At 32.8% G+C, this 144179-nt stretch overlaps 8 protein-coding genes across 13 annotated transcripts in view; 5 read left to right on the forward strand and 3 right to left on the reverse strand.

Moving 5' to 3' along the window:
• Positions 1-4773: 4773 nt before the first annotated feature.
• LOC108914201 (cytochrome P450 CYP12A2-like) lies at positions 4774-21046 on the forward strand. The gene is made up of 10 exons (XM_018719991.2): positions 4774-5147; positions 6408-6501; positions 8450-8565; positions 14905-15137; positions 17705-17873; positions 17928-18081; positions 18219-18467; positions 19158-19373; positions 20271-20411; positions 20481-21046. The coding sequence occupies exons 1-9, from the start codon at positions 4861-4863 to the stop codon at positions 20376-20378; spliced, it is 1626 nt and encodes a 541-aa protein (XP_018575507.1). The 5' UTR covers positions 4774-4860; the 3' UTR covers positions 20379-20411; positions 20481-21046.
• Positions 21047-40125: 19079 nt separating this feature from the next.
• Positions 40126-87816, reverse strand: LOC108908079. Its single transcript, XM_018712029.1, has 4 exons — positions 87704-87816; positions 58913-59089; positions 45125-45359; positions 40126-40824 (listed from the first exon to the last, which is right to left on the reverse strand). Exons 1-4 carry the CDS (start codon positions 87759-87761, stop codon positions 40710-40712), a joined length of 585 nt encoding a protein of 194 aa, XP_018567545.1. The 5' UTR covers positions 87762-87816; the 3' UTR covers positions 40126-40709.
• A 9003-nt stretch (positions 87817-96819) lies between these two features.
• LOC108913785 (RING finger protein 17) lies at positions 96820-116782 on the forward strand. Of its 4 annotated transcripts, none has more exons than XM_018719445.1 (17): positions 96820-97486; positions 97986-98300; positions 99462-99748; positions 100503-100583; positions 100643-100977; positions 101323-101495; positions 101554-101673; positions 102038-102217; positions 104986-105133; positions 105192-105317; positions 105373-105541; positions 110585-110701; positions 110759-110849; positions 110908-111092; positions 111188-111417; positions 111561-112416; positions 115289-116782. In XM_018719445.1, exons 1-17 carry the CDS (start codon positions 96979-96981, stop codon positions 116684-116686), a joined length of 5319 nt encoding a protein of 1772 aa, XP_018574961.1. In that variant the 5' UTR covers positions 96820-96978; the 3' UTR covers positions 116687-116782. The 4 variants fall into 4 exon arrangements, with proteins under 4 accessions (XP_018574961.1, XP_018575096.1, XP_018575178.1 ...); XM_018719580.1 differs by having other exon boundaries at positions 102068-102217; XM_018719662.1 differs by having other exon boundaries at positions 99621-99748.
• Positions 116783-117240: 458 nt separating this feature from the next.
• LOC108914555 (integrator complex subunit 7) lies at positions 117241-126858 on the forward strand. The gene is made up of 13 exons (XM_018720420.1): positions 117241-117425; positions 117480-117609; positions 117703-117987; positions 118075-118235; positions 118310-118576; positions 118825-118981; positions 119036-119241; positions 119420-119904; positions 122434-122732; positions 122861-123062; positions 123115-123411; positions 123851-124092; positions 126038-126858. The coding sequence occupies exons 1-13, from the start codon at positions 117335-117337 to the stop codon at positions 126087-126089; spliced, it is 2874 nt and encodes a 957-aa protein (XP_018575936.1). The 5' UTR covers positions 117241-117334; the 3' UTR covers positions 126090-126858.
• A 1612-nt stretch (positions 126859-128470) lies between these two features.
• LOC108914642 (molybdenum cofactor biosynthesis protein 1) lies at positions 128471-137572 on the reverse strand. 3 transcript variants are annotated; one of them, XM_018720749.2, is made up of 8 exons: positions 136940-137572; positions 136791-136884; positions 136560-136727; positions 136254-136502; positions 135683-135885; positions 134851-135082; positions 134648-134723; positions 131201-131306 (listed from the first exon to the last, which is right to left on the reverse strand). In XM_018720749.2, exons 1-7 carry the CDS (start codon positions 137024-137026, stop codon positions 134668-134670), a joined length of 1089 nt encoding a protein of 362 aa, XP_018576265.1. In that variant the 5' UTR covers positions 137027-137572; the 3' UTR covers positions 131201-131306; positions 134648-134667. The 3 variants fall into 3 exon arrangements, with proteins under 3 accessions (XP_018576118.1, XP_018576043.1, XP_018576265.1); XM_018720602.2 differs by lacking the exon at positions 134648-134723 and having other exon boundaries at positions 128471-131306; positions 137330-137571; XM_018720527.2 differs by lacking the exon at positions 134648-134723 and having other exon boundaries at positions 128471-131306; positions 136940-137571.
• A 479-nt stretch (positions 137573-138051) lies between these two features.
• On the forward strand, positions 138052-139531 carry LOC108914902 (exopolyphosphatase PRUNE1). The gene is made up of 4 exons (XM_018720858.1): positions 138052-138272; positions 138325-138566; positions 138614-138885; positions 138957-139531. The coding sequence occupies exons 1-4, from the start codon at positions 138225-138227 to the stop codon at positions 139526-139528; spliced, it is 1134 nt and encodes a 377-aa protein (XP_018576374.1). The 5' UTR covers positions 138052-138224; the 3' UTR covers positions 139529-139531.
• Positions 139532-139926: 395 nt separating this feature from the next.
• Positions 139927-143280, forward strand: LOC108916927 (protein NRDE2 homolog). Its single transcript, XM_018723268.1, has 3 exons — positions 139927-142644; positions 142809-143005; positions 143063-143280. Exons 1-3 carry the CDS (start codon positions 140040-140042, stop codon positions 143183-143185), a joined length of 2925 nt encoding a protein of 974 aa, XP_018578784.1. The 5' UTR covers positions 139927-140039; the 3' UTR covers positions 143186-143280.
• A 376-nt stretch (positions 143281-143656) lies between these two features.
• LOC108909735 (glucosidase 2 subunit beta) overlaps positions 143657-144179 on the reverse strand; it is an 813-nt gene continuing 290 nt past the window's right edge. Inside the window, exons 1-2 of the mRNA XM_018714178.1 lie at positions 143890-144179; positions 143657-143725 (exon numbers count right to left, since the gene is read on the reverse strand). The exon at positions 143890-144179 is cut by the window's right edge and continues 290 nt beyond it. Of these exons, the coding sequence (XP_018569694.1) occupies positions 143670-143725; positions 143890-144179 (346 nt within the window). The 3' untranslated portion in view covers positions 143657-143669. The remainder of the gene's footprint in view (positions 143726-143889) is intronic.

Consider the following 144179-nt stretch of genomic DNA (forward strand, 5'->3'; position numbering starts at 1 on the left):
TGATAAGTATAAAAATATTAACATATAAAAACTATTCATGTGGAAAACAAAACAGAGATATATTATTTGGAATAAAAAGAATTTTATTAAAGTAAAGGAAAATAATGAGTTTTAGAAATATCTATTTAAGTTGCTCCCTTCGTTTAAATGTTTGTTTTTTATTTATTTTTTTATAAAATTAATAAAAAGGAGTAATAAATTATGATGTACTCAGGTCAGCATCACAGTTTTATCAGTAGCAAATTTGTCCAATAAAGTGTTATTTCAAGTGCATGTGGTCATAGGGAAAGTTAAATAACGAAGAATACTTTTTTTTACTATAAACTATAAACAATAATGAAATTCAGTGTATACATATTTGGATATTATAAAAACGTTTATAATAAATGTTAATAAACAAAGAAATAAGTATTAAATAGTACACAACACATTATAAAAAACTGGCGAGAACCATAAAACTCAATTTATGTTTGATTTAATCTTCATACTGATTGCATGTAACCTACTGAGGGTTGCTTTCGCTGTACAGCAAAAATAAAACGCTCTCTCAACGGTATAAATAAACTAATTTATTGAAAACTAAGTTTGTGAAAAAGACGTGTTGTCGACTGTTTGCTAGAGTGTCCCCGTGTTTGGAGTCGGTCGTAGGTATATGAGTAAGCATCTGGTCGCCGGCGCCAGTCCGCCGTAAATCCTTCCTGGAACGCTGATGCGTCCGGCGGCGTTCTGCTGGCGCTCTTAACGTAATGCTTAAAAATGGGTCACTTGTGAAATGTGTGCCCACACACCCCCCTGCCAGTATGAATGCCATCACGGTACCTGCAGCCGGTCAGGGAAACAAACCCTTCTACGGGACCTAGTGGTAATTGCCTTGGGTGTGGTTGGCACGAATAATGGGGCAGAAGTAGATGGAAGGCTATTGTCCTCGTCCCTAGTAGCTGTCGCGTCATTCAGACAATACGCAGATTTGACTCTGTCTATGGACATTTTAACTTCGCGACCACGCGCTAACACCGTGAATGTTTTGTCGTCGCGTTTGATCACTGTAAACGGACCATCATATGGGTTCTGTAGTTGAGTTTTAACGCCGTCTGCACAAAAACATGTGTCGCTGTTGCCAAGTCTTTAGAAACGAATGGCGTCTTCTCGCCATGGCGTTTAACTGTGGCTGGACGTAAGCTTTCCATATGACGTCTGAGGTCCTTAGCAAAATTCGCTTCGGTGCTGAGCTCTTCGTTTGTCCGCCGTAGACCCTTCCTGGAACGTTGGTGCGTCCGGCGGCGTCCTGCTGGCGCTCTTGACATAATACTTAAAAATGGATCACTTGCGGCATGTGTACCCACACTACCATTTAATATAATAAATAATAAAGCATTTCTTTCCTACTGGTACAAATACAACCCCGAGTGGAATTACCATGTTGGACCAGCTTGGATATAGATTATCAAATATTACATCAGTAGATGTCGAACGGTCGTTCTCTTCAAATTAAGATATTTTATCACCGCCGCGAATAAGTTTCGCTGAAACAAAGGTAGAAACATACCTGATGCGATCTATAACGGATCCCTTCCAGATTGTGGAACCGATGGCAACGATGCGTTATTTACGTGTTTCACAATGATACAGCGACATAAATCTTATAAGCATTGTTAACTTTATTTTATGCGCCTTTGGTGCGCGGCCAATTATAACAACTTTATTGATAAGAATGGGCGTTGACTATTTTTGCATCAATTTTGACATGAATTTTGCTTCTCTTTCAAATTTAACAAATTAACCTATTAATTTTTTTAAACATCAATTTTTGCGTTTATTTCAAAGCAGCATTATAATATTTTTCATGTTATCCAATAAAAAATTAACAATTCGTATTCTGTTGAAGAGCCTTTCTCAATTTTACATCTGGTTTTGTGGTCGAACAAATTTAGGAAGTATACACTGCATCATAAAATTTTGTTTGAATAAATTGACGAATGAATTCATTAATAAACTGTCAAAATATAACTATTATGATACGAAATGCATATACATCAAATTCGATCCTATACTTCTTTTGTGAAATTTTTGGATTTCTTGGGATGATATAATCATGTTTTTTTTTTGAGAGTATTAATAATTGTATACACCGAAGTATTAATGTAGTTATTCTTAGCATCGAATATTCAGCCCACAAACTAAACGTGTCTACACTTAAACGCATTATACTCGTATATCATATTATATGTGCGCTGTATAAATAATTTCTTGAATAATAGGAATACATATTTCTTTACTATTAACGTTGTATAGTAGTCGGTATAATGGCTACACATAATATAATGTTGTCGTTGTTTGTGTTATTGTTGATGTTGATGTTGTTATATGCCAAATTAGCCTTTGTTGACCCTCTTATGATGCTGAGGGAAGATGAAAGTAGCTCGAGTTCACCGAAAGCTAACCAAACAGAGCAAAATTCGCATCCTGGCACCCAACGTGGGACCGTGACAGAAGAAAGAAGACCAACCCATGTAAATCCTCAACATGGCGCCCTACGTGGGGCTATTTTTTCAAGCAAACATGAGACCTACGAGATTCTACGACAGTTTCTAAAAGGCAAATTACTGACTATTTATACTAATAGAACAGCAATCACTTACCTTCAACGACCTTTCCATACCATGAAATTTAATTTATAAACGACTTATACTGCCAAAACTGCATCACTTTCGAATGATACGGAATTCGATTACATCCCTAATAGCTGTGTGCACGAAGCGTAACGGCGACTACGCGTACGTAAGTACATTCTGATTAATTAGGTGCTTATTCCCTTCACCGGGTAGGCTTCACTTTGATTGCATCGTGTCGCATATTATCAGCAATTTAATATCGAATATGTTTGCGAAAGAATATTAATTTAATTTTTAATGTTTAAAAGTACAGGATATGTATTAAATTACAATTTAATTTCTGCTATAATACACTCAAGAATATAATTAGTGCATTCGCTGGAATTTTGGGTGAAGTTCATTTATTGAGTGATACATAAATTTAAAAAACTTGACCTAACTTAACCTCCAATTGATTTATTGAACATTATATGTTATAAATAATGAAGATTAGGTTTGGTTAAATTGAGGTGGTTTTTTTTAGTTATATGCAACTGAGATGCCTGTACTTCATTTCGATTTTGTTCCCCGTAAATTAAAATTACAAAGTTCACATCCACTAAATATGTCAAAGGGTTTATTAAAACACTAAAAATAACCTCAACGAACTTACACTATCGCCTAAATTAATTAACCCAACAAAAACCAAAAACTAAAAACAAAGACTACCTATTATTAAAATGTTACATGCGACGGCCATTAGAATAAATCGACTTCAAGCACTATTATCATAAAACTTATTACTTTCAAAGACACCCCGTAGAGCAGTCTGTGCTGAACAGAAAAAAAAACAGATAATTCTACAACTATAAAAAAATCGTATTACTTCGGATGAATGCTACACACTTTATTTCCGTATCCCCATTTCATTCTTTTATACTAAATTATAGGCGAAATGTAATTCAATCAACTAACTCTAACGAGCAATTGGATTTCGAAATTACTTCCCCGCATGTCGATTTTGTTTGTATATTTACATGTCGTGTTCATTATTTGTTGATTACACAGCAAAATAATATAGGTAAATTAATACAGACGAACAAGCAAAAAATTAGTGGCAAGCAATTTCATTTTCTCTGCGATTGAAGGATAAAAATGTCTTAGCAATTAATATATTGTGAATTTATCCCGCATGCTTCCTTTCGTTTATGTGCTATTATATTCAGCGATAAATAGAATTTTATGGCACCTATTTTATATCAGCAAATTCAACGGTTTCTGCCGCTATTGTTATTATTAATCAATAAAATTAATTTGATGTTACAATAACTGTTCAAAATTTTGTTCACCGACGTTTAAACACATCTGGGTCTGTCTTACTCAGTTTCTACGAACTGACACAAATGATGTCATGTTTCATCAACACAAATGCTTTACCATAATGCAAATGTTGTCTTGCTTCACCATAAATTAAGACGATATCCATCAACAAGTTGCATGCTATACACGCACGCCATTTTTGACACACTACTAAAAAACTATTGTAAACATTATCGCAACGGCGATTGTAAAATCAGATTTCAGTATTCGGAGTCGCTAAGGTTCTGAGAAGATTAGTATTTTGATTTTAAAATATTATACTGATTAATAAATTTAGATACTTAATCTTGAGAAGGAAAAGACAAAAAGTTTATATATGGCGGATACAAGATGACCTACCAAATTTTCAAAAAATAACACATTCGCGCCAAATTTGGTGTACGGGGGTTTTCGGAGTCGCTGATCACAAATCCGAGGTCAAATTTGCAAAATTCGTTTTTAAAAATTTAATCAATTACTTATGTAGGTACTTATTACCTGAGATTAGGCAGAAAACCCGTCAATAGATCTTTTACAGAAAAAAGAACAAGATATAGCCGAAAAAAGAAGGTTAAAACATGATTGGGTACTTCGGTTGAAAAGTAAACAAAAATATTACTGTAAAATAGATGTTATTTTTGGTATTGTTACCTTATATGCATGGGTCATCACAAAGCAGTTATCTCGACAACAGTCGGCAATTCTGTTTTGTTCTCAGATAAACTCATATTTGGTTAAATTGGATGACGTAACTGGCTCTGACTTTGTTATTAATGTCAAGGTCAGATTATTGGGCAAAACAAAATCTATTTTGTTTTCACAATCAGACATTCGCATCAGATCGGTGTTAGTGAACGTTCTATTAAATCGCATTTAATTCTGCTTACCCAGGCGACAGTTTCTTAACAAAATGTTGAGGAGCGGGATAAAACTTCATAAGATTGGTGTAAAGTTTATTTCCACCAACCCTTCTAAAAGAACTTCGGAGGCCATAAGTATTTCTAAGAAAGACGACTATTACAAGAATCTAGGCGACTCCGGGGAAAAAGATCTCCTGAAACCACCAAGATGGCATGAAGCTCTGCCGTACGACTCCATTCCAGGACCTAAACCTCTTCCGCTTATTGGGAAAATGTGGAGGTTCATGCCGTACATAGGCCAGTTCAGCAACATGCCTCAAAAAGATATTTATCAAACGTGAGTTACTTATATACTTATTTATTTCTGAAACACCCTGTAGACAGGGTGTTGGTAAATAAGTGCGAAATATTTTAGGGGATGTTTGCCGAAGTTATTTTGTGAAAAAAAGTTTATATAAACGTAGGTCGAAATATGCTTCTTTTCCGAGACACAGTGTTTAAATTTTAATTGTTTACTTATTTTTATTAATTACTTCAAAGAGTTTTAATGATATTGAGTCGAAATTTTGTCGATGGTGGTATTTTATTTACAAATATTAACAGCAACCTACTAGATAATGTATCAATAAAATTAAAAATACACAACTTGCATTAAAATAGGTTTTATTTTTTTTTCCTCAAAAAAATTCCAATGCAATTTGTAAATTGTCTAATGGAAATAAAGAAATTGAAATTGAAATTGAAGTATGTATATGTATTTAGAAAAATATACTGTTAGGTGATTTTTTTTTTATATAATAAACTAACAAACTCGTTTCATAATTTTTTACTCTCTAAAACCCCATATTTTGGAAATTAGACTAAATTAATCGTATTCCAAAGAGAAAATGCGTCTTTCATTTTATTTGAAAAAAGAGCCATTTTGGAATTATTTTCTTTGAATTTAAAGTAATCTTTCAAGTAGTAAATAAATAAATTTAAAATACATACTTCCGAAACTATACATATCGTAAAAATAGTTTGAAATTTGCAACAGAATTTTAAGTAGTGTTGCAGTCAAAATTAAAAAGAACCCTCGATATCCTAACATAATTTAAAACTTTTGTAAAAAGATTTCCTCGAACAATACTTGATGTATTTAAATCAAATGAACAGCTTTAGTTTAGCTAATTTAGATTTAATTAAATCTGTGTTTTTTAAATTATAAAAATAACTACATAGAAAATAACAAATATTAGATACCTTTTTATCTTAAGAATAAAATTGTCAATTAAACGCACTAGATCACTAGAACTTTCAAAATACTTAAAATTAGTGGCACGAAAATTCTGGGATTATTTATGACACTAAACCTCATACATCGCCATTAGTTGTCATATTTGTAAATCAATTTAGCGAGTTTTTGTCTTTAATTAAGTAAATTGCAATAGAAAATTAAAGTATTGGTGTTATGAACAAAATCAGAATTTAAACAAAAATTCATTTATTTCGTTAAAAAGGACTAATAGATTATGATTTACTATTGCTTAGTGGTTACACTTTTTGTTATATTTAATCATACTACATCTACCTATTTTTAATACAATGTTTTCCCCAGATTAAAAAATGAGTATGGCAACATTGTTATGCTTAAAGGAATACCTGGAAGGAATCCCATGGTTTTAGTCTTTGATGTTAATGACATGGAAACTGTAAGTAACATAATGATGTTGTTCAACAAAATCAATTCTAAAGAGTTACAGATAACTTTTTCAAGTATCTTATATCCTTATCTACTCAGATATTATAAGTATTATAGTAATTTTTACCGTTCCATACAAAAATTTTAAAATGCTTATTATTCATTATTTAGTTACAAAAAATAAATAAAAAATATAAATAATTCGAAAATACAGAATTTTTTTGTAATAAGTTCCTTATCTGCTATACAGGGTGTCCCTGAAAAGGATGGACAACGCTTGACCACAGGTTCCTTGGATGAAAATAAGACTATTATCCTAACTTTCCTATATACAAAAATGCACGCCTACTGTGATAAACATATACATATACTTCTAAACATAGAACAGATAACCTAATTTTATTCAAATATGTAATTTGAAAACTGTTTTTCTTAGAAACTTCAAATTTGATATATTGTTGCCTCTTACAAAATTTTGATATCGTTTATGGATTTCGAGTAAAATTGGCCTTTTTTACACATTAAATAATATAAAATTAGTTTAAGATAAATAGAATAGTCTAGTACGAGGTGCCATATAACAAAGAAACAAATTCATAACAATAATTAAAAGGTTCAGTGTCAAGCTAGCTGCGATTTAATTTTAGGTTACTTTGTTTTTTATTGCAATTTATACTTTTGCTGAACAAACTGATGTTATTAGTTTTGGGTTATTGTGGCGGAAATTGTGCTACTTTTCGAACATATGCTGAATTTTCCTAATCGAAGAATTCCAAATCACAACTTTTAACTGTAACATTAAATCGTGGATAATGTACGGCCGGAACTATTCAGCTGGAGGAACAAAGGGTCGAAGAAATTCATCAAGTAATTAAAAGACGTTTAGCGGCAGAAGTTGGCTTTCAAAAAGTTCCGTTAATAGAGTATTAAAAGACTAGTTATTACAGGTTACTATACTAACAGGTGGATAGGTATAGGAAATAATGCCCCTTTAAAATGGCCATCTCGATGCCTGGACCTAAACCCATGTAATTATTTCCTTTGGGGAGCGTTGCGGACCACAGTTTATAACTTTTCAGTAAATACAGAAAACGAATAATGGGAAAGAAAACAACATGAAATTAGTGTTATGAGAGGTAATGCACAATTATTGGATAAAATTCATTTTCATTTTCGAAGAACTAATGCTTGCGTTTAAGAACAAGGAAGTAACTTTGAGCATTTACTGTAATATTATTTTAATGTGATTACAAATATCAATTTAGGTTTATTTAAAATGTTAATGTTGACTTTCTTATATTATTAGTTGATACTGTTTATTTAAAATATTAGTGTTGATTTTTATTTTATTGATTGATAATACTAATACTAAAAATGTGCAGTTATTTTTTTTTAATGTGACGTTTTATCATTATTATTCCCTGTTTTGAGGCTGCAGTTATAAATTATTTTTTACAAATCGGAATTTTTGTCTATATTTAATGTATAAAAAATGCCAGTTTTACTCGAAATCCATAAACGATATCAAAATTTTGTAAGGGCAAAAAATCTGCTAAATTAATGCTTATTTTTAAAAATATAAATTATGTCGTCATAGGCGCACACACAAAAAAGTTACGGGATAGCCAGTGGCGCACAGGCACTAGAAAAAGAAAGTCCTGTATATGTATTCTCACCAAATTCTATATTTACATAAAAAAATAAGTGTATCAAATTTAAAGTTTCTAAGAAAAATAGTTTTCAAATTATTTGAAAAAAACTAGGTTATCTATTCTATATTTAGAAGGCTATACCTCAGTAGGCGTGCACTTTTGTATTTAGGTAAGTTAGGCTAAATAGTCTTATTTTCATCCAAGGAACCTGTGGTCAAGCGTTGTCCATCCTTTTCAGGGACTCCCTGTGTATTATCCGATATATGTATACTATTATATTATTGATATGGCCGTACGTATTCTCAGGCTCTCAGAAATGAAGGAGCATTTCCCATAAGAACAATTCTTGCAGATTCTCTAGGATATTATCGTATGGTAGTAAGAAAAGATGTTTTTGGTGAAGTTGGAGGAGTTATAAGTGTGTAAGTTGTATGGACATTTCTTTTTACTTCAAAATAAGAAGATATAAAATTACGGTCTGTCTAAACGGACAATCGTGGAATTTAAACAAAACGTTGTGGTGGCGGTTTCCATATACGGTTATTTCGCCCATGACAAACACTTCATCATAAATATACAACAGTAAAGAAAAATTCAATGTATTACCACAGACCGCTACTGGAATAAGCCAGCAGCTTTAAATTACCGAATTGCCGATAGAGTACACCACCAGCAGAATTTTAGGAAGAATCAAATGCAGCGGCCCGAATTGCTACGCTTATCCTAGCAACATATAAACAGCGCTTTGGTAATGTTGCCAGACGTACTTACGGATTTCTTTTGTACACTTCTTTATCAATATCTGTTTTTTGCGTTACTGTATTTACTTAAATGTACAGGGTAGCCCATCGAAAACGTACCGCAAGGCCTTACAGGGTAGTAAAGAATTTTTCGGCAAAATACAAAAACAGGTCAAATTTGTTTCTGAGGGGGCTCAAAAAGCATACCAAAATATTCAACCCCCTAAATGGTGCTATCCCCTAAATCTTTTCAAATGGGAATGGAGGTCAAGTGGGGGGTCATTAGAAAGGGCTTTTAATTCTCTATACATCGATTCTTACTTTTTGAAAATCGATTCATTATTTTAGAAAATATGCAGCTTTGAAAATACGAACAATATTTTTGACGAGAAATGCGAAAATCGATTTAATTTTACTTCAAAACTTACGGTATTAGCTTGGTAAATTCCTTCAAAAGAATTCGCTGTTTTTTTTTCTGATTTGCGAATTCTTTAGCCTGATTTTGGTGAGCAAAAAATTGTCCGCTTTTTGTTTCGTATTTAGATAGGCCACAAGAAGTTGCTAGATAACTGTCTTGTGACTTGTAGTTGAAGAGTACCAATACTGCCGAGTCTTTTAAATTGATTAATTATGGTGTACTCAATTCCAGAAAGAGTAGAAATTATTGAGCTTTTTTTCAAAAACAATGAATGCGGAAATCGGGTCGCCGAACTGTTCAACCAACGGCATCCTGAGAAACATGCGTCTGGAAAAATTGTTCGCGAATTGGTGGCCAAATTTCGCGAAACTGGCTCCGTTCATAACAAAAAGAGGCAGGTTGAAAATCCGGTACTAAATGAACCTACGGAAATAGCGGTATTGGGGCAAGTGGCAATGGATAGTACGCTGAGTACAATGCAATTGGCTACTGCGACAGGAGTGAGTCGTACAAGTGTCCAACGAATATTAAAAAAATACAAATTCCATCCTTATAAGATTCGGCTAGTGCAAGAGCTAAATGAAGACGATTTTGATCGTCGTTTGCAATTTTGCGAAATAATGACTGAACGAGCGATAAACGATAATTTCCTCTTTAATGTGTGTTTTTCGGACGAGTGTACGTTCTTCTTGAATGGTTTAGTGAATCGCCATAATTGTCGTTACTGGGCTGATACCAATCCAAGGATTTTCCATGAGACACACTCCCAACACCCCCAGAAGTTGAATGTATGGGCAGGTATTTTTGGAAATTCCATTGTAGGTCCTTTTTTCCTTCCTGGAAATTTGACAGGCGATATGTACTTGGATTTACTACAAAATGTCATCGACCCAGCTCTAACAAATATCATAGAGGACGACCCTGCTTACAATGAACACGAACTGATTTTCCAGCAAGACGGAGCTCCTCCACATTACTCGCTCAATGTGCGCAATTACCTAAATGAGACGTTTCCAGGACGCTGGATAGGACGAAGAGGTGCAATTGAGTGGCCCCCTCGGTCACCCGACTTAAATCCTTTAGATTTCTTTCTCTGGGGGCACATTAAAAGCAAAGTTTACAGCACTCCACCTGATACCTTGGAAGATCTGCGAGGACGAATCATTAATGTATGTCGCGAAGTAACACCGCAAGTGCTCCAGAATGTTCGACAACGGTTTGAAGACAACCTGTATCATTGTATGCAAGTTGGCGGACAACATTTTCAGCATTTACTTGACTAATACCGTAAGTTTTGAAGTAAAATTAAATCGATTTTCGCATTTCTCGTCAAAAATATTGTTCGTATTTTCAAAGCTGCATATTTTCTAAAATAATGGATCGATTTTCAAAAAGTAAGAATCGATGTATAGAGAATTAAAAGCCCTTTCTAATGACCCCCCACTTGACCCCCATTCCCATTTAAAAAAATTTGGGGATAGCACCCCCACTTAGGGGGTTGAAGATTTTGGTATGCTTTGTGAGCCAAAAGTTGTCCCCCTCAGAAGCAAACTTTACCTGTTTTTGGATTTTGCCGAAAAGTTCATTACTACCCTGTAATGCCTTGCGGTACGTTTTCGATGTTCTACCCTGTATAATGTATGTATCGATAAAAATGTTTTTAAAGAATTAACGAATATCTATGTAGTTTCATATGATATTCTTCAGCAGTCTCACAGTTAGGTTATTTAATCATAATTTCGTTAATTAGCTACTATTTCCTTTTTTTGGTATTGAAATATTGCAGAAAATATATTTCCAAATAAACAAAATTCGTGATGATATTTTAAACAGCTTGTAATAAGTATAATTTTTTAAATATTTGATGATGATAAATCTATTTCATATTGGTGGGTTATTAGCACGTCGCGCGTCGGGGGAAGTACAGGTTTTTTTTGTATTTTGACATCCACTTATAAGTAGGTTTAATAATTAAAGATAGAAAAAAAAAATTAAATACAAATGTACGATTTTTTCTTTTATTTCTTTTGACATCAAATCATTTAAAAAAAATTAAAATTCAGTCTTTAAACAGTTACAGAATAAAAATAAAAAATATGATAAAATATGGTTATATTAAAAAATTTACTGTGAAACGTATTTTGTTATTTGTAAGATATAGTAATATACCTAAATCATCTATATCCTCAGCATGGTCAGAAATTAGCAAATCTTCCCAGAACTTTAATCTGTTCTTAGGAATAATCGGCACAGAAGATAAAACAACTCCTCTGTGTAACTCTAAGTTTTTGCAGCAGGTTTTGTTTTCTCTCCAAAGTTATTCTACAGTTTATTTTACGGCAATTAGGCTTTGACAACAGTACCTTTTTTATGCAAAATATGATTAATTTTCATATTTTCGGTTCAGAAAGTACAAAGAATTGCGTATAAAAAAAATTGTAAAATTTGCCCCATGGTCCCGCATTTTCTGACGCCCCTGTAGCTAATTTTGATTTTTATATTATGCCGATTATTAAGCATGTAAACAGTAATACAACCCCAGAATTTCGCAATTTAATATTAAACCCTATTGAAGTTATGCGTTAAAAACTGTTTCCTGAATTACCCCTTCAAGGGGCTGTATCTCCCTTAGGGACCGCTACTGACAAAAACTCTACTAAGGTTTTCATCATATTTCGACATGTTCCACATACTTTCCAACTTTGAGTACTTACTTATTTCGTTAATACCTTGTATATTACTAAAAATCTTAAAATAAAGGTGCCTGGCAAGAATTCGATATCACTGGGGACGTGGAATACATTGTTTTTAAATTTAATTTAAATGAAACTACTATTATATCTGACAGGTTAACTCAGAGGCGGACTGGCTAGATGAACAGGTCCGGGAAACATTCATCAAGCGGCCCGTTTTTTGAAAGTTTCAGAATTTATTTTATTTTAAATAGGCTCTTCGTGAATGATATTTGAAATATTTGAAAAAAGTTAGCCATAGATAATTTGATATTGTTTTAAAAATAATTAATCTCACAATTTGTTTGTAGACAAAAATTAAAATCTTAAATTAAAATAATTTAGATTTTTTTAAAATGGATAAGTAGTAGTTGGAAGGTATAAGAAGTTAAAGCATTATTCTTTTTAATAAATAAATAATCATTAAAATATATATTTTGTATCAATCGAAAATATTGTGTTGTAGAGCTAAGTATAATCTAAAAATTCAATTTAATATAAAAGGAGATTTTTTAAAAGTGTATTTATATGCTACTGATGCAAAGGGAAATACGTTTGTCAATATTTCTATTCCATTTAAAATTCTGTAACAACATATGATGCAGCTTTTACATGGCTCATGTTTCTTTTTATTTTTTCCTTTATCTTTCTGCTGAGTTTTATCAGTTTCATATTCTGTGATTCCTTCACTTTCACTTTCATCAAATTGACGTGTTTCATACTCATCCAATGGAGTTTGTACAAGTTTTTGTTCCACTGGTGTGCTAAACTTGTTAATTCATCTCTTAGTTTTTGAGGAGTTATTTCTGGTTCATATATGACCAATTTCTCACACAGTTTGTTAAAAACTGGAGCTTTTAATCCTTTCATGCGTATTGTATCTAAGTTTTTTGGATCCAAAAAGGCAATATCAACANTTTTTTTTGTGATTAAAGTATAATTCAAATATTATTTATTGTTTAAAATATAAGCAAATGAGAAATTAACTCATTATATTACTAATTTTCGTCATAGTTTGAAAATAATTGGTGTTTAAAAAATTTCAGAATATTTAAATAAATTTGTTTTTGATCTTTGATAAACCGTATATAAGTTTATGAACTTACCTTTGATACAATAGAAAAATAAAGTTGACAAGTAAAGGAAGTTTAAAGATAGATAGATAGATAGATAAAAGAACTATCGGACTGTTGAAAGACCAATAACGATAGGCATTTGAAACCACCCGTACAATTTTCTTGAATTCCTCGCTTGCATAAATAACTTTAAACACGTTTTAAAGTAGGCTGCCAATGAAGAAAACTATTGCAAACTTAGACCTGGTAAGTACTCGGAATACCAAAGGTATTTTTCAAAAAATTAGCCCGGATATCCCAAGTACATTTAGTGTAAATAACGGTTAACTTTGATCGGCTATAACTACGCAACTAATTGACCAATCGATCTGTTTTTTTTTTTAAAAGAAGCGTTTTTCCAAGAACTTTTAAAACCTGCTTTAAAAAATTTGGTTTGGTAGAATATTTATTCACAGTTATTCTAAATGCTCATAAGTACAAAAATTCGACCAATATCTAAACAAGCGCCAGAGCTCTCCTAATTGACGGATTCGAATTTTTCAATAATGTTTGAAAGCTTGAGAGCTCTTCTATATGTGATTAAATTTTCAAGTATCTAAGGGCTTTAGTTTTTGCTGTGCAAAATTTTGAAATTTTGCAAATTTTTTTTCAAAATCTGGATTGCAAAATTATTATGCAAAATCTATCGAACCGATTTTGATAAAATTTGGTGTGATAATTCTACATAACATGAAGTTTTCTTGACCCAATTTAAATACCCCAAAAAAATTCCCTAAAAAGCATTGTTTTTTAACCCCATTTTTGCGATTTTTTCGATTTTTACCAAAATAATCACGATTCATTCGATTTGTAACTAGTCCTGTTTTGTAAAAAATTTAATTACAAACATTTTTTTCCTCTTCCATTTTCGCCTAAAATCAACTCTTGAAAAGATACATAATTAAATAGGAAGAAAAATATGACATTTTTCGAATTTTTTTAACATATTGTGCCGCCAAAAGTTAAGCCCACGTTTTTTTTATGCGCATAGAAAAATGTTCATTTCTAGTGATATTTGAAAGCCAAACAGCCAAAAATCTCTGTGGATATACGATTCACCCAAACCAAAACAGATACCGCCTAGTCTATTTTTTCATTTTCACTTTTATCACATTGACGTGTTTCATACTCGTCCAATGGAGTTTGTACAAGTTTTTTCCACTGGTGTGCTAAACTTGTTAATGCATCTCTTAGTTTTTGGTGAGTTATTTCTGGTTCATATATGACCAATTTCTCACACAGTTTGTTAAAAACTGGAGCTTTTAAGCCTCAGATCACATGTAATTGTCGGCCAAGGTGAAGTCGACATTTCTTATTTTACTGCCCTAGGTGTGTAATATATACTTTTTTTTATTTCTTTCCAAATTTTTTCCTTGATTTTTTTTCGAATTTATTGCCCAAAATTTTTTCCAATTTTTGTTTTTCAAATTTTTTTTTTCAATTTTTTTTTCATATTTTTTTCATTTTTTTTTTTAATTTTTATTTCAAAAATATTTTTCATCCTTCTACAGCACGGACCGGCCCAAAATGTCCGCGGCCCATCGGGAAACCTCCCGAGTTCCCGCATAGCCAATCCGCCTCTGGGTTAACTAAGTCAAAAATACCCCTAGAAAATACAAGAATAGCTAATTGTTTATAGCTCGATCAAAAATATTTTTCAAAAAATAATCCTGTTCCAAAAAAATGTCAAAACAATTTGTGATGTTTAAAATGTACAAAGTAAGGAGTAAACTAAGTTAAATTGACACTGTTTTAGTCATGGAGAAAAGTGGTTTAAAGTCAGATCGGTAGTAAACCCAATCTTGATGCAGCCTAGGACAATTCAACAGTATTTAGGAAATATGGATAAAGTCGCTCATGAATTGGTTGATAATATTCGATATTTCTCGAAACAAAATGAAAAAAACGAAATGCCGGACGATTTCCAGGGCGAGTTATATAAGTGGGCATTGGAATCAGTTGGAGTGGTCGCACTCGACAGGCAATTAGGTACATAAGTAATGAGATTTAAATTTCGATGATAAGTAGGTATGACATTTTTGAGTCATAGGTTCAAGTGAATTCACTGAACTAGCAATTATTATTATTAATGTGACATATATCATATTTTTGATAGAGTACATACCTAGTGGGGTTTTCCACTGAGAACTTTAGATAAAAAAGTAACATAATAACTGATAAAATGGATCACTTATAATCACCATTTAAAGAGCCCTTTTCAAATAAAAAAGTTATTTGTTAATATCTGATAAGATTGTAAATAAATAGTTACGTCTACGATCGACATGATGCCATCGCTGATTGGTTGAATAGAACCTCCTGAAAAATTACACCAATCATAGGCGATGATGTTTTAATGTAATCTTAATCTTATTGTTTTAATTTTACTGAATAGGCAAGGAAACAGAGTTGGACGTGACTTTTTGTTTCGGCAAGCTGAATTTATCACTATAGATGCTAAATATTATGTACAATAACATATTAGTTTCTACAGTCATAAAAATGAGGGGAAGATTGTTTACAGGCTGGTTAATTGTATAATTTGTACGTAAATTCACATTTTTCGCTTATAACTTTTTCCGTTCATTTCCATGAGAAAACAGTAAAGTACTTTTTTTTTGTCTTCAAAAGACCTACAAAACTAGCCCTCGAGCGTCAAAAAATATATTAGATCAAAAGTTATAAACAGAAGAATTTTATTTATAACTATTGAATTAAACATTTATAAACTGCGTTATTATTACCAGAACATTTTCGCATCGCATCCTCTCATTCCTAATAACTCACGCGAAATCTGGAATCGGAATAGTTTACAAGTTATGGCCTTCATGCCCGAGCATCTTCCACAATCGCACTGATTTTTTTCATGATAGATTTCATAATAATACCACAGCTTATTATTAAGCTCTGATAATACATTGAAATCTATCATTTTTTTTTTAATTTCAAATTTGCAACCTGGAAAGTTTTTTTTATTTTTTAGCCTTAGTTGCAAAATGTATACGACGCACGCTCGTGATATAGTTATATATTATTACATATTTGGAAAGCTTATGAAAAGAGCTTTAAGTTGAAAAAAAAATCGTCAAGATTCGTTGAAAAACAACATACTGTCAAATATATTATTTTCAAGCGAATTTCGCTTTTTTAGCGGCAGGACTATGAATATTATCGTCATTTTCTGCGGACTCGCTGTCATTTACTTCCCCCACCCTTCCGCCGTTTCAAAGTTCGCCGAAAAATCAAGCGACCATCTGGCTTTTGACAATATTTCTTATATCTTCTTCTTTTTCTTTCTTATTTGTTAAACAATACGCCGTCAACTTTGACAGTGCATATAATAATAAATATCCCTTCAAAAAAACAAGGGTTACATCACTGTACTAATTAAAAAAAAACGTTTTACCTTTAATGTGCTATCAATTTACTTCCAACAATAGTTTCTGAATAAATCGTACCTTTCTATTATACTGTACTCCACATGTGGTCCAAATTTCTTAACAGCTTCAGTAACAATTAAAAAAATACATTATATTTCTTATAAAATTTTATTTCTCCTTTATGAAGCCTATACTATAAAATGTTTTGAAAAGTAAGATTTATTCAGAATCTGTGGAAGGATACTCTTTATCATCAGTTTTTTCAAATTTATTAGTGCTGTATTAATTACTTTTTGAAGGACTACTTCAAACTATTGGATGCATGTCATTCTTAGTAGTACCTATACGTCATATAAAATTTTAAAACAATGTATTAGTTCCCAAAATAAAACAAAGTTATTATTTTTTGTTGACTTGAACACCCTGTATCTCGGAAGTTATCAACTTTTCGAAAAAGATAAATAAATAGCAAAATGAGATTGTTTTAGAATGTTCTTAGTCCAATTAAATGGGCCTTTAAATTTAAATTGCCTGAATTTTTTATATAAGTTAGTTTGAGGTATACGTATAAATAACAATAAGTGGCAGTAATTTTTTTTTTCAACCCACGACCAGGGGTGACAAAATATAAAATAAAGGGATTTTCAGAGATAGAAAAAAAATTCTTATGATAGTTGTAGAGCACAAAACTCTACATAAAAATGGGCTATTGACTTTTTCATGTACTATTAAAATTAACAGAGTTAGGGTAGCTAGAAGTTAAGGGAAGATTTAAGAAATTTAAAAAATTCATAACCAAAAAAATGAATAAATTTTTTAATTTTTTTTCAATCTACTCTAAAAAATGTAAAGTTTCTTTTCAAAGAAATAGATATATTTTTTAATTTTTAATAAAAAAGTTATAACAATTTCAATTTTTTAAACGTTAATTTTTATGATTTAACACTAAGACAACTTTTTCCATTCATATCATTCGATTGATTATTTAAAATAATCAAAAGTTGCTTTCGAAATTTTGTTTTGCGACTTTTTTTATGAAATAAGTTTGAAATGACTTAAGGATTAAAATAAAATCACAAAATCTGACATTTATCTTAGCGAGTCGTTATTACCCTTCTTATGAAAGATTTTTCTCTAATACCTAAAACTTACATTTACTAACCTTTGAAATTTCAGGATGTCTAGATTTAACTGCCCCTAAGGATTCCGAGCCACAGCAATTTATATCCAATGTAAATGAATTTTTTGACCTTATGTATCGGTTAGACTACCTCCCACCAATATGGAAATTCATCCAAACTCCCACATTTAAACGTTATGTCAAAGTTTTAGACATTATAACTGAGTAAGAACGTATGTATTTTTAATGTGTATCCACTAGGTATCTATTATTTTTTAGCACAACGCGTAAATATGTAGAAGAATCTTTGAACAGGTCTGTTGCGGAAAATATACCAGACGATCAACTCAGTGTGACCCAAAGACTGGCCAAAATGGATAAAAAGATTGCTGTTGTTATGGGCATTGATATGTTGATAGCTGGAATAGACACGGTAATCCTGTTGATTTCTGCACCTTGTTAAATGTACTCATATGGTTGAGTAGATACAAGACCTTTCAAAAGACCTGTGGAATGACCCTCATTTACATTTACAGATGTCACTGAAATATTTTCACCTCTTTTTTTTAGACAGGAAAAACGTTGGCTACCTTGTTGTACTTCCTTGCAAAAAATCCAGACAAACAGCAGTGTCTCCGAGAGGAAGTATTGAAAAATCTTCCGGAAAAAAATTCTCCAGTCACCAAAGAGGCTTTGAATAAATCGCCATATCTTAAAGCAGCAATCAAAGAATCGATGAGGATAGCTCCAATAGCGATAGCAAATGCGAGGACGACCATAAAGGATTTGGTCCTTGGAGGCTATCAAGTTCCAAAGGGTGTAAGTATAACCAATAGATTTTAATCTGACGTACTCTAATGTCTTATCCACATTTGCATTGTATACGTGTAAAAATATTCAGTAACGCTTAACATTTAACGCGTAGGTATATGGATAAAGTATTCCCATTTATTTTCTATTGTTGGATACAGACTGAAATTTTGGTTGCAATTTCAGGCGGTGGATGGGCTCTTACTTTGAAATATGCTTCATATTAACAAATTTTAATAAAAAAAATAAAATAACAGCTTTCAAAACTTATTCTGCAAGAATTCACCATTAAATATTGGTTAAAATATAATGGATGCTTACAACATAAATAAAATAAATATTACGAAATGTATCGTTATGAGATTCAACTAAAATAACAGCCAGTTTCATAGAAACTGGTATTTCCATAATTTTACTAAACCTTAAAGAAGGAAATACTATTCAGCATTTGCAACTTGTCTTGAAATCAAATGGTGAATCGTTCCATTATAAACTCAATATAATTCCATTTCATACACAAGCCCCTAATGGTAGATTTTTTTTCAACTACCGACTAAAGTTATTTGTCGATTCAGACCATCACTTATTTCTGCATGTAATTTTAAATATAATTTTAATATCAAGTAATCTTATTAGGACTAAATATGTTCAAATGTTTTTGTTCTACAAAAATGAAATAATCTTGTTTTTCTTCCGCAGACTGACGTCGTCACCTTGCATCTCCTTAGTTCCAATTCGGATGAAATATTCAAAGATGCTGATAAATTTATTCCTGAGAGGTGGCTTCGAACAACGGAAGACCAATACTCATCTAAAAACGTGCATCCCTTTGCATACATGCCTTTCGGTTTCGGACCTAGGTCATGCATTGGCAAGCGCCTGGCCAATTTGGAATTAGAAGTAGCGACAACGAGGGTGGGTACTATACTTATTCAATTAATAGTTTTGAATTTTTAAATGATATTTTATTAAAATCATCGAAAATGCTTTAAACTGAAAAACACTAGTATAAATTCAGGGCCTGATAGAATTTCAAAAATACTAGAATTTGTTCCTATGAACCATGGACGTATCTCTTTTCGTTTTCAAGATTCAGGGTGTTGAAAATAATTTTTTAGAATCTAGTTTCGGTCCTATCTTCTACAAAATTCGACCGAGTGATCGTAAATTTTGTTATGTATGGTTTCTGGGGATGCTAAATGCTCTGGAGCTATTAATTTTGGACTATATCATACAGAGCGTTCAGTGCAGTACTCCACGGGAACATTTTAGGTCCTAACTTGTTTGAGGTTAATCTTTTTGCCCCTTTTGTGACTTGCTATTATAGCAAATTTTATTCTAAACAAAAAAAGTGCTATTGTAAGAAGTGCTAAAATTTGCCAGTTTTCGAGAAAAACCAGGCATACTGTGCCGAAGTCAGCTAGTGTCCCAAATTGTTGTTTTTTATTTCAAGTAGGCTTGTGTCAAATGTGTCGAATGAGCGTGCTATGTGAATTATCAGAACAAACATTTATTTTAATTCGTGTAATAAGAAATTTCTACTTGTTACGGTATGAGAAACCGCACATAACAAAATTTAAGTTCATTCGGTCGAATTTTGTGGAATATAGGACCGAAACTAGATTGTAAAAAATTATTTTCAACTACCTGTATTTTGAAGACGGAAAAATGGAACAAATGTAATATTTTTTTAAATTCCAACAGGCCCTGAATTTATGCTAGTGTTTTTCAGAACATCCTATATATTACGTGTAAAATTTCACTTTAACATAAGTTTTGTTATTCATAGAGCTGTTTCATATCTTTTTTCAGATTATAAGGAACTTTGAACTGTCATGGCATCACGAAGATATGAAATTTTCCGGAAATTTAATGTATGGAATAACAAAACCTCTTAAACTCAAAGTAAAGGAGCTCTAAAAAAATTGTGTTGAATTATGCGATATTTGTAAGGTAATATATTGTTGTATACAGGACAGACAGAGAAAATTCCCCTGCCTATTTTCTTCATTATTTTTTTAGATGATGTTATAAAATATAGGAAACCTTTCAATATTTGTTGCAAAAAAAATCGACCATTACAAACATACCTACACTGTATATTTTTGCAAATTTGAATTTTTGGGGTCTATCTCCAACAGAAAGGAAAGTAGGATCGAACGACTGGATATAGTGGAACAGGAGAGGATATTTTCCGGTTAACTGTATTTTATCGAACCAATCAGCGATCGCGTTATCTCGAGCGTACGGTTTTTAGTTGACCGTACCAGCCGTGCAATGTTGGTCACGTGACTTATAATCATATATGAAGGGTCTGTATAAGGGTAACCACTAACCTTCCCGAAATATTTTTATTTTGGAATTTATTAATGCTAATTAAGTTAAAAGTATAATATAAGATATTAGGGTATTTGTCAAAATACTTATAGTATATAACTTTATTTTTATATACATGTAAATAAAAATATGTTTTTGTTCTCTATCAGAATGTTTTGGTTTTATGAGATGTTAGATTTAAGTTTTTATATCTATTCGTATACAATAACGCCTTATTGTTATAAAATATTAAATAAATAAATAATATTTTACTATAGTTTTTTTTTATTCACGGAAGATAAAGAATTAGAATATTAAAACGATGGATGAAATATAACTTTATTATTTCATTAAGTCTCGTCACCAGCAATGATGCGTTTCATGACGACTTGGTAGTCAGAAATTGTTTCACATATGTCGGGCCCTAGCCGGCGGGGCCCAGCCAGGACAAAAGGAGGTCCCACAAAGCGCCTACACCGGCCGCATTTGCGGTCGGGGTAGACGACGGATGGGGCCCACCTACGAAGCCTGTCCAGGCCTACACGAGATGAGGCAGGATAAAGAGGGATAATCCCCCTCGATCCCAAATCATTGAGGCCAATTTCTAGCCATGGAATAATGGCGCGGCGCACATATGTCAACCCTGTTCATCCTTAACGCTTTCCCTGCCTTCTTTAAAGTCTTTGTACATCCCCTACAAATCCTAGTACATCCTGATTGGTGTGCACCGTAAATTTCTTCTCGGTTTTTATTTGTGCAAAATTTTTGTTCACTTTTTTGACAAGCTGTCATTTCGTTACGGATAAAAATAATGAGGTGAAATTGTAGGGTCATAAAGGACTCGATGAGACCTTTAAAAAGATGTATGGCACGACCCCTATCCCCTATTCAAATTTGAGGGGTTGTTCTCTCCCCAGCTAGGGGGTTAAAGCTGCGGGGATGAAAAAAACTGAAAAATAGTTCCCTCTCAAATCAAAAGTCGACGTGTCCGAGCGTTTTCCCAGATTTATATTTTAAACCAAAAAAATCGGGGTGGAAAGTTTCCATTGGCCCACCCTGTATATTGTACATAAGCACAAATGACCCGAATAACTGTTACTTAGGATGGGGTAATAAAAGTATGTACCTGGAGAGAAGGATAAAAACCGAAAATATTCGAGGTACGAACAAGAAGTCTTGAAGCCTAGCTCTTGCTCGGTTGTGTCCCGTGTTACCAGCGAAATTAGTAGAATAAAATTTTCCATACTACTTAGAGTTTTTTTCCTCCTTTGAAGTCCAAACCACTACAAGTTACTAGCATCTCCGCGGACACTTGCATCTGTCAAGTTTTTTCTTTAAAAAAAATCTCAAAATCTATAACTCCTAGGTATAGGGAATATTTAGTAGAGTGACCCTCAAATTTCACGTAGAGTCCAAAACTGCAATAATATATAGGGTGTTGCATTTAAAATAACGAAGATGACGTCAACTTATAACCGGAAGCGTTAGGTAGACGCTATTATTTTAGTTTAAAATATAGATTTACAACAAAAATGAACCACAATACCAAATATTTTAACACAATCTACAATGTAATTTGAGAAAAAATTCTAACAAAGCATTACTATAGCATCATGCATCCCAGTCTTATTCTCCTGTACTGTAAGTGTTCGACGTGAATCGCCAGACGGGGATCCACAATCTCATTTGCCGGTAATTCAAAACAATAATCTGATTCCTAATGCAAAACCGGCTGCGCCCGGCAGGTTATTTAAACTTGGCGACTCGGGGGAAATTAGAGAAAACCTCGAATCGAATTTGTCGAATACGTACGCAACGAGAATCGCAAACATATCATTGTCATAATATAATAATATTCTGCGCACGGTCCACTAAAACAAATTCATGCATAATTATTTCACACACGCCGTCGCGTCTCACTCCGCGTAATGACATGCACATTCGTGTCTAATTTACTATTTTATTATGCAACACTCGTGTAATTCTATCGATTGCCGTAATGAACAATCAGACTTTTCAACGCTGATTAGGTATTGTGCGGCGCTGGTTTACCGAACATCAGGTACCTATTTTCTTTTTATATCCGTTGTGGTATCTTTTCCTCTTATTGCTTTGGGACCTCTGAATAAGTAAAGGCGGCTTCAAGATACTGAAAAGCAACTAATGCGACTGAATTCGACACGCACCAACCGTAGATTTCTGCTCTGGTTGCAGAACTGTATTACCAGAGTCGACGTTCGATCCCACTTTATGGTGGCTCTACCAATTCTCGGGCATTGATCTTCGGTTTGGATTTTCACATCTGGGCCCTGCGGATTCAGGCGACTGATAGTTGTTGAATTCTCCATCGTAAAATCTTGCTGTTATTTTGGATTTATACAAGGCAACTGATTACATAGACCAACAAAATTTAACTTTTGCTGCACTTTTTATTTGAAAATCACTAATTTAGAAAATAATAATTCAAAACCAGCAAAATTGCAACTTTTATGTAGCTTTATTTATAAACACCTAAGAAACGACAAAATCCAAACAACCAAGACGACTTTGCAAGATTTTGAATAATATCAAAATAAATTGATTAAGAAATGTCAAAAAAAGACCCTAATCTTTATTTCATGAACCATAAAGAACTGTGGAAGCAGATAAAATGTTATACACCACGCAGCAGTTAAGTATAATTTACCAGTCTCGGACTCTGTTGCCAGCGCTCGTTCCGCTCAAAATCGTCCTCGACTGGTAAATAATACTTACCTCCTTTATGGTGTAAATAACTATAATGTAATCTACAGTAGTCTTCCCTTGTCTCTCAATCTTTTGTGTAACTACTTAATTTGAAACACTGTTTTTATTTGGTAAGCAAAAGACTAGTATTTACGGTTTAAAAATATTCTGGGAATGTTAGAAAATAAAGGACTGAAAATATTTTCATATTAAAAATAATCATAGTCCGGAATAGCACCTTGCGGAAAACACTCTGGGCCGGTGTTCCGCACCAGCCTCCTTTGAATCTCCCACTGCGATGAAATTCTGCTCGAATAATTACATCCAGAGCATCATTGCATTCCTCCGTCTCGGCCTTTGGAGATCCCACTTTTAAAACGTACCGAATATGAACAGCCAGCTGGGATTTTATAATTTATAATTGCTTGCCGACAAGTTCATATTATTTTGTATTAGCGCAAAGCTTTTGCAGCTCGAAAGTTCAGATTCAGATATAGGATTTTAGTTCGGTAATTGCTTATTAACCTCCTGGGCTTATTACGCCAACTTTTAGCACGTACCTTTGTAAACAGTTCGTTTCAATTTTACTGCGGAAATTGAACGGTTCTGCAACAGGAGTAACATCTGGAAAGGACTTTTTGGTTGGATTTTGCAGAACGGAATCCGTGTAATAAGCTCCAACAAAAAGNGAATATCAAAATAAATTGATTAAGAAATGTCAAAAAAAGACCCTAATCTTTATTTCATGAACCATAAAGAACTGTGGAAGCAGATAAAATGTTATACACCACGCAGCAGTTAAGTATAATTTACCAGTCTCGGACTCTGTTGCCAGCGCTCGTTCCGCTCAAAATCGTCCTCGACTGGTAAATAATACTTACCTCCTTTATGGTGTAAATAACTAATGTAATCTACAGTAATCTTCCCTTGTCCCTCAATATTTTATGTAACTACTTAATTTGAAACACTGTTTTTATTTGGTAAGCAAAAGACTAGTATTTACGGTTTAAAAATATTCTGGGAATGTTAGAAAATAAAGGACTGAAAATATTTTCATATTAAAAATAATCATAGTCCGGAATAGCACCTTGCGGAAAACACTCTGGGCCGGTGTTCCGCACCAGCCTCCTTTGAATCTCCCACTGCGATGAAATTCTGCTCGAATAATTACATCCAGAGCATCATTGCATTCCTCCGTCTCGGCCTTTGGAGATCCCACTTTTAAAACGTACCGAATATGAACAGCCAGCTGGGATTTTATAATTTATAATTGCTTGCCGACAAGTTCATATTATTTTGTATTAGCGCAAAGCTTTTGCAGCTCGAAAGTTCAGATTCAGATATAGGATTTTAGTTCGGTAATTGCTTATTAACCTCCTGGGCTTATTACGCCAACTTTTAGCACGTACCTTTGTAAACAGTTCGTTTCAATTTTACTGCGGAAATTGAACGGTTCTGCAACAGGAGTAACATCTGGAAAGGACTTTTTGGTTGGATTTTGCAGAACGGAATCCGTGTAATAAGCTCCCACAAAAAGAGCTCTGTAAGTGACTTTATTAAAGCAATTATCTTCAGTTAGTTGTTCGCTGCTTTGAAAACGGTTGTTGATATGGCTTACAAAAAACGTTAAATCATATTTAATCTCTTAAAATTGAAAACTGTAGTGAACTGCAAAATCTTTTCAGAGTGTTAAAAGTTAATTTATTAATTTGACTGTGTCAGTCATAACATCCTACTGAAAAAACTGTCTTATTATGGCTTTGAGAACTCGAGCATTTCTTTGGTGGAGTCATTTCTAACAAATAGACTTCAATATGTTTATCTTAATGGCAAGAATTCTGATAAAATGGCCATCAAGTATGGTGTCCCACAGGGATCCGTATTGGGACCTGTGCTGTTCCTTATATACATAAACGATTTGCCAAATAGTGATAATCACTGTAAATTTATTCCCTTCGCAGATGACACGACAGTTATAAACACTGAAAATAATTACGATAGTTTGAAAGAAAACGTTTTAACATCTCACCATAGTATCAGACAGTGGTTTAGTGCAAACAGATTATTCCTAAACAATGACAAAACATCGTCAGTTCTGTTCTCATTACGCTACGTGGGGGATGAGATGGCTAATTACACCCCTCAGGCCAAGTTTCTTGGGGTTTGTATTGACCAGAGGATGACTTGGGAGGCCCACGTCACTGAGCTTTCCAAGAAACTATCTAGAATCATTTTTCTTATAAGAAGTCTTTCCGATTCTGTCTCGACGGAACTTTATTGACAGCCTACTACGCAGTTTTTCATTCTAATATGATTTACTCAATACTTAATTGGGGTCACTCCTGCCATGCAGAAAAAATTTTTAGTCTACAACGAAGGTGTATACGAATCATTGCCGGGCTTCAGTATAGAGCTGACTGTAGGAAGCAGTTTGTTAGATACGGCGTTCTCACTCTGCCTTGTGTATTTATTCTTGAATGCCTTGTTTTCATTAGAGAACATCTGATCAGTTTTGAGTCAAACAATTCATTTCATGAATATTCAACCAGGAATAAAAACCAAATCAGGCACAACTTTTTGCGATTGAACAGAGCTAGAAATGGGACAAATCATTATTGCATTAGATTTTATAACAAATTACCAGTCAATGTCAAAAATCTATGCCCAATTTATTATAAAGGTGTCTTGAAAAACTTTCTTAAATCGAATGCATTTTATACACTTGATGAATTTTTAAATCATAATTTTGCTAATCTAATTTTAAATTGTAAGTCGAAATGTAATGTTTGTATTTTATAGTTATCTGTACTTTATGTACTTTATTATTGTTTTTATAATATGATGTGCTTCTCTTTAATTTGTATTTTAATTGTATGCTTTGGCCATGTTTTTCTTTGACGTGTGTAAACATTTTTCTTATGTAATAACACCAATAAATGCTTACTTACTTACTTACTTACTAATACGGTTTTTCTCAAATTGCCGAACAATTAAAAGTTTTCATGCCTGTTATATTCGTGGACGAAAATTATATTCACACTTCTCATATGCATAATAATGGACAGAGTTTCAAGATATCAAAGACTCGTTACATCAAATGATGGGAATGAAAAAGGATTCATGCCCAATGCATTTCAAATCAAACTGTAAAAGTGGTGACTATCATAATGATATGAACTTTGAAAATTATAAATAGTGGTTACAGAAGAAACTTATTCCCAGTTTAGAGCCAAGCTAGCGATTGACAATGCTCCGTACCACAATGTTCCAGATTTAAACCACATAGAACTAGTTTGGACTGTTATGAAAGAGTACCTATTTTTGTGTATAAAACATTGAAAATATGTATGGTCAAGCGTCAGTGTAGATGTTCGCAACTTTTATACAGGGTTCTTCACGGTAAGTGGCTATTAGACGTTTCAGAGGAATACCGGAAGTAGCTGTCAACTTCGTTATTTTAAATGGAATTCCCTATATATTATTTATTTATTTATTTATTTATTTTTTATTTAAAATATACATCCAACAGGCGATGCCCAACAATAACAGGATATGTTAAGTCTAGTAATAAAATATAAAAAAAGTTAAAAGAGAGAAAAATTTACTATGAAAAAATAGAGAAACAAAAATAAAAATAGTACAAACTTGCAAATAACACAAATATAAAGAACAAAATAAAAAGGCAACAAACTATAAAAGACAGATATGACTACATAAGTAAAGCCTTTTTTATATCATTTGCCAAACAACAAAAGAGATGATTTTCTATCTCACTGTACTTGGAAACAATTTGATACAATGGTGATGCTACTAGGATGATACTACATGCTGCGGGTAGACTAAAAACATTATTATTTCTAACTGATAGTCGTAGTACTTTGATTTTAATATTACTTAAAACATCTGGACACTCCAAAACGTTATGTAGTACTTTATACAAAAACATTACTTGAAAAACAGATCTTCTTTTAGCAGGGACATGAATATTGAACCGCTCATGCGGAAACCTGACGAGGATATGTACCATCCAATAAGTACTCAGCTGATTTCATAAACCTACACTGTACTCTTTCCAGAGTTGCAATTTAATTAGCATAAATTGGGTTCCAGACTATTGATGCTATTCTAATTTAGAACGAATAAAGGTGGTGTAGAGCAATCGTAATGTAGAAATACTGATAAAGCTTTTGGAATTCCTTATTATGAACTCCATATTCTTGAAAGCAGATGACCTAATTATGTCTATATGTTTTGTAAAAAATAATGTAGGGTCAAATGTAACTCCAAGGTATTTTATGTTATCGGGTATATGCAATATTATATTATCCAATTTATAATCGAATAGTACATAATTTTTTTTGGTGAATTATTGCATTATCGACAAGATAATTTAAAAATAAGTCAAAAATGTTGAAGCTTTCCTGTACCTAAATCTAACTGTTTTTGAGCTAATCGTCATTTTACGAAAATTTTGGTAAATTCTTTCGAAAATTCCTTATATCTTTCTTCGTTCTGGAAGCTTTCACTTGCTTTTCGGAATACACAAAAAACATAAGAGCGCTACCTTCCCCTATCAAAATTATCTGAAGAAAATTATACTAAGCGTCTCATTTTTCGCGTTACATTTTGAAATCTTAAAACCGACAAAACTTTTTAAATTCAAATGGAACACCCTGTATATTTCTGCATCATATTATAGAAAATCAAATTCTCTTTTCTCCGCTATAGGCATTGTAGGGGTTACAGTTTCAATTTTCTCATATATTTGCGATTTATTTACATTCTCAAGAATATTACGTTAAAAATATCATCAAATGTGCCTTGATTGATATCAAATATTGGTACTGTCATTCAGTATTCTACAAGTATCAAGTATTTGCTCGACATGAAAAATGCAGAATAATTATTCTAATGAAGATATATTGAATTTCATATCGATGGAACATTCACCGTGAATCTAAATTATTAGCTGTATTTCTATGATTTGGTATTTTGCAACTGAAACAGAACAATTAATGAAATGATTTGGGTTGGTTTTCTTAGAATTTTTCTTTAATTTTTAATGTTTTAAAAGTTTTTAAAGAATATCAAAGACAATAAATAAGATAATTTCAAATAACTAATAAATGTATTAATATAATTTTATGATATTTGGAATAAAGATGATACTATAATTGAAAATTTGGTTATTTTACATTTCATTGTTTTCTTAATGAAAGGATGCTTATTTACTCTTTAAGTCTTTACTGTACTTGATGCTAATAATAGTATCCCAATAGAAGGAAATTTTATTTGGTATTATTTTTGTGTAAATATACCCCCTTATTATTTAAAACGTGCAACAAACGTGAAACAACGCACTTTAATCATGTAATTATAAAAAAAATCAATGTTCTACAAGGAACGCTATTGTATGTAGCATGGTGTTTCTCAAGCATGCAAAAGTGGTCTGAAAATGGATCTAAAATCAGCTAACGCAGAAAGTTTCTATATTGTTCGTAGATGAAAAAAATGTCAAATCGGAAATCCTAAGTGATTGGTTTCGCAAGTTATGGACGCTTTTGTATTTATGCTATACGCATTCATGAAGAGCAAAGTACAGCATTTGAGCACACACGTACAATCCGTTTTTTAACTCCAAGTCAAACAAACTGAGCATGTTGTTTCAAAAATGCAACTCGAAGAGGTTTGATTGTATAAAAAGAAGCTTGAAATTGTCTCATATTTATAAAACAAGAACTCCATAAAAATTAGCTGTAGCATTTTGAGAAAGTCGTAAAAACGAAACCATTTAAATTTTGGATTATTCATTAAGCCAAAAATAATATTATCAACAATAACTAATAATAATGAATACATACCCTTACAATGCCTATATCGGAGAAAAGAGAATTTGATTTTCTATATGATGCAGAAATATACAGGGTGTTCCATTTGAATTTAAAAAGTTTTGTCGGTTTTAAGTTTTCAAAATGTAACGTGAAAAATGAGACACTTAGTATAATTTTCTTCAGATAATTTTGATAGCGCAAGGTAGTGCATCTTATGTTCTTTGTGTATTCCGAAAAGCAAGTGAAAGCTTCCAGAACGAAGAAAGATATAAGGAATTTTCAAAACTCGAAAACGGTTAGATTTAATTACAGTTAAGCTTTAACATTTTTGACTTATTTTTAATTAATCTTGTCGATAATGCAATAATATATAGGGTGTTTCATTTAAAATAACGAAGTTGGCAGCTACTTGCGGTATAACCAGAAGTGCTACGTTGATGGCATTATTTTTATTCAAGAGAACATATCTGATAACCCCCGTAAACGAAATTTCAGAGTCATATTGTCTTTGGTTCCACTAACGTGAAAAATTTAGATTTTACGCTCGGTACAGAGGATATAAATGTACTACCAGACGTAACAAAGCAAAAACGATCTTCTTGGTGCATATTCAAAAGGAGTCCGACATAAACCGATCTCCTAAAGCCACATTTCCAATCGGGTTAACGCCGCCGCATCCAATATCCAAACACTGCAAGGGTTCCCGGTGTCGTTCGGAAACAGTAGCTGCGAGCTGCGACATTGATCTGCAAACTGCGTCGTTGGCCGTTAATTACGGAATTCAAACAGATCAAGTTTGATGGCAGATCCGAGTTTATCTCATTACTGGGAAATTGGTTTAGACCGCATGTTGGCGGTTTTTTTTTGCGGCAGCGTCGATGTCTGTGTTTAACTGCATCCCCATGGAAAAAGTTAGCTTGGGCGATGTAAACACCCCTACTACCGATAATTATTTCTAACGAATAGGGTTTTATATTGAATGTCAAAGCGTGTTATAATCAGACACTTGGGATTGATGGTTTGACTGACTTTTTTTCTAGCAACTAGCATTTTCGATTCCTTGAAAAGTTTTCAGAATCATTCCTTTGCAAATCAGAATTCAGACACTACATCTTTTCTATAAATTTGATACCTAAGGGCTTCTTTGAGAACTTCGGCGGAAATTTTCAAAACATAGGCGAAAATTGCATTTCTCGCGCCACCCCTTCGGCTTCTCGTATAGGGTAGTTTGAGTACCCCCGGTTTCTCCACATTGGTCCCTATTAAGCCTGCGTAGAATGATTGAGGACAACTTTGTGATTCCGATTGGAAAGTTGAGCGAAATCTGCTCGGAACTTGGAATACCACATGCATAAACTAACATGACAGAAACTGCTCTTTTTATGCTTTGAAAGCCACTTCGGCGTAATACCCAATCTGCTATGCAGGGCATCACAACGCGACCAAATTACCGTTCTTTTGATGTTAATTAGATAATAATCGTGCTGCTAGTGGAACGTGGTGCAACAGATAGGCAGTTACGCGGCGTAAACCTCGCAAGGACGTTACACGTCCTGTTTGCAAACACATATTTTATTAGAAACCGCCCGTCGTATCAATTAGCGTAATAAAAGCGGTTTGGAAATTGCTGCTTGTTTGAGGTAGGTATTGTTCGTTTTTGTGGAACCGTGAATCTCTCATTATCATTTTTAATGGACTACAACCGTTGTATTGTTCGCTTGCGAATCACAACGTTCTCTGTTGCAATTTTATTAATTTTGCCTGTTTTTAGATAGGTTTTGTATTAATTCTGTAATAGAAAGAAAATAGTTCAAAAAGAGTACGCGATGGACTTTTACTTAAATTCTACAAACATCTAACAACACGTTTGGAAATCTATACTACAAATATATGCTGTTCAGAAATTCATCCCATACTTCAAAAGAATCTAATTCCGCTACTTATGATGCAATTTGGTATAAGGAATATAAGTTTAAACTAATATTTTCCCCTAAAACCATATAAAATGACGTAGATACTAGATGCTTATATGTAGGCTTAGTGCACGTGCAGAATCTAACAGAGCCGGCGCAGGGGTCGCTGGCCTTCACAGCTGACTCGCGTTTTGAACTGTTCAGTTATTTACGGAACCTTGTAGTAGTTGGCGTCGCGTCGATACCTTTCTTTTTTACGTCTGTTATAAATTGTATTCGCCGTGTGTATTTAAATAACTATTTGTAAATTGCAACATAATTTACATTAACAACTATTAGTTGGGGGAAAAAGTGAAGTAAAATGCCAAAAGAGAAAAGAAATAGACGGGAATTACTTCAAATGTGGTTTGACAGTGATCCCGAAGGATACAGGGACATACGTATTAAAGGAAATGACTTGTTTTGTACTGTATGTGAAAGACATTTGAGGAGCCATGCCTCGTCCAGCGCTGAAGACTGTACTTTTCTATGAACCTACAGACGCCTTTCTTTCAAGCAACATTCCATTAAACAAATTAGAGAACCNACTGCATCCCCATGGAAAAAGTTAGCTTGGGCGATGTAAACACCCCTACTACCGATAATTATTTCTAACTAATAGGGTTTTATATTGAATGTCAAAATGTGTTGTAATCAGACACTATGGATTGACGGTTTCACTTGACTTTTTTCTAACAACTAGCAAATTTTTCAGAATCATTCCGTTACAAATCAGAATTCAGAAACTACATCCTTTCTATAAATTTGATACCTTCTTAGGTATCTTCTTCTTCTTTGAGAACTTCGGCGGAAATTTTCAAAACATAGGCGAAAAGTGCATTTCCCGCGCCACCCCTTCGGCTTTTCGTAGAGGGTAGTTTGAGTCCCCTCCGGTGCACAGTAGGACGAAACGCCACTGTCGCATTCAAATTAATCTACACCCCACATAGTTCAACCGTTTCGGGTGAATTTTTTTTCAAAATGTTCGTCTTGAATATTCCTATCGGTCCCTCATTTGGGATTTTTGATTTCGGTCTTAATTTTTTTGAAAATTGACTCCAAAATTCGATTTTTATGAAAAAAAACTAATTTTCGGCGCAAATGTGGTCCTACATGGCTCAAGTTGATGTTTTTCGAAATATTTTCAGCTGAAAATCTTCGTTTTGATAAATATTACAAAACTGTCTGCTTGAAAGTCGGGAGAAAAATTTTTCATATTTGCAAAAACGGTCGTAATCCAAAAATTTTCGTGGAGAAGCGATTTTTTAATTCGAAATTTCACAACCTGGGGAAAAATTAGATGAACCAAAAGTTGTTTAAAATCACTCGAGGAATACACAAACAAATTTTCCAGAATTTTTGGACACATTTTGGGACATTTCAAAAAATGTCCAAATCCAAAAATTTTGAAATATATCCAAAAATTCTGGAAAATTTTTTTGAGTATTCCTCGAGTGATTCTAAACAGCTTTTGGTTCATCTAATCAGCGGTTTTTGTAATAGTGAATGTTTAATCATAATCATAAAACATTACTTAAGGTGGCCATATCCCTGGCCGAGAAATAGTGAAAGTTCGGAAGTACCAACCCAACAGATTTCCAGCCTCAGATCAGTAATGAGATTATGTTATTGGAATATGTAATTAATTGTGTGGCGTCGTGCTAGTTTCGCATTATTTTTACTGATTTGTTATTTACAAAAACTAATATTTATATAATATGTGTTAGAACGGTACCGCTGTTGTATCACTACAATTATGAGTGGAAAGGTGACATTTTTGAAATTTATTTGCTTCTTTGATCCATTGGTAGAACCGATTCATGCGTCAAAAAACTTGACAAAGTCCGTAGCAGTGTAAAACCACACTGTTTATCAATCAATTCGTGAATTAATTGATGAAGAACTTCGTCAATTTATTGATAAATAAATTGTCAATGTAAACCAGCTTTTAGGGAAAGTCAAGTTAAGAAATTGTCGAACTGCAATTGTAAAATGAGGAGGTGCCCCAACGTGTTGGAACCATATGTCATTGTGAGGAATGTCTGGATCTTGTGAATTAAGAAACACAACAACTAAAGCGGGGAAGAGTTCAAACTTGAAGAAAGTCTCCATTTAAATTTTCTTCAAAAAAATAAGGTCCGAGAATTCGGTTTTCGATAATACCTGCCCAAACATTTATTTTACGAGGATTTTCAGTTGTCTAGTACGTGCAGTTTTGTCTGTTTATGTGTCTATTTAAAATAAAAGGAGCCTCATCAGAAAAAATCTTTCGTGTGAAATCTATTCATAAAACTGCGTTCTTCGGTCAAAATCATCTTCTAATAATTCATGTAACAATTGAACCTTATAAGGATGATATTTATTTTTTCGATTTGTGACACAGATTCTGATGACAAATTACAATTCCTGGAGATTGTCCAGAACCTTCTGATATTTCTGCTGGTCTTCTTTTAGATAAATATCTAACCTGCTCAGCAAATTTCAGTTCGATTTAGCTGACAGTAGATCTAGTAATTGGAGGTAGATCAGGATGAATTACATTAAATAACATCTCTAGGTTGCGAAATTTCGAATTAAAAAATCGCTTCTCCACGAAAATTGTTGGAACATTATGACCGTTTTTGCGAATATGAAAAATTTTTCTCCTGACTTTCACGCAGACAGTTTTGTAGTATTTATCAAAACTCAGCTGAGAAAAATTTCGAAAAACATCAACTTGTGCCATGTAGGACCACATTTGCGCCGAAAATCAGTTTTTTCATTAAAAATCGTATTTTGGCGTCAATTTTCAAAAAAATGAAGACCGAAATCAAAAATCCCATATGAGGAATCGATAGGGACATTCAAGACGAACATTTTGAAAAAAAATTCACCGGAAACAGTTGAACTATATGGAGTGCAGAGTAATTTGAATGCGACAGTGGCGTTTCGTCCCACTGTGCGGTGTCTCCACATTGGTCGCTATTAAGTCTGGGAAGAATGATTGAAGACAACTTTGTAATTCCGAAAGTTGAGTTCCGGAAAGTTGAGCGAAATCTGCTCGGAGCTTGGAATACCACATGCATAAACTAACATGACAGAAACTGCTCTTTTTATGCTTTGAAAGCCACTTCGGCGTAATACCCAATCTGCTATGCAGGGCATCACAACGCGACCAAATTACCGTTCTTTTGATGTTAATTAGATAATAATCGTGCTGCTAGTGGAACGTGGTGCAACAGATAGGCAGTTACGCGGCGTAAACCTCGCAAGGACGTTACACGTCCTGTTTGCAAACACATATTTTATTAGAAACCGCCCGTCGTATCAATTAGCGTAATAAAAGCGGTTTGGAAATTGCTGCTTGTTTGAGGTAGGTATTGTTCGTTTTTGTGGAACCGTGAATCTCTCATTATCATTTTTAATGGACTACAACCGTTGTATTGTTCGCTTGCGAATCACAACGTTCTCTGTTGCAATTTTATTAATTTTGCCTGTTTTTAGATAGGTTTTGTATTAATTCTGTAATAGAAAGAAAATAGTTCAAAAAGAGTACGCGATGGACTTTTACTTAAATTCTACAAACATCTAACAACACGTTTGGAAATCTATACTACAAATATATGCTGTTCAGAAATTCATCCCATACTTCAAAAGAATCTAATTCCGCTACTTATGATGCAATTTGGTATAAGGAATATAAGTTTAAACTAATATTTTCCCCTAAAACCATATAAAATGACGTAGATACTAGATGCTTATATGTAGGCTTAGTGCACGTGCAGAATCTAACAGAGCCGGCGCAGGGGTCGCTGGCCTTCACAGCTGACTCGCGTTTTGAACTGTTCAGTTATTTACGGAACCTTGTAGTAGTTGGCGTCGCGTCGATACCTTTCTTTTTTACGTCTGTTATAAATTGTATTCGCCGTGTGTATTTAAATAACTATTTGTAAATTGCAACATAATTTACATTAACAACTATTAGTTGGGGGAAAAAGTGAAGTAAAATGCCAAAAGAGAAAAGAAATAGACGGGAATTACTTCAAATGTGGTTTGACAGTGATCCCGAAGGATACAGGGACATACGTATTAAAGGAAATGACTTGTTTTGTACTGTATGTGAAAGACATTTGAGGAGCCATGCCTCGTCCAGCGCTGAAGACTGTATTTTTCGCCTTTCTTTCAAGCAACATTCCATTAAACAAATTAGAGAACCCCAAGTTCCGTAATTTCGTAAATTGGAATCACATGAACTATCCCTAAATGAACAATTTGATATGATGGATGAAAAAATAACGAGCGTTCAAACAAAAACGTGGTCAAGTTGGTTCTGAAAATTTGGACGTAGGGCGTAGCGTATAGCAAATGAACTTAAACGTCATCTGTCAAAGCGCTACATCGCCGCTATCAATTTGAATATTTTCGTTTTAAAAAACGTTTAAAATGGTGTTTTCTCAAGAACAAAAAGTGTTTATCATAGAGTCCTACTTTAGAAATGGACGCAAGATTGATGGAATATGGAAGTATTCTATTGAGAAGGAAGCGGCCGACCTAAAAAGCGGACTGAAGAATTAAAAGAAAATGTCCAACAAATAATGGAAAATGTGCCAAGAACTTCTGTACATGTTTTATCACAAATGGTGGGAGTATCAGTCGGTACCTGCCACACAGTGTTAAAAAAAGATTTGCGTTTGTTCTCCTATCGTTTAACTTGTCAGCAAGAACTTCATGAAGTTGATTTTCCGCGACGGGCTGTATTTTGTGAATGGTTTTTAAACAACTACGGTGAACTTCATAATATCACCTTTTTTTCTGATGAAGCCTGGTTTCATTTAAGTGGTTACGTAAACTCACAGAATATGAGAATGTGGTATTCTGAAAAACCAGATAACTTTTTTGTCGAGGGCCCTCTACACGCTCAAAAAATTGGAGTTTGGTGTGCTCTCAACCGAAGGAGGATTTATGGACCTATTTTTTTTAATGGTACTCTTACTGCGCAAAGGTATAGAGAAGAAATTATCGCTCCTTTTGTTAACCAGCTGGAAGAAAACGAAATTACAAACTTTTACTTTCAACAAGATGGCGCAAGGGCACATACGGCAGGCGAGACGATGAATATGTTGAGGGAAGTTTTCCAAAATCGACTAATAAGTCTCAATGCTGAACATGAATTTCCACCGAGGTCATGTGATATTACGCCGCGTGATTTCTTTTTGTGGCCTTACCTTAAAAACGCTATTTTTGAACTGCCTATTCTGATTTAAACCATCTGCAGGCTCGACTTATAGACAAGATTCGTGAAATTAACAATACCCCGAGCATCTTAGAAAATGTCTTTAATTCTTTGAGGAACAGGTGTGAAAAGTGCTTGGAACAAGGAGGGGGACACTTTCAGCAGCTGCTTTAATTTATTGTTATAACAAGGAGGGGGACACTTTCCGCAGCTCCTTTAATTGTTTGTTATTGTTATCACGATTATTCTTTAAAATAAAGTTATATAGTCATTAACGTTATTGAAACTGACAGCTGCTATACAGCTCGTTGAGAAATGAGGTTAAGTTGGTCGCTATAAGCTACTCCCTACGTCCAATGTGTCAGAGCCAACTTTGACCACGTTTTTATTTGAACGCTCGATATATATGATGCAAATAATTTACGCCCAGTCAGTAGCATGATACAGAAAAAAATGCAGTGTTGAAAAAATCCAGGATCCAAAACTTAGAAAATCACGTAATAATATGTTTTAACTCCTTCCAATATGCCACGGAAGCCTTGTCTCAACATTAAGGTTTACCGGGTAAGTGGTGTCATTTAAATTTATATAAGTATTTTATCCTATACTTAGCCTTGCTCTTTGGTAATAGTACTATTATGCGACATATTTTCTGTAAACATATTAATATTTTCATTCGTAATCTGACTACGGTCCTGTTAAACTTCGAGTCGCACTATGCCTACTTATACATATGTTTCCATAGTAATTGTAATGGCAAATGGCCCGGTGTATTTAAATCACATTTTAACTGTTTTTGGTAGTGCCATCTATACCTCAGACTATTCAACTACAGAATTGCAGAATCCTATTTAATTAAAGTTGCTACTTTTTCCAGGTTTCTCTCTGCTTCTGTCTGTCTATTGTTTTGAAGATACCAATAAAATATGAAAAACAACAGAAGTAATTTACCTATTTATTAACTTTATTTTATAAATACATTTTACATCAAACTTCACCTAAGAAAACACCGCTGTTACAAAAGGCTATTACTAATATACAGTGTCCCACAATTATTGTGCCCTGAAGATAAAAAATGTTTGTATTTGTAAATATATAAAAAAATATTCTTTATGAAAATTTTTATTTGTCACCAATCTCTTAAAAATGTTACTACTTTCTTGATTTTGAATATGGATTGTTAAATTTTTGACAAATTTAGGATTTATTAGAATTATTTCTTCTTAAAACTGAAACTTATTCACATTTATGACATTCTTGAAATTCCGAACCATATCTTAGTGACGGTCTTAGCTTTATAAACAAATTTGGATACTTTGCGATGGTCAATTAAATTTAAAAAAATGTAGTTGTATATAAAATCGGGAAAGTAGTAGGCAGTTTTAAAAGTTTAAGAACAGGCATCAGGAACATTTAGAATGCATATTTTTTCATAAATTTACAAATACAAAAGTTTTTCTTCTTCATTCACAATCGTGGGACATACGATATCAGGATATTTTTTAAATCTCTGTAAGAATAGTAAGTATAATTTTACTATGACGGTTTTAGGATACGAGAAGTGAAGCCACTGTAATAAAAGTTATTCTGCCAGACAATCAGAGTCATCTACAGGCCAACCGTTAAAGTATTCAGTTCCCCAATGTATTAATAGATGCCGGGTGAGCAAATTAATTACGAATGCTGTATTTATCACCCAAATATTAAAATATTAAAATTATTATTGATATGTAAAAAATTTTACAGAGAAAATATATAAATTTATTTACACAATCTACTAAAGATGTTTTCTAGAAGATGTACTTTAAGCTCATGCAGCGTTTGATTTTGAACATTTTGAGCGTAAAAATCTTAACGGTTCATCGATTTCCGAAATACAAATTACTGGAGTTAAAAAAATTATATCACATCGTTTAAAAATATTTACGTATACTGATGAAACAAAAAATTGAGGTATAACTATGTAATTAAAGGGAAAACTTAATCGAATTGGTATACAAACATGTTAATCAGTGGCGGAGATATTGGGAGGCACTCTCGTTAAAAACCCTAGAATTTCTAAGCTACTGGCAATTATTTTTGTGTAAAATAGTATTGGAACAAAAAATTGTACTGTAAATATTTCTTATTACACTTAGTACTTTATTTAGTTATATTTTATTCATTCAGCTGTGTGATGTGATAATTTTAAACAAATACCTCTTAACTTAACTAAAATAGTAATTCGTAAATGAACTCGTCGTTTGTCGAATAAAATGAAAGATAACCCTTTCTTCTGATTGAATCCTGTGACCCCCGCCACTGGTTCATATACCAGTTAAACACATATTTAATTATTTAAATCATTAGCTGAGGTTTCATCAATCTACGTAAAATATCTTCAGACATATTTGAATAATGTGATATAAACTCAGCAAAAACATTAAAGAGCAGAATCTTGTTTTACAAGAAACGGAGTTGTAAATTTTCATAATTTGCATGTGTGGAGTGATGAGACTCCTAAAGAAACGCGACAATAATGACATTACCTGATAGCCACAGCAATCAGCATCTAATTAAATTAGTTTTATTTTTAACAAATTTGAAGGCTTATAACTCAAAAACCAAAAATTTTTTATTTACCTTTTTTCATATATCGTAATTATTTATTGTCGTGAATATGCAGTCAAACGTTGTCGGTGAAATTTGCGCGGACACCCTGTATAGATATCGTCTTATATATTTTCAACCAGAAGAGATATTTTTAACAAAACTTTAACATTACAAAAAATTAACTTTTCTATAAATTTTAGAGAGCATTTTAAATTGCTTACATTTTTTTAAACATCCTGCATTTATACTGTCTTCAACATCGTCATAGGAAAGTCATGGATCATAAATTTATGTAAATCTACTTATTTTATGATCTAAATCATATAATTCCTAAAAATGCAGCAAAATCTTATTATAATGAAATTAATGCTGTTCTGTGGAAGTGGAAGGAGAGAGACCTGGAAAGACGGGAGACAGGAGAATATAAAAATATAGGTATAACTTGTAGCAAACCTCTTAATACACTGAATTATGTTTTATATTAATATTTTTTTATGCGGCTAACGAACGATTCTTTAAAGTAGAGAAAACAATATTTGAATATAAAAATAGAAAGAAAATATCATTCACAAGTTTACACGACCTACTTCCTACTGAAAAAAGTTAAAAAAAAAAAAACGTAAACCCAATTAAATTTCTTTTTTCCAACCAATATGACTAATTACAAATTTCAACGACCTTTCTAAACATCCGTAAATTTATAAATACCACATTTTGATATACAGCTTCATTCAAATGCTTCAGTGACGGTTATCTCTTTCTGAAAGAGTTCCTTCTGAAGATGAAAACAATATGTCTCTCGAAACGTCAGGAAATGTAAAGTGACGACGTAAATATCAGCCATATTAGTTTAAATTATACACAGAGTTTTGAGTATTCGTCACATATAACCTACAAAGCATACGTCACCTCATATCTCATATCTTTTTAAATGTCATAGCTGCTTTATATCTACTAATCTGTAGGTCATTATTTGACGACTCTCCTGATGAATGAATGGACCTTACGCATTTAAACAATAGCAATATTACTCGAGCCAGTACATAAAAAAATATTTTATTTTTTTGTTTATTAATACATTTTGCTGATACTATGAATACTTAACCTAACTGTACAACAATAAGTAATAAACGTTATAAACATATATTACAAAACGCATTAAAATAAAAATGGCTTCCAAACGCAAATCAATCCCAAGTGGCACGAAAAATACTACTGTGACCTTTTCATTTTCAAGTAGGCAAGTTTAAAATAATGGGTCCGGTAAAATCAGTTCATCCTTATATTTAATAAAAATAAATCGATTCGTGCAAGAAGTTTTAGAAACTTTTGCTTTCATTGTTTCGATTTATGTTCTATTCTTTAGTCGTGTTGAGTTTAAGCCAACACAATGTATATATTTTACCGCACCATTATTATTATTAAACTTTTAGAGACTCCTAAATTAATAAATAAATATGTTGAACTTCGAATCTGGATAGAGAAAGAGATGTCCACTTGGGTACACTATTTTAAATGACATGTAATACTATATTTCGCCAACAAAATTTGTTTTTGCTTCGTCGCCAAGTTGTGACAAACACCAAATTGTTCATTTGTACATTATTTGAGAGATGTATGGAATCTATTCTTCCTCATCGTTGAAAATGTCTTCTAGCAGTTGCTTTGTAATGGTTCGATGTGGGCGGGTTGGGTCCAGCTTCGGCCTTCCATATAATCGGCTGTTGATTACATATAACCTGAGAAATATAAACACTGGAGTTACTGTAATATTCCTTGATATCTTAACTGTTAATAATTGTTTTTTTTTATGTTTGCGATTTTAAATGTAGTGTAAAACAAAAATATGTACATATTTCCATAAATATATATTTGTGGCGTGCCCTTAAAAAAATTGTATATATTGCATCCAATAGAGATGGGTTAAGGGGTACTTTAATTGTAATTATACATAGATTGAAGTCAAAGAATGAAAAAAGTGGCTTATTTGGGAAGTATATTTGTCGCTACGAAAACAACCCCCGCCCTCCTGTTTTCGAGGATGCTGAATCCGAATTTGAGATCCGTTGAATTTCTAATCCTGCGCATCCCCAGTACTTGGCCAAGAAGCACCCCTTTTTTCTCTATATCTCTCCCCCTTCCTGTATTCGAGGATGCTATACACGAATATGATGATCACGACCTTCCCCAACCCTCGTAACCGCTTCTAACGACACAAAACTACCCTTAATTTTTGTTCTTGCCCTAAAAATCCACCTCCCCCATATTTTCGAGAATGCTGGTCACGAATATGATGATCATGACCCTGCTCAACCCTTGCAACTCCTAGAACGGACCAAAACTATCCCCAATCTAATTTTATGGAAGATCGGTTAGTAATTACTACCACCTTCTACAAATACTTATGCTGATAGTATCTACGTCGTATGTAATTAACTAATGTTTTTTTTTTTATTATCAACCTTATTTTTGACCACAATTATTATCATAAAATGGGCTAGATGTTAAAAATAAACAGAACGTTTTTATTACCTTTATTTATTGTGTAAAATTTTTAACTACCGAATAAAGCAATTCGCATCACTAAAAACTGATCAATTCTTAGAAAAATGTCATCAATAAAAAATGTGTAGGAAATTCAAATATTTTCATTGGAATTCTTAAGTCGTCGTTAACATTAGATACGACTTGGATTCTTCCTTGAAATAGAGTCTATCCACACTGCCTACACATACATTTAATTGTTTTCACGCCTTTTACATTATTATTCATATTAAATGGTTACAAAACTTAAATAACTGTTAAACTGTTTAGTTAATTTTTAAACTATAATCGGTAAATCTCCACAAACTCAACAATATTTGATGTACATATGAAGAAATAAGAAAATATGCGACAATAATTAATATAATTTATCACATACACTACTAGATTTAGAGATTCTAGACACTCAGTGTAAGAAAATTTTCTTTTATAATCTATGAAACTAATAGGCTATTGACTATAGGATTTTAAAAGGAACTATGACCTTCAAGATATTTTATTACATGAATCGTTCAAATGGTCATTTTAGATGAAAAAACCTCGGAGTGCTATTAAATTGGAGAGTGGAAATTGGAGATAGGGGTGAAAATGCACCCCTTTCAGTTTATAGGAAAAATTATTTAGAGAATTGAATTTCCCATCGAAATGGCTTATTTAAAAAATTTAAAAGGAAAATTTTATGCAAAAAATCGTTAATAACCAATTTGAAAAAAAGCAAACAATTCTATTTTTTTTTACTTTTTTGCCTCTAGTATTTTTTTTTGAGTAAAGATAGATATAGGCATTGCTTCACAGAAAAAAAAAAGTAGATAAAATGTCCTTCAAAACAAGAGTTGTCGCGTTTACCCCTATACATTTTAATTCTAATTTTTTGCAAAAAAAGGAAGGAAATAAGACGTTCAAGTATTTTCATCACGACTTGTTCGGAGGGTCATTAAATATGAAAATACTGCGGGGTGCTATTAAATTAGAGGGTTGAAATTGAAGATAGGGGTGAAAATGCCCTTTTGCAGTTTTTTAAATATATCACGAAAACGAAGCAAAAGAAGTATAATCCATAGGAAAAATTTTGTAGAGAATTAAATTTCCCATCGAAATGGCTTATTTCAAAAATTTAAAAGAAAAATTTTATGCAAAAAATCGTTAATAAACAATAAACATTTTTTTTACTTTTTTTGTTCTAATTATTTTTTTTTGTAGAATTAGGCAAAGAAAATTGCTGTAAATTCTTATTATTTTTACAACAAATTGGTTTTTACTTAATAAAAAATTGTTTCAAAAGTTTTATTTGTTAATGATAAATAAAGATTTTTCACAACTTAAGTCAAAAATTAAAAAAAAAATCTTATTTTTGCTCTTTTATAAAATGTTTCTTTTAAATTTTTTAAATAAGCCATTTTGATAGGAAATTCAATTCTACACACAATTTTTCCTAATAACTATACCGAGATTTTGCTTCATTTTCGTGCTATATTTAAAAAACAGCAAAAATACATTTTCACCCTTATTTTCAAATTCAAACCACTAGCTTAAAAGCACACCGCGGTCTATTCATTTTTAATTACCCTTCGAACAAGTCATGTGATGAAAATCCTTGAAAATCTTATTTCCTTCCTTTTTTTGGAGAACATGAGAATTAAAAGGTATACGGATAAAAAAATGGACTAATTGTAAGTTTGAGCGGCCATATATCAGTCACTTTTCATCCAAAAATACTTTACAACCTCTTATTTTGAAGGAAATTTTATCTACTTTTTTTCTATGAAGCAATGCCTATATCTATCTTTACTCAAAAAAAAAACTAGAGGCAAAAAAGTAAAAAAAATTAAAAAATCGAATTTTTTGCTTTTTTTCAAATTGTTTATTAACGATTAACGAAGCGTTCTTTTATTTTCATAGCTAACTTAAATCAATCTAATTCCCAGTTCCAATCACAGTTTACTTCGTCAAAGCAGTCAATTGGATTTTTATTCATTTTAATAATTTATGTCAGGCTGACTATGATGCAAAAGAATTTGACTAGATCTTGTTAAGTAGTAGAAATTTTCAGTCATGAAATTAGCTACTTTAAGGGATGGAATATGACATTTTAATCTGGAAATTGTCTTTACGTTTGAGACAAGCAGTTTTGTGTAATTAGTAAATCATTCGGTTAACCTAGAAAAGTGTGGAATATTATTGCTACTAGAGAATGTTCGTGTACCTACTTTAAAAAACAAAATTCTTTAAAAAAAGGCTAAGAACGATATTTTTAGAGGCTTAAACAAGAAGATTTATTATAATTAGATTGGAATGTTAAAAATTTTTCGCAAAAAGTAAAATAAAATCAAATTCTGTCAATATGACAAAAAACGAATTGTGCGAAAATTCGCTAAAAACTAGCGAATTTCACAACTGTAAAAAACTCAAAATTCAAGAACATTTTGCAGATAAGAATGTTTCTCGGTATTATACAGAGTGTTCTAAATATTTATTTGTATACAAATTAAAGTAATTCTCAGTAAAATGTAGAAATAGTAAAAACTTTATATCGTGGTTATTTTTACTTGTTGATCTGTCCAAGGCTGAAGTTAGAAGAACAAGAATACACAATATTTCTTTGAAGGATTACATTATTTAACTATTTAAATATATCAAGTACGTATTTTTGTATTAAGTTTTTTTAGTTTTTATCTATACTAATATTATAAAGAGGAAAGATTTGTATTTTTGNTCCAATCCACTCCGCGGTTTTTTCATCTAAAATGACCCTTTGAACGATTCATGCAATAAAATTGCTTGAACGTCATAGTTCCTTTTGATCCTGTTTTTTAGATATAATCAATACCCTATAAATGAGATGAAGAAATAATAATGCTTTTTGATTTTTCAGACAAATTCGTCTTCAAAATCAGAATTTGATATCTTTATCTAAATTTAAGATTACTATTGATATACAGTGCCTTCATAAATGCCCGGGACATTAGGGAACATAGTCTTTCCTCAAACCAAGCAAATCTATGGACACATCTTCATAAAATGTAATGAAAAGTCCCATATCAATGTAGGTTAGGAAATTTGGTAGGTTTAATACATTTAACATTACAAATTTTTTCAGCCAATGGGCAACTGCGTTCCTTAATGTCTCGGACATTTATGAACGCATGTTACTTAGCTTCATAGTCTTGCTCTGCGATCAAAAAATGATTCGTTATTTAATTGTAGTCGATAAGTTAGTAGCTATGCGACAATATTTACTACAATTCTAACTTACTTAACAGCAGGTACACGCATACATAATAGGAAGGGTCAAGTAAGCCCAAAAAAAGGAAGAAATATATTAAATTGTTAATTAAGCAGATGGACTTATCTTATTTTGATCCTAGGAGTCTGTAGTTACTATATGGACCTTATTATAACTCATTACAAAAAAATAAATAAATTTCGACAAATATTTTCAGATTAACGTATCGAGAAATATGATTCTGCCAACATTTACATCACCGGAAAACTTACTTTTCACTCAGGTCACACCTGACGTTGAACCACCAATCGCAGACGAACACCAACTGGCTGAACTGAGTACCATTGGGACACAGAAACGTCGTCTGCCTGCCGTCGATGTCGCAATAATGCCAACTCTGACAGCGCGTCTCTGTGTCCGCGTAAAACCCTGGGTAAGGCTGTTCGTCGCAGTAGAAGTTCGTGTAGGGAACAGTGCCCAAGACGGGATAATCCGAACCAGGTCTACCTACAATAAAAAAATAATTTTAGTTAAAGGTGTAAGTGTAATTTATAAGACCTGCGATGTACTTTCGAAAGTTGCTGAAGATACACTTACTTACACTATGTACACAGCTACAGACCTTCAGGACTGAAGCCTTTCGTTAAAATAAACATAAATAAACAATTTGTTCTTAGAACAATCATTCAAATATGGCATGCGAAATAATAATAGTAATAATAATGAACAATATGGTCCAAAACAGACTTAAAAAATATTGATACATTAACCAGAATACAATTAACGAAAAATAGGAAACTATGTCCCAACTTATATAAAGAAATAATAACATAGAAGAAGTAGAAGGAAAGGTGGAAGATGAATGATAGACCTACAAGAAATGTGCATAAAACAGAACCTTAAGATCCTATTTCTATAATAAAGAATACCCACTCATTGCATAGGTCTATAGTTCAAATAGTTACAAATTGCACATCTCTAAACCTATGGACGCAAGAACAGTCAGGTCTTCAATTCGATAGAACAGAAGAAAATAAATTGTTCATCCAAACCGCTTCATGGTAGCCACTATGACAATATCAAAATAACGAACATACAGAAAGGGAAGTTATAGATACCCTGAAACTGAGACTTTTATATTTACAAATCAAGATCATATCATAACCACAAATGCCCATAAAACATATTTTAAAAGACGTCACAATCATAAATGATAAATGAAGAAGAAGTCATTTATTTTCCGAAACAATCGATCAGACATATAATATCAGGTTGCAAACTATTAGCAAATGGTGAGTGTACAAATATGCATTAATACCTACAGTAGCTAAAGTTATACATCACGCATTACAATAACAAATACATAAAGACACAAATTCATATTACACATACACACCACAAACAATATCAAAGAATTCTGTGACTAATTTTAAGCAAAAATGATTCTATTTACTTTTCTCCAATTTCCAATGGTTCTTCAAATATCGGGGTTTGACGTTGCCAAATCGTATAGGTAGTTGCTAAAGAGTAAATTGTTGCTACATTGTTACTAGGTAACTTAATAATGAGCAACATGGTTGGGATTAGAAAAAAATTGTTGGTTGTCAGTTCGTTAATTGAAGATATTGCAGCAAAAACGAGGTAGCTGCACTTTTTGGCTAATTGGAGGTATTTGAACGAATTTGAAAAGTAATGCACAATTTTTTGTAGTTACCTCCTCCATTTACTACGAAACATTTGGTCCAATAATAAGGCAACTGTGCAGATATCTACAGGTTGATTATTTAACCTTTCATCAAAACCTGAAGACAGATGAAGGTGAGACTGAAGATACAGATGATGAAGATAGCGGGGAAAGAAAAAAACGTTTATTAACATGTACTTCCATTGTTTTCTAAAATAAAGTTTGTTTTTCTTTAAATAAAATATCTGATCATTTTATTTGGTGCAAAAATAAGGTAGCTTCCAAAATATTTAAAATATAGGTACATATAATAGTGAACATTAAAGTTTGCATTTAGTTAAATAAATTTCATGTCCATCATTAATAAAAAATATATATTCATAGTTTTAGTGGCAAAAACGAGATGGCTGCAAAATTTTTTTTAGTTTTTCAAAAAACTGCAGTCTTTGAAATCTCGTTTTTTGAATCAATTTGAATTTTAAGACATGTTTTTGTCCCTCCTGAAAAATTTTTAATAGCGCAGTTACCTCGTTTTTGCTGCAATGTCTTCAGTTGTCATCATTAACAGTTGGTTCTTTTTTATTTTTTTGCTACATTTGTATTATTAAAATCATGCCCTTAATTTATTCAAATGAAGAATACGCGGACATGATTCTCGTGTATGGATATTGCAATGGTAGTACCGCCGCCTCCGTTAGGGAATATCAACAACGATATCCAAACTTCCACCTTCCAGACAAGCAAACGTTCAATAGAAGTTGTTCCCTAAACCAACTTGTGAAAGAGAAGTTATGTGAAAAAACAATGATGGAAAAGTGATTGAGCTTGTTGAAACTGATCCTGGTACTAGTCCGAGAAGAATTCCATACTTACTGGACAAAGTAGGATGGCTGTGCAAGAGAAAACGGACTGCATCCTTATCATTACCAACCGGTACAAGAACTTCTCCTCACGGATCTTCCCCAAAGAGTTCGTCTTTGTGAATGGTGGAGCAATCATCTGGATACTCTTTCAAGAACCCTTTCCTGTGACGAAGCTACATTTACAAGGAATGGAATCTACAATTTCCACAACAATCATGTGTGGGCAATCGAAAACCCTCATGCTATTTGAATAATTAATAATGAAGTTATCGGACCATATTTCTTCGACGGAAATTTGAACAGTGAAATATACCGGGCTTTTTAGAAGACTATCTTCTTCTACTACTTCAGGACATTCCCCTTCAAATCAGAATCAGTTCTTTTTGCACGATGGTGTTCCATCCCATTATGGAAGAGGTGTCACTAATTTCCTCAATGAAAAGTATCCAAACCGATGGATAGGTCGTGGTGGTTCCATTGCTTGGCCACCGCGATCTCCGGATCTGAACCAAGCAACTTCAAACCCCGATATTTCAAGAATCATTGGGAATTCGGGAAAAGTGAATATAATCATTTTTGCTTAAAATTAGTAATAGAATTCATATACGTTTATACAGGGTGTTACAAATTAGTAGGTCAACCCGTTAACCACATATTCTTTGGGCTAGAATAATGACACTTTTCTTTTGTCACTTTTAATTTCGGACCCCCAAAATACAGGGTGTCCAAATTAAAAAAAAAAGATTTTTTGCGGCTATATAAAAGATTTGAGTCGTCTTACTTATTTAAATTTACTTACTAAAAACCTAACATATCTAAAAAGTTGCAAATCTCGTACAGCAAGCCCCAAATCAAAATATGTGGTTTCAGCCTAAAGTTAGTATTGGTATAATTATTGCGAAGTCAATTGAAAAACCAATAACTTCAGGGTATGTACCAGGCTCGGTCGCTACGCAGCAACTCGGCATTGAAATATTTGAAAAATTTATTCCCATATTTATTTAGCCATACAAACAGACCCGGTCGAACTAAACGTAGAGGTGGTAGAAATGTATACGACCAGTTGAAGAATGCGAGCACCGGCAAAGGAAAACAAAGACAGTTGCATTGGGCTACTGGGAAATAAATCACAGCAGTTGACAAGTGGTTGATAAATTGCCCAACAGTGCAGTGCAGCAATGCGGAATTTGGTGTGATTCAGGTAATATTAATTTGTTATAGGCACCATTCTATTAATCATTCACATTACAATTGCGAAAGGGAGAAATAAGAGGGATATTTTGTTTACTAATATTATTATAACATGGCATTTTGGATACCTTTTGAAACGGAACAAAACGAAATTTACCATCAATATAATAAAATTGTTTGAGGACATAAATACTTAATTAAAACATGTTGTTGGCCAAATGAACATATAATAGAAATTTTCTACACATTATATACAAATTATTATAATTTTTTAACTTTAGCAGTAAACTTTTTTAGGGATGCCTTTGAATGTCTTTAAATTTTATTGCCAAGCGTTTTTTTACATGTTCAACTGACTTCATAAAATCCCAAAAATCCAACGCCGACTAAATTGATGTCGCGTATCCAAAAAAGTTACAATATCTTCTAAACGAGGCCACAAATAAAAATCTTACAAGAGTGAAAAAAATAGAATAAAACGCCGCTTTATCTAAAACAATATATTCCAAAAGCATAGGCGTATTCAAAATTACACAAAAAGTGTGCCGACATAAGATCAAAATATGTGGTAAATTTCAAATAAATATCTCTACAATCACGGGAGTTATCATTAAAAATCATTTGTTAAATTTTAATTTTGACACCCTGTATTTTTAAAATGAGGCTCCGAAATGAAAAGTGGCATAAGAAAAGTCCCATTATTTTAGTCCAAAGAATATGTGTTAATTGCTTGACCTACTAATTTGTAACACCCTGTATATAAGTATATCGGATACCTCGGTGGCCACACTGTATTATAAATTATATTGGCATCTTATACGCATTGACAAAACAATCGCCCATAACAGACTGGATGTAACATTTCAGGACATGTACACATTCCATTCAGGCCGTAGAAATCTTCGAACGATTCGACTGGCGTGCGTCAGCTTCCCATTTAACTCTCGAATTGCATCTTAATAACTATAAAGATGCAATAAACCCGTTCAAGGTGTGCGTACAATGACAGTGTCGGAGGTCCTTGCTCCACTTACACCGCAGGGTCTTCGAAACAACGCAGAGTATAAACGAGAATAAAAAATTATCGAGGAATTAATTAATACGCTCAAGTGACAGCAGATATGAAATTTATATGACAGGCAAACGATTGATTATAACATTTATGAACTTTCCGATGAAAAAATATTGTATAATCAATCAGTTAATTGTTATTTAATTAATTTTATGATGTGATGCCTAAGCACGAACGCAAGAAGTTTTAAGAAAATGGATATTTATAAAAAATATCAATTATTATTATGCATTCCTGCATATCAATAAGTTTCATCACTGGTTTTATATGCCTATAGGGAGTGTCTCCCAACGGATGTTATCTTCAAAATAAACCTACATTTACATCTAGACCAGGGAGGATCTGTTTTGAGGTGGATGTGGGAGGAGGCAAGCAAATTTTTTTTGGATTACCTTCAGTACAACTCACATAATAAAAGTGTAGATCACTAGATCTGGGCGAGGTTCGTAGCCCAGTCATTATAGACATGAAAGAGCCTGTTTCGGGAAAAAAAATACTAATAGAAGCTTCTCTGCGGAATATTGTTCGGAAACCTGTTATAAATAAAATATCAAAAAATCAACTCGAGGCTAGTTGGGAAACTTTGTTTTAACAGTGGTCAAAGTTATGGAAAAGTGGTTTTTTGACTCACGTAAAAAAGCTATTATTCATAGCGAAAAAAAGTTTATACAAAAAAGGTAGGTATTAAATAAGCCTATAAAATGAAAAAAGTCCGATTAAATTCCGATAATTTGTTTATGCACAAGAGCTCAAAAATGGTCGAAAATTGCCGTTTTTTTCAATTGCTAATAATTAATGCAATTTTCATCGCAGACACTTGTAATTCAGGATTTTTGAGGCTTTTTACACCCTTAATAAGTGGTAAAAATTTCAGCTCGAAAGCTTCATTGGTTTGGCGTTGGCGGAATTTGTTATCTAAGAAGATGCTATTTTCAATTCATTTTTCCCAAGCTCACAGGCGTTGTAGGGTTTTGATCATTAGTTGTTTTTGTACCTAAATAGTTGTATTGACATAGGCATTTACTGAGAATTTAGTTTTTCAAATTTAATTTGTTTAAAATTGACTGAAAAAATGTTAATATTTATTAAATTGTTAAGATAGGTAATTATTATAAAATAAAATAGTAACCTCTTTACTTTAGTTTTCTTCGAATTTAAAAAAAAATCGTTGTTGTAAGTTGATTAGAAGCTGAGATAATTTTTTTTATTTATTTAATCGCAGTGACCTTAATTATTAATATTAAGAGCCGAAATTTGGAGAGAGTATACATTAAGAGCTATATTTTCATGTCCTACATTAACATTAAGGTGAATTCAACTATTTAATTTCGAAAAAGAAGATAGCGGCGATGCGTTCTATTACTTGGTCTAGCGAACGAGTGGGGAAGGCGAGGCTTAGCATGCGCGCTTAACGATGTAATAAATATTAACATTTTTTCAGTCATTTTTAAACAAATTAAATTTGAAAAATTAAATTATCAGTAAATGCATATGTCAATACAACTATTTAGGTACAAAAACAACTAATGATCGAAACCCTACAACGCCTGTGAGCTTGGGAAAAATGAATTGAAAATAGCATCTTCTTAGATAACAAATTCCGCCAACGCCAAGCTAATGAAGTTTTTGGGCTGAAATTTTTACCACTTATTAAGGGTGCAAAAAGCTTCAAAAATCCTGAATTACAAGTGTCTGCGATGAAAATTGCATTAATTATTAGCAATTGAAAAAAGCGGACAATTTCGACCATTTTTGAGCTCTTGCGCATAAACAAATTATCGGAATTTAATCGGACTTGTCTTATTTTACAGATTTATTTAATACCTACCTTTTTTGTATAAACCTTTTTCTCTCTATGAATAACAGTTTTTTTACGCCAGTTGAAAAACTACTTTTCCATAATTTTGACCATTGTTTTAACAATGTTTCCCAACTAGTCTCGAGTAGATTTGTTGATATTTTGTTTATAACACATTTCTGAACAATATTCCGCAGAGAAACTTCTAATAGTATTTTTTTTCCGAAAAAAAGCTATAATGATTGGCCTATCGGGACATTTTCAAAATTGCAAAAATGTTTAAAAAATTTTAAAAAAGTGTCACAAACATTTTTATTGCACGAAAAGTGACAGGAAAAAGAAATATTTCAGAACATTAACTTTAAAAAGCTGATCTTAATAATAGCTAATTAAAAACTGTTGATGTATATCTGTATATTTATTAGCTTTATTAATCGCATACACAGTGTTATTAAAATTAATTGGAAAATGTTATTCCTATCTAATTAAGAATCAAAGCAACGAAAAAATTCATTATTATTAATTAACACATTGAAAAATTTAATTTATTTATTCTTTTCTGAAAATTATTTATATTTATGAAATTCTAGCCGACAGGTATTTATAAATTCTCATTTTCTTTCACTGTTCAGTTCCATGATTAAAATAAAATTTATTATTATGTATTTTTTAAGAAGTATTTGAAAAAGAATAGTTTTCGTCGAAAATGTGACTTTTTCGCAATGAATTTAATTAAAAACGATTCTTAAATGTTACAATGAAATAACTAAAGATACCTACACCATTATGATTTCGGCTTAAAGTGACATATAACTTAATTTTAATGACATCTTTTTTTTACATTTCCACTAATATTTTTATAAGTATTAATTCTCTTGTTGCATTGTATGCTTCAGGATTCTAACAACAAATCTTCCTCATTTAATTCAGGGCTTAAAATCGTACATTGTATAACAAATAGGAAAAGCAATAGAAGCTAAATATGCGGAAAGAAATTTACTACCATGGAAATCTAAGCAGAAATACAAATTTAGGTAAAGACATTATATGGAAGTCCACAGTAAACATTACATCTTCCTTGAAAAACGTGTATATTGCATAATCTTGTAAATTTGTTTCGGTATTCACTTTATACATAGCATACGCAAAAAACACATTTTTTGTATACTTCCTACCAGAAAAACTACTTTAACAAGAACAAGTTAATTTTTTAATGTAGGATTCTGCAATTTCTCTGACAGTCAATCGGCAATTGGCGACTCGCACGCACTCTAGATCTTTGACTTTCTAAACGTGGCAACCATGTATCACTAAATATCTCCATTAGCAAGTAATTTAGAAAGATCGGTTATTTTCTTAACATACCTCGTATATTTCCCTTTTGCATAGTGATGAAGAATTCCACTTATTCACAAGCTCAATGTTTTTGTATGATGAATGAAAAAAAGACAGGTAATTTCACCGGAAATCATACATTTGAACAGCGGTAGTCTAGTTACAGTAAATCAACTATTTAATAAATTTTCAATTAAAAGTGTAGGTACTAGCATATTGTGTAGTAGGTAATGTCTATACATATAAACTTTGCGGACATTTCTTTGATCTGCCATGTCAATTAATAAAATATAGAAGTTAGGAATTTTATTATCATAAATTAATGCAAAGTTTTAAGCATCTATTTTATATCTTAAATGGTAAACTCTAATAGTAAAATAGGTGCCACTAATTGTGAATTTTAATGTTTATTTTGATGTATGTGGATAAACTATGGTACAAAATAATACATGTGTTTAAAGTCGATGCGGATAAACGAAAGGTAACTCATATTTATTCAGAAGATTCGTAAAAATTTGATATTTTAAGCAGTTACTTAAAGCTACGCCATTAGATTTGATTAGATGATATGGGAAAACGATTAAATTATTAAGTCCATGAAATTTTGATTGACATTTCTTCCATCATTGCTTCATTAAAACTTAATTAAAACATCAAGACTTTTACATATTGCAGATTATAATTGCAGATTATAATTGCAGATTATAATTTATTATGATCTCGTAGGTAAACACTATAAAGTATGTACGCGAGGTTAAAATAAAGTCATAGTCCAGACGAATTCAAAAATCAGGCCTAACTCAAATTTAATGGGTATAAAATTAAGTAAAAAATACACAAAATAAAAGCCTAAATTTGTGTATTTGTAGAGGTCGAACGTCATATTGTTTATAACAAAAAAAATTAATAATTGCTCTTTTTTCGCTTATGTCTTCGAAAATGAGCCGTCATTTTGAAATTGGGGTCCGGATTGCGGGTATTTGTTGAGCACCCCAACAGTTATTTTTTCCTGTAGTTTCATCCAATTTCAGTCAAATTCGTTCTGTTTATTTAATGCTGAAAATTTTGCACTTTCTTCACCGCTAATTTTGCAATGTAAAAAAAATGCGAGCTTTCGCAAAAGCCTATCCTTGCAGCAAATTTCCTCAGGAACAAAATCGATAAGTATACCGCATGTCTATTAGAGGCGGAGATATATGCGAAAAACTGAAGAAAGAGCAATTTTTTTTCTTTTGTTATAAACAATATGATGCTCGACTTCTACAAATACACAAATTTAGGCTTTTATTCTGTGTACTTTTTACTTAATTTTAAGCCCATAAAATTCAAGTTACGCCCGATTTTTGAAACAGGCATTTGTTTGGTCTAAGTCAAACACTAAGTTTCAAACAGTTACTGACGCCGTCACAATTCTAAACTATTGTTTCCATTTCCAAGATTCTCATTACATTCTGCGGTACCCCTGGGAAAGTTACATCAAATTAATGTTTTTCCGAAACCCATCAATATTACAAAGAGATAAAAGTACTTTAATAGACGTTTTGTTGGCAAGAACAATTAACCAGTTTATATCTCAACAACTTTCTAAAGAAAATCAAATGATGTGTGAAGGTACCAATAAACTGCTGTTGGTTGTAATTGTTCTTGTAACATGTGAAGAATGGGTTGTAAAAATTGCAAATTCCATCTTTCCCATGAATTGTCCTAGCATCTTCTAAATTATTAGTTTACTCAGATTTCTCATTACTTTAATAAGGTATGCAGAAATCAGTATGATGTTCATAATGTGTTTTTCTTAATGTTGCAAAATGTAATGTAATGTATGTAATGTATCCAACTTGTAACTAGCACGTGTTCTGATGTTGCTCCTGTTAGATTTAGTTTATCGATCGAACGCCTATACAAACGGTGATAGTTATTTAGAATGTGATCGCAATATGGGACTTATCAATTAAAACGCCATCAGAATGGAATGCAGAGATCCAAAATGCAAGGAACAAACCCAATCCAATCATAGTCATTAATTGTGAGAATTATAAATTTTTCCGAGCCTGGAATGATCATTTATCAAATTACTTTGTTAAAAAACGTCCATTTGAAAGTAGATAAATTAAAAGAAAATGAAGACATGCCAAGAATGATGCAGTATCGAGAGACATAATATAATGGACCTATGTCTATGTCAGTACTCAGTAGTAGTACCACCAAAACGGAAACAAGACATTTTTGTAATTCTTCCTGAAGGTCAATTTGTAATGCCTAGTTTGAAATAGAAACAATCCATTGCGATTGCTCTGAAAAAATACCAGAACATACAAGAACTGAAAAAATTTTGTAGTAGCTTGCGCAACATTATTTTGAGGATTTACAAGACAGCAACTTAAACTGTGGTGTTGAAGCATCATGTAAATGACACTTCTTTTATTTTAAGTTGTAATTTTCTAAGTTAATAACTTATACAGGCATTTAAGTCACGATAAACTTTTAAGCTTTTTTGAAGCCGACGTAAGGTAATCAATCCCACAATTTTGTGTTACATTGTGTCGCTGTTAAAAAAAGCCGTGACCCCTTTTTGCGACAATGCAGGGCCAGAGGATAATAATATCTTTAAATTTTTAACTAATTTCATTTACATAAATTTGGTTAAAACATATTCGATTCGTAGTCATGAAAATATTTAGTTTTTTTACACTATGCATTGTTTGCACCAATGTTTTCAAGTGGTTTTTATTTTATTTATTTTATCATTTATAAATAAGTTCGTAAAAATTTAACCTGTGTTAATATTTAACACTTTTCGAAACTCACAAATTTTAAGCAGTAATTAATTATTTGTTCTATAAAGGACAAATTTCGGATTACCTTACAATGTAATCTTCCATCAAGAAAAACTAAAGTTCTTGTGTAACTGATTTAAATTTATTTAGTTATAAATAATTGTAGCAGATGGTATGAAGACCGGCGTAACTGTTACCGTGAAACATTCAGAAATCAATGCGATGTTAATGCCGCTTTATTTTCCACTATACTCCTTTACACTTCTGTAATAATTAGTTATGCGGCGCGGCATTTTTTTTTTCATTGCCACTATTGCGTAACTTAAATATACCATGTTAATCACCGGCTACGCATTTGTTTATTATTCATTTTTATGCAATATGGGAATATGCTAATGCCGTAGACTTAATCGAACGCTGTTCATCTATATTTTACACATACCTAAAGCTTGCCCTATACTACGAGACTTTCTCGCAACCATTCGAAAATATCAAAACCTAAAATTCGTCAGAGAAAATGAAAAATCTAATTAAAAAATTAATAATATCTACTGTCTTACTGGTGATACATCACAGTGTTTCTATTACAAATTTTTCAGTAAGTGAAGGAAGTAAGAAACCAACTCTTCAATTATAATAGTAGCTCTGATTTATGTTTCACAAATAACAGAGTATAAATAAACCTTACGCTTAAATGTAAAGGGTATTTTGTATAATATTTCACCCTGCTTATCATTTTGCTTGAATAAAGTGTTTATACAGGAAAACAGTTCACTATTTCACCTTAAGGCAACAATTCAAAATGCACAATCCTTTTAAATTCGAAAAAAGGAACAGTGGGCATCACTTCGACATTGGATCGAGACTGACGTGCTTTCTTGGGATCTGGAGATTAGCACGTAATTAAAAAAATTCGGTTATTTGTACACACCTCGTAGTTTTACTAAATGCGCTTTCACTGACTTCAATGATTTATAAACAGCAAAAATTTGCAGGATTGTGTACATGATTCATTATTATACTTTAAATTTTCTCCGGACAATAAAAGTGATAGTGTAAGCGAAGCCTAACAGTATATTATCAACTTTCTCTTCGACGTGAAATATGAACCCATTTGAAATATGATACGTATACGACGACTTATATTTTGCATATAACGAACGCTAATGGTATGGACGAGGCTAAATTTAAAATATAATTTTACATTTTTCGTTAATAGGGAAACTATTTGTAGAATCATACATTATAATGTATATAAACAATTTTTATATTTGTTCTTAAGCCGATTTTCTGTTGCATTTTAAAGGTAGATGTCCAAATTGTGGAAAATGTTTAAACAAATTTGCATTGTAAGAAAAAAATCGCAGCTGCCAATTGCAAATTAGTTCCCGAAACATTGACATTCAAACAACGGTAATAAATTATTTATAAAAATTGACGGTTCCTTAAATGGAAATCAAATATATTAAATGACAAAAAAGCTGTATATAAAATTAATTATAAATATGAATACAACTCTAGTAATTCAGTATAGTACCTAATAAAATATTTCCAGAATAATGTGAAGAATTTTGTTTTTACAAATCCAGCTATAAACGCCAAATTTTAGACAAACATTTGCGTAAGAATTTTTAATTCTTGTAAGACTTTGTTGTACAATTCCCAAATATATGCCTCTTTACAGTTTGTTTAAAAATTATACAGGGTGGGCCATTAGTGTGAGAAAGTAAAATAACTCCCTTGTTACTCATAATATGAAAGACCCAAAATTCACAACTTAAAAAAATGTCTATATTAGAGATACCGGATAAAACCGATAATATCATTTTATCAATAAGGGGTATTTTTTTTAAATATAGACTCTGAACTTCAAAATCCTTTTTTTCTTTTTCTCTAGCCCTTATTAAAAAAAAATTACGAATTTAAAAAAAAATGTTTTCTATAAATGTTCTTTTTTCAATCGCATTGCTTATTAATTCGGAAGAAACGAAAAGTGAATGATTACAACTAATTATAACGAGCGTTCAAATAAAAACGTGGTCAAGTTGGTTCTGAAAATTTGGACGTAGGGCGTAGCGTATAGCAAATGAACTTAAACGTCATCTGTCAAAGCGCTATATCGCCGCTATCAATTTGAATATTTTCGTTTTAAGAAGCGTTTAAAATGGTGTTTTCTTAAGAACAAAAAGTGTTTATAATAGAGTCCTACTTTAGAAATGGACGCAAGATTGATGGAATATGGAAGTATTCTATTGAGGAATGTTTCATAGAATTTCAAAATCAATTTCCCGGCGTTGTTGAGTACAAAATTTTTCAAAGTGCAGTTCAGCGTTGTGTTAATGTTTTTCGTGAAACGGGCAGTGTAACAAGAAAAGAAGGAAGCGGCCGACCTAAAAAGCGGACTGAAGAATTAAAAGAAAATGTCCAACAAATAATGGAAAATGCACCAAGAACTTCTGTACGTGTTTTATCACAAATCGTGGGAGTATCAGTAGGTACCTGCCACACAGTGTTAAAAAAAGATTTGCGTTTGTTCTCCTATCGTTTAATTTGTCAGCAAGAACTTCATGAAGTTGATTTTCCGCGACGGGCTGTATTTCGTGAATGGTTTTTAAACGACTACGGTGAACTTCATAATATCACCTTTTTTTCTGATGAAGCCTGGTTTCATTTAAGTGGTTACGTAAACTCACAGAACATGAGAATGTGGTCTTCTGAAAAACCAGATAACTTTTTTGTCGAGGGCCCTCTACACGCTCAAAAAATTGGAGTTTGGTGTGCTCTCGATCGAAGGAGGATTTATGGACCTATTTTTTTTAATGGTACTCTTACTGCGCAAAGGTATAGAGAAGAAATTATCGCTCCTTTTGTTAACCAGCTGGAAGAAAACGAAATTACAAACTTTTACTTTCAACAAGATGGCGCAATCAATGCTGTACATGTATTTCCACCGAGGTCATGTGATATTACGCCGTGTGATTTCTTTTTGTGGCCTTACCTTAAAAACACTATTTTTGAACTGCCTATTCCTGATTTAAACCATCTGCAGGCTCGACTTATAGACAAGATTCGTGAAATTAACACTTTCAGCAGCTGCTTTAATTTATTGTTATAACAAGGAGGGGGACACTTTCCGCAGCTCCTTTAATTGTTTGTTATTGTTATCACGATTATTCTTTAAAATAAAGTTATATAGTCATTAACGTTATTGAAACTGACAGCTGCTATACAGCTAGTTGAGAAATCAGGTTAAGTTGGTCGCTATAAGCTACTCCCTACGTCCAATGTGTCAGAGCCAACTTCGACCACGTTTTTGTTTGAACGCTCGTTAGATTTTTACCTGGTATCGATTTTCCCAGTTCCAAATATTCGATCACAGACGGACTCAAAAATCCGGGTGGTACGTAGTTTGCGTTGAGAGGATTATTCCGTTCATCGAAGTCCGTCTCGACGTCATTCTCTGGTTCTGGTGGAGGCGCCCTGGGCCTTTTTATCCTTGACTTTTGTTCCAGACCGTCTAAAACCAAAATAAGTGTTATATACTACTGTTAAAAGTACGTCGACGAACCTTAAAGGGTGATTCTTTCAAGGCTTTTAACTGAAAAGGTTACAGAAAAATGAAATCTATAGTTTTCGAGGTGTTAAAGTTTGAAAAAATAAAAACGAGTACCATTTTGCTAAGGCATGTTGTCTATTTAATTACGGTACACACTGTATATTAGTTTTGTCTTTATATGGTATGCTTCTTGTCGTGCTAATTGTTGTATGGCTTCAGGCACTTGAATAAATGAAAGTACTCTTGTCCCTAGATCTTATCTCAAACTGCCCGCTTGCAGGAAGAAGAAAGTAAAATATACATTTTCTGAATGAACTTGGCACAATGGAAGTGAAAGCGGGAATCTTAAAACAATACCGCTATAGCGTCCTAGCAGTGTTTCCAACCGATACCTATATAGGTACAGGATGTACCTTAAACTGATACTGACATTGCGACAAAACATATTTTTGTGCTCTTGATTTTTTTTTGTAAAGATCACTGTTAAAAGTCTGAAAACAATTACATAACATCATATGAAAGTAAATTTATTTTAGTTGAATGGTGTTACAGTAGAAGTATAATAGCCCATTTGCTTTGGGACATCCTGTATACATCCATCAGGAAATTTAGTACAATTCTAATGTCCGTAAATTACAATAGCTTGCAAAAATGGTCTTACTTACTTAACACTGTTGAGAAAACTTTCATAAGCAGTACAACTAGAATTTGCATTAATTTATTTCCTTAAAAACGTTTCATATGAGATATAATTTATAATCCTCATCAATTAACAGACGTTACAACTTTCAAAGCCACCGTAATATTTACGAATAAGAATAGTAATAATATTAACTAAATTTATGTTTAGTATTATAGCAAAATAAAAAGATGGCTTTTAACATATTCATCACCGGTGAACTAAGGTCATATTTATATATTTTGCTATATATCAAGCACATACATTTCTGCAAGCATAAGACCAGCATTGCCTATATTTTACTAGTTAATAAATTATTGTTGCAAAGTGAAAAGTGAAATAAGTCAATATATTAACGTTATTATAGTTTATTTAAAAATAAAACGTGAATTATGTTCGGAATTTTCTCCACCTAATTTCTCGAGGGCTTAATTTTTATTAAATTCTCTATTTATATTTATTTAATCCTCAGCGTTTTTTTTACTAAGGCTTTCATTTATACTGGGTACTACTAAATTGTCTCTCGACATTTTTAAGATGAATATTTTTATATGTACAAGACAGATACCTTAAAAGCCTCTCGAGATATCTTCTTCATATTCTAAACTTTAAAACATTTTAGATTTAAGATAATTATACCATAAAAAATTATCTTTTTTGTGCCAGCAGTCCTTAAAATACCGGGAGACGATTTCAGACCATTCCTCCAAATTGCTTCGATATAGGCTTAATTTACCTTCATACAATTTTCTAGCAGCTACCCTTTAAATTGCCCACCTACCCTTACCCTTTAGATTACCCACTTAATAATAATTCAATTTATTCATGAATTAATTGAAAGTAGTAAATATGGCATAGATATTTCTATTTTATGTTGAATATAGAAATAAACTGGAGGTCGTTTTGTATAATTTATGTTCAAATAATGTAGCTACAAAACAAACACCGTGATTTTAAGTTGATAAATCTTGAAGTAACAATAACAATAGGTACTTCTTCAGAATTTGTAAAAAAAACTCTCTCGGTGAATATAAAACAAAGTAAAAATAGACAACCGCTCCACTACGCTAGATCTATTACACAATAAACCTGTGAATTATTTAGAAAACCGCAAATGGTTTTTAGTGGTATTTGTTGACAATTCTGTTCAATGTAACGTAACTATTATAACTTTTTCAACTCATCATCTTCAATTGTCTTACTTAAAACCACTTAACATCTGCTTTAGTTGAATTTTAAAAGTTAGCAATGAAAATTTCTGATGTTACAGAGAACAAGTTGATACCAAAAGGACCAAACAAATTAATGGTACAACAAACCTTAATAAATATGTTACTAATGCTATTTACTAAGGCATGAAATTTTTTATCCGAAATTGCAACAAGACATCAACTATTTTTATTTTTATTTGATACATACGAAAAATATAAATTTATAAACAATGTAAACAATTAAATAATTAATTAAATTAAATTAATAATAAAATTACAGGAAATACATTTTTTAATAATTATTATTGTAAGTTTCAGACATAACTTACTGCTATGAGATTTTTTTACTTTTTTAGTTGTAGCAAAATACCTAATAATTTTTATTTCGGTAGTTACTTTCTAGTTGTGTTATAAATTATAACAACCTTTTAGTTAGCTATAAGCTAAGGTTTAAATATCTATTCCTGATACAATTCGAAAAAAAAACTTGATTTCCTTTCAACGATAAGGATTTTTCCAAAAATGCGTGTTTCCAAGGTAAAATCATTTATTTTTCTGCAAAAAACCACACTATTCCTGCCTGACTGGTAATAATAGTGTGTTACAGTCACTGCGTAAAACGAGTCATTAATCACTAATTATTTAATCTCCGTATATTTAATATTGACACACTTTATGAAGGAAACAAATTTTATATGTATAATAAATTGAAATTATCAATGAATATTTATGTTATTTTTAAATATTTTGGGATTTGCCATTGAAACATCATTTTTATCGTATTTAAATTGTACATAATATTAAAATGAACATACCCAGTACGTTCTGAAAAATCCAACAAATTTGCAACATCAAATGTCTAGTATAGATTTGACAATCATTTAATAACCACTGATTTTATTTTTTAGATGCACTTTTGAAATATATTAAACTAGAATCGAATTTTTAGTTCGATAAGGCAAAAGGTTGTGGTCATCCTTTATTTACTCTGAGCAAACATTATAATTCGGTTCTGTCGTATTACATTTGTTGATGATTACAAGTAATTTCTTCTTGATTTATCACTTAAAAACAACTAAGAAGATATTCTGGATAGTAAATAGTCTTGTTCGCTGGTGTCTCTGAAGTCCTCTGGAAAGTCAAGATGAGAGTCTAGGAAATCCAATTTCAAGTTTGAAATTTTCCAACTCCGCAACAAAATTCTGGACATCCTCACTCGTCTGATTCTCAAAGAAATCCTGACCGACTTGAAACTTAGTCATGCTGCTCTTTCAATACCATTAATTTTTTAGATAAATTTTTCGTATCTGAACACGGCTGCACCGTGGGACTATTGAAAATACCTTCTTTCAGTTTAGCATCACATAATTTTCGGAAACTTCTCTCTAAAATACCCAAAACAGTCGCCATCTTTGTCCAAAGCTTTAACGAACTGTTTCATGAAACCAGTTTGATATGGAGAGGTAGAGGCAAAATATTTGAAGGATCAAGGATGATGTTTTTCAACCCTGAAAGGAAATCTGTTCTATTTTACCATACTTTCTGGTCATAGCGTTAGTCAAAATTGCTAATCTACTAGAGGGAATGAAAGATTGTGCTGGACTTCCTCCAGTTTTGAAAAGCAAAGTTTTCCATTTTTTCTTGCGCGTCAAAATACATAAGGATAGACAGGTTATTCTTTGGAAGAGACCACTTTTCTTTTTTTGTATGTGCCTGTGTGATTTATGCGACTATATGAAGAAATAATTCTTTTATTGGACGATAAATCTTTACTGTCTTTAAAAACTTTGAATCACCCATTCATTTTTTCTATTTGACCTCAATATTTCAATTAATCAGCCCCAAAAATTTTACGCCGCACCTCATTAGATCTGGACCTGTACATATCCATCATTTTACATTAAAATTTAATGCAACCGACGAACTAATCTGTCACAACACGAAATTAAAATAAGAAATAGGGTCACTCGTGTCTGCTCTTACACCACTCCATAATGACGGGGCATTAACATAAGCATATTCTTATTAAAATTTATCACGTTCCTATGTACATGCCCAGCGTTATGTTAAACATCACTTAAATTATTATTTTACAAGTTATATAACACTGATTTATTACAGCATTAAAAGATGTGATGCAGGTACTGGAGGAATTGAATATATTGAAACGAAATTACTACATCGAAAAACACGGACGAATTTTATGTCAATTAGTCCGGTGTGCTAAAAAATTACTTTCCCTTGATCTAAAACTAGGTAACAAACCAGTCTCGAGTGTATCATAGTTCAGCAACAAACTGGTTTGTCTGTCCGTTTGAGTTTAAGTAAAAGTCTGTTACATGCACCTTAAGTATATACCGGAAAAGATGGAGTGAACAAATTTTTTTTTGTCAGTACAATCACCACCGCTCAGACGGTGCGTCGCCTTGAAAACCAGACTGTTCCATTCTAGTTTTATTGGCGAAAATGGTGAAATATGTAACAGTTAGTGAAATATATAACTGTTTCGCATGACTCATTACGGCACGAAATAAGACAATATTAAATATAAACAAAGAAATTACTTTTAAACTAAAAAACTAGTAGTCCAGTAAAACATTTGCTATGAAAATTGAATTTCCCTTCGAAGTGGCTTATTTAGAAAATTTAAAAGAAAAATCTTATGCAAAAAATCTTTAAAAAACAATTAAAAAAAAACAAAAGTAAGATATTTTGATTTTTTACTTTTTTGACTATTGTGAAAATCTCTATTTATTATTTAGAAATAAAAGTTTTGAAATAATTTTTTATTAAGTAAAGAACCAGTTTGTTGTAAAAATAATAAGAATTATAATAATTATTATATTAAAAACGACGAAAATCTAAAAAATACTTAAGTTTGACCGGTTATAACTCGGTCAATATTAGTCGAAAAACTTTTGAAAACGCTTAATTTTGAAGGGAATCTCATCTAGTTTTTTTGTGCAGCAATTTTCTTTGCCTACTTCTACTAAAAAAAAAATTGTGCCAAAAAAGTAAAAAAAATCAAAAAATCTTATTTTTTGCTTTTTTAAAATTGTTTATTAACGATTTTTTGCATAAAAACTAGAGGCAAAAAAGTAAAAAAAATCAAGAAATCGAATTTTTTGATTTTTTCAAATTGTTTATTAACGATTTTTTGCATAAAATTTTCCTTTTAAATTTTTTAAATAATAATTTTTTTTCTAGACAGACTTTTGGTGTCAAACATTGTTTGATCTCATTTAATAAGATTTTCGATTAGCTTAATGACAGGTATGTTTTTTAAGGTCCTTTTGGTTTAAACTGATCCAATTAACAACTTTCATTTACTCTTCAATTTGTTTATATGCATTTTCTGCACTTAAATTATTATTATTAGGCCAGGAAATGTAGAGTTGGACGCGACTTTTTGTTTCGGCAAGCTGAATTTATCACTATAGATGCTAAATATTATGTACAATAACATATTAGTTTCCACAGTCATAAAAATGGGGGGAAGATTGTTTACAGGGTGGTTAATTGTATAATTTTTACGTAAATTCACGTTTTTCGCTTATAACTTTTTTCCGTTCATTTCCATGAGAAAACAGTAAAGTACTTTTTTTTCGTCTTCAAAAGACCTACAAAACTAGCCCTCGAGCGTCAAAAAATATTGATTAGATCAAAAGTTATAAACAGAAGAAGTTTATTTATGACTTTTGAATTAAACATTTATAAACTGCGTTATTATTACCAGAACGTTTTGGCATCGCATCCTCTCATTCCTTATCACTGTCTAATAACTCACACGAAATCTGGAATCGGTAAGTTGAATAGTTTACAAGTTATGGCCTTATAAACAAATTAACTAATTATTAGTCTGGACGATCCCGAGGATCTTCCACAATCGCACTGATTTTTTTCATGGTAGATTTCATAATAATACATTGAAATCTATATTTTTTTTTTAATTTCAAATTTGCAACCTGGAATTTTTTTTATTTTTTAGCCTTAGTTGCAAAATGAAATATACGACGCACGAGCGTGATATAGTTATATATTATTACATATTCGGAAAGCTTATGAAAAGAGCTTTAAGTTAAAAAAAAATCGTCAAGATTCGTTGAAAAACAACGGAGTTACAGACTGTCAAAGTTGACGGCCTATTGTTAAACAAATTAGGTTGGTAGCGGCAAAAAAAATACTGTCATAACCGGCAACCCGAGTACTTTCCCAGATAAAAATATTTTATTTGTGGAAGTATGTTAAGTGCATAAGAAATATTGTCAAAAGTCAGTAGGTCGCTTGATTTTCGGCGAGCCGTGGCGCGGCGGAAGGGTGGGGGAAGCGAACGACAGCGAGTCCGAAGAAAATGACGATAATATTCATAGTCCTGCCGTTAAAAAAGCGAAATTCGCTTGAAAATAATATATTTGACAGTCTGTAACTCCGTTGTTTTTCAACGAATCTTGACGATTTTTTTTTAACTTAAAGCTCTTTTCATAAGCTTTCCGAATATGTAATAATATATAACTATATCACGCGCGTGCGTCGTATATTTCATTTTGCAACTAAGGCTAAAAAATAAGAAAACTTTCCTGATTGCAAATTCGAAATTTTAAAAAAAAATGATAGATTTCAATGTATTATTATGAAATCTACCATGAAAAAAATCAGTGCGATTGTGGAAGATCCTCGGGATCGTCCAGACTAATAATTAGTTAATTTGTTTATAAGGCCATAACTTGTAAACTATTCAACTTACCGATTCCAGATTTCGTGTGAGTTATTAGACAGTGATAAGGAATGAGAGGATGCGATGCCAAAACGTTCTGGTAATAATAACGCAGTTTATAAATGTTTAATTCAAAAGTCATAAATAAACTTCTTCCGTTTATAAATTTTGATCTAATCAATATTTTTTGGCGCTCGAGGGCTAGTTTTGTAGATCTTTTGAAGACGAAAAAAATACTTTACTGTTTTCCCGTGGAAATGAACGTCAAAAAGTTATAAGCGAAAAACGTGAATTTAGGTGAAAATTATACAATTAACCAGCCTGTAAACAATCTTCCCCCCATTTTTATGACTGTGGAAACTAATATGTTATTGTACATAATATTTAGCATCTATAGTGATAAATCGGGCTTGCCGAAACAAAAAGTCGAGAAATGGTCATTTCTCAGCTCTTTTTCCTGGCCTATATGATAAATTAGGCTTGGTTCCTGTTAGTGACAAAGACAGGTACATTTATCTCTTACAGTACGACCAGGCCTAAGGAGCAACATTCATATTAGTTACACAATTGCGTGCATAAACAAATGATTCCAACGAAAAGTATGTCTACGACAACATTCCTTTGAATTCAGTAACACGAAACTGACACAGTCCAGTGATAAAATCTCAGATATGTCGATAAACACCTGTGGCATGACTTGAATGTCACAGGCGCGTATCACAAGTGCAATAAGGCCGACAGGACTGAAGATATTAAAATACCCGAGCGTGCTGTACACCGGGCAATGTTAAATTAAGTAACATATTTTGTGAGTAAATATAAATGAGTAATACTTGCTTAATAAAACGTAAGGCACGAAGGCCTACCATTAACAGAACAATAGCAAATGGATTGGCAATCAAAAGTTCGTACACATGCAGCTGCAATTATAAAGTAATTCTTGTGAAATAATGATAACATCCCGGTGCAGTAATTAAAAATAGCAGTGAGAAATGCTAAAAAGTTTCAGGTATTAGTAGAGGAAATCTACAAAAATAAATTCAATAATTACTTACTGCGTTTTGATTTCTAGTACATTTGGTGTACACAACCAACGTGTTACTGTTTACAAACTTATTAAGATGCTAGTAAGACACTAAATATTAGCAAATTCAAACAAATTGAAAACATTTTTTTTTTAGTCTTATCAAATGAAGTCAATGTTCTTCGGTATCAGAAATCAAGAAATCTAGATAGGCAGCAAAAAAGTCGAATGCAATGCAAAGTCAAGCACAAAGATCACAACTAAGAAGTTAAAGAAACGTAAGAACTTATATGATAGCAAGCGAAAGTGACATATTAGTATCATTATAATGAAACTGTCACCATGAAAGATGCCTATTGTGTGAAAATGTTTAAAAAAGTTACTTCTCTGAGCCATACATTATTTACAAAATAATTATTTCTGACTAAACTACGCAAAATTCGAAAAAGAAAAATTGGGACATTTTTTCTTCAAAAATGTCTAATTAATTAAAAAATAATATTATTAGCTTGATAATTCAAAGGAATAAAAAAAAACGAAAAATTTCTGTTGTGGGTAGTTAGAAAACTATTATTATTTATAACCAATTTTGATGGAACTTATGATAGTTTTCAAGATTCTTATGGTATGATTATTACCTACAATTTTCATTCTATTATCTTAATCAGAAAGAAAGTTATTTTAAAAAATATCCAAAGGATAAGACCACTTTGGAGGGCCATATCTCAGTAACGGTGCTACGGAGGACCAATGTTTATAGGAACTTTTACTATTTTTTGCTCTACTTTCACCTCCTCAAATTTTGTACAAACTTTTCCAAACACCCTGTATACAGGGTAGTCTGAATTTTATGCAGGAATCTTCGAGGACAGATAGATCTCTTTAAAATAATAGGAGTTTGCCTTATAAACATAGGTCTGGAACGGCCTCGTTTTAGAGATACAGGGTGTTGAAATTGTTAAAAAATATATTTTTTGTTTATATCTCAGGAATCTATTAACCGATCTCAATAAAATTTGGTACAAATAATGTACGATAGTAGGCCTTGCATTCCCTAAAATATGAGCTCTAAAGGTTTAACCAGTGGTGTACAACTGGACAGGGGTCACCCCCTTTTTATAAAAAAAACCTACGCCACTGTATTTTTTACAAGTTATTGTAACGGATTTATATTCTAATGCACTAAATACGTAAAAAAGGTGACTTGAATTTTTTCCCTAAGGTTCACCATTTTCAAGTTATTCATACAAATACAATCCCCTTGTGGCAGACACTTCAAATCATAATATTACAAAAATATTTATGTTTATGCTTAAAAGTAAGTGCAATTTGTAAGCACATCAACAAAATTCTTTCCACATCACTTGTGAGGTAGTGTTCCTGGTGTGTTTTAGTTTTCCCTGGAGGCATTATCTTTACAAATAAGAACAATTTAAATCAAAATAATAATAAAAATACATTTACCAAGCAACAACAACTAAACAAGAAACAAAATTAACGTTACGTATTTACAGCAATTGTTTAAAATGCGAACCACCCACATCGATACATTTCTGACATCTTCTATTAATGGAACTAATTGAAGCTAATATCATGTGGTGGTTTTCTTTTAATTCATTACACCCGTCTTCTATTCGCTGCAGTAGTTGTGGTCTAGTATCTATTGGAGTAGAGTAAACTTTTCAGGTAGGTCACCCCAAACATAGAAGTCCAGGGAGTTTAGATCTGGCGATCTGGCTGGCCAAGACACTGGACCCTCTGCACCATTATGGTTGACATTGGCATTTGGTCTTCTACCTATCCATCATCTCATATAATTTTCATTAAGCCATTCTTGTATTATTCTCCTAAAATGCGCAGGAGCACCATCCATTTGTATCCAGCTATTTTGTCGTATATTTAATGGAACATCCTCTAATAATTCAAATAGATGGTTTTCTAGAAAGTTTAGAAATGACTCCGAATTTCATGAGGATTTTCTTGTGACCAAATATCCAGATTGTGAAAATTCACTACCCTCGCCTTGTGAACGTAGCCTCATCTTCCAAAGTATTTCTAGTAATAATTCAAACAACCACTGATAAAAATTCAGGCGTCTCTCTGCAATCTCCCGGAAGTAAATTTTGCACAGGTTGTAAATGGTACGGATTCTGCCATCCTTACGTAGAAGTTTTCAAACTTTCGATTTACTCACCCCAAGTTGCCGAGACGTTCTTCGTGTACTTAGCCGAGGATCGTCGTCAAATGCTTTTAAAATTTCATTTCTGTGCCTTTCATTCCTTTGTCGTGATTTTACAAATATTGTTTTAATCCAAAAAGATGAAAGCGATGAGTGTAAAGAATTTTGTTGATGTGCTTACAAATTGCACTTACTTTTAAGCATAAACATAAATATTCTTGTGTTATTATAATTAGAAGTGTCTGCCACAAGGGAATTGTATTGGTATGAATAACTTGAGAACGGTGAACGGTTAGAGAAAAAATTCAAATTACCTTTTTTACGTATTTTGTGCATTACAATATAAATTCGTTACAATAGCTTGTAAAAAATACAATGGCGTAGGTTTTTTTTCCAGTCCAGTTGTACACCACTGGATGAATCTTTAGAGCTCATATTTTAGGGAATACAAGGCCTACTATCATACATTATTTGTACTAAATTTTATTGAAATCGGTCGATAGAGATATAAACAAAAAATCAATTTTTTTAACAACTTCAACACCCTATATCTCCAAAACGGGGCCGTTCCTGACCTATATTTATAAGGCAAACAACTACTATTTTAAAAAGATCTATCTGCCCTCGAGTTTCCTGCATAAAATTCGGACCACCCCGTATAGTTTTGAAAACAAAAGGGAAAAATATTTGTAAACATCAACGAGGTACATTGCGAGATGTTTTTATAGAGTATTTATCCATGTTTTATTGTGAAATTTCAAAATTAAAATCAAAAATAGGTTTGAGTGAGATATACAAAGATCAGCTACTTGATTTGTATATACTAGCAGAGAGCAACCTACTAATCTGTAAGTAGCATGGACAAGCATCGAACTAGCTGAAATAAGGTTTAGTGTTATGGAAAACTAGTTGTTCTCTGCGAACTAAAACGCGCTTTAAAAACTTTCTTCCACAAAATTTTGTTTTTATGTCAATTTGAAGTATACAGAATGTATATTCCTAATAAAAGAAAGTAATCACAGCGACTTTAAAGCCTCGATTTTCCCTGATTTTCCCTAATTTCCCCATATTTATGACCTTTACACAAATCTATTGTCACAATAAAAACGATTCATAAATTAAAACCAGATTATCTAATCTAAATTACACATGATTGTGTTGTCACTTGTCAAGTGCAACCCTGAAAGATTTATGTTTAGATAAATTAGCAGATAATATATATTTAATTACAGAAATGACTAAACCATAAGTGTAAGTTGAGTGGTTAACCCAAGTTAATGAGGTCCTCAAGGTTTCTTTAAAAAAATTAAGGCCAGTTATCAACATAATAATCAAGCGAAATTTTATTGTGGTATTAGTGGTAACGAGTTTATGATTTATGCATGAATCATATAACGGGACAGGATAAGAATAATAAGAAATTAAGGGTGGGGTCTACGCAGGATTAGACAATTCTATTAATAGTATTTCGATATACCCTTGAATGATATTCGTTTTGAATAAGTACCGATGAAATTTCACTGAATGGAAATATACTGGGTGTTTCATTAAGAATGGAGCATAACGTATGGAGCTCCATTTTAACTTAATCAAATGTCGAATTTATCAATGATTAATGCAGATTCTGCATAAATTGGATACTTTATACTGTTAAACTTCACAAAAAATAATAGCTATATCTTCAGTGGTTCTTAAGTAATTAGGCTAATCAATACAGCATTAAATTAGTGATTTTGTGACAAAAATATTAGAAGCAAATTGACTGTGCCATACAGACTGTCTTTTATATCATGGCACAGTCTGTTTGCTACTAGCATTTCTGTCACAAACAAAACCTCGATTGGTCTAAATCTATCAAAACCTTTAATTTCAATATCTGAAGAATAGAGAATTTTTGTATGAAAGAACGTTCTTTGAAACATCGCATCGCAGGACAAAAACTCAAGGGAGGTCTTATCTTTCGAATTGAATGGGGATTTCAAACATAATTTTATTTGGGAAAAAAGTATTGGCGTACCATTTTTTTTCTTTAAGAATATCAAAGTCAGTGCTCGTACGCACGCCAGTGTTAGAGCTAAAAAATTATGTTTGAATCGAAAAACATGCGCTTTATTAACTACCACTACATACTAAATTTGACTGGAAGATCTCAAGCGGTTTCGAACATATTACTTCATTCTTTTTCCTAAAATTTTAACACCTCGTATTTTCGCAACGGAACAATTTTAGATCATAGTTTATAAAGCAAACTATAATTAATTTTCCATGTAGAATCACACCCAAATATTCGTATATCATTAAGGAACACGCTGTATAGTATATGCGCAGTTTTTAATCGTTATTTTCTATAGAATGCTTCTCAACGAGCCTTTTTAACGTGACGGATATTTCACGTATCCGCAATGCAAGCAATTAATCTCAAGCGGTAACAACAAATAAAACGTTAATAATTTGAAAAACACCTCTTTAAACTATGATTTAATATACAACACGGATATGTAGGTATAATTACTTAATAATGTAATAAAATCTAATAGTCATTTTATTAAACATGTAAATGATTCCTGTTAGGTATGTACTGAATAATTAAAAAGTTTTAAATTTAGATTTAACACTTACAGAAAAATTCTAAAAATAATTTTTTTTTCGGGAAACTTCAACTTGCTGTGTCTCAAAAAGTAAACATTTCTCGGGTATGGTTTGTTTAGCAAACTAACGTTATTTTGGACCACCCTGTATACATGTTTGTTAAGATTTCAACTGCAACAAAATTAAGCTGTTTACTGGTCGTTAAAATTCCTACAGATGCAAGAGCTGACATTATAAAAATTAATGTGTCGGTAATAAATAAACCACAACTTGAAATCTTGTAGTTCGATACAGCAAAGCCTCGGAGAAGAAGTCTCGGTAGAGATTACGACATGCTATCAGCCCAGTCAACTTGTCCTGTGTCTTAGAAATGATCACCCCTTTGGGAATAAGAAAAGTAGTAGGTAATACCATTGTGGTAGTCGCAAAAGGTCAGAAGTGGCAAGCATGTTTTGTAATAATGAGATAAAAAAATGCGTCTTCCATTAATAACTGCCTCTGATCTATATCGTGACCTAAACAGGTGAATACATTAACCTCCCTGCATTTTTTTAAATGTCAACTTCAGACATTCACTTCTAACAGCTTTTAGCATTATTGGTGTGTAATAAATGCTCTGGTTTATATAAAATCATAGACGATAGAGAGAAAAATTAGTGCATTTTCTCTAAAAACAATTATAACATCATTTATTTTAAATAATAACGGCAAACTATTTACGTGTCCAGCAATGACCTGTCACTGGTGTAATTGTAATCACAGAATAGAATTAAACACTTCAATAAAAGACTTATAGCTGTGACCTTACGTTAAAATATTAATAAATAATAGTCATTAATTGTTCGAAGATGTCAAATGGATATGTAAAGTATGAAGGAATATTATGCAATCATCATCACTGTCGGCTACTGGATGACAGCAGCAAATAAATAAATAACTCGACATTGTTCTATGGCGTTAATTTAAAGAAATAAATTCCGGTGGCAAGTAAGGTAAGTATTTATTTAGAATATTGTGATATCACCGATAGCGATGAATTGGTGTTGAAATGAGACTTTGGGGATTTCGTATCAAGGACTTGTCTGAATGGTTAAAAACAATGACAATAATATACAGGATGTCCCGGTACTTGATACAAATAGATGAAGTCAAAATAATATCACTGCTTCATATATTTTTTTTCATACGGGCCTTCGTTATTAAGTTACGGGCCCTCAAATGTGAAAATTAATAAATTATTTTTATGTACAGTCTCTAAACTATGTGTATAGCTTGATTTTGATGTTGTAGGTGAAACTTCATTATGCCCAGAACGCCAGGGACGGACTGTGCCCAATGGTTAACAACCCAGAATTTTCGTATAAATTACTATTGCAGTCTGCATATATAAAAAATAAGTTCCCTGAAGAATTTGTCACCGATAATACTCTCTTGGTTCATCCTGGTAAAATTAACAGTTAAGGAAATATTTGTGATTTTATGTCACAGTGCACATCAAGCGGCGCCTCCACCATTTTTTGTTTTTAATTTTTAATTGGACACAATTACTATGTTAGAACCGTATATATTTTTAAAATGAGAGCCTAGAAAATCTTACTGTTTGCTAATGTAATTTTCANTTTTTTTTTTTTCAAATAATTTTAATACTGATGTTTTACCGCTTCTGAACATGCTGATGTAGTATCGCAGCCGGTTATCGCATGTAAAAATAAGATATGGTTTTGGCATTTTGGATAAGCAGATAAACTTTTTGAAGAATATATTTCTGTTCGCTGTTGAGCCTTTCCAGGTTTTAAAAAGTATATAATTTTATCAATTGGAGTCCTTGCAGTGAGTAGTATTAATAAGTCAACATCTTCACCAACTAAAATAGTTGTATTTGTTGCATTAAATTGTTCTATTGCTGTTTCAATTATAAGGACATCTGCGTCATTTTGACTAAGGGACTGAGTTTCTTTTGAGTGTATATTTTCAGAATAGTATAGTTTATACATATAAGAGACACAAATAGGCATTTTTACTTGAATTAAGTGCCTGACTATGTACATACGTCGCATATAATATGTGCATACCATGTAGAACGTGACTCCTTCAACTTTTAGAATCGCGATATCTCAGGAGTGGTGGTTCTTAGAAAAAAAAGTATAAGGACCATTTTTGTAGATAATTTTCAGATCTATAATTTTTGTCAGAACTACTATTTTGATAAAACTTACCGTTTTCGAAAAAAATCCAAAAAACATCAAATTTTGACCTTTGACCCCGAATAACTTGTTTAGCACACATGGGATCGGTGAGGACTTTTGACACTTTATTTCTAATGGTGTACCCAAGGTCTCCACCAAAATTTAGCTCTGTCGGAATTTTTGTTATTTGACCACTATTTTTATGACTAATTTGAACGGACTAAAAAGGAACTTTTTAATGTTCACCTTTGAGGGCCCGTAACTTGTCAACGAAAGCCCGTATGAAAAAAAATATATATGAAGAACTGATATTATATTGACCTCATCTACTTATACTCGACTTTTTATGACACCCTGTCATAGATGTCATGATCAGAAAAAAAATTTCTTTAGTGAGCCAAAACGCAATTTATTATCTATTCCTTGCCACCGTAATTAATATTCAGCGTATTAAAATTATGCAACGGTTCTTCATTAGATAATACAACTGAAGATCACGAATTAACAATCAATGAAACTACTACAAAGTGTGGCTCGTGTCGGACCAACTTTTATTATCCTCTTACACTGTAACCTTGACATGATCTCTTAATATTTCAGTTTAAAATTCAGTCGGTGTTACACAGGCTCTACGAGTGAAAATTATTGCGAAACTCGCGTAAATGAAGTATGCCTACGTATATTAGTAATGACAAACTGTTTGGGCATAGAAGCCGTTACAAAATGCGTGCGATAATTATAATTATTACTTATGAATTACATAACGGCCATTGTTTGTTAATTTCTTGTGTTGGGGAATCAGAATACAATAAACATTATAATAAATTCGTTGCTATATTAGCAATGGAACCGGAGCATTGGCACATTGTATCATGAATAAGGACTTTCTCACTTTCTTTATTTAATTTCATATTTCTTTTAAATGCATTTTTATGTTTAAATTCAATACTATTTGAGTGCTAGAAATTAAGTGCTAAGTAATTAAGTTATTTTTATGTTATGTCAAGATGGCTGATTGATGCTGTTTCTATGAAAAAATATGTTGTTATTGATATTGAGGTAATATGTCATCTTTTGTAAAAGTTGATTTAATAAAAAGTAATTTTTATTTCTTCAAGAGTTAATTCGTACATCTGTACAGAATTTATAATCTGTAACAAATACCAACCACTTAATTATTGTTTTTTTAGTACATTTTTAATATTAGTTTTCATATCATCTTTCTTTCTAATTATAAGAATTAAGCTAGATGTCATAGACTGTAGCAGAGGGGGCAGCTTATCATTGTTCCATAGGTTGTATACATATGACTAGGTTGAAAAACTAAAAAACAAAAAAGGAAACTAGAACTATAAAAATAACATCGTTGTTTAAACTGAAGTTACAACAATAACTGCGTCATGGCCAATAGATGTTGTCGAAGTAGAAAAATGCTTAATATATTACGGTTTGTTCATCAATAATCAGATGACAAACTTGAAACGTTTTGATATTCTGAAAATAAACACAATCTTCTGGTATTGATAAATATTCCACATGTTAGGAATATATTAGAATGTTCTAATTTTGTTCCGGGATCTTACTTTATTTATTTGCTTTTTTCTGACAGGAAAAAACATATAACATCTATACATTCATTTAATAATCAAGTTGACCATCAAAAAATTGTTCTAAAATAGTTATAAGTGACTCACCTAACTCTGAAATGAAGATGTAAAAACTAACATCCTATTCGTTTTTTGCTTCGAGTATTTCGAACGAGATCGCGTGCTAGATGAAGGATGTGTATAATTTAAGATTCGCTATTAATCATTGATGTATTCATATTAACAGGTAAATAAAGACGAAGTTGTAGAATCACGTCATTTACAATTTAAGGAAATAATATTGAAAATACAGTCATCCTACAAAATCCGTGACTACTATTAAGTATTGTAATATGGGTGACAAGAGGGGACCGCCAAGCCGGGTGTCTGGGCCCATGGATTTCGATCGGCCGTGGTAAGCATCACGGACACAGGCTGAAACTTGGATGGGTGACCTAACGCAGGCTCGGGGACGTGGCTGTGGCAGCCTACCAGAGACCTGGGTCGCTCAACATCTTCCGCCTGCGTATGATCCCCGATAAAATGGTAATAAGTATAGAGCAATAAATCTGTGTAACCCAAGTCCATGCTATCATACATTAAAAATTGTACGAGACTTTGCACCAAGCAACCGCTCATTTAATCAAAGATCCTCAAAAACTTCCAAATGGTATCACCTATCAAATAATTAAAATCGATTAATACATATTTCAGTTATTTACAAAATTCAAAAAAATTTCACGAACTTTGAAGCCATCTAGCGGCCAAACGAAGTGATTTCGAATATAGGTGAATTAACCTAAATCTGCCTATTTTGAGTCCACGAATCTGTGGCCTTCCGTTGTACACGTTATTCTGGGACATCCTGTATAATACATTTTTTCAGATATAATCAGTTTTGTAACCAACCATTTTCTTCAGGGGGTTTTATGATATTATTTTGTTTTTCGGTATTTTGTTGCGATTAAAAAAAATCTACCAAATTTGAAAACTACAGCTAAAAAGAAAAGATTATTATTAATTAAATAATTTTCGGTCCACTCGTCAAACACAATGTGTTCTTTAATTTGCCACTTTTTCCTTCGCAGTGTCGAAGCAAAATCTCATCTTTGCGTAACTGATAATCTGCATCAGCTATTTATGGTACTTTATTGTTTCACAAAATGCAGGTGTGTCGAGAATGTCAAAGGACTTGAGAGTTTTGAAACTGAAAATGTGGCTGACACACCTCGTATTTAAATTGATAGATACATAAAATAATTGCTCTAAAATATAATATCTATCTTTAAAGTTATTATTAGAAGGGCTATCAATTTATACTATAAAATATAGAGCGTCCTATTAAAAAAATGTCGGTAATGTTATAAGTCTGTCAAACATGCCGTTCTGATGAGTTATGCAAACTTAACTTCGGACAACATCAATTTCACAAATTTCGATGACATTATTGTAGTTACAATTCCAGATTCTAAAAACAGTGTCACGTGCGTTTACAATTACTTCTTCTTTCCCACATATTTTCAAGAAATATATCAAGATTGGACTGGAAATTAAACTGTTTCACGTTTTTTTATGCGTTATCAAGCAGGTAGATGTTACAACCAACCAGTCGGCAAGTATACCCTTTCTATGATTCCTAATAAGGTTGCAAAGTTTTTGAAACTAGAACACCCTGAAACATATACAGGCCATTCATTCCGAAGAACATCGGCAACGTTAGTAGCTAATACAGGAGTTGATGTAGGTATTAGCAATCAAGAGACATGGAGGGTGGAAATCAGCCACAATTGCAGAAAGTTATGTTGCTGGCAGTTTAAGTAACAAAAATGAAATAGCCAACAGGATTCTTTACAATGACACTTCAACTCCAGGGTCTGGTAGTACTTCGCATCATCCTGTTTTAATGGATCAGTCAGATAATATTGAGCCTCTGGTGACTGAAATGGAGCGGTCAAATCATTTTGAGAAAAATGGGACAATTAGCAAACGCGAGGGGAATAGTTATCCAGATTTTATAAATGTTACTAAATGTAATAACTGTACAATTACCTACTATAAATAAATAGTCATTTATAGTAATTAAGAAAATGTAATGTTTCTATCAAATATTTCTATTTCTACGGTAAAATCCACTTGCCTTCTTAAAAACAATGTATTAGTCTATTTATGGGAGCAGATAAAAATATTTCTATAGAAACAACCCTGACTGAGCCTTTTGGTGCAAATGTTGACTTGATTAATTGTTTATATTTATTTACACAAACCAACGGGAAAATTTAGAAAAACACTTATTGAATATAAATAAATATCTCAAACCCGATATCAAAACGTTGGTGTATACGACATTTCCCATAATGAAAAATAAATATGCTTCCTCACTAAAAAAAAATAGCCTTGCAATTATGATAATTTCTTAGTTGATTTATTGTACATTTACTTACTTTCCCCAATCCGCTTTCTCCCCGTCCAGTTTTTTTCATAAATTACAATATCGATTAGGTATAATTGTTTCTATAAATTATAGAATTTTATGATTAATAATTAGATCCGGATATATTTTTTCCCGGCTAACTATATCACGTCACAACAGATATCCTATTTCACCGAATTAATAATGCCCGATTAAGGAGAAATGACTCATAATATGTTACTAATTATTATGTTACGCTGCCCTTGATACAGTAACGGTCGTATAATTGTTGTGAAACTACTTCATCCGAGGTTTACCCAATTGTTCCGTTTAATTCACGTTAAAAAAAAAACAAACCGCCCACTGAAGCAGATAATTTTAATATCCCATTAAGAACAGTTAAGTGGCGCAAATGAATTATCTGTTGCCAGCACATTTTAATAGTTAAACCAGAAACCGTTTAAAATAACTCGAATAATTAGAATGCAACTAGAATTGTTATCAATAAATATTTACAGTGTTTAGTTCTGTACAATACCTACATAATTTGTTTATTGGTTTACTGTTAATGTGTTTATTTCCTCCAATAATTGGAAACCACAAATGCAAGAGAATAAAGTTATTTATAAGAACAACGCATATAAATCATAATACCTACTTGTTTATAATGTTTTGCGTTTATCAAAACAATAAACAAAATATACATAGGAATTGAATTGAATTTTAAAATTGTAAAAGGAGATTATGTCTTCTCGATCAAAATACCACGAAAATTCTTATTCTAATAATATAGGCCATTTTTCATTTTGTGCCGTTTTTTGTGATGTATAACCTTCTTATAAGTTTAAGATATTTATAAATATAGCTTTTTAATTCAGCTTTTTTATATAGTTTGTGGCATACCTACTCCATATTTTTCTATAACTTCGGTTTTTTTCTCGAACTCGAACTTATATTTTATCAACTGTCGTGACGCTGGGCGCAGGGATCGTCAGATCGGCATGATTTTGGTGTCCTTGTGTAGATTGTACCTTAGCAATGGGGAGGAAAATGATGAATCTTTCCATTTTGGCAATTTTTAGAAGTGAACTTAGGTGTATTTTCCAAGAGTGGGGTGAATTTGTATAAAGAAGTGGCAAATTAATATTATGGTCTTCAAAGGAAAATTTTGTAAGGAAGACTTAGTGGAGTGTTGTTGGTATGTCGGGTATGCAGTTGGGGTGACTGTAGCGCTTTCGGCGGCTTTGTTTTTTTTTGTAAAACTGGTAGTAAATAGTAAAATATATACAGGGTGGTATCTTTTATCGTTTTGTCGTTGTGATAGAGGATCCCCATCCACAAAGCATAGCCCGAGAACAACAAGATTTCATTTTATTAATATAAATCACTGACAATCAGTTTTTATGATATTTCAATGAAATTTATAGTAGTAGCCAAATATAATTGTAAATTTGTTTTCTACCTAAAACATAAGAATCGCTAAGAAGAACAATCATGTTCTTTGTAATATTTCTTTTGGCAAAATTTTTAAGAAAATGTATACGTTTTTAGAAACACAACTTTATTTGCTTTAAAAATATCATAGTACAGTAAGAATTAACTAAAAAGTGTTTAATTTGGTTCACCATTCAGTCAGAAAATAATTTTTAATTGGATTAAGATACCCCGAAATATTTGGCTGTCAGGAACCGATGACTAAGTAAAAAATTGAAATTATTTTTTTCTGAAACGGTACATTTTAGAGACACGCAACAGGTATGTACGTTTTAAACGAAATAAAGTGATTTTTCGTCACATTTTTTGCTGGACACCCTGTATATAATCAATGATAGATCACTTCCAATCTTTGAGGGATCGTGAGGACCTTAGAGATAGTTCTTTATTGAAAATTACAGTTTTTATTGCTACTATTATGTAAGTAAGGTCGTTTATGAATGAAGAAAAGGAAGCTGACGTAATAAAATAGCAGCAATTTTTAAAGAATGATATTCATCGGCCTGCAGGTGACTCTTCGAGCCATACTTGGTTCAAGGCGAGCCTCTCTAATTTCTAGATTTGCATAAAAATCTATCCAGACTATTTGTTGTTAAGTAAAACAAACAATAACGGATAGATTAAAAAACTCGTTAAACTCCTTCATAATAAATTCCACGTGCCAGCTACAAAAACAAAAGAGAGGGAACAGCTGCTAACATTAAAGTCAAAACTACGCTAATTGCATATTTAAAAGAAGGTAATTAATTAACTGGTTTTTGTTTCATCTAATATAGTGGCTGATCATTAAGCACCTGTAACGTAGGTGGTAATGGATCCTATAATAATAATAAGTATTTTTCAGGAAGAAATTAAGATTTTAAACATCAACAAGGTTATTTGAATAGCATTTTTATACAGGGTGTTAGAAATTTGACTGGCTTAATTTTAACAGACGATGGAATACATTAAAATAAACAAAAAAACCTTATATGACATGGGTCCTAAACTCAACCATTTCCGAGTAAAAAATTATCGAAATCTTCAACTTGATGTACAAAAGTTAATTAAGGAATATTGACATAACTGCGTGCATAGAATACCATAAAATACAATGTTTATCACTTTATTGAACTAAAATTCGATAAAATTCATATCGAGCAATGTGACAACGGCGCGGCGGTTAACACGAGGTACTAAGCAGTCCAGCAATCGGCAATACGCAGTTCAGTTGGTATCTGGAATTCGACCGTGTCGGAGTGTTATTTGCGTATCACTATTTCCTTTTCTTGAGGTGTTTCTCCTTGCTTTTTTAAAATGTTTCGAAGGTGTCGTGTGTACTAATTGTTTTCTTGTCACTACAGCTGGCACTTCTAAAAAATTAATTCTAAATTAAATTATTTTTGAAAATGCCCAGAATACCACGAAATTACTTAATTTTTCTATCCTTAATACTCTGTACGTAGTAAATTAAGTATGTCTATTAATTTTAATGATTTAACAAATTATGAACAAATTTACATAAAATAAAAAATTTTGATTAATAAATGAGTGATGATCATAATTAATAATAAGGCGAAATCAGGTTTATGTTTATTAAGAAACTTAAATAAATAGTTACAAAGATGTCAGTTATATTTAGACATAGGTACATCGGAAACAGGTTTATAAATTGTTTGAATAATAATTCTTATTTAATTAAAAATGTCCAGTTTACGATACAAAATTTTATACTGAATTAAAACATTGGAGTTAGAATATTTATTTTTATCTACAGTAATTCTAAGTATGTGATTATGCATAGATTGATTTTTGAAATATTTGAATTTTGAACACATTTTTGTTAAAACAAAAGATAACGTATGCAAATAGCTGCTGCCTGACTTACATTATGTCAAATTTGACATGGAAATTTTGTAGAATTAAAATTTTTCGATAAAATTAAATTTTATGACAATTACAAAAACAACTTACGTTTGTTTTCCTGTCAGTAATCAGTTTTCTTAGCACTGTAAATATATTTTCCCTCATATCATATTATATTTACATAACAAGAATTGGTCAATACCGCAATATTTAAATTATTATTACAAGATTTTTATTATTATTTGAAATATACTTTGTTGTTTCATAATCTACGTTATCATACACTTTTAGATCCTTTACAAGGCTGCCTTTTCAATAACAGCTCACTTGTAATTTGAGTTCAAGATATGTGGAATAAGGTCAGCAAGGTTTATTGCAAAGGCAATGTTATTTTTCTGCCAAGTATTGATATGGTTTGACACTTTCACTGAAAATCGATCATGGTCTTTTATAGCATCTAATCTACTGAAAATAAATATACCCACTGTATCTTCCTTACTGTTTTTTTTACTCGCAAATGTATCTCAAAAATAAGGATCTTGCATGAGGAAGGCAATTTCTTAATTAGAGAAATATTCTTAAATTTCGATAAGAAAACTCTCCACCCTGTATAAGTATCTAATTATATCGCCTTTACACATTGCGAATTTGTATCAAACCGGTAAAAGACATAGGTACAAAGAAATCAAAAAAATTTATTGAGAATTTCAAAAATTACAAAAAAGTTTTCTTTTCCAGTGACATGCGATAATATTTTAGAATAACGCAACTGGCGCAACTAATGTCTACGCCACTGACTCGAACTGAAACTTAATTTTTTCAGGTTGTACGGATGTTGTTTCGATATTTTTCTTTGTTCAAAAGATTTCAACAAGAGCAAATATTTATATAAGAAAATATCCTTGAATTTGAACACCCTTTATTATATAAGCATTTAAATGTTGATATATTGGGAATACTTTGCAAATATATCAATTGAATCTTGATACATTTGTCGACAACAGATTCCGTTTGAACAGCAAATTTTTTTAACTTTTTTATTAATTCTTGTAAATATCTTTTATTCTATACAAATTTAATATTCATAGAAATTCTGATAACAGTGATGATCTAGTGTGTAATTTTACATAAAATGTTTATGAGTGTAGGTAATAATTTTAATAGTTCAACTGAATTACCTATATACAAGGTCTGTTCAGGAAATAAATGAACTTTTTGAATTACGCCCTAATGGAGATATTTAGTGATATGCAGTTGGCAGCATTGCGTTGCGCATAGGCCTCCTCTCTAACCACACGTTCTTGGATTAGTGTTAGTGACGATTTTTTAAATGTACTATTTTCTGGAACAACAAAATTTTGTGTTAAACTGGGGAAAACTATCACGAAAACGTTACAACTTCTGAAACAAGCTTACGAAGATGATGCTCTGGGTCATACGCAACGGCGCACAATCACAGCCGCACTGAGCGACTGGGGCATAAATTTCAGTTGTTGACAGATTGCCTAGCAGTGTAGTGCAGCAATGCGGAATTATTTTATTACTGATTATTTTTATTTAATAACTTTTCTAACCACTAACAACCTTTTCTTATCCTTTCCTTCCAGTTGGTTCCTGACGAGCAGTAACATATTTTAATGAAAATGTAAATGTTTCTTGATAACCAAAATTTACCATCAATGTAAGAAAATTGTATGAGGACATAGGTACATAATTAGAATATGTTGTTGGCCAAATGAACAGATAATAGACATTTTCTACACATTATATACAAATTATTACTATTTTTCACCTTTAGCAGAAAACCCTTTTAGGGACGCTTATGAAACTCTTTAAATTTTATTGCTAGGCGTTTTTACACATGTTCAACTGACTTCGGAAAGACTATAAGAATGGTTCTCACGATTTAAAAGTGGTCGTCAGGCCAATTGAAGATGATTATCGACCAGGAAGGCCTTCGACTGGTGAGTGCAAATGGCCGATTGACTCTCAGAGAAATTGCAGAATATATTAGCATCTTAATTGGGTCATGCCATGAAATTCTGGCTGAAAAATTGAACATACATCGAGTTGCACCAAAATTTGTTTTTAGTTTGATGACGGTACAACAAGAATGAAATTTAAAAAAATTAAGTTCGGTTATTTTATGAACAAACCTCGTAGGTAGTTAAATTGTGTGCCCCTATCAAAATAGTTTAGGCTCAAAATTGATTTAACGTGCCTGGTATAGCAATTCATAATTACGTAATACTTAGATTTACCGCATAATACAATAAACCAACTTAAAGAAGGTAAAAAGTTGTAACTGGTAATAATTTTATACAAAAAGGGTATAACCCTACGCAAAAGCGCCTAGGCTTAATGTTAATTAACATCAATTTCACGATATTGTTCATTTTCGCATAAAAAGTTATGGTTAAATCCATTTCTTAAGAAACAAAAAATATCAAAACAAAAAAGTTACCTGTCTATTCCATCGTTGAACTCACTGCTCAACCACTTGTAACATTACCCGCAGACCGGCGCGAATAGAACCAAAGAAAACAAATTTTGGCTAACCAAATTTTAACAGAGATAACCGCTGACAATTAGAAATGATATAATATTTACCTCAGTCCGAGGGATCCTTAAAGCCTAAACAGTTTACGTCTTGATTTTATATGTGACAGAAAATAAATCATTGTTGCGATCTACAGCTTCATAAAAATAGCTCCCTAACCTTCGCCGATATAAAAGCATAGGATAAAAACGAAGGAAATACATTCTACGATTCGGATATTAAAAAGTTATATCTACATTAAGCACTTCTAATGTTCTGACGCCATGATATAACAGCGCAATTAACTTTTATTATTGTTATGCATGTGAATGGAGTAAGTATCCACGTGAAAGTATTTATTATTTATTTAAATTTACCTACAACCGACTGATACGTTGGAACGACAAACTAACTGGTAATCTCTGTTTAAATATCAATCCAATATATCGCGAATATAAATATGTATAGGTAGGTATATGCGAAAAAAGAATTGGATTTGAATAAAATTTACAATTTAAATATTGCACACATCAGTTTGTAGGAAAGAGGTGTAAACATAATTCACAAACATCTCTCAGGAATCTGCAAGGATATGGCTATTTTGATTCATAAAATACCCACCTAAGATTTTAATTTGCTACGTCTGCAGATAAAAAAAATCTATACACTTTGCATAACCGACAAATAATCAATTTTGCTTCAACCAAAAGTTTTTTGGGAAAACTGACTCAATACGGCTATTTGCACGGTGTAAAAATATGTCGAATGAGTGTTTTGGATCGTCGGCTGGGATGTCCATTCATCAGCAAAGAGCATTTTTCCGAATAGGTAAAACTGTCACAGTACCAAATCAGGCGAATACCTGGAGCGATTCACGGATAAAATCCGATTTTTAGTCAAAGAATCGGTAATAAGTGATGGCACATTACCGTCAGTAATGGTTTAGCGGTTTAGCAAAAAAAGAGTTGTACCTTGACAAAAATACTAACACCATACCACCTAGGCCACTATTTAAGAGACAGTCCGTATACCCTGATGTGTTTTCGACTTGCAACTCTCATTAATTAATTTGTTATTAACATTTTAGTGCAAAAACGCGTTTTTTAGTTTTTTGCTTATAAAACCAAAACTACTAGATCAATCTCAATTCTGTAAATGGAACAGTTGTAGGAAATTAAATTTCGAAGAAAATGAGAGGTCGAGCGATTGGATCGGTTGATTAGAACCGGAGAAAATCCGGAAAAACCGGAAAATCAGGCATTTTTTTTCAAAAATTCATAACTTTGTCATTTATGAAGATTAGGAGCTGAAATTTGGCGCAGAAGTAGATAATTATATCATCTTTAAGTGTGTTAAAGGCAGGCGCTGTCGGACCAGTTTTTCGGCAATTGCAATTTAAAAATTTTTATGCATTTTTTTTTCGAGCGCTTCCCCTCGTTGCCCCACTACTCGCGCGCTCGCGCACTCTCGGCCGTTTACACCGATGTTCAAGTGCATTTTTCATCCATTTCGCTGCATTTTAACGAAATCTTGAAATATACATTTTAAAGTATTTTACTTCTAGTTTTGAAAACCGGTATTCGATTTAAAATCGGACCATTTTTAACGCAAGCAGACTCCCAACAAAACAATCAAACAAAACTTAATATTATAAAATAAATCTCGACTTGCGTTCATCCAGAGTAGATTTTTTATGAATTTAAACTTTACGATGATTTTCAAAGTAATATACGCGGTTACGCCAACAATTCTGTATAACTTCATTAGAAAATCATAGAATTTTCGCCTGAGTAACACTTCTTTAAAAGCTTGGCAATGATTTTATCGATTTTTCAAATTTATTACCCACTTTAATTTAAATAAATGAGTGAAGATTAATATATTATTCCATAAATCTTGTCTCTGTACTAACTTTGGTTAAATCTGCTCTTTAAACAGAGTATCTACACTTCATTTAAGATAAGTTTCCAATGACGTCACAGAGTGAAACAGTACAGTGTTGCCAGGTTGCAAACTTTTTCAGGATATTTAAGAAAATTAATTTTTAATATCCAATCCAGTTTATTAGAAATGTAACCTAGAATCACATATTATTTCGAAAATTTAATTTATTTAGGAAACAGTCAAACAATTAATTTTCATTTGGAATAATAATTGTGCAATATGATTCGCAATGTTATCAGACATAACCTAACATTTTTCACATTGTTCTTGGCCTGCCTCTTTTTGACAAATAAATAAATACGTTCACAACCAAAAAAAAAACAGATAAGTATAATTTTAAGAGCATGATAACCTCAAATTCTGTGGATGATTCTATGCTGAGCTGAGCAAAATCACCTTATACAAAACAGCCTCGTATGCAGCTAGTCTTTTGAATATGGCGCCTTGCATTCAATTTTTTTCAAAATTTTGGCCATAATTTTTTTATCGTCGACTTTTTGATACCTCTGACGATTTGAAAAATTTTATATTTTTCTAACATAAATGTGCTCTTTTTTATTATCGCTAAAAAGCACCGTTTTGGAAAAAATCCTTTTTAATTTTTCGTGTTTCCTTGCATATATAACTAAATTAATTTCAAAAAATATAATTTGGCTTTGGAAGTCCAGCAAAATAATGTCAATTAAACACAACAGAAATTATTAGTTGTTTGTGAAACAATCATTTGTTTATTGATGTAAATATGTTAAATTGCGTCCTGAAATAAAAATTAATCAAACATCTTTACGCTATTTCAAAACCTCACTTGCGCGCTAAGAAAGTAAATCAAATTGTAGCATAATTTTATTAGTTACCAGATAGTTAGACGAACGTTAGAAACCACGCAAAAACGGCCTTGACAAAATTAAATACATCAGATGTTATGAACCACGTATGTCTGTCTTGAATATGAAAATCAAACTTTGTCGCCTAAGCAGGAGAAGCATAAAATTCCGATTGGAAGAACATAAAATTGATACGAAAACACTTAGTCTTCGTTATTACGACATTGTAAAATTACCTATTCATAATTATTTATTGCAAAAACTAACAGAACAAGTTTTATTTAATTATAATTACAAATAATACTGTTTTTTTAAAGAGACTGTTTAAGAAATTGTTATATGGTAAATATTAGTTTCCTACGGATTAAGTAATTAACAATAATTTTATTTAAAAATCAATAAATAAAAATTGATTATGCCATTCGATAGAGGGCAAACAGTAGCCATGAAAAAGTGTTCTTCTTTTTTCAATATCACTTCAAATAAGGCTGAAGTGAAACAAAATCGGATTTCCAAAATTTCTTTTTTTTTCAAATATTTCGAAAACTAATCACGTTAGCCTTGATTTTTTAGCTACTTCGTATCTCTTACCGTTTCCGAGATCCCTGTTGTGAGAAGCGAATTTGTAACAGCCTGTATTTTCAATTACCTTTACTCAAACGCAAAACACAAAAATTTTAAGGTACAAATTCACTTTCCTGTTTTCAGCCTTGTTAAAAGGACTTAGAGAAGTGTTTAGGCGAACTTTTTTCTTCAGAATGAAGACCCAAAAATTTAAAAATCGCCAAAATACAAATACATGTAAAGAACTGGTTTAACAATTAACAAATGTCAGCAGGTTTTTTTGGCTACATTTCTAAAACATAAAATGAAAGAGGTCTTTTATGCTTTTACAAATTAGTACAAATCTGCCAATAACAAAACTGATACAGTAAAATTCAAGGGCAGCATCATTTCTGCATCAAAACCCACGATTTTCCTTCACTATTATATATTTTTGTCTATATGACCCAGTAAAGGTTTTTGCATTTATTATTCAGGGACTCGGGGACAATACACAAAAGATTGTACCTACTTGCACAAACCTCGGTGGTAATTCTGAAATAATTGCAACACACAGCGTTTTTACAGAGCACATTTTTTACCAAACATGACTCATACATTTAAATAAATAAAAATCTTATTAACAAGATAGACACTACACAATATTTATCGGTAATGGATGACTTAATTAAGTATAAACAAAGTAGAAGCGAGATAGGAAAATAGTTAGTTGTTTTTTTTATTAAAAGTAAAAGTGAAATATTTAAAATGAATCAATGAATAATAATTCTTGCGGCCTATAGCTTACCAGTAATAATACAGTATCCTAAAATAATTATCACAGTTTGCACAAAACACGTCTTCATATTTCTCAATAAAAAAATTAATAACTCCGGCAGGGATACTGCTAATGTGTCAACATCTCGCGCTCAACTGTTTGCCTAGTTTTTACCTTTTCAGCGGTGAAGATAATTACCTCGCGGAGAAGAGAGGGGTCAGTGCTTGCAGAAGGAACCGACACTTGGTGGTCACACACCTTAAGTAGTTCCAGATAATCATTTTAATCATCAGTCCTGAAAAACGACAAAAAAAGTCAATATAAAACGTTTTCTATCACTTTGTGACAATCACCTTTTCAATAATGATAGGTTGGGACAGTTCGTTGGTCCTTGACTATGCCTAGATCCTTCAACTAACTCAGAAATTATTTAACCTACTTTCAAATTTACTGGACCTTCCAGTAATTGTACATTACTTTATTCATTTATTTATTTGTTTATTTATTTGTTTATTTATTTATCAGAATAATTTAGGAGCTTGCAGGCATACTCTGCTTTTGAAAATTGTAATGAAATATTTAGAAGAATATATGAATTTGTGCTAATTTATTGGGGCGTTTTTATGCGTAATTTTCACTTAATTTTTAGCAGTATTTTGACTAGGGTTTTAGAAAATCTAAGCAAGTTAGAAATAATATCTCTTCATGGTATCAGTTTTACAGGTTTTTCCAGATTATAAGACCGTTTAGAAGCTGACAATACATTCAGAATAAGGAAAAAAACATATTTTTACTTATGTTTATCATTACATTTTCTGAACTTTACATGCCTGTATATACCTACAGGAAATTGTCGACAAAATTTCCGATAAAACAGGAAAGATACATGCCGATGTTTACATGTTCACACAAGTTTTGCATAATCTTTAGATGGAAGTCTTGTTCTATTATTGTCTTACTAAAAGTGAGATTTCCTGTCTGTAAACTAATCCTGTGTATATAAGTAGAAATGAAAATGTTATACTTAGATGATAGACGATTATACAGGGTGGCCAAATGAAAACGAAACAGAGCCATTTTCAGGAACTTCGTCAAGGTTGTAGAAAAACGCTCAGACTAGTCGATTTTAGATTAATGGGTGACATTTTTTGCTAGTATTTTAGACTCCGCCACTTTCACCCCCAAGCAAGGGTAAGCATCACCCCAAAATATTTAAACACTTTGAAAAAAATTTACTTTTTAAAATTTAAATTATGTTTAGTTGTTTACTTACTACTTAGTTGATTAAATGTTCAAACTGATGACCGCCCGTTTCCATACAAGAATAAAGATTTTGTTCGAAACGTTCGCGCACATTCTGAAGCATTTCCGAAGTGATTCGACGGCATTGGTCGACGATTTTTTGACGCAATTATTCCAGCGACGCTGGCTGTGTTTTATAGATTTTACTTTTTAGGTATCCCCACAAAAAGAAAGGGGCCACTCAATGCTGCCTCTTCTTCCAATCCAATTCCGTAGAAAGCGTTGGTCCAAATACTGACGCACAATTAACGCATAATGCGGAGGGCAGCGTCAAATGATCTTCGTCATACTCTGGAACATTTTTAATTATATCAGTCAAGACAGGGTGAATAGCGTCTTCCAGTAATTGTAAATACATTTGGCCAGTCAAATTACCAGGTAGAAAAAAAGGACCCGCACCAGCCGGTCACTGAAAATTCCAGCCCATACATTTAATTTTTCCGATTGCTGTGTATGCACCTCGTGAAAAACTCTTGAGTTTGAATCGAACCAATAGCAGCAATTGTGACGATTTACCATCCCGTTAAAGAAAAAACTGCATTCATCAGAAAAACAGATGATAAAAAGGAACTGTGGATCGTTCCCTGCTCGTTCATTCATTATTTCGCAAAATTGCAAACATAATTATCCCCATGAAGTTCCTGGACTAAATGTATTTTGTATGGATGGAATTTATTCTTCTTCAAAATGGTTTGTATGCTAGTTCGATTGATCCCAGACACAGATGCCAACTGCTTCGTACTTAATGTGGGATCAAGATGAACTTGTCCTAAAACTGCAATTTCACTAGCTTCATTAACTATAAGTTTTTCAATTTCTCGTTTTTTATTGGATGCGTTCCCTGTCTCTTGAATTTTTTTTACTAACTCTAGAACATACTTCCTCCTGACATGTCGATCTTGATGTTGTTCATTAAATAGCTGAGCTGTTCTATTAGCACAATTAGGTATTGTTCATAAAGTAAAGCGAAATGATATATACCCTTTCCGCAATGGAATAAACCATAGTGTTTAATTTTCAAAAACACAATTAAATAAACTACCAACCAACGCTTTCAAATAATACAAGAAAATAATTTGGAATCCATTAATTTTACGTTCATTTTGTGTGTATAGCATTCATTTCTATTTTTTATAATTGTGTTATAAAAGTGATAACAAATCGTCAAAAACCAATGTAACTCAAGAAATACTAAATTTATACCATTGGCGTACTTAACTCGAATGACTGACATTTTTACTGTTACTAAGTGTTTGTACATAGTACATAAGTTTCAACTTTAAAATCAAAATTCTTAATAAGTATTGGGCGGAATTATAAAATTTAAAGTAAAGTTAAATTTTAAAGTTTAAATTTGTAAAGAGAATTGTAAGAGCTTTCAAAAGCAATATTACTCAACCTCCAATGCCATTTAAATATTTTGGGGCCACTCTCACCCCCTTGCTTGGGGGTGAGAGTGGCGGAGTCAAAAATACCAACAAAGAATGTCCCCCTTTAATCTAAAATCAACGGGTCTGAGCGTTTTTCTACAATCTTGACGCAGTTCCTGAAAATAGCTCTGTTTCGTTTTCATTTGGACACCCTGTATTTGATCAACTTTTTATCCTGTAATATCTTCCTGGTATCCTGGTACACAGGGTGTTTGTAAATAAGTGCGAAATATTTTAGGAGGTGGTCGCAGAAGTTATTTTGTGAAAACAAGTTCTTATAAACGTAGGTCGAAATATGCTTCATTTACGAGATACAGTGTTTAAATTTTAATTTTTTATTTATTTTTATTGATTATGTCAAAGAATTTTAAAGATGTTGACTCGAAATTTGATGGTTGTGTTTTATTTAGAATTATTGACAGCAACCTACTAGGTATAATGTATCAATAGAAATTAAAAATGCAAAATTTGCAGTAAAATATGTTTTATTTTTTCCTCAAAAACGGTGCATCCTACGAAAAAAAATGAAGAGACCAATTTCATTCAGAATTGACGGCGGATTTCTAAGAAAATATCAACACGAGAAAAAGTCAATGGCGTGCGATTTTTTTATTAAAAAAGATTGTGGGATTCTCGCACGAACGCCACTGGTACAAGTAGAAATATTTTGATCACCCCAAAAAATGCACATTTATCCCTCTAAACCGTTTTTCAATTTGAACAATTTTGACAATTTGTGTAGTGCATATTGTCTATTGGTAAGTACCTATAGTCTATTTGTAATTCGTTTATTCGTTTAATTTTTGTGTTACTTTTAAACGAGATTTAAATAAATAAATATCAGCATTTTCGAACACAAAATTTAAACGATATCATCCCGCGCTAGCCTAAGGGCCACCTTAGCAAAGCGCATCCCAGGCTGCATAGCCGCACTACCCTGCCCAACCATACCACACATAAACATGACACTACCCCCGGGGTTTACACAGACGAGCCGGCGAAGCAAGAAGAGCGNAGTAGAAAATCCATCCAGGAAGTGGCGGTCTCTACTAGCGTAATGCCAAACTAGAACAACTTCGTAATACGACATAGCAATCGACGTAAAGATTTCTTTAATCGGTAACTATATATTCTCAGGACATTGGTAAGTCTATTCACCTACGAAGGCTGTCCAGGCCTACACGAGATGAGGCAGGATAAAGAGGGATAATCCCCCTCGATCCCAAATCATTGAGGCCAACTTCTAGCCATAGAATAATGGCGCGAAACGATATCGTACAGAAATATCGAAAAATACCCAAATACAAAAAACCTTGTAAAAAATATTTAATAAATTTACCCATTGTTACAATGTTTGTAAATAATCCAGTGAAATTATTCAGCTTGCGCTTGCAGGTTTACGTCTCTACCAGTTAACTGAAGCGTCTGCAGAAAGTAGTAGAGGACCTGAAAATTTCCCACCGAGAGATGTCCCCCCGTGCTGTTACAGCACAAGTTAAATGTCGTTCCATCGCTGTTTAACAGGCATCAATCCTCTAAGGAAAGTGTTTGACTAATTTTTGATGGGAATTGGTTTTAATAGTTTTTTCTCAGCGAATTAATCAGACATTTTACTGGCAAAAGGAATCTATTAAAACTAGACCGCGACAAAATTGTTTGGCAATTACATCGGTGGATTCGAAAAAACTTTAAAAAGTGACGAATTAAAGACGCGCTTCTGAAAAGAAATCGATTTTTACATAAACGTTTCGAGGAGATTACATGAATTTGTTCCACATTTTAAAAATAATAATTATTTGAGTACCGTAAAAGTTTGTTATGTTTTTTTTTTCCAAATCACATTGTAATAAAATTCACATAAAAAGATAGGTAGGTACCTAACTAATAAACTAGTTTTCACGATTTTTAAAATATAATTACCTTGCATATTAATTAACAAACAAGGGTAACAGCTACGAGTATAACTGCCTACTACTTTTCTACTATATTAAATAAAATTTCAGGATGGTAGACATACAGTATTTAATTAGTTAATCAAGAACCATATACTTTAATTATGCATACAGTTCAGTTTAATCAATTAACCAGTGGCGTCAGAATTAGAGGTGGCTGAGGAAACTCAAAATTTCGAATTTATTCGCGAATGCAGCTAAGAGCTCGCCCTCTGGCGGTGACAAGTGATACTAGCGAAACAAGGTAAACATTTCTTCTGTGTGACATTTCGTTTTAATCCAATCAGTTGGAAGTTTTGCCTGTGAAGTTTTAGGGGAGTTTTGAAAATTGGTATATTTATAGATTTTGACGTGCTCTTTCCGAATTTTCACTTTGCCACCTCTTTTTTTCCGGAAGTAGCCGCCATATTGGAAAAATGGTGCTCCAAAACAGGTTTTCGACGATATTTCCTTTCCGACTCACTTTACGGTGAAAATAGTTATGTAATAAATGGAACTAGAGATCATTTCCTATAATTTATGTATCAACCTTTTTTCTGTGAAATGAATAGTTTCGGCGTACGAGCGCCGCAAAGTCTTCTCCAACACGCGTATTGGCCAACAAACTCATTTCCACACCACCATGAGGTAGAGTTCCTGGCGCGTTTTTTTTTTTAGAGATATCCCCAGTAGGCCTAATCCACATGTGATGATTAAATTTAGTGCATTCTACTTCGCTTCGCTATCCCTGATGGACCAGGTTTTGCGAGTTCTTCGTCTTCAGAACTGAGCAAAACCTCACGGATGGGAAGTTCTTCTAAGTTATCCGCGATAGGGTTCTCTTCTTCGATTTCATCACCTTCTTCCTCGACTTCGTCGAAGGTTTGCTAAAGAACTGTCTCTGTATATTCCTCTGGATCATGTCTTGTAGAGCAACATCCGAATTGTCGCAGGTACCTACCATTGCAATTCGCGCAGATAACGGAGCACTTTAGTCCAGCCTTTCTGCATCCACAGGCTCCCCGATATCCTTTTTTACATTTACAAGAAATTAGTTTTAGCAGGTTTGCTGGAGCTGGGGGCTCGAGTGTGGTAACAGGAATTAGCCCATTCTTGCTTTTTTTCCATACCCACCGCTCTGCATTTTTTCCAACTCCATAAGTCTGTGTGCAAGACAGTGATGAAGAGGAAGATACGGAGACAGTTCTTCAGCAAACCTTCGACGAAATCGAATAAGAAGGTGATGAAGTCGGAGAAAAGAACCCTATCACGGAAGAACTTCCTATCCATGAGATTTTGCTCAGTTCTGAAGACGAAGAACTCGAATAACCTGGTCCATCAGGGATAGGGAAGTGAAGGAGAATGCACTAAATTTAGTCAACAGTGCTTCACATGTGGATTAGGCCTACTGGGGATATCACCACTAAAAAAAAAAACGCGCCAGGATCCCTACCTCATGGTGGTGTACGCCGAAACTATTCATTTCACAGAAAAAAGGTTGATACATAAATTATAGGAAATATTCTTTAGTTTAATTTATTACATTATATTATTTCCTTTATAATTACAGTGTTAGCAAAAATTGCAACTTGACATCTATCTCCTTTAATAGGTACTACCACGCTAGCATAAACTTTAACCTGATATATTATTTCCTTTGAAATCACCAAGTCAGTATAATCATAATTACTTATAAGAGAAGAAGAGGGGTCAATGACCTCCAAGCGTTTAATTACATTAAAATCAATAACTCGTCACAAATATTTGATTAGAGGGGGACTTGAGGTACATTCAAAATTATAATTTAATAGAAAATAAAATTGAAAATGGCAATTAAAAAATATTTTTATTATAGTTTTGTACTTATATAAAATAGGTGCAATTTTTTAAATTATTATTTACATTTATTTTAATTATTATTATTATTATTTACAATTATTTTGTAACATTAGAGCAGGCCACAAATAGACCCTAACAGAATCATTGGTTATGTCTGAAGAATGATGACGATGTTTTCTCTGGTTGCATCTTCAAAGGCGTTTGAAAATCTGAAAGATGAATAATATTTAGTTTTAAGTACATACAGGGTGTCCAGAAAGGTCATATCAAAATGAATGTGTATACAGGGGAGGTCAAAAAGATGTAGTACTTCATATAAAAATTTTTTAGCTTGTTTATATTTTTTAAATTTTTATGATTTACTTTTCAATTCGTAGTCAATTATTTACCTACCCTGTATTTATCATTAGTCGTAAAGAGACATAAAAATGTTACACTTTTTCTGAAGTGTTATTTTAATTTTTTGATATGTACTAAACAGTTACTTAAAATGAGTGGCAGCAGTTAGATGTATGTATGATTATTATTATTATTAATTTTAATATTACCTATTCTTCAATACCAGTACTCGGAAGATATACCCCCTCTTCACATTCATCTTCATATAAATTAAACCTAACAATTAGGTCCATATAATAGCTTCCTCCCCCTTCACATACGTAAAATACAACCTGCAGCAGGTCCCCATTTCACTGTAATTTAGTTTAAACTCCGCAGAATAAAATAAAATATTGTTCATTATAAAATTGATATTTATCACTTCCCCCGACTTGAAAAATTTTAATATCACAAATAAAAATGTTCCAACTGAGGGAATTCGGTATTGACATCTAGAGCATCGTAGAGTAGTGATGGGAGATTTCGAGTGAAAAATCGAGTGGTACTCGATGATTGAGATCACTCGAGATATCTCGAGATGTTTACTCCACCACTCGAGTGATTATTACCCTACGGTTGCACCCCAAAATGTTAGTGCATACTGCAAATAGTCACTGATTGCGTAACCTTTTTTTTTATACTAAAACGAAAAAGTGGTTAGGTTGTGAAGTGCGTGAGCTTTTTTTTTTTAGCTACGCTTATAAGTAATATATGACTAATACAAACATATTTATGCCCCGCTGGGATGAAAACGACCAATATCTCGTATCTCGAGTGATCACTTGATTATTAGAAGTACTCGATTATCAAAATTGGTCGATTATGCCCATCACTATCGGAGAGCATCTAGATGTCAATATTGTCTAGTGATGGGAGATTTCGAGTGAAAAATCGAGTGGTACTCGATTATTGAGATCACTCGAGATATCTCGAGATGTTTACTCCCACCACTCGAGTGATTATTACCCTACGGTTGCACCCCAAAATGTTAGTGCATACTGCAAATAGTCACTGATTGCGTAACCTTTTTTTTAGAATAAAACGAAAAAGTGGTTAGGTTTTGAAGTGCGTGAGCTTTTTTTTTTTTTAGCTACGCTTATAAGTAATATATGACTAATACAAACATATGTATACGCCGCTGGGATGAAAACGACCAATATCTCGTATCTCGAGTGATCACTCGATTATTAGAAGTACTCGATTACCGATAACTCGATTATCAAAATTGGTCGATTATGTCCATCACTAAAATTGTCAATACCGAACTTGCTTAATAGCAATAGCCATTTTCTTTCGCTCTCAGCTTTCACGAACACGAACTAGATCCATGAATCCAATTTCGAAGAGAACAGGATTTTGTTTACTGTTGACATTTGATTTGATTTTAAATATCGTTTAAGTATACCTATTTTTCTGTACACAAATAAAATAAAAATAGTAACTGCCTTCTTACAGATAAAGGAAACCACTACAATTTTAAGGTTATATTAAATATGTGATCGTGATCAAAAGTTCGAATCACAGAAAATGTTTGATTCATAGGGGAAAGGGGATTACCGATCCTGATCATATAATCTGACATAATCCGGAAACAAGAAAACAACTACGAACATGATTTTGGGATCATAACGCGTTTAGATCCGAAAACGGCACCCGAAAGTAAGCAGCTAATATTCATCTGCCACAGATATTGTGCGGTTGAGGAAAAGACATTAATTGCAATTATCTAATCGATTATGCCACTATCTCAACAAATACCGGCAAAAATATCTTAATCTAGTATACTTTAAGAAATCTATGATGGATAAGAATTCTAGATCGCTGATTCTGTAGATCCCAGCGATTTAAAGTCGTGAGACTGCATGGAGAAAGCACGCTTACGGCCACAGTGTAGACGAGTGACAGAGAGAGAAAAGGATACTTTGGTTACTGTTCCTCTCTGGCACAGGGAAATGATTGGCTAACGCAGCTTTCTCCTGCTGTCCGCTCACCAAGAGAGAGTGAGAGAGCAAGTACCCAAACTGTCGGGCTTTCTCTCTATAGAGTCTACACCTTTTTACACGCGGTGCTTTATCCAAGTAGTATATGCTTGAAGGCACAGACGTAGCGATCAGATTTTATATTAATGCGCAGCACTAAACATTTCAACATGATCTGGCTAAATATCCCCTGGGTAAAGGTCAAAAAAAGAAGAAGAAGATCCTCAACACGATCTGAACCAGAGACAATAATCTGAACCATAGAACCAAAACAGAAAACAAAATGATGGTTGGTTTTTTGCTTAACTTATCTTGAACTTGAACTCGGTGTATCACAGTAGTAAAGCGAATAAACATAAGTCATTTCTGATTCGAAGTGCTTTGTGATTTAAAACATTTTTAATACGATAGTGTAACAATATGTAAACAACAAGAACTCTAATATCATGTATGGCTATAATAACAACAACCCTTTGAAAGCCCCGGCTTCAAATCGCGGAAAATCTCATTATTTTCGCGGACAACATTCTAATAGTTTTCGCGGAGAGCATTCCAATAATTTTCGCGGACAACACTCGTATGACTTTCGAGGACAATATTCTAATAACTTTCGTGGACAACATTCCAATAACTTCCACGGACAATATTCTAACTCCAATGATTATTTACAAGACTTCTCTTCTGAAGCTCACCACAAGATTTATGAACAAAGTGGGCAGATGGGTGCTCCTCAGTACCAGCACAACTATTACAGGCAAATGAATGTTCCTCAATCTCAGAATAGTCGTGATCAAACAAGCGGTTACCCTCAACATCCTCACCCAACTCTTGATAGAAGTACTACTCAGAGGAATCACAATTATAATCGTTCTCATCAAGAGAAGACTGTTCGTCATGGGGATGAATATAAGAATTACACATGTCCAGGCTGCTGTCAACATTTTGATTTCTCAGGTATACTTGGTATTTAAAACAATTACAAGTAAAATCTTTGTTGCAGGAATATGGGGAAAAAATGCTTAATTTTTTTTACAATTCATTAAGTTAAATAGTTAGTTTCCTCAGATCAAAATATACCGATTTAAATTGAGTTATCTTAGTACAACTTTACTTACTCAAAATTCTTTGTTTGTACTTACTTTCTGTAAGATGACTTCCATTGCTGTTTAAAATATCTTAAAAATTAGTATAGCAAGGTTTTTGGGAGTATCTGAGGAAAAACATAAGTTTTGTTGCCTTATTCTTTTTTGGTACAGATGTTTATGAAAACAGATATGTAACATAAAACGTCACTTTATTTAGGTTAAAAAAAAGTTACATGTCTCTTCTGTTGCTGAGTTGGGGTTATTATTATTATTCTATTATTCTACAGAATACTTTTCCTGTTTTACTTATGACATTAAATGCAATTAGTATTTATGAAATATTATCATAGTTCTTTTCTGATTGTTAGTAGGTAGAAGCAACAGATATTTTGGAAGGATTCCACTTATTTTGAACTGTCAGCATACGGTATGCCAAGACTGCATTAATAAGGAAGTAACTGAGAATAGCATTATATGTCCTCTATGCCATGTACCATCAGAAATACCTGACAAAGAAGGTACTGATGGTCCTGGAGAAGCATTCATTCCAAATTTTTACATTCTGGGAATGATTGCTTGGGCGAAACCTCCAGGAACTCAGTTGCTCCTAGTATCTCAGCCCACTACGAAAACCAAAAAATCCATTGCTGCAGAACAGGTAGAACCACCAGAGCCAGAAGGAGGTAAAAACATTTTTTATTCTCACTCTCAACATTTAACTAAACTAATTCATAACATAAACAGAGAAAAACAGATACTTTGACTTAGAGTCCCTACGAATATCATTTATTTTATTCCAAAGATAAACCATTTTTTATTTACTTTTTTTAACTTAAAATATTTTACATAATGTGTTAAGGTGGCCATATTCCCGGCCGAGTAATAGTGAAATTTCTGGCGTTTTTAGGTACTGAAATCTTGAAAAGTGAAACGTGTAGAACAAAAGTAAGCACAAAAATAAAATCCTTGATGTTTTGTTTATTCATTGTTACCATTTAAATTTACTCAAATAAAATAATAACTAAAAAAAGCGTTTGTAAAACATGCGTTTGCTGTTATTCTAACCCCACATTTTAAGAATTATTTTCACGTACTTATAAATAAAAGTAAACAATTTTATATGTAGGACTAAGCAAGTAAATATTATAAGAATATTTACATGTGGAATTATATATAAAAAAAGTTAGTATTTTCGTAGATTTCAGTACCTAAAACCTTGATTTGCACCTGTTTATTCGTTTTACTGCGGCGTCTTTGCAAATACTCAGGTGGCATGACATAACATTCCTATTATTTGATAAGCTTTAGATTATTCAGTTATTAAATGTTTGTCTTAAATTATTTGTCTTTGCGGAAAACACTATTTAAAGAATATGGGGCCCTTAAATCACTGAAGGAATCACACTTTATTGTTTGTGTGTGTTTGTAGATAAACTTGATTATGACCCTGTATACATGTGTTTGTTTATTTTGCCCACTGATAAAAATATCTTCATGGCAAATATTTACGTGTAGAAAATTACACAATAATTTCTTTCATATCGGGAACCAAATAAAAGTAATCGCACAACAAAAAATATAACATCATTAATGTTTTGAACAAAAATTGTTGCTGTGGCAGTTATATGAGTTGTTCGATGGAGCCAGATATAGAAAAACTTAATCGACTGAATAAAATACTGAAGCAATTCCAAAGTTACGACAAGTAACTTAATTTTAGGCTTATTCGCACATCACCCTACCCTGACGCTAATTTTTTTAAGATTATAATTTTGGTTATTCCATTTTTTTAAATTTTTTATGTTACTTCCCTTTTATTTTGTTTTTAATCCAATTTTTTTTAGAAAAATGCGGTTTTCTCCCCTGCCATAAAAGGGCGGTATTACGGTGTCGGGACTGCAACGATGTATTTTGTGTGGACTGTTGCACGATGGTCCATAAGAATGTGAAGGCTATGTGGTCGCACGTACAGGTGCAAATTACTAATGGTAACTTTTCCGCAGAGCTGGAAAAGTGCTCCGAGCACAATACCGACGTCGAAGTATATTGTAACACCTGCAGCACCAGCGTTTGCTGCTATTGCTTCATTGAGAAGCACGAAAGCCACGAGAAGGAATATTTATCGAAACTGGTAAGCGATCGAATTAAGTGAGTTATAAATTTTGGCATTTCAGTTCATACACTAAATCTCAAAACTAATATTAAAAAAATAGTAATAAATCTACTGTCCGCTTTCTATGCCATATAAAAAAACAGAATTTCTCTATATTCTATATGATTCAACTAAACTTACTTTTAACCAGTTGCTTTGTTTAATCATTCGAGTTTTTATTTTTTTCCAAATAACTCTTCGTTGTTGTAAAGTTATAAAATATGACATTTTTTGGCTGTAATGTTGTGGCCTATGTATCTGGTTGCCACCAGTTACTAACGCCTTAGCTTTAGCTAAGAATCTTTAATCTATTGTTCTCGGGCTAAGCGCTGTGGGGACCGACCCTCTATCAGAACCCCTAGACTCGCCCTGATGTTTGTATCGGTTCTTGTTGTCGGTTTTTAGGTCATTGTGGATAGAACTGTAGCGGTAGTGACTTCTGTAATTGGTCGTATCTGATGCTTTCAAACATTTTGCCATTCTCCACTGTCGGCATCTTCAGTGGTGATTCTGCAAAAGCTTCACCACAGCTGAATCCTCTGTTCCTATCCATGGGTCTTCATTTATTCTCCAAATATTTTGGGATATTTAGAAAAAAACAAAATTTTATTTTGTTTTCACGATATTTGAAAAGCAATTGTTCACTTTCATTTCGTTTGTGATAAGTACTTCACGTTATTTCAAAATGAAACGTCTGTAAAGAGGCATTTTAACATATGCTAATTTGTTACAGAGCGCGGAGGAATTAAATAATTTTCATGTTTACAAGGATAAGGCGGAACAGGTGCTCAGACAACTCCTAGTTTCGAAGAGAGTAAGTTTTTCCATACAAAAATTTCTATAGTATCCTCTTAACTCCATTTCCGTTTATAGAAACTAAAAGACCTCTGCGAGGGGGGTACCACTACGATCGAAAAGAACATACACGGCTATTTCCGCGATCTTTTCGGTCGGCTTCATCTGTTCCAGAAAAAATTAATTAAGGAGCTGTCTAGTTTCGAAAACATAAATAAACCCGATAATGGTCTCGCACAACTCATGTCAAATTTGGACAACTCCATAAGGACTTGGAGAAATATTCTCGTGGCAGCTGAAAACATGGACGGGAAAAAGATTAACCTCAGGGGAATCTTGCAAAAGTTGAAAGACATAGACCAAACGCCTTGCTATTTATTGTTCGACTCCTCTAATGGTGCAAATTTTACAGAGTAAGTAGTTTCATCACGTTTTTGCATTTTTTTTTAACTTCGGTGTAAAATATTTTTGACCGTTTGGGATGCCCTGTATATGTTTTATTATCACATAACTGCAATTTGTTATGCAAGGAATCTAATTACAGATAAACACTACATTTATATATTATACTTGACATATGTTATTTATATACTGAACAACTATAATAAAAATATCTAATCAGTATTATCATACTTGTAATCGAAATTATTTATTTTTCATTTAATTGCAAGCCGTTAAAATCCTAAGAGTAAGAATTAAATCACCCTGAAATGAAATTTTCTATTGAAGATAAAAGCACAAATAAATTTTTTTTAAAGATTTTGTCCTAATCCCATATTGGAGAACTTGGACGAGCTTTTCACCGTAAAGCAGTCAAGTGATTATAATTTGCAATTGGTCAGCACAAACGACTTGCCGCCGGATTATGTAAAGGATCCTACTGATTTGCAGTACGAGCTTGATATTTACGGTTCCAATAGTTCATACGGTGGTAAGCTTCACCGAGTTTGTTGTCGATAGCGGGATGATTTTAAAATCTATAATTTTAGCGCAATCCAAAGATGAAAGTAATTCGTACAATAAAAAAATAAGCTCTCAGACCGGACCTTGCCAGACTAAAGGGAAAAACTTTGGACAGAGGAAAAAAATTGAAAAAAAAGCTATCAGAGGTAATATTTTCTTTAAATCTGCACAGTATAATTGGGCAGAGGTAATGATTTTTTTTTATTCTGGTGACGAGAATTGCATGCGTAAAATTTTTTTTCAGGACTATCTAATAACGCGTTTAGTAAGTGTTCAGCAAATACCTTGAAAATGAGGGAAATATTATTTTTTTAAATCGATATTATTTGATTTTTACGCAAATAAAATGTGTTTTAAAAACTTTTGTGATGGTCCCGGAAAAAATATAGTATTCGACTTGCGAGTTACGACCCGTCACTTTCTGAACGAGCAACGGCTGTCATAACTTGCCCGTTGAGTAATATACCATGAAAGTTACATTTCCTAGTAGTTCTTTATTGATCTTTATAGAAATTGGTAACTTTTTACAAATTCCGTTAGATAATGAGCTGGTGGAAGTGACGCACATCGAATCCTTGGAGTGTTTTTACGTACAGCTAAAAAAACACCAGTCTCTGTTCACCCAAATGAACAAAGACATCGAGAATTATATCAAGATGGGAGCAAACCCGGTCACCTCGCCTCAAATTAGTAAGTTTGGATTTTTACCGTATTCGAAAAAAAAAATCGCCAAAATTGTACAGGTACAACCATCTGACCAAAATTTTTATTTTATTTTAAATCATGCCTTCTCACACTCTTAAGGTCATCCATACAACCCGCCCATATACTTTTTATACCCGCCCATGGTCATTATTTTATTTTCATGACCCCAAAAATTTACGAATGTTATACGAGGGTTGCCTTTTATATTTCGGCAATAGAGAGAACAAAAAAAATAAATTAATTATCTTATATGGCTTTATTGTTTTTCAAAATATTCTCCATAAAGATCAATACAGTTTTGCATGCGCTCGAACCACTTTTCCCATTTTGATTGAGGTATCTCCTAAACATGTATTTTGAGAACGCATCAACTGCTTCTTCAGATGTCGAAAAATGATTGTAATTTATTTTTAATGTGCAGGAATAAAAAAAGTCATTGGGTGCCAAATCAGGGCTGTACGGCGGATGATTCGTCAATTCAACTTTTTCAGTTCTCAAAAAGTCTTGTTTAAGCAGCATATTGCATGTATGCTGGTCTCATTAACGCTCAAGTATGGCTCAATCACATGATAAGTCACGTGACGATCTTGCAACCGATTTTGGACGACCTTCACGAAATTCGTCAGTGCGCAAACCATGGCCAGGATTGAATTCCATATACCATTGATATACAAAGGTTTTTGATAGTGCTTCATCGGCAAAAGTTGAATTATGTTCATCGATGTACTGCTGCTGATATAATCCACGACGAAAATTGTAAAAAATAACACAGGCCGACAAGGAAAAAAACCCAGAAAGCAGACAATACGTCCCTGAAAGTTTTTGATGTGCTGATTCCGAATCTGGTCCCAGAATTGACCCATCACCGTAGGTTTTCTAACTTAAAGTGTAAAAAAGACGTTTTTTTTGTTATGATCAAGGTTATATAACATTGCGAATAATTTTTTTTTCTAAAAATCAATTACACCACTGAAGAGTAGAATATTTACCCTTCAAAAACCTTCTTTCGATTTGAAAAATATTTATTTTTCGCCAAGATGTCGTTAATTGAAAATTACTAAAGTTACTTTCTTACACCATGATAATATGGAATTACAGGGTGCTTCAGGTATAAATTTTCAATTTGACTTGTCGTGGATTTAGAAGATGCTGGTTACGACGCACTTAGGTTAACCTTTCGAAACTTTTAGGTTAGGAAATCCCAAAAACGAGGTCATTGGAAAATATTAACGTTAAATTCGAATTCAGCGATCGAAAAAACATAAAAATGTGTTATGTCTGCTTCCTAAAAAATTTCTTAATTTGTTCATGGTGTAAGAAAGTAGCTGAAGTATTAATTTTCCATTAACGATATCTTGGCGATAAATAAATATTTTTTCATATCGAAAGAAGGGTTTTGAAGGAAGGATAAAGATCTATCGTTTCAGTGGTGTAATTGATTTTTAGAAAAAAAAATTATTCGCGATGTCGTATAATCTTAAATATAACAAAAAAAACTTGTTTTTTACACATTTAGGATAGAATATCTCGGAAACTTAGAGTGATGGGTCAATTCTGAGGCCAGATTCGAACTCAGCGCATTAAAAACCTTCGAGGACGTATTGTCCGCTTTCTGGGTTTTTCCTTTTTTGAAATTTTGTCGGGCTGTGTAATCGCACAGAAATGTTTACGACTTACAGTAGAATCACTCATATCCTTCACCCATGGGACCGCAGAGTGGTCACCACACAAAAAGGTTAGATAATCCAAAGAACAACAAAAAATGAATAAAAACGCACATAAACGAGTGTTTATGTACATACATATGTAAATGTACGTGTTTATTGAAAAAAATGGATGGGTAAACCCTAACCCTATGTACGTATAAATTTATTTAAAAAAATCAGTTATATTTTTTTGTTTTAATGTACTTAATCTTGCTTTAGCAGAGATATCCTTCCACTTAATGCACAGCACATCCGTCGGTGCTGCGTTTGGATGCTGCTCAATGTATTTCATCGCAATTTCAAAAGCCTCTTTAGCTACGGCTACGATTTGATCATCATCAAGATTCTCGTTGGTGATGGATATCCCGAGATCGGATAAGAGGGGTTCTACTGTAATTCGATTTTTTAGCCGAGATGAATTTTTCAAATCACTGTAAACAACACAAATAGCGCCTATACGTCAAAAGGTATTGAGTAAATATTCCAACAAAAAGTCGAACTTTACAATAGGGACGTCGGTCGTCAGACATCAGCATCAACATCGTCCATTCCCGAAATACAAAAAGCATCCGTCGTAAATTAATCGGTAGCACAATTTTATTGCAAAAATAATTTGTGTATGAATCTATGCAGATATTGTGGTACTTTTTTAAACAAAACGGGGTTTCAATCTGTAACCTCGAATTAAATTACAGTGGGTGTCCATTTTCGAGTCTTGCCGTCGAGACCTTGATTAACGAAAGTTGTGGAATTTACATGGTGAACAAATAATTGATGAAAAAGCGACAATTTTTTTGTTTTGTTAATTTTTTTTATTTTGCTGAAAATCAAAAAAAAGTAGACATTTTAAACTTGGTCCCTTATCAGACTCTTTTTTATAGAAGATTAGAATATTTTGTTATCAGTACTTCCACCTGGAAACAAATTAAACTTAAACTTAAATCAAAATGTCCGTGTTCATATAAACTCTTTTATTTTCGGTCGGGGAAACCTCCTGTACAATTTTGTCGGCGAAATACCGCACCACCTACATATGATAAATTTCAGATGAACTATATTTGGCCATGTACGTCACGAAAACTGAACGGATATGGTGCAGGGGCCGATTGACCGCTATCAAAACCGAAAGGGCTACCCCGCTATACGAGGTTTACTTCATCGATTTTGGAAGCACGCAGATGTTGGACATCAGCAAGTATGTGGAAAAATTTCCAACAAATATTTATTTACGAAATACATACTTCTCTTTTTAGGTTGAGAGAGATAACACCTCATTTAGCGCAGAAAAAATCGTTTGCGATACAGTGCGAGTTGTATAATCCCGCCTATACTAACTGGAACAAAAACGCCCACGTCTACATGGGCAAAGTAATCAACGGGTATATATAACGCCGCTCTGATAAAAATTATGTGAATGATCTTATTCTTTTACAGCAAGGAAATATACTTGGTTGTGAAAAACGTCAACAACGGAATATATGTTGTCGACTTGATGATATCGTCTTCGGACAGGGGTTTAACCTCGATCATCGACATACTTATATATGCTTGCTCGAATGCACTATCAAGCAGTAGCGACAGTTTAAGCTCCGTACGTCAAAAGGTGTGTATATGTTTAACGTTTTTGTTATGAAAATTGATAAGCTTGTGAACATTATAGAAAGAAATTCTGCTTTATAAATTGATGAAATTTTAGAAATAAGGGACTTATCTTAAGCAATGCAGCGGATCCGCATTATCGTAATTAGTTCAGTAGTACATAGAGGGGGCCACTATACAGGCTGTTACAAATTTGCTTCTCACTACAGGGACCTCGGAAACGGTAAGAGATACGAAGTAGCTTAAAAGGGGGCAAAGTTACATAATCAGAGGACCAACATGTGCCTCTAAAAAATCAAGGCTAACATGATTAGTTTTAGAAATATTTGAAAATAAATGAAATTGTCTACGACTCCTAAATTTCTTATTGAATTTTTGTTGCGCGATTTTTTTGAAGCCGCGGCTAGTGAGACTCCTGGAAAGGTGTAGAACTTCGTATTGCTCTTTTTTTTTGTAAAAAAAATATCAAAACTTTCTAAAATGGTTTGATACTGAAATAATAGTCCGATTTATGGTTTTACCGTGGCCCAAGAGTTAGTAGTCGATTTGTATTTCATATGTGTCTGTCACAATCTAACTTAACTGACGACCGATGATAGTGATGTCTCCGTTTTTTCTCTGTCTGCGATGATTTTGTATGGTCCCCTGCACAGAGCAGCATTCAGTTCCTATGAATCTTACATATGAAGAGTTTTTTGGGTCGCTGATCACGAATCTGGTCTCAGAATCTCGAAATTCAAGATGGCGGATCCAATATGGCGGACAAAAAAATTGAAATGTTCAAAATGCACGAATTTTTGTGTTGGGGGTTTTTGTGTCTGGGTATCCAATTTGGCGAGTATAAAAATTGAAATGTCTTCAAAATGTACAAATTGTGCGTTGTGTGTATTGAGGGGTTTTTTGGTCGCTAATTACGATATATGGAATACGTCATTTCGTAATTCTGCCTTCAGATTCCTAATCGGAGACCCAAAAAAACCCACTATACAAAAATTCGTGCATTTCAGACATTTTAATTTTTTTGTCTGCCATTTTGAATTTCGTGATTTAGAATCCAGATTCGTAATCATAGACCCAAAACACCCATTACAAAAAAAATTCATGCATTTTGAAGACATTTCAATTTTCTTGTCTGCTCTGTTGGATCTGCCATTTTCAATTTCGTGATTCTGAGACCAGATTCGTGATGAGCAACCCAAAAAGCTCTTCATATGTAAGATTCATAGGAATTGAATGTCTTTCGCATCTCTAAGCTCTTTAAAGATTCCTCTAATTAGGGATGGTTTATCTAGATTTAAGAAGGTGGAGGGAGAAGTGAGGGTGAGGGGATTGCTCCGTTTAGGGTGGAAACGATTGAGTAGTAGGTACTAAAAAAAATTTTTTCACGATTTTTTCAGCCAAAAATAAATTAGGACAAAAACCGGTCTTAGGGGCCCTCCTCCTTTGGAACAAATACATGACGATGAATTTTTTGAGACAAAACATCTGATTCGGGCCGTAGGCAGTACAGTATTGGAGGTCATGAAGGCTTGCCAAAAATTAAATAAAATTTCCAGAGCTATATTTAAGTTGATGATGGTTCTGGAAAGACGAAATGTTACATATAACAATTGATTATGCCATTCGATAGAGGGCAAAAAGTTGCTGTGAGAAAGTGTTCTTCTTTTTTCAATATCACCTCAAACAGGGCTGAAATGAAACAAAAACAGATTTCCAAAATTTCAGTTTTTTTCATATATTTCAAAAACTAACCACGTTGGCCTTGATTTTTTAGAGGCATAATGTTGGTCCCCCGATTATGCAACTTTGCCCCCATTTAAACTACTTCACATCTCTTACCGTTTCCGAGATCCCTGTAGTGAAAAGTTAATTTGTAACAGCCTGTATATAAAATTTAGATTGCCATTCTGGTTCTTAGAAGGCAGCATTGTGTTATAGCATTGGTTTTATAAGCTACGCTATCAGATAATTCAAATTTTGACGTTTGTAGGACGTCTGAATCCAGATTGCATTGCGATTGATGCCGCCCAGATCTAATAAGAGCACATTTATCATTATTTTGTTTGCCTTTATTACCTTTAGCATCTTATTACAACAGTTTTAGTGACAAATTGTCTCTTTTTGAAACATCCTTAGGCCAGTGTCCTATGCATCCGAAATCCGATGTACGATATCCGAAAATATTTTAATTCGTACGAATGATAATATTATAATTCACATGCATCCGAAATTAATATCATAGAAATCAAGTATAGAACCATGGAATTTATTACAAGATGAAGGTGAAACATTTTCAAATGACAACCATAGAATATTATAGAAAATATACGTAATATAATATTTTCTACATTCGACATTATAATATAACATTTATTTGGCTGTAAATATATCAAACAACAATCATAGTATGTTAAAAACTTAAAAAGTGAGGTTAAAAAACATACGATTTCTGATAAAAGTTAAAATTATTTCTACTTTTTCCGACGTCGTATGAATTTTAAAAATTTCGGATGAAAATGAGCGGTAAAAAGTTGAATGTATATTAACCAATAGGAACACTTTTGGACCTTCGTATCGTTGGATTTCGGATGCATAGGACACCGGCCTTAGATCTAATGGTGTTTACTGAACTGCTCCCTGGTTGCAGACGACATAATTTCACCTACGCCTCACTATCGGTCAAACGACATTTTTTTATGTCAAAATCAAATATCTCGAAGAAGAATTAACGAATCGTTTTACATTTTTTTTTTTTTAAATTAAACCTTATTTGATGCAGATTTACGGAAAATTATTGCGAATATCATCATCCCCTATTTTGGGGGTGGAAATGAAGGGTGATTAGGTGAAAAAAGGGAAAATCGATTTTCTCCGTTTTTTTACATTTGTCGTTCATAAAGTAAATTATAAGAAACGACGTTTTCTTTTTAATTATTGAGCTAAAGAGTGTATTTTTGTTTATTATTATAAAATTGTTTGAAAAACCTCCAGAATGTAAGAGAGGGTTAAAAACAGTGATCATATTTATATTCATCGAACCCCTTCCAATGACAGATTTTTTATTTTTGCCAAGTGATGAAAATCTCTCCACCCTTTATTCCTACCCTTAAAGCACGGACTAATAAAAAGATACACTTAAAGTTTGACGATGAAAAAATAAACTTTTACGTATCTAGGGACCACAAAAACCCCCAACAAATACCTTCTTTGACTTTTTTCATTCCACCCCTAACCCCAAATTGTCATTTTCCTTAAGTAAGGGATAACGAAAAATCGCACTGAAATTTACAGATGATAAGAAAATGGTCTACCATGTTATTTAAGATCAGAGAATTGAAAGACTGGTAATATTTCAGATGAATTTTATTCCTCAATCCCCCAACCCTCAGTTCTTCCCCTAAATCAGTGGATGATAAAAACAGCTCCTGAAAAGGAGATTTTTGTTTTAGTGATGCTTTTATTCGTGTTCAGCGACATCAAAAACCTTTTATGCATATTTTCTTTAATTTTCATTTTTCCACACCTTCACCCCTCACTTCCACCCCTAAAATAGGGATGAAAATGTGTTCATTAATTTTTCCCTAACTTGTTTCAATTGAGCATTGATTCCACCAAAATGTGTCTTAATTTCATTGTATCTATCAGAGATATAAGATTTTTGAACGAAGAAAATTGATTTTCACTTTTTTCACCTATTCACCCTTCATCTCCACCCCCAAAATAGGGGATGATGACATTCGCAATAATTTTCCCTAAATCTGTATCAAATAAGCTTTAAGGAGGTTCGATACCAAAAGAAAAATGGTAAGAATGTTTTCAAAGCAATTGAAATCTGTTAATAAATGTGCAAACTGACTTGTGTAAAAACATCAGATCGATTGACAACGTAGTTTTTTTGAAAAATGATTTTAAAAATTATGCTCTTTTACACAGGCTCTTATGGGAGTTGGGAAAAAACCTTAATCAAATGTGAATATTGCTCTTAAAAATGGCTAGGATCGGAAAAATAAAATTGTAATTACAGAATTAAATATTACTAAACATTTTAAAACAATAAAAATATGCACTTACAATGTAATTATTGAGATAATGGAATGAATAGATAACGTTTTGACAAATTTGAACAAACATCTGATCCAATGAAAAGAAATATGGCAACAATGTACGCTGTATTTAATGCTTCGACTGATGCGTTATATGTATTTGAATAGCTCGATTATAGATTATAAAATTATTCCAGTTGAAAATATATGTAGTAATAATTAATATTAAATAAATTTTTCGTGATCTAAAGCAATATACTAGCAATTTGAAAAAAAAATTGAAAGGATCTCTTTGCAAAACGAACAGTATAGATGTTATGTCATAATCTTCAATTTGACAAGTCGACGTCTCACTATCATACACTGAACTTCTTGATAGTTATCATATGGATTCTCGGTTTGCACATTTTATTTTATTCTCATCAATCCACATTTTCTTTTACACTCATTTTATATTACTTTTCAGTCATTACTTTTCCTTTGTACCTTGGTTGTTCATTCATGTTTATGGAATTCGCGCAAAGTTGACAGTAATGACAGTTGACCCAACTTTTACCACCACGCCATGGCAATGTTGCCAGATTTCATCCATAATTTTACAAGCTCGTAATGAATAAATAGACGCTTTTATTCAAATAAAAAGTGAACTGACGTGTATTAAACACGAAAAAAATATGTAAGCTAATATGTGTTGTATAAATTTCATTCTAAATAGCATACTTAATTCGCTGAAATTAAATTATGCAAAGTTGGTACTGCAACAAGACTCCCGTGTATAAACATAGGCATACTCTCCGCACCGCCCGCCCCGGAAGAGGTGTATCGTCCTTAAATTTAAAAAAAAATAAAACGATTCATTTCACTTCGAGATATTTGATTTTGACATAAAAATGTGGGCGGTGTCAATGATTATATGAACCCTCTTGTCTCTATATCTAATGATTATGGAAACTTCACGCAACAGTCTCTTATTTTAGCAGCTGATACCTTACAATTTGTTTTAGAACTCGTATGTCCCTGAATTGAAGATATATAATAACAGCTTCAAATTTCACAAGAAGCAAATCGAAAACGTTGTCATTGCAAACGTCATTGATCCACATAACATTTTCGTACACATAGTAAGTAATATAGGCCTCTTGGAAATTTATTTCGATATAACCGTACTTATTTTTCAGTCCAGCTTTGTTAACTTACTCAAAAGTATGACCACGGAACTTAAACGTCACTATAAAAATAAAATGTCCGGTAATTGTTTGCCCGTTGAAGGTAATAGTTCTGATGCGCTCGAGGAATATCACAATTATTATTTTTTTAACGTTTTTAGGTACTTACGTTGTCGTGGAACACAAAGACCTCGTTAGGGGCAATTGGCACAGGGCGCTGATAAAGAAAGTTGATATAATCAATGGGAAGGCTCACGTTTTGCTGGTGGATTGGGGAAATACCGTTATTGTTCCGTGGTCTAGTCTGAGGCTCCTAACCGATCATTTCACCAGATTGGAGAGTCAGGTGAATTAAAATGTGTTTTCTTCAAAATCTTTTAACACCTCGACACAAAAAACTATTTTAGCCATTCAAAATTTACGCATTTGTTTTGTCTTTAGGCTGTTTTGGTTAAACTCGCACACTTGGAGCCGTATCAAGGCGCAAAGGCGTGGTCTGAAAATGCAACGTCCTTCATACAGAAGAACTTCAGGACTCAAGACACTTTAAAAATGATCGTACATCGCGTCGATCCCCTTGAAGTTGCTCTATTCGAAATAGAGGGCTGCGTTAATATCTGCGTCAATGCTCAGCTAGTGCAAGAAAAATATGCAGATTCTACGGGCAAAATGTAAGTGTTCCAATGATAACGCGTTTTTTGTTGGTGATTTCTTGTTATTTTGTACAAACTACTTTTGTTCTTCTACCGAAATAACTCCATTTAAAAAGTGGCAAAATACTAATTTCATGACAACTGTTATAATTCGGTTGCAGTTCTCAAACTCTGGAGTGGCCAGACGGTGACCAGGAACAACCGGAATTGGCGGGCGAGGAAGAAGACTTCGTAGCGGGCCTGCTAAAAAAATTCGACGAATCTCCACACGACGATTCCGAAGACGAAGACGAATCCGACGCAAGCAGGCAACCGATTAACATCGTTAAGGCCGTCAGTCCCGATCTCATTTATATAAAATTCGTATGTCGAGAGAAAGAAGAAGAAGACTTCTACAAGGAGCTGCAGATGCACTACAATAAAGACAGGGGAACGAAAGAAACGTGGAGCGATAACGAATTCTGTGTAGCGCAGCTCTCAGATTGTTTCACCAGAGGTCAGGTTATAAGCCGAGTGGGAGATAAGTACATGGTTAATTTATACGATAGGGCCGAGGAATTGGTGTTGCCCAAGGAAAAATTATGTGTCGCTTCCAGCTACTTCCAGAAATTCCACAAATTCGTTTATAGAAGTCACCTGGCCGATATCAGACCGGCCGGTGGCGACAATTGGAGTTTATCGTCCATCGAAGCCTTAGAGAACATTTTCGAGAAACACAAAGAAATATTCGCCACCAAGCTACCCATAGACACACAAAAACGGTCTATTCCGATGCTGATGTGGTACACCCATACGAAGACGGTGGACGCCTTAGAACCGACGATCACTAAATTTGTTTCCATCAACAAACTGTTGGTGAAACTGGGCTTCGCTTATAAGGAAACGAGTACGACTGCGGTGAGCAATAACGAGCAAGTCGATAGTGAGAATGAAAAATCCCATGACGAGGGATCGTTGGATAAGACTGCTGACAAATTAGACGAGAGTTTGGAATCAGGAGGGTCGGAAAACGAAGTGGTAAGGAAGTTTTGTATCTTTCTTTGCCGTTATTATTTTTATGCTTTACGGAAAACTAATGATAGCTATACCTTCGGACACCTAGCACTATAAATGTAGATACAGGAGCGATAAACTTTTTAGGTTATGTGTGGGAACTTTTGAGCTTTAGAAACAAGCTTATTTTTTCAAATTACATTGTAAAAACTAATTCTTTTGGGGCAGGATAATGTAACATGAAACTGATTGATACTGATATTCACAAACTAAACACAGTCCTTCAAAAACTAGTAAATTTTTTTTCAAAAATTCATTTAATTGGACAATTTCAGCAAACTAGTCTTGTCGGTTATGTTACCTCTGAACTAATGAAGACTAAGTCCAAAACTGGTATATGTCTGGTGGGTATGACTGACGAATGCTCATATAATTCAATGCTGGTTCTGGCAGGTAGGCTTAAGAATAGTTGTTTCTTGCAATATCTTCAGTGAAAACATCTAACAGATGATTCAAATTGAGTTTCCACATTACAATCTAAAATATTTTTGATACGCCACTGTATTTGTCAACAGTAACGTAAGAGTTCTAACCTAGAAACATAAACAAAATTAGTCATGGAGCAATATACGACCGAACAATGTGTTAAAATTATCCAAACCTATTATGAAAATGGCCGATCGAGGAAAAGTGTATTTTGTGCTTTACGTGAATTTTTTTGGTGCACAAAATAGGTCATTTCGAACAAACATTGCCATTGTTCGCGAAAGTGTTGCCGAAAATTCAATCACATCGATTCATCATCGATCGCAGTAAGTGGATCTTACGTATTCCACTACTCAGCGACTTTTAACAAAAGATTTGCAGTTACACTCATACAGACTCCAAATTACGCACGAACTGAAGCCTCGAGACCATCAACAGCGCCGTGTGTTTGCAGAATGGATACGAGAACAAGGGGGTAAATTTTTCAATGAAAATCATGTTTAGCAATAAGGTACATTTTCACTTCGGTGGCTTCGTAAACAAGCACAATTGTCGTATTTGGGGATTAGAAAATCCAAGAGAGATTGTTCAAACGGAAATGCGTCCTCAAATGGTGACCATTTGGTGTGCCTTTTGGTCCAGAGGCGTAATTGGCCATTTTTTTTCGAGGATCATAACGCTGTTATGGTTAATGGCATTCACTATCGGACCATGATACCAGATTTTTTCTGGGAGCAGTTGGAAGATATGGACGTCGAAGATCTCTGTTTTCAACAGAGCGGTGCCACCTGCCACACAGCAGGAGAAACGATACAATTACTGATCGACAAGTTTCCAGGTTTCACGTAACGGCGACATCAATTGGCTGCCGCGATCATGTGATTTAATTCCCGCAGATTTTTTCTTTGGGGGTATCTGAAGAGCAGAGTTTACAAGAATTAGTCGAGGAAATAATGCATTAAAAATGGCCTTGCCTCTGAAATCTGTGCAGTAAGATAAATGCATTTTTAAAATTGCATCTCGAAATCTTGAAAAATATTAACGGAAATGAGTTAATTTTTGCTACTCGGGGGTTTTTGGGGTCGCTGAACACGAATATCATGATGGCAACGGTCTCCGAGGTACCTAGTGCCCAGGGTGCCCTGTTTCCACGTCGTTTCCTGGAGTTTTGTGGAAATTCGTTACAAACTTAGCCGAAACTCGTTACCTCGGGGTTTTTGAGGTCGCTGAACACGAGTATCACGACGGCAACGGTCTCCGGTACCTAGTGCCCAGGGTGGCCAGTTTCCACGTCGTCTCCTGAATTTTTGTGGAAATTCTATATAAACTTAGCCGAAACTCGTTACCTCGGAGTTTTCGAGGTCGCTCAACACGAATATTACGACGGTAACGGTCCTAGAGATAGCTAGTACCCAGGATGGCTGGTTTCTGTGACAATTATTTTATTCGTAATTATTTTTTATTATAAAAATACATTTATTTATTACAAAAAATACATGTTTTCAAAAAAATATTATACTTAGATATCTTTACAATTTAAATTTTTCTTATTTCACGTTTGCGCTATAACTTGGAAATATGTAAGAGTAAAACGTGGAAGCAGCGGCCAGCGATCGCAGTCCTTGCCTAAAATTTCATCAATGTTACTAACTGTATTAAAAGCGCCAAATTTAAAAAAAATTTTTCGGATAATTTATTTAGATATTCGATAAAGTTTATGAAGATGGCATCGGTACCTCAGACCATTACTGTTGTGATATTCGTGTTGAGCGACCCCAAAAACCCAGAGGTAACGAGTTTCGGTTAGTTTATAACGAATTTCCACAAAACTCCAGAAGACGATGTGGAAACCAGCCAACCTGGGCACTAGGTACCTCGGAGACCATTGCCGTCGTGATATTCGTGTTCAACGAGTTATAAATTTTTCATATTTTAACTCTTCGAGATGCAGTTTTAAAAATTCATTTTTCTTTTCTCATTGATCACATAGGGTCACAAACTTTCTGGACGCTCTAACGAATCAAATGCAAAAAACCGCATCACGATCCATCTTACTGCACAGATTTCGGAGGTTCAGTGTTTCATTTCCTCGACTAAATAAACCGAACACCAGAGCTGAAACAGGAGATCAGACGTGAAATAACCGGCATAGAACCTGATTTGTGCCGCAAAGTAGTCGACGATTTTCACACACGGATTACGTTATGCCACATGAGCCGTGGCGGTCATTTACATGATGTCACCTTTCATACATGACCTCAAAGGGCAAATAAATACATTTTATATTTCTGAATTTCTTTGCATTCTTTTTAGTACCTTTTATGTGGAAATCTAAATTGAATCATTTTTTATGTCAAAATCGTAGCATGTATAATAGGAAAAAATTTAATAATTTCTGTTTATATTGCAGCTAAAAGAAAAATCTTCCACAGTCGGTCCAGACAAGGCCAATACAATTGGCAGTTCCACAGACTGGAACCAGCTAGTCGAGGAGGAGCAGAATTCACCCGACTCCAAACAGGATTCGCCGTACCATACCAGAGAGACTGAAATCACCGATTGGAAACCGGCTTTCTCCATTAAAAAGCACGAATTTAACGCGTACGTTCTCTGCGCGGATACCGAGGGGATCCTATATTTGAGGGAGGAAAACCTCCAACCGGTTTACGAGAACATGGAACAGAACCTGAAGCAGTACTTTGACAGCCAACCGTTGCGCGCGGAAAGCAACAACTGGCAACCCAGCCAGATCTGCACGATATCCGACAACGATTACTGGTACCGCGGCAAGATATTAAAAGTTAACAGTCCCACGGAAATAATTGCGATTATGATCGATTTCGGTAGCGATCACAAACTCTCTCCGAAGCAGTTGCATAGGGAGATACTTTACCCAGAAATTCCATCGTTTGCCTCGAGGATACAGCTGAACGGGATATATTCGAAGACCGGCAACTGGCTCACTTCGGATTATGACACGTTATTAGAGATAATCACGAAATTCGCCAAGGTTGTGATCAAAAGTCCCTTGGACGATGAAATTCCGTTGGCAGAAGTGTACGATGATAAGGGGCAGAACATCAACGATCTTCTAGTCAAATTGTGCCCTAATCTCAGCAGGCATCCTATACGGGTGAAGGAGGAAAAATCCGACGAAGAACTCGCCTTGATAGAGGAAGAAGACCCTGAAAGCCTGGAAAGTGTCGTAGATAACCAGATAGACACGAGGTCTATGCAGTTCAACGTGGAACCGCTCCCGGAAAAAGGATTCGAGGATAAAGTTCCCATGTATATCGTTGCGGTGTTGTCTTACAATAAAGTGGTTTTGAAGAAGATTGAAGAAAGCTACGATGAGCTGAATTCGATAAACAGCGATATCCAGGCGTCCTGTTCCACACAACCCAACATTGAAGACGTAGTCGTCGGCATGCCGTGTATTTGCCCGTATGTGGAAGACAACCTGTGGTACAGAGCAACTGTCCACAGCATCGACGGTATAGATTGTGGATACGTGTTCGTGTTCTTCGTAGACTTTGGTAATGTGGATTCGGTGCCAATAGGAAACATTAGAATGATGAAACCGAAGTGGTTCGACTTACCCGTGACCTGCTACATAGCCGATGTTAACGCGGAGCTAAAAGCGGAAAACCACTTAGAGCACGTGCTGCAGCACATGAAGAAGTTGTTATCGAAAAAAGCGTTTGTACATTTCATTTCGAGTGACCCGCTTGTCGTTGATTTGTTTGAGAAAAATGGAGTACTGTGTTATCAGTCCTTAATCAGCAATGGTTTGTTGAAGCTTAAATAGGATTCAATTTTTTTTTCGTTGTGAAATTTATGTTCCTTTCGTTTGAGTTAAGAGTACCAGTTTTTTTGTATTATCACAGGAATAAATTTTTTTTTTGGTAAATACTTTTTTTGTAATGTATCCTATTCCCTGAAGCTAATTGTCTAATTTGATACAATTTTTCACTGCAAAGAGGCCATGTGATTAATAAATCCTATTAAAATGTGGAAATAGTAAGATCTTTCTATAGTGGCCACTTTTATTTATTGGTCTTTGTCACGGCTAGTTTAGAACAACAAAAATACAAGATATTCATTTCAAAAATAATATTTTGAAAACAGTATAGGAAAATAAATATGAAAAATATTTGTATAGTTTAAATTTATGATTTAACTAACGTCTAATTTAAAATAATTTTGCACAAGCAAATTTTAAATTTTGGTCTACTTAGCACTGAATTTGTGGGACTTATGCCCAAATACCCACGAGTATCAACGAAGAGGAAGAAGAAGATCAAGTTTTTCATAGGTTATGTTTCCTTATACGTCAAAATATGACTGATTTTTAATTTTTGTCGTTAAACAGAATAGTCGCCATAGACAAAGTGATAGTCGCAATTGATATTAATTTAAAATATTATTGTGAAAAGAATAAAATAAATAGGCAATCATGTTAGGCGTTCGTGTAAGTGCTTTTAATGAAAATGGGTTAGGAGAACCGGATCAAGACGCTAATTCGGCATTAACAGAGTTAGATAAAGGTTATATTAATGTTTATGTTCTTTAGAATTCTCGTGTAATATTTCTTTGCCTAGGTTTAAGATCCGGTAAAGTTGGTGAACAATGTGAAGCCATTGTTAGATTTCCCAAGCTATTTGAAAAATATCCTTTTCCAATTTTGATAAACGCTTCTTTGCTGAAACTCTCCGATGTATTTCGAATGGGGTGAGTGTTTGATACTTCGGCATAAAATTACATCTCTAAAATAGAATTTTTTTTTCTTTGTGTTTGAGAGGTTACTAAAAGCATCTTTTTAAGGAACAACTTCTTGCGATTATGTGTTTTACGGGTATGCCAGCAGAGCGAAAAGCACTTAGACAAAATATCAAATGTAGACGAGTTTGTTAGGAGGATTTACAGTGTAATACATAGCAATGACCCAATTGCTAGAGCAGTCACTCTAAGGATATTTGGTGCAGTGGCTGCCATTATTCCGGAAAGGCAACAAATCCACCACAGCATTAGAAGCAGTTTGGATTCACATGACAGTGTGGAAGTTGAGGCTGCGATTTATGCCGCAATACAATTTGCAGCCCAGTCTAAGTGAGTAACAAATATAATTATTTAAAACCGATATTTTTACACTTTACACTATTCTATACATTTACACCAATTTTTTATTTGTTTAAGAACATTTGCCATTAGTATGTGTAATAAGGTATCTGACATGATTCAAGGACAATCCACCCCTGCTAATATGAAATTGCAGCTTATTCCGATTTTGCAATATATGCACCATGACACTAATACAGCCGCCATGGTTAGATCGTTATGTATTGACCTTTTGCCAGGTAGGTAACATTGAAATCAATCACAGAAAAAATAGAAACAAATCTATAGTTTGCATTTTTTTTAATAATTGTAGGTTATCCTGCTCAAGATTTCGTTTTGGTAACATTAAACACACTCACGAAGTTAGCTGCAGCCACCTTAGTCGACATTCCTAGTCAAGTAAACTTACTGTTGAGCTACTTAAAAAATGACCCAAGGTGGGAAGTGAAATTGAAAGCTTTGGAACATTTGTATGAGCTAGCAAAACCCGGGGCACATCTTTGGCCTTCGGGTGCAATTGACGACATTGTCGATTTTGTTCTAAATACTAAGCAGACAAAGATACTTACCCCCGCCCTAGGTAAGGCTATTATTAAAGATATTAAATCAAACGAAAAGTTTATTCCCACTAACATTTCTTTAGGAACTAAATCGTATTTTAAAATGGCGCTAGCCATAGGTAAAGAACTCAAAATTTCAAAGAAAAAAATTTTGTGCAGGCATAAAACTTTCCCCCATATTCTAGAAGGTTCAAAGCAATGAAGACTCACACTTTTATACATTTTTTTTCATTTCTAACAAATTTAACGTAGACTTCTATTTTTGAAGGTGTCATACAGGTTCTCGTCGAGTCTCCTAGGATGTGCCATGAACATCGTGCAGCAGGTTCTAAGCTTAAAGAACTGTGCAGCAACCACTGTTATTCGCCGCAGCCGTGCGTAGCTGCTCAAGCGATACAGATTCTTACTGAGATACTTTGTTATTGGTAAAAGATTTAAAAAATTTATTTGTACTGGTTTTAAACTCACTTCCGTTTTAGTTATCAAGAAAACCTGGAAACGGATGGTGCAGACGATGTCATAGCTGCTCTCGAAACCCTCATATTACTTCTCACTTTCTCGAATGAAAGACACCCTCTACAGCTTAAAATTGCATTAAAATGTGCCGTCAGGTTATGTGAAGCCAAGCAAGAATACTGCGAGGTTTTCGTTGAACTTTTGGGGACGAGGCTGGATAACATCGACAGTAAGTGAATGCTTTTAATATGATGAATTTTTTTTTTTTTTCTAATATGGCCCATAGAATTGGGAATTAAAAAAACAGTTTAGAATTAGTGTCATTGTTGGTGAGGCTGTTAAGGCTATTAAAAATAAGTATTACTTTATTAATATTATTTTTATTTATTATCATGGTGTATTTTCAGGTGAATACACAATCGTAATATGCGAAGCCCTGGGCGCTATCGGTGGGTTAAAACCGGAAACGTTGCTTCCACTCGTAGATACCATCCTGAACCTTCTAATAGCGCTTCTGGACGTCGCAAGTCCCACGCAACTCCAAACCCACACGAAAACCATGCTGTGCACCCTAATTTTCCAAACTCTGTCCGGTTATAAGTGGAACGAATACACTTTCAACACGGTGTTAAATGTAGTGGATAACAATAATCTATGGGCCAATTATTGCATAGCGCGAGCCGCCGTACGTTACGGTCACCATAAAATAGCCCATCACATTTTCGAGGGGCTCACCGAGCAAGTCAGTTCGGAACATTTCCATTTCTGGTTGGTCTGCCTGAAGGAGATGTCGAAGGCCGAGGCGCAACTGTATAGCGAGGAATCGGAGACGTTAGTTACGAGATTGGACACGGCCATCATCCATTACAACAAAGCGATAGCGGCTCTAAAGGTAATTTCTTTCTACGATGAAAAAATAATTGATTATAGAATTTTTTGGAAACCACGATTGTGTACATTCGATCCACAGGGATGTTAAAAATTGTGGCTAAGATTTTAGTATGTTGTATTTTATCGTTGACCAATTTTCGTGCTGGTTACCACGTTATCAGTTTAGACTTATTGACGTTTCGAGAGATATAACACTCGCTATGTATATTTTTATTTCTATGGCTAGGAAATTTAATAACAATAAAATTCGTAAACGTTCTTGCATCCAACTGAATTTTTTCTGTACATGTTTGTGTTAGTCCAGTCATTGAAGGTAAAATACGGCTTTACTGTATCATGTATAATTTTCTCAAACAGCACCGATTTGCATAAAAATTTGGATTTAGGTTCTACCTACCCTCTACTTCAAAGTTGACCCAGTGCCGGGGGTTGCTTTTTAAGTAATAAGTAATTATGATGAATAAGTAATGAAGTAATAAGTAGTAGTAGTAGTAGTAGTAGTAAGTAATAAGTAATTATGATGAATTGAAAATTGTCATACCCTAAAAACCACCCCCTACGACAGTAATCATTAAAAAATAATGTTGAAAAATATTAGAGATGGGCACTTTTCGGAAAAGTTTGTTACGCACATGTTTGTTGGACATGTCGATGAAATGTCCGGACATGTCAATGAAATGTCCGGACATGTCGGAAAAAGTACTTTTGACATTGAATCTAATAAGGCACCTATGAGTGACGTCATGTTTTTACAGGTCAATGCTTAAGGGTACACAAAGCAAAATATAACCAAACTGTTGATTTTGACGTCATACTTCATTTATAAACTATTTGTGTATTAAATATTAAATTAAGAATCAACTGATTACTATTTGCTAATCGTTAACTTCGCCAAGAATAATAAAATATGGACATATAAAAGAGGTTATATTTTTAAAATGTCAATTTCAGTTAAACAATTGCCAACAAAATTACAAGAAAATGGCTAAATATCTTTAATTTTACATATACCAACCTCAAAAATTTTTTACGGGAATATTATGAATGCAAACAAATAATTTCGCGCATGCGCATACAACTTTTCAATCTTGAAAAGTGTCCTCAGGACATGTACACTTTCCATGATATGTCCAGCTGACATGTCTGCGGCACATCTCTAAAAAATATTATTCAGCAACTTGAAATAATTTACTCATATATTAAATTAAGATTTCTTTACTGTTTTAATTTTTTATTATTTATTTATAAGTTTCAACCCTTATAAAAACCACCCCTTGCAAACAAATCGAACAATTATAGTTACAAATTTTTTTTAGTTCAAAATATAATACATACTATCTTTTTATTATTTAAAATGTAATGTATTTATTTTATCCAAATGGATTTTAATTTTTTTCTTATAACAATTTTTTTTAATTGCAAATAACATATCAAAAATGTAACTATGTCTGTGCCTAAAATATAGCTATAATGTGTATTAATATACGTGTTCTGATATCTGCAAAAATATGTGATTGGTTTTTTACCCATAACTCGCTCAGTTTTTATGACTTCAAAAAACCATTTTGTAGATTTTTTCAAGGGCTATAAGATCTAATGAGTTAAATTTTCTTTCAACCCTTATTTTTGTAAGGGTTTGAGCTGAAAGGGCTTGAAAAAGTTGCTATTTACGAACATATGCAAACTTTAAACAGCCATATCTTACTTAATTTTTATCCTACAGGAAAAAAAACCTACAATTTTGTACTCTACAAAATTTTGCATATCATTAATAGTTTTTGAGTTATTTTGAAGAAAAGACAATTTTTTCCAAAAATACAAAAAATCTCTTTTCACTTCAAACTCAACTTTTTTCAAAACTAAGCACTTTAAACCGGTCAAGCTTCTAAAGCATATTACAAATATATAAATAAAGTAAATTGTAGTGGTATCGATTTTTTTTAATTGGGGTGATAATTAGGGGGTGATTTTCACGTTTTTTTCGCCGAAAACGATACGGACCAACTTTATTTTCGTCATAACTCGTTTAGGTTTGATGCTAGGGACCTTTATAAAAAATAAAAATAAAGGTTTTTTCGAGCACTTTAAAAAAGGTTCTATGAGTATTCCTTGAAAAATGCGTTGGTTTTTGGTTATTTCACATTCAAACTTTCAATTTTGGCGTTTAACGAATAAGAACCAACCTTCAACAAGTATTACTCCACTTGTATTGGGTCTACAGACACCATAGATACACCATTCTTTTTGTTTTTTTATAAGCTACACTTTTTATAAGAATGATTTTTGTTTGATAAAATACTTAACTTTTTGAGTTATTCGCGAAAAATCATCTGAAAATGTTTTTTTTTGGTTAAAAAATTTACACTTTCACTCGCGAATAAGTTGTAAAGTATCGACTTTCAGAAAAAACTTTATAAAACAAAAGTTGATTAGAATTAGTCAATATATCCATTCCCGGAGTTATTTTCAATGTTTGGCAAAATTATACGGGAAAATGGTCATTGACTGGACTACGTTCCGTCTGTTTTAGGCCGCTAGCACACCCTCTCACAACCTCACATTTCAAACCGAGTACATGAAAATCCGTACAGAGTTCCTACAGTGCTTACTCCAATTGATTTACACATGCAATATTTTGTGCATAGTACCGCCACCAGCCATTGCTGCTACTATCGTACAGAATACTAGAGACGAATACCAAAGACACGGTTATATTACGAATCAACTGAGGAAATGCGTAAAAGAGATAAAAAATTGCGGAGACATGCACTGGAAATTGTACCAAACCGCTTTCGACGCTGATCCAGCTACGTTAGAGAATATGCAGATGTAAGTACTTTTTTATTATTAGAACCACGGCATTTACATTTTTATTGTTATAGAACAGCAAAACGAATATAATTTATTTGACGTTTGATTCTCTTTTTGATGAAATTGAACTACATCTTTTGTTGCAGACTTCAGCAAATGTGTGTCCTACTCGAGCAGTGCGTTGAGAGTATATGCGTCAGCGGTGCACGAGTAAGAGACGAACCGATTGAATTCGGCTCGAAAAATATAAGACTGGAATCCCAACAGCTGGTGAAGGCTTGCGAAAGCGCTTTGAAAGTGGCACAAAGCCTTTCAGAAGACTGCACTAACGCTACGATTACTCACAAGGTAATTTTTAGAATAGCGTCATTAGTAACGGTGATAAATATAACATTTGCAGCAAGTTGAAATCATTAAGGCCATAGTAGAGGTGCTAACCAACGCTTCGTTACCGATTCCCAGGTATTTCTTCCAAGTTTTGCAGTCCACTAGCGTGAAATTGGCCATATCGCCGCAGCCGCGGGTACTGGGGGAATTTATAAGCGTTCAAGCTGGTTCGCAGCTAGCGGTGAAGGTGGAGGGAGTCATACAGCACGGGATGAAGCCTGGGCTGTTTAGACGAATTAATGAGGTTATCATAACCGTAACTTCTCAGTTGCAGAGCAATCCAAAAAATAAGGAGGTTTTAGACCCAAAGGTAACGATATAACAGTTTCTTCTTTTACATAAACATATATTTCTGCTAAAATAATCTGAAAAGTATGTCATTAAAATACCCATTTTGGCAGCTGTAACAGCCGATTTCTTTTGTGCATTTGACTTTGTCTCTCGTCCATTGATGGGAACTTCAGTTCAACAAAATCATTTCACAAAATACCATATTTTATTACTGTTTAGGCATAACGTAAACGACAAGACATTTTTTAATTTCTTCTGACGTAGCGGACCGTATCGAGTGTGTGAATTTTGACTTCTAGAGTCTGTTGGCCTTCAATGGTTTTGTGTATTATTGTTTAAATCTAAAGTGGGGTCTAAAAATCTGCTCAATTCGATATTTTATGCAAAAGAAAATGTATTTGTTTTAACTTTCTAAATTACTGTCTAATTTCTTTGTTTAAATAGAATTTCGTTTTCAGCTTTTGGAGCAAGTGTCGGTTCTGACGCAAACCGTAACCCCCCACAAAGATTTCTTTACCGCCCAGTTCTTGCTCGCTTTTCCTAGAGGCGGGCAGTATTTGCTAGTAGTCGAAGCGTCTGTTGTCGACGAACAAAGCAATACGTGGAAAACTGGGCCGAGGTCTTCGCTCACTGTAAAAGTGCCCGAGGAGGCAAAATTAACGCCCATTTCTGTACCTGGAATGGCTAACAACGCCAATGTGTTAGTATTTGTTTTTCTTTTTCATATTTTTGATGTGGCAATTTTAAACAGGTAAATATTAAGGTAAATAGGAGATTTTACGTTCGAACATGAAGAGATAAAATATGAAATTCTTAAATCTTTTAAATAGCTGTTTGAAATTAGATTTAAACCGTTTCGTTTGTTTTCGTGTTACGGTGTTTCATTGTGAAATTAAAATACAATCGATTTACTTAGTGGATATTAATAGCCTCCACGTTTTAATTTGTGTCTCTTCATTCTAAAACTTTATTAGTTGAGACTTTCACAGAGGAATAAAAACTATTTCCCTAAATTTTATTATACATGCTCATTAGTTTTTGTTTCAAAAATGCAATACTTTTAGAATGGCCGAGCTCAAATGTATCGTAAAGCCATAAATAATCATTACGTCTCAGTACAATGTTTCAATATGAACTACAACAAAAAATGTGACTTACGAGAATTTAGAATTAAAGTGATGATGTAAGGTATAAGTAAAGCGCTTGACTATACTTTAATAGGTAATTCTGCATCAATATTTAACGAGTTAAGGGGACATATACAATTCAAACGACCAGAAAATAGATTTTTTTTTTATTCTTAAATGATAGAACGGTATGTGAAGAATATATTCTAAAAGTTTGAAAGCGAAATTCGAAAAACAACGGAAGTTATAGCCTGTAAACGTTGTGCAGGTATACTTATCGAACAGAATGTTTGTAGGACAATTAACCGTTTTCGGACGAGTTTCGGGAAAGAGCCGCCCAAGTTTTTTACAGTTCATAGTTGCCCTTCCCTCCACAGTGACGCTCGTTTGTTGAACGACTCCGTCTGCAAAGGATAGAATAGGAAGGGCTATTTACAGTTTTTCTCGAAACTAGGTTTCTGAAACTGGTGTACAAGATTATGTAAAAACAATTGAACCGATCGAGTTCCCCCTTGGTAGAAATGTTGATAACATTATTACATTCTATATGACGGAAATTGATTTTGGACAATTTTGAAAAAACTAATTTTTTATATGAATTCTGCAGAAATTTTGCATGAAAATTCAATTTTTGTCTAAATGCGTGCCGTTTTTGCAAATTTGCATATTTTTCATTTTTCTCAACGTCACATAGAAACTACACGTTTTAAATAAAGAAATTTTTGTATTTTGATGCGGACCGAATTTCACGGTGAGCTAAGCTGTACACCGTTTTGGAAGTCACGCCGCAACCTTGTGACTCTTTACCACAGCTTCGCCATTTTGGTGATGAAAGAATTAAAAAATGTTTTTTTATACTTGAATAACCTATTAAAGAACACCTACAGTCCGATTGTAGAATGAATATTTCTTAGTTTAAAAAATTCCTTAAAATCCACTCATTTTCCTCGGTCTAATCGTATATGTCCCCTTAAAAAAATGAACCGATCGGGTCGCACAAAAAAAACATTTTATAGGTTTTTTATTCTCTACAAAAGTCCTATTGAGAGTAAGATGATTCCATCATTATTTTTTGAGATATTATAAGAAAACCAAAAAAATTAATTTTTTTGCAGTTTTATTGTTAAAAAAAAAAATTGTTCATGACTTTGCTGAGGAAATCACTTGGGATTTCATTTACTAAGTATTTTTCGAAAGGTAATACATGAAATTTGATGTAGTGCCTACAGAGATATGTGTGTAGTTTAAAAAAAATGTTCTGAAGCGATTTCAATCAAATTTAGCACACAGCTTTAGTTTTAATTGTCCAAAAAATTGTATACGTAATTTTCACTCGATTTTTTTTTTTTTTTTTTTTTCATCCAATACATCCCAACTTTCATTACATTTTGACCACGTATTATGAAAATAAAGGGTTTATAGACACACACTTCTTTTAATATTTTGTGACGCAGAACCTTCCATTAAAGTTTGGTCGAATATTAGTTACGCCTTATACAATTTTCAATTTTTTTTCAGGATATTGATGCCTGAAGACAGTTTGTTTATCAGACCGCATCAAAAGAAATAAATCTGATGGAGAAATTTGTCAATGCAACTTGATTATGTAACAAATGTAATTTTATATTAGAATTATTGCAAAGAAAACTTTTTTTATAACTCTCCTCCTAAGTCCGTCTCCAACAGTCCATCGTTTTCATTTGCATAGGATTTTTCCAGTCCGAGTTGAACTTGCGTAGATAATGAATAGGAAATTGACAATAATTTTGGGATTAATTTTTATTGAAAAATATATATTTTTAGTAACAATTTGGTACAATACAAGATTCATAACAATGTCTAAAGAAACAAAAAACCCAATTATACATATAAAAAATAAACATTACAACAAATATAAATTTTATATAATAAAAATATGCGAATATGTGCAGTAAATACACTTAATAATAAAAAGGTATATTGTCTTTCTTATTTCTACTTACTACATATTTATACTTAAGAATTAGCAATGAAAAAATATCTCATTTATTCATTCGCAATTACTGGCACAATATATTTCTCACTCATGATATCATGGTAAATAAATGCAGGCTAATAGAAATCAACAAAAAAATATATCAAGATATAAAAGTTTGCAGAGGGGATTCTCTGATCAAAAATAAGAAAAACGGTTACTATGAACAAATATTTATTATATTTTTAGTTATTCTTATTTATTTTGATAGTTAAGTTGCCAAAGAAATTATGTTAGTTTTATTTAAAGTTATCGAGAAATTTCATAAAAATTATCACTATGTTTTAAATCACATTGGAACAGTTAGGTATAGATACAAAAAAAATGATCGAAGACAAATCAAAGAAGTTTCTCTTTTTACGTCAAAAAAAAAAACAGGGAGACTAGGTCAAGTCCAAAAAAATATATCATCCTGTAGATTTGAATATTTTGTATATTCCATCAATCCACAGAAAGTGTTAAATGTGTCAAATCTGAACAGATTATCTAACAGAAAAAATATGCAAAATACATGAGAATAACTAAAAATGTTATCACCCTGTATCTTCAAAATGAAACAGTAAAGGGTCGTTTATATTTTTTTTCTCAGAGAAATACCTGCATAAAGATAATTCTAAATCTACGGATTTGCATTTCTAAAAGCATCCAAATTCACTTTCATTCGTAGAAGCCATAATTATGTCAGTTAAAATAACATATAAGAACGTTTTGGAAGATACCATAAATTCAGGGATTGACGGGACATGAAAAAATAAGTTGTTTCAATATGGACTATGGGCCTGTTGTCTTATGTTTATGAGATGCACGGCTTCAAAATTTTTTAAAATCAAATTATACTCTTTTTCATATAAACATTTTTGATAAAAACCGAGCATTATTCAAGGGTAGCCCGTTTGGTTAAAAATATCAATCTGTATTGAATTACTTTGGTACAATTTTGCTTCCTTACAAAGAGCTTTCAAAAAATTTTTTCTATAATTCTGAAGACCTGTAATTTTGTAACAAAGCAAATTCTATTGTTTTTTGTAAAATTTGATTTAAAAAGTCATCTTTAATGCCCTGTATCTCGAAAACGAAATACCAAAATTTATGCTACTCTTTCCAAAACACCTGGAATAAATTAAAATCCATATCACTATTACTAATACAAATAAACATTCTAAGTAAAAAATTACGCAAAGAAATTAAAACGATATCTAAAGATCTTAGTTTGAAAAACGCTAATCTAATTAAAATTACGGTAAAGAAAGTGATTATACTCTTATGTATGTTTCGCCCCAGTCACCTACGATTAAATATACTACACCTTAATAGAGATAATATCAAGTATAATCAAATTTATATATAAATGTATACCGACTTATGTACTATAAGTAAAATAGACCCCATACAATTAATATGAAAAAAAAAAAATTACAATTGTATAAAAATAATTTGAAATTTCTATATTGGAAGCACAATATGCATTAAACAAATAATTGAGATAAGTACTTTGCAATAAGCCACTAATAACCCGAGATTATTATAAAAACAAAAAAATCATATCTTGAAAAAAATCGTGAATCATATTTTTTCCAACCTGCTGAATTATTAAATTTTAGTAGACTTACTACAAGTCCCCCTTTCCTAAAATATATATATATATATATATATTTAGGTTTTTCTTACTGTTAATATAAGAAGCATTTTCGTTAAAATTTACTTCAAAAAATTTTCCAATTATGTTTTTTTATATATGGCATGCCATTTAACACTCCCGATATCTCCAAAATGAAGAAATATATTTTAGTCCGGAAACTGTTAGTTCTGATCTTTCTGTATAGATGGTGTAGCGATACTAAACAATTTTTTCTATATCTATACAGAAAGATCTGAACTAACAGTTCTAACTACAATATGAGGCTATTCGAGGGACCTAACAACCCCAGTTTCCGGAACTAAAATAAATTTCTTCATTTCGGAGGTATTGGCAGCGGGAGTGTTAAATGTTACACCCTGTATAGTAATCTGATGTACTTACCGAACCAATTACTATGATCCAGTTCGTTTTTCACAGCCTACCGCGTTTTTTTAAGCAATTTTTCATAAAATTATATGGAATAACTTTTTTTTAATACAGACTTGAAATTTTAAAACGTTTGAAGTTTGTTTGATTTTAAGAATCTAAGTTTTGAAAATCTCAATTTTAGGTTCAAAAGTAGACCAGTTATAATCAGCACTAGTCATAAATTGGCTAATTTTGTATCTGAAGGCATTTTCAAAATCATTAAAGTGAAACAAATTGCATCAACCTAAAATTTTAATTCGCATAAATAAATTATTCCGAATTATAAGTTGCTAAAAGTGGTTAAGATACAGCGATTTTAAGTGATGTATCTGATGTGATCTATGTAGACAGTTTTAATAAAAAAAAATTGTCAAAGAGATTTTCCAAAAAATCACAGGTCATAATTTACTAATAGAATCATAGTGAGTACATCTACTAAATACAAAAAAAATTATTGGAACTATGCACCCCAAATAAATTTTAGAGGGGTGTGTCCTGTATAAAGGTATATATAAATTATTTAAAAAAATTAAAGAAAATCGTTAGTATTTATCACAACATATAAAAACGTATTGGAAATATTCAACTCCCGATTTACTCCAAAATTTTTAACAGGAATTTATTTAGTAATATTTTGATTATTTCAAATGGCATTTTCAATCAATATAGCTCCTTTCTACATTTACGATTAAACTTAAAACATCATATTTGTTTAATACCAACTAACGACAAATAATTAAACAACATCAAACAAGAATCAAGAACGAGATAAATCAAAAATGTCCCAAACGATATTGAAAACGAAGACATGCCAGTTATAGAACTAGTTAATTTTAAATAAATAGAATGGCACTTATTAGTTCCAGCCTAGTGTATAGAAGATATTTTAATCTCAGAGTTTAAGTTATTGGTCTGAGACTCCAAAATTCCTAAATTGAGTAAAGTATTTCTCAAATTAAAATGATTATCAAAAATAGTGGGACTACAAATTTAAGGATTGTTTGTTTATTAAGAATCGTTTTCTTTGGACTCCATATTTTTTATATATAAGGTATCATAGTTCTCAAAAAAAGTTGTACTTCTAAATATCCTCTGTCCAAACAAAAATAACGGAACAAAATTTTGTAAGCACAATATAACACTTTATGAATTGCCGATTTGTACTAAAATGGTAAAAACTATATAAAAAAGCTCATTTTTGTTGAAAATAAAATTGAATTTCAGTAAACATTTTTTTCCGGTGGCATTTTTGAGAAAAGTGTAACCGGCATAGCTCTTACCTACGACACCGTTTTTTTCATGTATTGTACACACACAACTTTGCTTAAATGTTTCTATTTGCTCAGAAAATAATATTCACAGATACATTCTTTTCACAACACCCTGTACCTCAAAAGCGAAAGCCTCAACGGAAAATTTTTATATCAGAAAATGATGTCAATTTCGACATGAGGGGGTAAAACTAATTACATTTTTGCCAGATTGCCACTTTTTTATTTAATGGAACACCCTGTATATTTTTACTTATTTCAATACAACTCTTTCGTATGATTACGACGTGATGTCTTTAATGTTAAGGTTACAACAAATTTAGGAGAGAAAAGAACTAGGAAGAACATCGGCAGAAATATCACCAAATTTGGTTAGTGGTGGGGGTATTTTTCCACTCCTGCAATAGTAATTACTTTGATTGTGTCAAAAAGTGACATCTATACACGATAATAGCATACTAAATTTTATTTAAATCAGAAAAAGCGTTTTAAGAGTTATCTGGGAAAAATTTATATATTTTGTTAATTTTGACGACCCCTAGGGGCAAAACGAGGTAACTTTGTATTGTACGTCAAATTTAGTTAAACCTTCTCATTTTGATTCCTAGATTCTAAAAATTTCTTATTATATCTGAAGAAGTGGCAATATTGCAACAATGTAACTGCTGTTACCCGATCGAACTTGTTCTTATACGCCTGAATATCTTTGACAGTCACTAGAAAAGTTATGTATATGTCGTTTAAAAATTTCAATCAAATTTTACTCACCGAGTAAAATCTGTTTTGTCTTTCTCTTTTGTCACATAGGCCCTACATATGGTAGTAACCTCCCATCGGGCGATCTATTATAATCCCTCACTACAATCTCTTCGTTAACATAGTCTCCACTACGACCCCCGCTCTTACTCAACAAATGAATATCCGTTATGACAATAGTCTTACTGACCGCCTTACACATATCATAAACCGTCAAAGCGGCAACGCTAACGGCGGTCAGTGCCTCCATTTCGACGCCAGTTTTCCCCTCACATTGAACCGCGGCGTAGATAATCACTTCCTGCGTCTTACTGTCCAACTCGGCGGTGACCCTTACGCTGTTCAATGGAATATTGTGGCAGAGGGGTATGAGAGCGGAGGTTTTCTTCGCTCCTATAATCCCCGCTAGTTCGGCGATGCTCAGTACGTCGCCTTTCTTCAGGGCGTTCTCCTTGATGAGGTGCGAGATTTCTGGGCCCACTTTTACCTTCGCCGTTGCTTTGGCGGTGCGTGTCGTTACCGACTTGTCCGACACGTTCACCATTCTCGCCTTGCCGTGTTGATCTACGTGAGTGAGTATGGGTTTTGGGTCTGTCGCAAAAGTTCTAATAGCGGTTTGAATGTTGACTTTCGGAATTAAATGGAGTAGTGGGGTATTTATATTAATGGAAATGGGCGACTTCAGTTGCGGGGGAGATTCTGAAAAATAATATCACAGTTAATGTAAAACTAAAATTGTCTACAAGACTCAATTAAAAAGGGTTTGGTAAAAAAAATTGTCACAATTTGATAAATTTGCATCAGTTTCCAATACCTGTTTTATATTTACCAATTTTTTACTCAAATTGATCAAGAAATTGGTTAAGTTATATCGGGTATTCACTTAAATCAGGTATCTGTACCAGAATTTGACTTCACTGGATATTTTACAAATTCTATCGCTATCTGTAATTTCTTATGGTGTTTCCAAGAAAAAAGATATCCTTCACTTCTCAAAATGTAAAATAACTAGCACATGCGGACTATTGAATAATAATATACCACCCCTTCTCCCACACAAGTCTTTGACTTCTAGGCTAATAGTTGTGATTAGAATGAGGGGTAGAGATATTATTATTATTAACTATTCGTTCCCCAAAAAAAGTTCAGAGGATTTTTTGTTAGAAATTCAATTTTAAGTAGGTACAAACTAATTATGAAAAAATTAACGGCATAGAAACTTTGCATTTTAGTAGAGGTAGCAAAGGGTATGGTCAGAAAAAAAAATTGCACCATTATCATCTCCGATTTTTTATGAATACGTTATATTTAAAATTGTATATTTAGGAAAAAAAAGCAAAAACTTTTTTCATGAAACGAGTAGTTGTAGAATTAGTGGCAAATGTTTCAAAATTAATATTTTGAGAATGCTTTCGATAAATTACAAACTGTTCTTTTGCCTTCAATATTGTGTCCAATTTATTGAATCTATAAAATTTGCCACAATTTCTGTATTAGTCACACCAGTATAATTTCTCAATTAATTTATTGGGCCAATAATTATTAAATGTAAAACAGGTTTCGGGGTTTCAAACAAGTTTAATCTTTGCTTTGAATGGAATTGTTTTATTTTTCACATCTAAATACTTTATATCAAAGTTTCTATTGCATTTTACTTAAATAATCAAAAATATGTATATAATAAAACAAGCGATTATTGGTAGCATTATATTATTTTATTGCCTTTGTAAAGAATAAACCATTTATGACTGTTAACAGATAATAATAATTAGGCATAATAAAATATAATGAAAAAACTGTAACAAGTGCATTAAAGATTAAAAAAATAACTAAAACCACCAAAATCTATTAGAAATTCAAAGATTCATACGTGTAATCAAAATAAATTGAAAAAATTATTTGCTATGCAAATTTTAAGTTGTTATATTTTAGAAAAATAGTGCAAGGGGAAGGTTTATTATTTAAAAAATGTGTGCAATAAGAACACAGTATGTGTATTATAAAATTTCAGTGCACATTAAAAATGTTATAATACATGCCGTTTTATTCCACAAATATATTGGTGTTTATTAACAAACATTAAATGAAAATTGCATTCAGGAATTGAACTTCAAATATATTCATAAATTTAAAAAATGAATTCCAAAAATGTATCTAAATCCCATCAAATCTACGACAACATTCGTAGACTGATTAATATATTTCTGCATTCTTCAAAATATTTCTTCTAGGTTTCCAATTCGTGGCATTTTTTAAATTTTTTGTTTCATTGAGATCTCTGCCACATATGAGCTAATAAAAAATGTTTAATTTTATAAAACTGGTGTTTTTTACCTTTTATTGTTACTTGGACAATACATGTTTTGCAAATTTTAAATAACACGTTTGGTATTATCATTACCTTGATCGTGAAACAAATTTTAATCGGATCAGGTGATTAGAGGAAAGCTACTGCTTTAATTAGTCTTTTTAAGTGCTTATAAACGTTTCCGTTATTTATAAGTGCACACTAAATTGATCATAAATTTGGTAATCTCTTTTTACAATCTTTCTAATTACACATTTGTTTTTTACTGTGTACTTACGTGTCCTGATAATAATCCATAAAATATTCCATATTTATTTTATTACTTAATACTCAAATAGAAAAACAAAGTTTATATCCTTGGAATATTTAACTTATTGTCCAGGGTTGCTAATGTTCTTTACTAATCACAAGAAAGCCATTTAATATGCTTATTTTCAAAAATTCTGAGTTTTGAAACTGTCAAGTTAGCATTAAACCTAACAATGATTGCAAGAACTGGATAAATGATACAATTATATTGTCACACGATCACAATAAAAAAAAGGATATTTTTTGTCTTTCAGTTAAAAGGTTATATGAAAATTATGTGAAAATTGTAGATAAGCAACCACTTTCTCGTTACACCAGCTTAAGATAATAGAGAATAGGCAAATCTATTTTTCATCAAAATAAAGTGAACCTATCGCCTTTTTTTTATGAAATTCAAGACATAAACGAACAAGTTTTTGTGGTGTTTTTAACCAACGATATTGTGGGACTACTTCAAGGCCATATATCCCTATTTGTATTGAATTACAGTCCCAATATCTGGTAAGGAGAATCATCAGACGTACACTGGTTTAGAACTTAATTAGTTCTCAGTATGCCAACTATTATTTATTTTGTAGGTTACATCTTACCCACACTGAAAACATATTTACAAATAGACATCCAAATTGTTACAATGTACGTTGGCCTTCTTACCTATATATGTTAGACGGATGAAAACTAACAAGTTCAAAACAAATCAATGTCTGACGACTCTCCTGGCTATTTACTAGATATTGATTGTTAATTCAGTGCTAGTCAGGGCACGTGGAATAGTTAGAGTACAGATTAGTAGGTCACTCTTTGACAGTAATTACAAAGCACTGCTTTGTGCCTGTCATAAAGCAGTAACGACATTTGAGATGTGAAATATGACATATAGTTTGTTTTAAGGCATTAATATAGTTTAACAGAATCACAATAGAAAAGCACATAAAAATACTTAATAAATTTTTAATAAAAAGTGTTGCTTACAGTTTTTTAAAGCACAGTGTTTAGTTTGTGAACCTGTGTCAAAAACCTCTGACAATATTTTAGGCGAACCACGTGATATCAATCCACCTGATGTGATTTGACAACAGGGTGCTAAGCGGACAAAAAACAAATGAACAACGTTAACTTGGCGAAGCAAGATTGGCTGAACGAAAATCAAGTTAATCAAAAAATAGCAACTATCTCAAAAACAAAAGACAATAAGGCGCATGACCCATGACGTTTAGTATTTTTATGTTCTACTAGTCCCCTGTATAATCATCGTAAAAGCTATCGATTTATCAAACAAAATTTATGTTAATAATATTTATAAAAGTTCAGATCGTATTAGCACTGTAACAAAACCTCAATTACACACACAGTTTACTTTAAAACCAGAACACTATTAAGGTCTAACCGATCAACTAAAGCAGTAAGAACTTGCCTACTCTACCTTGTAAATGAAAAATAAGCCTATCCACCAATAAGAATCATTGGTCTATTTTCCATTTGGGAAATATTCAGCATGCCTGTAAAAATATATATTAACTGTTGTAGCTACGCCACCCACCCAAGAAAATTAGTAGAATAAGCGAGGTGTTAATACTAGTGCCACTATTATACTGTACATAAAATTATATATTTTTTTTGAGATACCTGCGTGCTGTTTCTTTTTCCTCTTAACCGCGGCGCTTATCAGCGCGGTTAGGTCTTCATCGGAGCAATTACTTCTAATGGCATCCCTTAATGAAACCTCCGTATTACCGAACAGGCAAACTTTTAAGTTGCCATCCGCAGTGATTCTCAGCCTGTTGCATGACCCACAGAAGTGTTCACTCATCGACGTTATGAAACCTACTTGACCTTTGAAACCAGGCACTTTCCAAGCCTTCCGAATGATTTCAAGTAAATATTAATATAGAATTTCGATAATTATATAGAACGGTAAGGCCTCAGATCTCCTTACTTTTCTTACGATATTATGATGCCTAAAAGGTGCACTACATGCAGGGCAAATAGACTCCGTACATTTTTTTCAATCGTTAGGTTAACATTTTCTCGAAGCAGTTCAAATATACCAATAACATCAAAAACATTAAAAAAAATGAAGTTATAGTATTCCCATATAGCAAAGGTATAATTTTATCACATCGATTGCAAAAGTGTTAAAACATATATGCCCTGTACCGCAGTCATGCTATTGCTGATTCATACTATACGCATATTAAATTAACGAAGTCGAAAAAGTTTTTAATTTTGTAAATCCATGTAATCACATCTCGCATCTAGGGAAAAATATATCAATTTAGTAAGTTTCAAAGAACGCATAGAGATTTTTTCCTAAAACAAGTTGGCAATACTATTATTTTGAAGCAATAGAGTGATGACACTTTACCTAACCTAACTTTTATATTATTATTCAAATTAAGGAGATTTGAAGTTGTGCCTTTCCTCTATATAATTATCAAAAATATTAGTACCATGTTACCTTTGAGGTGTCATTTGGATTATTTTTCAAGGGAGCGAAATCTGACCAAATCGATTTTATTTTCTTTACCATATCTTGATAGGTAACCAGTTTGTCAACTTCCCACTTGTTCCCGGTAAAAGGCATATATTCAATAAACCTTACATCAAGGTTTTTATTTTTTGTTAACTCTACAAAATTAATTATCTCATCCTCGTTGAAATCTAAAAAAATTATGAGTGATGGAGTATACAGGCTATAATTAAAATGCTTGGTCAAATTTTCTGAATTTGCCACAATTTAATAAACAAAATTCCTATCAGTATGTGTCTGAAAGCACTTCGTTTTCGAGATACAAGGAATTGAAAAATGGATTTGTTTCAAGTCGCAGAAAACAATTCGAGAAAGTCAATCTCATAATACACGTAAATTACATTCTCTTTCAATAATTATACTGAATTTTTTCTATAATTTGTGCCCTGAAGAAGATACTAGGTCCAACTTTGGTAAAATAATATTAGCATTTTTTCAAGGCAGCCAAAACTATTTTTGTTTTCAGCTGTACAACTATACAAACTAATAACTAACTTACCTTTCATTACGACACAATTTAATTTCACAGGATCGTATCCTAATTGCAGAGCCAAATCCACACCAAGCATTACCCGTTGCCATCCTTTTCTACGAGTGATACGTTCGTAACGCTCCGGGATCAATGTATCCAGACTCACATTTATAATATCCAATCCAGCCCGTTGCAAAGCCACTAACTGCCTAGTCAACATTAATCCATTTGTTGTCATTGCAACTACTTCGAGTCCTTTGATTTGTTTCAAATTTGCTAAAAAAATATACCTACATTTTAGAGACACGTAAACATTAACTGGTCTTCACTTACAGATTATATCTACTATATCTTTTCTTACTGTTGGTTCACCACCTGTGAGTCTTATTTTATTAACACCTTCTTGAACAAATAGATTCGCAATTTTTAAAATCTCATCGGTGGTCAGTAGTTTTTCCTTTTCGGTCAGTTTTACTCCTTCAGCTGGCATACAGTACTGACCTATTAAAATAAATTTTTAAGGTAAATACCTATTCCACTGTAATGGTACCCTAAATTACTTACATCTTAAATTGCACCTCTCTGTTAAAGATATCCTTAAGTAATTATGGTGTCTGCCAAATAAATCATTCAAGGGGCTCTCTGTGGCTACATTGGGCTAAAAAAATAATCGAAAATTATATGAATTTTAAAACTATAGAACATTTTAGCACCTTCACTTCTTTTAGTGGACTAGATGTTTTTAAAGACAATGTCCTTTTCCCTATTTGGAAAAATAATTTGGAATATGAAGCAGACATAACTGCCGACTCTAAATAAACTTATAACTTGAGTATACAGAACGTAAGTACTTAAATAATCACAATATCAATATCAAATGATATCAAATCTATTGTTATATGTACCTCCAAACCCAAACGAAATAATTTAAAAATAATGATGTTTACCGAAGTATAATTAAATGATCTTTAATTAGTTTTATCAGCTATTTGATCAATAAACGTTATAACCTCTGGATTAAAATTAGGCGCAACAAAACTAGTTTCTAATTTTCTTCACGTGCACTCATGGACTCATGCACAATGCACACTATATTTATTAACCTTGTATTCTTCAACTGCTTACAAATAATACAAATTTTCAAGAATGAACATTACTTCGCGTTGAGAGAAAACGTTATAAATACATAATAGTTAAAAATATAAATAGAGAAAAACAATAAATGGTAATAATTTTGGAGTTGACAGAATATATTAACATATAAATTATATTACAACTGGTTTGAAATAAGACGTAGACAATAACAACAAATTAATAAATCGATAAAAAAACTGTTTAAAAATAAAGTGAAAGTATAAACAAAAATAAACCAAAATGAATATGTTCAAGGCCAATGCAATAAAGGATAAAGGTTACACTACACTACGGAGTTTATACAAACAGTGAAGAAAAACAGTATATTATATGTTTTGTAGTGAAGACTTTTCTTTTGGTCACGTATACATTATACACAAATTCGGGTCCCGTTTTTTGACCCAAAGTAAATAAGTGCTGATGCACTGGAAAGTCTAGTAACGAAGTAGCGCTTACAACATTAGAAGCAGCAGTAGATGAGAGGAATGATTTATTTAATATTCATTAAGAAATTAGCAAAAAAATAAAAGTTACATTTATATAAACATTGTCATTTTAAATTTCTCGCTCATCTTTCAGCGCCGCCTTTACCTGACACAAGAAATGGCTCACTTTTTTTAACACTAACTTTTCACTACTTCACTTCACTCCTCGTGTTAACTCCACAACAAACATAGTCCACCTCCTACCCAAACCCAAATCTATGAAGTCAAATTAAATTGCAACATTTACAACTGTGAGAATACTGAATCAGAGACAAGACTGAATACAGAATACTTAATTTAATTTATTAAATTATTACTTAAATACTGCTGCACACAAAACATATAATAGACTGCTGCACTAGACATCACTGGAGTAGTAATGAGTGCTCTAGTGGACTACTTAAAATCAGCAAAAAGGACATTCATTGTAATAACTTTTTAATTAAAATATATTAAATACAATAATATAATTTTTTCAGGAAAATTTAAATTCATCTCTTGATGTACATATTGTAATTGGCAATGAATCTTGTGATTTGGATTCAACTGTGTCTTCCCTTGTATTAGCATTTTTTTTAGACAAATACAAAATTCCTCAAATTCCTAATTCAGCTATAATAATCCCCATATTAAATGTTACCTATGAGAATTTTTTACTTCGTACAGAAAACTGCTTTGTACTACAAGAATGTGAAATACCTCTGACATCTTTAATTTACAGGTAGAAGTAATTTTTTCAGAATCAATTAGATAATCAGGTACTTACAGGAATGAAGTTAATATCGAGGAACTTTTAAAAACAAAACGGATAACTGCCTCACTTGTAGATCACCACGTTTTATCAAAAAATGATTGCTTAGTAGAATCAAGAGTAGTGGAAATATTTGATCACAGACCATTTGATGTTAATAGTAAATGGAAGAATCAAAATATTAAACTGAGAATTGAAGAAGTAGGTTCATGTTCCACTTTAATTGCAGATGAAATTCTTCGGAGAGATGAAAGTTTTTTAACTAAAGATTTAGCATATATGATTTATGGTAAGTCATAATTTTACTAAAATTAAAATTCAAGAAACAAATTTCTATTAATTTAAATAATTTTGTTTCAGAAACCATCATTTACGATACTATAGCTCTACGCCCCGAAAATGGACGAGCGAAAGAATTAGATGTTAGTATCGCCAAAAAATTGGAAGATAAGTTCTGTTTTAAAGAAGGAAGAGGCATAATTTATAATAAATTATGGGCAGCGCATAATGATGTTTCACATTTATCTCCGAGGCAGATTTTATTAAAAGATTTAAAAATTGTGGAAAATATACCTGTACCGGGTCTGCCAATGTTAGTGCAAAATTTTTTTAAAATTACAGATGCTTATAATGCAGTAGAAAACATGGCAGATGAATACGAAGTTTCATTAGTGATTCTGATAGGTTTAGACGCATCTGAAGAAGTTAAGAGAGATGTAGCTATTTTCTGGAGAGACGATGGTATAGAGCTAAAAAATATGTTGTTAACAACATTAACTAACAGTGAGGAATTGAAGGGTTATAATTTCTGCTTCCAAGAAATAAATACAGGATGTACTAATGTTGTATGTTTAAGACAAAACAATGTAAAGTTATCAAGAAAACAAATTATACCTTTAATTAAATATGCTCTTTTGAAAAATGGAAATTAGTTAATACACGTTCTATAGAATTATTTTTTTGTTGCTTTTTATTTAAAACGCCCTATATATTTGTCTTTTTTAAATATTTTTTTCTGATTACGAGAGTACAATTTATTCATTTCTTTTTTTATATATTAGAAATTCTTATTTGATAATCACGTTATTTGACATGTATCTATAAAGATTATTATATAAATTAAATAAAGTCGATAAAACTTTCATTCAAAAAAATTTAAAAGACGCGCCCAATGTATACAAAACATTCGTTTTGATTTAACTCACGCCACCAGGTGGTGTCGAAAATGTTGAACAGAAATTCTACGTTCACCTTACTGTTCCATGGTTCTATGATTCAGGATTGTCAAATCTATGTGAAAAATGATAAAGAGGTTATGAAGATATTTGTATGTAAACATTACCATGTGATTACTAAATCTATTCTATGGTGAACGTTAATAATCCGTTTATTAACGAATTACGAAATTGACTTTAAATATCCAATAGAATAAAATTAAAAGTTATGTCGCTTTTTCCGGCATATGCTAATGAGGACACAGTGACTGAACAAGAACATACCGAAAAGCAGTGGCTGCAAAATTCAAGTTTTCGGGAAAATCTTTCTTTACCAAATGTGTCGGCAGTTTCCTTGAGCAAATTTAATGATAGTACCACCTCAACTGAAGATGAGCAAACTTCGGTTGAACATAAAAGAAAGCATAAAACGAAAAAGCAAAAAGTTAAGAAAGTTAGACAGCTAGCAGATACTTCAAAGAAACTAAGTGATAATTTCGTTGTGGATACTAAAAGGATTAAAGAATATTTGACTGTTCCTACTATATCACGACCATCAGCACCTAGGTACCGTGTCCTTTACAAACAAAATTTTGCAAGGAAAACACGAAAACAAAAGTATAAACGTTATTACCAGATTATGTTTGAAAAAAATGTAGACAAAAGCAATTCAGAGGAAGATACTCCTTTAACGGTAAAAAATTTGGATAAATCTGAACATAACAGTAAAGATGAAAACTTTACGGGTTTTAAACAAGAGGAAGAATTAACACAAAAAACAGGTTACTTCAATCGTTATTTGGGTGAAAATCCAAATGATGTACAAGTGTGGTTAGAATATATACAGTTTCAAGATACTATTTATCAGTTTGAAAAAAGTTACCGTAAAGGCAGTATCGCAAAAGCCCAAAGAGTTTTAGCAGAAAGAAAATTGGCCATCCTCGACAAAGCTTTATCGTTAAATTCAAGTTGTGAACAGTTGCTTAGGGAGAGATTAAAAATAGCTGTTAGTGCATATCCTGCTGACGAACTTCAAGTTTATTTACAAAATTTGGTAGAGAAAGACAAGAGTAATATTATTCTGTGGCAGGGTTATATTGAAGCTACGCAGTGTTCAATGTCACATTGTAATACTCCAGCAGTACTGAGTCTTTATTCTAAGTGTTTATCGACTTTACACCAGCTAAGGCGTAATACAAGTTTAGAAAAACATCTACTGGAAGAGAATATCTTGAGAATGTTGTATCAATGTGGATTGTTCTTAAAACAGGCAGGGTTGTTCGAACAACTTTGGACTTTATTACGTTTGTACTTAGAACTAAATTTATCGCCCAACGACAAAAAAAAATTTAACATTGCCTCCGGATTCGATGAGAAACATCTGGTTGAACTGGAAGAAGTCGTTTTTAATTCTCAGCTACCGTTGCATGAATTGTGGCTGAGAACGGAAAAACTGAGGGAATCATGTCACTGGTTACCGTACTTGGAAGATGAAGTATGTGAGGATCCACAGCGGATTGTGTTCACGGAAGATGTAGCTGAATTGATTCATCCCATTACTATGCCTGAAAACATATTCAAATTAACTGCCACAGTTTTTTCACTACTTAAGATCCCGTTGTTGCCATGCAGACATACAACAATGCAGGAATTAGGTCTAGACTACGTTCCGTGGAGTTTAGATTCAATCGAACCTTTGTTGTCTGTATTTCTGCCGTTGTATCCTATCGATATAACTAACGAAAACTTGTTAAATGACAGCAAGTTAACTGTAGGTCCTCAGTACTTGAAGGTACTGCCAGGCCAAGAGGAATACTTAAAATTTATCTTAATTGTTATGCAGAACAGTGCCGATTGTTTAACCGGTGACGATAAATTTGCCGTTACTGTTTGGTGGTTTCGTTTTCAAAGGTTACTAATAATTATGGAGAAGTTGAAGAGGTTCAAGATTGGAGAACAATTTAAGAAGCAAATGAAGAAAAATATGAAGTCATTAATGAAACAAGAAGGCAACAGGCAAAATGAGATATTTTATGTGGAATATGCGTTAATTGAATATGAATTTGGTAACATAGACGCTTGTGTAAATATTTTGAAAACTACAGTGAGCACAAATAAGAATGCCGTTATTGCAACTAAGAATTGGGATAATCCTCAAGTTACGCAATGTCATTTATATCGAATTTTAGTTCAGATGACATTAATACTAGACGGAGACCCAAATGAAAATAAAACTGTTGCTCTGAAGTACTTGTGCGAACTAGCTCAGCAAAAACGGGTAGATGTTGTGACGAAGGATTTACTTCAAGAAGTAGAGGTGCGGTATAAACTTCTTACGTGGCAAATACTGCACAATGATTTTTCTAAACTACCAACTTTATTCCATTTTTTACCAGATTTCTTAACAGACTGGCTCATCTGCCACGGTTGGTTCATCTACCTAACGAAAGGTCCTATTGAATGTGGAGTGTTTATAGAGAAAAGTTTGAAATCCTTGGAAGAAAAGGACCAAAACATCGCATGGCAAAAAGAAGTGTTGTACGAATTTTATGTAGCGATCCTTTTCAAATATTGTCTAAGCCAACCAGGTTGTGGAGTTTTTAAAATCCTCGATGACGTTTTGTATAAAGCCATAAAGGAATATCCAAACAATTTATTTTTGCTCTCCGTACTAGCGAAAGAGCAAAGTCTTGTGTTTTCTTTGGGACAACCGTGGTGGAAGATACAAGACATGCTACTCAAATCTGGGAGAGCGTTTTCAATCTTCTTCTCGATTATTATTTCTGGCCAGCAGATATTTCAACTGGAAGAAATGTGTACGGATACAATTACAGGTAATAGGAAATTTATTTTTGTTATCCATTTAACCTGACGATTTCCAAAATAATATTTAATGTATGCAACTAGGCTTGCCAGGTCATTACCGCAGTTTAGCGGGAGATATGTGTAAAAAACTGTTATTTCTCAATTATTGTAACACCTGCTCATTTCGTTTTAGGTGAAAGGTACAGCATAAATACAAACATTAAAAACAGAGTATTAGCTCTCTTTAAGAAAATAACGAAGGCAGAGATGTGCACCAGACGGTGTGGTTTAGTGTGGAGGCTGTACCTTCAGTTTGTACAGAAATATTTTTCATTAGGTATTTGTCGTAACGTTTATTATTCTGCGGTTGAGGAATGTCCTTGGCTTAAGGTAACGACCGCTTAATATAAATATTACACGCAGTCTTTTTAATGTGTATTTTTTTAGGCTTTGTATCTAGATGCTGCTATTTATATACCAGCTGAACTATCTCAAATTCAAGACTTGATTATTGAGAAACAATTAAGGTTACACGTGACTCCAGAAGAGTTAGATGTATTGAGGAGTTAGTTTTTATCTGTGATATATATTTAGATAAGAAAAAATTTGTTTATTGCAGTGTAAAATTATTTTTATCTCGGAACTATATGTTTGCTCATAATAAATTGTACTTTGATTAAATTTACCCAAAAACCTTGTAGTGTTTTAGATAATCAGGTACATCCATCCCGTATACACATTTTACAAAAGCCTCTGATCGCATCAATCATAAATTGTCAATATTAAAATTATCATACTTTGTATGTACCTTGAGGATCCAATCTAGGACCCTCATTATGTTTGCTATTTATTAATCACTTCATTGAGTTACAATATATGCTTCGTCCAAGTAAGCATAAAGTAAAGCTTATACATGTGGCAGGTGCGTTAGGCAAAAAAAACGCAAATATCTATTAAAAATGTATAATTTTATTTACATTTTATAAAATAAAATTTATCCTAAAGCATCACAATTTTAATGGTTTAAGTTTATTAGTTTTACTCCAGCAATAGTCTAACACATCTTTGGACATGGAACTTGAAAACGAGCAGCCTTTCTTTGAGAAATAACTAAAATATAAAATAAAAGTTTCAACAACTAGCTCGTTTGTAGATACAATAACAAAAAAAGAAGTCACGAAGACAATTATAACTGTTTACGTGCGTGTACTGAAAATTTACCACTAAGCATGGAATGCTATTTTAAAAGTATAGTTTACGACAATATAACTTACCGTCTAAATTATTTAATACTCGATTATTGTCCCATTCATCGGAACCATCACAACAGTCACATATACCATCATTCACTTTAGAAGAATGAACTGCCTTTCTAAAATTCTTAACGTCGACCTGATTTGCACAGAAGAACAGACCGTTTGGACAAGCACTCGTTCCAGGCTCGTCGGAGCCATCCAAACAATCACAGTAGTCGTCATTGACTTTTTGAAATTCTATTACTTCCAAGCTTCTAATACAATTAAATTTATTTTCATTATTAGGTATATAAAATCTACTTTCTTGT

Source organism: Anoplophora glabripennis, unplaced genomic scaffold (genome assembly GCF_000390285.2).
Source record: "Anoplophora glabripennis isolate ALB-LARVAE unplaced genomic scaffold, Agla_2.0 scaffold1, whole genome shotgun sequence".
NCBI classification, from domain to species: Eukaryota; Metazoa; Arthropoda; class Insecta; order Coleoptera; family Cerambycidae; genus Anoplophora; species Anoplophora glabripennis.

Excerpts from the sequence above, each read along its gene's own strand:
- LOC108916927 (XM_018723268.1), top strand. The coding sequence starts at position 140,040 with ATGTCGCTTTTTCCGGCATATGCTAATGAGGACACAGTGACTGAACAA. Across the intron at positions 142,645-142,808 it reads GTGTACGGATACAATTACAG|GTGAAAGGTACAGCATAAAT; the intron begins GTAATAGGAAAT and ends ATTTCGTTTTAG. Across the intron at positions 143,006-143,062 it reads AGGAATGTCCTTGGCTTAAG|GCTTTGTATCTAGATGCTGC; the intron begins GTAACGACCGCT and ends GTATTTTTTTAG.
- LOC108914902 (XM_018720858.1), top strand. The coding sequence starts at position 138,225 with ATGAGTGCTCTAGTGGACTACTTAAAATCAGCAAAAAGGACATTCATT. Across the intron at positions 138,273-138,324 it reads CAGCAAAAAGGACATTCATT|GAAAATTTAAATTCATCTCT; the intron begins GTAATAACTTTT and ends TAATTTTTTCAG. Across the intron at positions 138,886-138,956 it reads TTTAGCATATATGATTTATG|AAACCATCATTTACGATACT; the intron begins GTAAGTCATAAT and ends ATTTTGTTTCAG.
- LOC108908079 (XM_018712029.1), bottom strand. The coding sequence starts at position 87,761 with ATGAAGACGTGTTTTGTGCAAACTGTGATAATTATTTTAGGATACTGT. Across the intron at positions 59,090-87,703 it reads AGGATACTGTATTATTACTG|ACGGTCTGGAACAAAAGTCA; the intron begins GTAAGCTATAGG and ends TTTTGGTTTTAG. Across the intron at positions 45,360-58,912 it reads ACTGGGAAAATCGATACCAG|GTAGACCTGGTTCGGATTAT; the intron begins GTAAAAATCTAA and ends TTTTTATTGTAG.
- LOC108914642 (XM_018720527.2), bottom strand. The coding sequence starts at position 137,026 with ATGTCTGCTTCATATTCCAAATTATTTTTCCAAATAGGGAAAAGGACA. Across the intron at positions 136,885-136,939 it reads GTCCACTAAAAGAAGTGAAG|CCCAATGTAGCCACAGAGAG; the intron begins GTGCTAAAATGT and ends TTATTTTTTTAG. Across the intron at positions 135,886-136,253 it reads AAATTGTGTCGTAATGAAAG|ATTTCAACGAGGATGAGATA; the intron begins GTAAGTTAGTTA and ends TAATTTTTTTAG.
- LOC108914555 (XM_018720420.1), top strand. The coding sequence starts at position 117,335 with ATGTTAGGCGTTCGTGTAAGTGCTTTTAATGAAAATGGGTTAGGAGAA. Across the intron at positions 117,426-117,479 it reads ATTAACAGAGTTAGATAAAG|GTTTAAGATCCGGTAAAGTT; the intron begins GTTATATTAATG and ends TTCTTTGCCTAG. Across the intron at positions 117,610-117,702 it reads TCCGATGTATTTCGAATGGG|GAACAACTTCTTGCGATTAT; the intron begins GTGAGTGTTTGA and ends CATCTTTTTAAG.
- LOC108913785 (XM_018719445.1), top strand. The coding sequence starts at position 96,979 with ATGTATGGCTATAATAACAACAACCCTTTGAAAGCCCCGGCTTCAAAT. Across the intron at positions 100,978-101,322 it reads AATGGTGCAAATTTTACAGA|ATTTTGTCCTAATCCCATAT; the intron begins GTAAGTAGTTTC and ends TTTTTTTTAAAG. Across the intron at positions 111,418-111,560 it reads GCAGATTCTACGGGCAAAAT|TTCTCAAACTCTGGAGTGGC; the intron begins GTAAGTGTTCCA and ends ATTCGGTTGCAG.
- LOC108914201 (XM_018719991.2), top strand. The coding sequence starts at position 4,861 with ATGTTGAGGAGCGGGATAAAACTTCATAAGATTGGTGTAAAGTTTATT. Across the intron at positions 5,148-6,407 it reads CAAAAAGATATTTATCAAAC|ATTAAAAAATGAGTATGGCA; the intron begins GTGAGTTACTTA and ends TGTTTTCCCCAG. Across the intron at positions 19,374-20,270 it reads TAGAAGTAGCGACAACGAGG|ATTATAAGGAACTTTGAACT; the intron begins GTGGGTACTATA and ends ATCTTTTTTCAG.